Source organism: Medicago truncatula, chromosome 7, assembly GCF_003473485.1.
Source record: "Medicago truncatula cultivar Jemalong A17 chromosome 7, MtrunA17r5.0-ANR, whole genome shotgun sequence".
In the NCBI taxonomy this organism is placed as follows: Eukaryota; Viridiplantae; Streptophyta; class Magnoliopsida; order Fabales; family Fabaceae; genus Medicago; species Medicago truncatula.
The window spans coordinates 5,100,539-5,225,203 of record NC_053048.1 but is presented as its reverse complement, the minus strand read 5'-3'; the positions used below and the strand labels follow the sequence as shown (position 1 = coordinate 5,225,203).

The following is a 124,665-nucleotide window of genomic DNA, read 5'->3' as shown; positions in this document are numbered from 1 at the left end:
TATTTATTGCACGACAACAATTAATTTTAGCAGTAACAAAAATGCAAATAATCAATTGAGGAATATAAAGTATAGATGAAAATGGGACACATCAATTGATGAATAAAAAGACAAAACTTCTTTTAGTAATATTATTTAGCCTTTTAACCAAAAAAAAGAATAAAAAGACAAAGAATCAATTGTAGTACATTGGATCTTCTTTATTATGTTTACACCGATTGAATAGTTTTTTATAATTATGTTGTTGTAAGAAATTTGTCTTTATAATTAAAAAAATAATATTATATGTCTCTAAAGAACATTTTTGAATCAAATTTGTCCCTTTAGCTCCAGTAATATGTTTAACACAATAATTATTCATATACTTAGTGTTAATTTTTGGAAAGTAGATTAATATTATTATATGAATACAAATGATTTATCTACACAATTAATATAATATTTTGATAAAATTGTTTTTTATCTACAACATTATGCATATTTTTTACATGCATTTTTGTGAATTTTGATTTCATTAATTATTTAATGAAATAATTAAAATTTCATGATTTTTCAATTATAAATGCACATATTTATTAGAATTATTAAATGTATATATAAATTTTTATGTACTAATTTATAATAATATCTAGTTTGTACTTATATTATAATATGATATTTAAATAATAAACTAAGATATATAAATAATTTTACCTAAATTGCCAGGTGTTTACCGGTGTTTTTGTTAAACTACAAGTCTAGCTTTGATTATTAGAAGCAGGATCGAATTAGAAATTTCAGGACATGTTGTGCAATCTTTTTCTAGAAAATGTATGAATGTTCACCAAGTTTATAAGTTGTTTTATGAACAGGATGAAGTTTTGTAAGAAAATAATTGCCTCTCGACTGGGAAAAACACAATATATGCAAGTAAAGGTAAAAGACTTAAAAGTTTAAAACGCATAAACTTGAAGAAAAGGTAAATTGCATTGCATTAATATATAGATGGTTCGACAAATCAGATTACATGCATTATGTATGACTCTTTTATCTAGACGCCGGTACTTCGAGTGCTAGAATTTCTATAAGTAATTTGCGACCTATTTTTCATATGAAAAACTACATTTTATACATAGTGAAAATAACTGGAAAAAGCTAACTGCCACGAACATCAATTCTTCCATCGAAATGCTAGTCCCCCACGTCTTCACTAAGGAAACCGGTGCTTTTGAATTTGATTTCTTCCTTCTTCGACAACAACTGCTTGACTTCGACTAAACTCTTATTCGGATCAAATCTTGGTGAACTTTGAAGCTTTTAAACTCTTCCAAATGCTAAGTCATACTCTGTTGAAGACTCCATGATGAGGATAATGGCTTTAATTCCTCAAAGAACAAAAGTCAACACATGTTGACTGCATTAATTGAGTCTGTCGAAATTACAGGCTAACACCAAGATAATGTGGTGTGAGATAGAACTTGAGAAGCAATGTGAGAAGAGTATCAGTGGCACGTGAAAGGCTTATATTTTTATTTTATAAATTGAAATGATTTTTACATGATTATATTGCATTCTGCCGATGTGGCACATCCATGTAACAATGTCACCCTTTGTTTAAAATCTCTTCTTAAGCTGGCATCTTGCCTATATGCCAAGTCTCAATAGTCCATCTAATAATTGAAATTAATGCTAAAAAATAAAGAGTAATTAAATATCAATTCATCAGTTTCTTTTATAACGATGTAAGCCAGGTGTTAATTACTTTAGTTTATTTTTAATTACATTTTTTGAATAAGCACTTTCACTCTTTTTGTTGTATATTTTTTCCCTTTTCACAATAGTCACTGAATAAGAATGATGCATATTGTACCAAAAAAAAAATGATGCATGTGACGTGATGACGGAATACCACATGATATTTTTAGCTATGTTTTAGTATATTTTTTCTTGCATTTAAAGGTAAATTATAAGTCAATTAAAGGAGTTGTCATTGGTTTGAAGAATTTTTTGTATTTTTATCATTCAAGTCGTTGTAATTCACTTTTATCCTAAATTATGCAACTTCATAGAGGTTGTGAGCGGTTTATAGTGAGAAATCATGTAAATATACAAATCAAGACATCACATGAAGGATCGAGGATATGAAGATTGAAGGCTATGGTTTTTAGAAGACTTTTGAAGAAAATACAAAATGAACAAAATTCATTTGAAGTCCAAGGCATCACAAGACGGAAGAACGGGCGAAAAAGTGTTGAAAACAGCTAAAATCGCAATGAGGGGTTGCCCCATGCACCCTTGCGCATGAGGCCACGTGCCTCTGTGCATGGAGCAACTTTAGCTACTGCCCCAAGCGCTCAGCGTCCCATACCATGCGCCCCGTGCATAGACTAGGCCAGGGAGTGTTGATTGCTTAATTTTAAAGTCATTTTTGGTGTAAAAACCTATTTTCACTCCCGTAAACCCTATTTTTAAGAGAGAGTGCGACGAATAATAGGGTAAGAAGTGTGTTACTTGAACTAATGCTAAACATGGGTATATATAGGGTGTGTTACTTGGTGGATAAATAGGGTTTTGACCGTCAAACCTTTACCTGGATAGTTGTGCCTGAGGGACAGGTGTGAGCTTTTGTGTGGTCTTCTTACATTGGATACGGACTGAACAATCATAATCTGTTAGCCGGAACCATTATCCAGTGTAATTTAGGATGTGCCGATCATATTGTATTGCATGTTTCCGTGTCCTGGATCAAACCTAAGTCTAGCCGAAGTGGACATAAACTCAATCCAGAACAAATATTTTATGGAAAATGCTAATGGGTGTAACACCTCCTTTAATTAACTTAAATTAATTAAATAACAATCATTTTTCTTTATGAATTTTTGTAAAAATTTTGACATGACCTATTTTAAAAATTCAACCTTTGTATGAAGCCAAAATTGTACCTGATAACGGTCTTTGTATATTTGATAAAATCAAGACGGAATACAGCTTCTAACTGGGCTTACAACAATTACCAGAAGACAAAGAGTAAAAACTCTTATGCTTTTGAAATCTATAACTTTTCAAGTAAAATAATATCAATTATGAAGTTCTTTTAAGGTTGTTGGAATTTGAAAATAAAAGGGAGATATTACACAACAATATACATCACAGTCTCAAAATCCAAAAGGGAAATGAATGTTCACATAAATACATATGAATAACAAATATGAATTTACAAAACAACTACAAAGCTATATCAACTCAATAATACAACCTAGTCTTTAGCTTCCGCCACTAAAGTCGACATGGTCCAATCCTTGTTGACAGCTACTAGCATAAAATAAGAAAGAGGAACAACAGAAGAAAAATAATAGAGGGGTCAAATTACGCATCAAGTAATATCGATAGATATGAGAATTCACACAAATATTTATTTACATATATATACACATCACACATAATAGTTGAAAATATGTAGTATAATTTAATAGAACAGTTGACTCAATGCATGATGACACTTATCCTAACACTGCTCCATGGAGACTAATGTTGTCAAAGTTTGTCGATATGGCAATCAAGTCGCGCAACTCATAATTAACGAAACCTCAAATGGTAGTAACCATCATGGTACTCCTCGGAATTCTCATTAGAGTGCTCTATATTGATCTCGAATTAGTTCAGTTGAGTGTCATAGTAGATATGTGGGCTAGTGGGATTACCGGCGATCAATGTAGCTAATCACTGAGCCATTGGTACATGCCCCACTCATATCTAACCCCCATGGCCCTCACTTTGCTAATCTCTTAAAAAGGCGATCCAAATCTTCAAACTACAACGACTATGATTTGGTTGGAATTGTGGTCCAATGGACTAACAAGGAAACATAAGTTCCTGAGTAGTAACAGTACCAATTTTAAAATAGAATAATGATTCAGTCAATTGGATATGAATAATTTAACATATGCCTAAAACAATTGGATTTTACAATAAGTAATAATCCAAACATATGCCTAGAACTTATTTATGTATCTTATTCAAGACCCAACTACAAATCAATTTAAAATGATAAAAGGAAAAATTCTTTTTTCAAAACATCTCGACTCAATGCGAGGGGATAATTGATACCAACCTTTAACTCATTCCAATCCTTTCGGATCAAAGTCCGAAAACAAATGCACATAACAATCAAATCCTAAAAACTTAGACGACCCAAATTTACCGACTATACATAGAGCCTAACTATGTGACATAAATAAGGTTTTGTGGGAAACCTTATTCATGAAAGCAAATTCCATATGGTTAATGGTTCTTGTGATCCAACCAAAACTGTAAAAAAATCAATACAGATAATCAACGCATAACACAATCAACACAACTTACTAAAATCAAGCAGTTAGCAAACAAACAAGCAATGAATCTTAACCACACATAACAAATAAAAATACAAAACACTCAATCAAAGCAATTCATGTATTTCAAACAAATAAGAAATCATTAAAATATTCATAATCACACCATAGTTCAATCATTAACTATCAATCTTACTATCTTGATATAGAAATTATTTAAATCCAAATTAATCCTAATTCAAATCCCACACAATCCAAACTCTCATATTTAAAGAAAAGGGGTGTCGCGATTTTCAAATAAATATTGATCCTTTAAAGCTTAAATATGAAGCATGAGCAAAATAAAAAGTTTAAACATCAAGAAAATCTCATTTTAATCTAAGACAGCTTTGTAGCTAAATTTGAACTTCATAAACACTTCTACACAACAACTCAACTCAATTTCAAAAGAATATAGTTTCAACATTACGTATCACTTTAAACCTTGATTTTCAAAACTAAAATGAGACCAAATAAGTTTCTAACAACATGTCTAATTTTATGCATTTCACCAAAATCAAGGTGACCGGAAAGTAGAAGGTGGTGGTTGGATATTTTTGAAATAATAATAACAACAACAACAATAATAATAATAATAATAATAATAATAATAATAATAACAATCAACAAAATAACATTTTGGTGATTGGTGCGGTAATAATTACGGTGTCCGTATTAATATATCTCATTTTTGTCTGTTCAAAAAAAAAATCAACAAAATAAAATGAGCAATGCTATATATCAAGAAAGATTTTATCAAGAAAATTTCAAGAATGACATGGCAGAATAATCACCCTTAGATTTTATCAAGAAATTATCCTGAAATTAATGTTAGCCAATAAAATCTCAGTTTGGCCGGAAATCATGAGGTGGTGGGTGTTATGTATTTTTTTTTTATGAAAGGTTAATAAATGAGACTGAAATCTAAGGGTGATTATTGTGCCATGTCATTCTTGAATCTTTTTTATAAAATCATTCTTGATATCTAGCATTTTACAAATAAAATAGCTCTCTCAAAAAAAAAAAAAACAAAAAAAAAATAGCTGCTTCATTAGGCGTGTGCTCTTAATTAATAGCTGATATCTCACTTTCCGGATAAAATCAAACGATTAAAAAGGAAAGTTCATAACTAAAATACTCTAAAAATATTTGTTGAGATACTATGCTAAAAATTAAATTAACTGCATGATCATTCAAAAATTCGTTAAGGTATTGAATCCAATAAAATAAATTCTATTCCAAAATAATTTTATACTAATCAATATCAAAAGAAATTATGTTCACCTTCTATAATCACATTTAACAAATTTATTACAAAGCACACATTTATAAATAAAGTAATAATAATAAAATAAAGGCTTAATAGATCATTTAGTCCCTTAATTTATTTTCAATTTTCAATTTGATCTCTTAACTATTAAACGTTTTAAATTGGTTCTTTATCTTCTTTCCATCGTTCAATTTGGTCCAATTTTATTCATTTTAACCCCCAAGAAAAGGAGACCGTTGGATAGATGAGATCTATCAGATCTAACTGTGTATCACCGACACATGATTTATTTTACTTTTCTTCATCTTCTTTCCTCATCTTCATACAACCTTCATCAATCTTCATCATCTTCAACTTTTTTTTTTTGTTCTTTCAAAAATTCATCATTTCAACTTGAACAAAAACCACAAAATCAAACATTTAAATTTATAATTAGGGGGTTTTATAACCGTTTTTAACATCTTAATCATGACTGTCAAATTCTTGAAAGATTGATGAAGGATGTATGAAGTTGAAGATGGGGGAAAAAGATAAAAAAAGGTAAAATAAATCACATGTTGGTGATACACAGTTAGATATGATAGACCTCATCTATCCAACGGTCTCATTTTCTTGAGGGTTCAAATGAATAAAATAGGACCAAATTGAACGATGAAAAGAAGATAAAGAACCAATTTAGAACGTTTAATAGTTAAAGGACCAAATTGAAAACTGAAAATAAGTTAAGGGACTAAATAATGTATTAAGCCTAAAATAAAATTAGAAATTAAATATCAGGACGTTACAACGGGTGCCACTGAGACACTGGTTAAAAATACTACAAAGGAAAATTATATAGTAGCTATTGCATTAAAGATTGTGTAATTAATTCATAAAAATTCAAAAAATTTATTTTTTTTTTGAAGGAAAAAATTTATTTTTTAATAATAACTTCATTTTTTTTTGGTATCGTAAAATGACTAGAATAAAAACAAAAGGGGAATAACCAAGTTGTTTGGGCTCCACTGACAAGGAGCTTCTTCCAAGGACTTATTCGGGGAATATCGGGTTCGATTCCTACGGGGAATAACACTTGACCAATGCGCATGCCTCTACGTACGAGCCGGATTAGTCGTCCAGCTTTGGTGAGCAGAAACTGGTGCAAAAGAAAAAAAAAATAAAAATAAAGAATGGACAGAACATATCCAGCAAATATGTGTAAAAACAAAATTCCCTATAAAAAAAAGTGTAAAAACAGCATCGAATCGAATCAAGTCAAACATTTCATCCACATAACTAAAAAAGAATTGAAATTAGTCAAACATTGTAAAAAAACATTTTGCAAACGTTTTCCTTCCCAGAACACCGCGTAGGCGCAGCCTTTTGTTGATTCCACAAAAACAAAACACAACGTTGTTAAACTTAACCAATCATAATCATTTCCACATTTCAAATTGGATGATATTTCTGTTCTGATAACAAATTGTTTGATCAATCCAATGGCCCAATCTTTTGGACAAACCGAGATTAATTGGGACAAGTATTCTTCTCTTCCTTCATCCTTTTATCTTTTTTATTTTTCATTTTCTGTTTTTTTTTTTTTGTTGAAATTTTATTTAATTTCTGAACGGTACTATTGTTTGATTATCATTGTTCATGTTTGTGTATTTCAATATACTGATTATTTGGTGAAAAATTATTTTTATTTTTTTTTATAGATAATTTTGTTGGGTTTGGGAGATTTAGGATAAAAAAAATTATAAAGCTGATAAATTTATTAATTTCATAGGAAACATGATGGGAATTGTTGAAAAACATGGTGATTGTTTGATATATTGGATATTGGAGGTGATTGCACTTGCAGTTACTGCTTTAAATTATTGATTGTATTTCCCTGTTAAGTAGTTATTTAGTAATGATTTTAAGATGGTATGATAGTCTTTCCATGATTCGGGCTACTCGTTAACACTCCAGATGTCTAGTCCTGGGCGATGTGGTGTGTGGTAAAAGTCTCACGTTAGATCAAATATGGCCTGACAATGTGTTTGTATGTGAGAGGCATCTCTCACCTTACAAGTCGGTTGTATGCTGAGTTAGGGCCCAACCTAAATTTTAAGATGTTTCGATTAAATTTGCATCTACAAGCTCTGAATCCTAATTAAATTCATTTATTCCTGCAGGCTAGATAAAACTAAGTTCTATGTCGTTGGAGCTGGACTCTTTACTGGTGTTACGGTTGCACTTTACCCGGTTTCAGTTGTGAAAACTAGGCTGCAGGTTGCAACCAAGGGTGCTGCAGAGAGAAATGCCTATTCAGTTGCAAAAGGACTACTTAAAACAGATGGCATCCCTGGTTTGTATAGAGGGTTTGGCACGGTTATCTTTGGTGCAATACCAACCAGAATCATATTCCTCTCGGTTCTGGAGACCACAAAAGTGTCTGCCTTTAAAATGCTGCAACCATTTGGACTATCTGAAACTACACAGGCTGCATTAGCAAATGGAGTTGCAGGCATGACATCGTCACTTTTTGCTCAATCTGTGTTTGTACCAATTGATGTGGTACGAAAATCCTATTCACGTAGATATGGATATGGGTTTACATTCAGAGCTTCTGCTCTGGATGTTAACCTAGTTCTTCAGTTAGCTTCACAATCTTTGATGTTTAATTTTCACTGTTGCCAGTATCGGAATTCAGAATTTATTTACTGATTTTCTAAAACGTATGCTGCAATCCAAAAATATAAGTGTTTATTGCATTCGTAATTGTTTATGAAATCAAAAGTATTATTACTAGTTTATTTTAAGAGCAATGATATTTGAACAACCATTTGCTAACAACTTTTATGCAACCTCCCTTTTCTTTCATTTTATTGGTCAAAAATAATGGAGAGAAAAAGGAAGAGAGATAGTAAGAATATAATGTGAGTATGAGAGAGAAAGTTGTATAAAAGTTGTCACAAAATGGTTGTACAAATATCATTTCTCTTATTTTAAATACTATGCTACATTCCTAGTCCTACTGTTTTACTGTCAATTGGTGGATGGTGCTCTCATTTTATATAGTTAGGAGTCTGGATGTTGTTAACACTTTTTTTTAAAGAAATGTTGTAAACACAGTATAAATGAAATGTTTCGCTTTAAAATGCTTTAATATGGAAAAAAATTATGTGGAAGAAGAATCGAAAGTGAGGTTATGCAGGGATGTGTTCTGTCTGCAGACTTATGATGCAGTATTTTATATAAAGAATTTTTTTCAGTTAATTTGTGCTATAAATGCCTTAAGGACCTCTTTGGATAAACGGCTTATTTGCAGCTTATAGAAAAAGTCCCTACCATGATAAGCGGTTATGTATAAGCTTACATAAGCTATTTCTATAGCAAAAGATAAAATAAAATTGTTTTTGTATATGCTATAAGTTCTTTTTATAAGATATATTAGAGAACTTATGAAAATAAACTGAATTTTTTTTTTTGAAAATTGCCATAAGTTGTTTTCATAAGTTCTCCCAAACAGTCTCACAAGACTTATGTCACGAGATAAGCTCAAATAAGTCAATCCAAACAGGCCTATATAAGTCTTTTTGATGAGGTTCAACTGATGCTTCATTTGAAGGGTGCCAATTGACTGATATGTTAGATACTTAGGGATTTTCTCTTTTTAATTTTTGCTTTGCCTATTTCCCCTGCGAGGAAGTTCCTTATCATGTTAATTCATTCTCATTTATTTTCTTGTAGATCAAACTAACTTTAGTTTTTTCACCACAATATAGATTTTTCTAAACTTCTAATATCTAATTCTTCATTGGATGATATTCAGGTTAGCCAAAAGTTGATGGTGCAAGGATACTCAGGACATGCCCAATATAGTGGGGGCATTGATGTTGCTCGTAAGATTTTAAGGTCTGATGGCATTCGGGGATTGTATCGAGGGTTTGGTCTTTCTGTTGTCACTTATTCACCTTCTAGCGCAGTGTGGTGGGCAAGTTATGGTTCAAGCCAACGCTTCATTTGGAGGTAAGACATGATAGTGCTTGTACTTTAAGTCTTACGTAATTGATGTTGACACGTTGCATTACCTTTTCATTTTTTTACTGTATTAATATTCAAATGATAGTCTAGCAACTGATATTTCTCTCTCCCCAACCAAAAGAGTTGGAGTGTTGGACAACTTTGATGTAACATCCCATGATCGAGGCACTAACTTGTGGTCAACTTTCTTGAAATATGAGATTCTGGTCAAAGATTTATTAAATTGAACCTTAAAAGTATTTCCTTTTAAAGTTGGACCGGAACGTTCAGTTGCTAGTCATGATTAGTATTAGGGTTTTTCTATCATGTGCAAATTTGCACATGTTAAGAAGTTTAAAATAGAAATTTTGTATTGGAACTTGTACATTTAATATTAAATATAAAACTTTTAAATAAATAATTATAGTTTTCCAAGAAAAAGCTACTACTATTAGTTGTTTTAACATGTGCAATGTTGCACATGTTAGACAAACCCTTAGTATTAATGTGTCAATAATCTTCACACAGTATCAATCAAATCCGTCTTTACTAAATTTCACGGTATCTTCTATACGACGGTTACAAAGGTTAATTATGTTGTACACAAATTTGTAACAGCTTATAGGTCTTCCATGTAAGTTTTATGGGCTATGAAGTACGAGCTTCGACACAGACACCTAACACGACACAGATACGTGACATAAGTGTAAAAGATATAGGATATTAAATTTATTTTGGGACACTTGTCTGAGTTATCGGACACTGATCATATCGTATGTGTGTCAGATAGGAGGCAATCCTAATCGCAGAGGTGTCTGTGCTACATAGGTTATGGATATTTGTTGTGTTCCAATAACAATGCTAAGCTACGAAAGCACTGCCACAGTGAATTACTTAAATCCGATAAATGTTCTTAATATTAGATTGGTCAGATTAGTGTACTAGATTTCCACTATTAAAGATTGAATTACACATTGAAATATTTGATGCTGTAACCGCATCTGAATGCAGGCAGTGGAATGTGTTAAGTCAAGAAAACTAGAATTTCTTCTTGGCTGAGAGAGCTTAGAAAAGGGTAACTATAAGTTGATTTTGCATTAAACTTGAAATGTTTTTCTTTTAAGCAAATTTTAATATTGTGGTAGCTTTTACAAATAATAGTGTAATGAATTATTTTACATATGTGCTTGTCATTATTTTTATGCAAACTTTATAATATTCAAGACAATTATCTACTGTTTGCATGGACAGACACTTGGACCAAGGTGGCAAATATGATGAAGCCAGTCCTAGTGTGCAGAAGATTATGTTAGTTCAGGCTGCGGGTGGAATTATTGCTGGTGCAACTGCGTCCTGCATTACGACCCCATTGGATACTATCAAGACACGGTTACAGGTTTGCACAACCTAGTTTTCTTGTTAATTCATTTCATTATCCTCGGTGATCGTTATTGTGTGTGCTATTTGATGTATTTGTTTGTTAAAAGCTTCTTATGGAGTTTTAGACTCTGTTGTCAAAGCGGAAACGCAGCGCGACGCGGCCACCCCAAAAATTGACGCGGCGCGGTATGTGGGCGCGACGCGGGCGCTTTTACATGACGCGGACACTAATATATTTAATACTAAAATACTATAATGTTGAAAAAGAAATACTAAAACAACTTAAATATTACTCAATTCATAATTTGAAATAAAACATGTCTTAGGCAAAACATAAGAACATACTTGCAAGAAATACTAATAAAATTCAAGGTAGCAAACACTTTAAGCCTCTAAAGCTTAAAGTAACAAAAGTACTAAACATGAAATAAAACCTGTTGATGGAATGAAGTGAAGAGATGAAGTGAAAACCTGTTGTACGATTGAATTGGGAGAAGAGGAGAAGAACTTTGTGTTTTACGATTGAATTGGGAGAAGAAGAGAAGAAGCGGCTGTTCTGTTGTACGATGGAATGAAGTGAAGAAATAGGGTTTTGAAAATTACAAAATTAACCCTTCTAATGTCACTTAAGTGAGGGGTAATTCTGTAATTTCGCTTCGACCCGGAAACGCGCCGCGTTAGACCCGCTCCTGCTCCACGAAAAGCGGCCGCGAAACCCGGTTTTCAGCCGCTTTTGCCTAACGCGCGATGCGGTCGCGTTCTGATGCGCTAGGCTGTTTTCAGCCGCTCCGCGCCGCGATCGCGCCGCGTTAGGCCGCTATTGACAACAGAGGTTTTAGAAGTGCCAAATTAAGGTGTTTGGCCGTCTTTCATGCAACTTCACGTTAACAATTACCTTTGCCTTCTAAGGGAATAAGAAAGTTTGATTCATACTAAGCTGCTTCTATTTTCTTTCTCTTATTTTCTTGAAAAATTGTTTTTAAAAATGAAGTTTGCTCTTGAGGTATTAGAGCAAACCATTGAAGTGTTTTGCCCTTAGAGCTTACGCTTTTGGGATAGTTGATTGGGATTTGATTCATGACATAGCATCAGAAGTTTGATCCTTGCCTCCCCCATTTATCTATTTAAAATTATAGTCAAATTTCAGCTCAAGTTAATCAGGGACTTCTGCACTGTCCACGCTCAAAGCCGATAGGGCTCTTGCATGAGGTGGCATGTTTGAAGTATGAGATAATACCATTTGATAGGACATTGGTATTGGTCCTTAGCCCGATAACCAAGTTGAATTGAGAAGTTAGAGGGAGAGTGCTGATGTGCCAGTTTGTTAGAATGTGTGAGGGTTTATAGGCCGAAGGAGGGAAGAGTGAATTCATTCAGAAATATTGTTAGAGAGTTGATTAGGAGAGGTTTCTCTCTGGTTAGGAACGTTGCTCAAAGAATAGGAGTCTCTGTTATTTTCCATTGTAGAGCCTTTGAGCTCCATTTTCAGTAAAAAATAAGCACATATTTTCCTCTTTGTATTTCTGGGTTCCATCACCGTTCATATGTCTTCACCTAATAGTTTCCTTAAAATTTAGGTTGAGCCTCAACCCTACAAAACTAGCTCGTCTATTTTTCATTTATCTTGTGTTCTAGATATTTTCCAGTCCTCCAACTTTGGGCTTTTTTATATTTCAAAACTCTTAACGACTAGCTATGTCCTTAGCTTGCAGACCTGTTATGGCCATTGTCTTTGGTAAAATCATATAAAATCATTCCATTACTTGAATCGAACTTCTTTATTCTCCTTTTGCTTTAGGTGTCAGGTTTGTGTATACAAAAATAATTTCTGATTCTTTCTTTGTTACGCCCAGAGTTGTTAATTATGGCTATAGCCTAGTAGAAATTGAACATTGCACGATTGTTCCACAACAATATGCCATTTAGTACAATATGTTGTCAAATAATAACTATAGCATTGTTGTATAACTTAGTTTCCTTTCTGTTCATGTTCTTACAATCATTTTAAGTCTAGAACATAGTTTGTAAAGATGAAAAGATCATGATAAATTTTGTTTCGACATACACACATAATTGGTTCACTGGACAATGGTGATGTTAGATTGTAACATCATTATCCAAACGAATACTTAAAGCGTAAGAAAAGACTGAAAATAAGATTTCGTGAGCATTGTGTGGTTATGTTTTACTTAATTATTGATATTTTGCATCTAAATTACTGCTTATTTAATTTTTTCTGACTGAATAGTTCTGTACTCTAGGTGATGGGAAATGATAACAGAAGCTCTATAAAACAAGTTGCTAAAGATTTAATCAAAGAAGATGGTTGGAAAGGTCTTTATAGAGGGTTTGGTCCAAGATTTTTCAGCATGTCAGCATGGGGCACTTCAATGATATTGACTTATGAGTATCTGAGTAAGATCTCTTCCTTTTGTGGTTTATATTTTTTCTTTGTCTGTATTTGCACCGGTGTTTTTGTTTATGCTATTTGTCCGCTTTGACATTTATTAGAGAAACAACCGGGGTAAAGTTAAACCAAAGCCTTATTGGTTCTATGTATGAGCTTATTGATGGTTTGTTTGGATTAAATTATTTGAGCTTATCTACTGGCGGCATACATACTTGTGAGACTGTTTAGGAGAGCTTATAGAAACCACTTATGATATGTCCATAAGTTGTTTTCAGTTTATTTCCATAAGCTCTTCAGGATGGCTTATGAAAACAGCTTATACCTAATATGAAAACTGTTTGATATTATTTTATCCTTTGTTGTGGAAATAACTTATATATAAGAACTTATACAGCACTTAATTAAGCTATTTATCCAAACAATGCTTCAAACAGACACACCATCCTTCTGTTTCAAATTGTTTAGTAATGTGATCCAATCCATGCCGGCAAACTATTTTTGAATTTCTATTTATATGTATTTATTTCCTTTTCGCAAGTTTACACTGTATTGCCAATGTTGTAAAAAAATACACGTCTCTTTGGTATTTGTGTCCTGAGGAGAGAAAATAAATGATTAAAAAAATAAAAACCGTATAGTGTCTGTCTTTGAAAAACATTTATCTTACTTTCATTAGGGAAATTTCGAATTTACATTCACCTATCCCAAGGTATGCATAAATGTGACTCACACCTCGTCTATTTTGAAAAAAATATTTGACGCCCTTATTTGTTAGAAAATCTGGGCTCAGCTTCGCTTAGTTATGTTTAAACGACAAACACAAACCCTGTCACTTGTAAAACAGAGGCAGGAGGTGAGTGTCTTTTACAAAAGACTTGATTGCAATTTTGGTCCCCCTATTTTCACCATTTTGCGGATTTGGTCCTCCTATTTTTAAATGACATGGTACATGATAAGATAATGGGAAAAAACATCGTTGATAAAATTGAGAAAATTCCCTTAAAAACTTTATTTAAAACATGTTGTATCACCATATTAACCAAATATTTGATTGAGGGACCAAAACTGTCAAGTTTTAAAATAAGCGGACCAATTCCGCAAAATGTTGAAAATAGGGGGACCAAAACTGCAATTAAAGCTTTAAAAAATAGATGACATATATCTGTCACTGACACATATTAAGGGAGCTGAAAGCAATTTCTCCTTTTATATGATACTACAGCTTGCTTTTTTCGCTGGGTTTTCCTAACTTGCTTTCCCAGAATTTGGATTCTCTGCAGTTGCAGGTTTCCTCATTCACGCAGCTAGCCACATTGGTGGCCATTGGATTGAGATCATACGGTGTAGATTTCAAGCAGATTTTGATTCTTTTTTTTTTTATAAATACAAAATATCCAAATTTGAAATTTACTCCGTCCGATCTCGATCCAACTACCACTATCACTGATGTAGTTGACTGCATGAGTGTATGTGATTTGCATTTTTGCCTCGTATTTTTGTATTCTTCATAATTATCTGTAATAATGTGTTCATATGCTGCAAATTATTGTTAGGGCCAAGAGTGCCAAACATAGTTTCGATGTCTTGCTCTATTGTTTTGCTTAAAATAAAAAGCTTAATAATGACAAATATGCAAACTTTATATGGTACCTTTTTTCCTGTGTTTATATGTTTCTTACCCTAAAAGCATCTTATTTCTTTTGCTCAGAACGCTTATGCACGAAAGATGAATAGATGCAATTGGTCTGCAAGTTTTCTAGCTTTGTCTTCCATCAATTGATTATGCCAAGATTTTGGTGGTAATTTTGTTGTAGCATTACACAATAACTTTAACCCTACACCTTCAACATTGGAGTTCCTTTTCGACATTTGTCCAGTCTTGACTCGAGGGTTAATTCTTCTATGCTAGCAAAGCTGTATACTAACAGATTATTCTCAATAATTGCTGGATACACTAGGAAATTAATAGTTCCATTCTTTATGATTAATTGGATTTTTTGTAATATTTTTTAGCTTTGCTGTGAATTATGTATCATGAAAGGGAAGGAAATAGATTGCAATTGAATGTAATCTATTGCATCGACATGTGAAGAATATATTCGAAACTAAGAAATATTGTTTGTTACATACAAATTACAATCTGGAGAAATTATATTGCAGACGTTTTTGTTTACATACTGTAGTCTAATAAAATTATTTACCACCGATGGATTGATCCAAGTGGTAAGAGATTTAGACCCCCTTAAGCAAGTGGTTATGAGTTTGATCCCTACTCTTTGTATGTGAAGAAAATTTAGTTTGGAATAAATAACCGACATTGTGTCCTCAAGTTAGTTACTGTTAAATTACGGTGGAAATTTAATACATGATAAAAAATATTTGTCATGTGAAGATGAAGCCCTCGTAGGATCAACAATACATATGCAGTTATTATTTGGAGAGTCATTCAACTCAACTATCAAAGCATGGTGAACTTGTTCTACCAAAAGAAGAAAAGCATGGTGAATTTCTTCTACCAAAAAAAGAAAAACATGGTGATCTCTCATTAACATTACCACTGACAACCAAATACCAACATCTTTCATTAAAATAAGGGACCCATATATGGTTGAAGCATCATAAGTGACAAAAGAAACAATATTTTTACGATTATTTTGTGATAATTTTTGAACAATTTTTTCTCTCAAACTCACATCATGTTCTTACTCTTTTTATCTTCATTTTTATATCTCTTGCTTTTTACCAATAAAAAGCTTATGACCAATAAAAAATAACTGAAACAACTGCAAGCACTTGTTTACCTCAATCTTCTTATTTTTATATATATAAACTTGAATAGAAAGCAAGCGAGCAACAAACTGCACCGGTGTTAGACCTTTTTAAATTTGTTTCTCTCTCACATATTTAGGATTTAAGAAGGGTAAACAATGTGTTCTTTAGCACATCATCCTACTTGGCGATATGTCCCAAGCTTCACTCAGATCAGTTTGTAAAAAACAAGTTAGGTTTGCCTAACATTATGTTCATTTTTTGTTGGGTTTTTTTTTTTTTTTTGCCTAATCCCCCCTTTTCTTTCTTTTGGTCAATCAATATATTTGGTGGCGGTAGCTAAAGTTGCTCCACTTTATGGTTAAAAAAAAAAAAAAGTGTTAAACCAAATATATACCTATTCGTTTTTTCCATTATTTTTATATTAAAATATCGTGTTAAATCAAATATATACCATTTCGTTTTTTACATTATTTTTATATTAAATTAGTTGATTAACCCAAAAAAATTATATACACAAGCGAAAAGATGGAACTCACTCGCCCGTTTTTTCAATCTTTTTATTGCGATAATGCGTGTAAATTATAAACAGTGTTCCCTCCGTTCCTTTTTAAGTGTCGTTTTAGGGTGAATTTTTTGTTCCTATTTAACTGTCGTTTTGGTATTTTAAGGGTATGATTTATCAATTATACCTTTTGTCAATTATTCTTATATTTTTCAATAAAACTAATTAGTGCTATATATTTGAAAAACTAAAGTTTGTTTGTTTTGTTTTAAAACAAAATTTGTTTATTGTTATCTTCAAATTTAAACAAAATTTTGTTACCTATGATAATAGTTTCATGAAGAGTTAAAATTCTATAAATAACATGAGTAGTACTTGTTAATACTTTCAAGAGATATGCACAATTTTTAGAAAATTGAAAATTGTTTGTTATGAGAGAAAGATAAAACACACAAAAAAATAAAAATTTGTTGGAGAAAGAGAGTAGTAACTAACAATTGTTTGTTACATATTAAATTTATTGGAAAGATAAAGTGTGTGCAAAAAATAGGAAATTATTAGTTGATTAAAATGAGGGTATAATAGGAAAAAAGTGTGAAAAAATACATTTCACTATTTTTGTGTTAAAATTCTAAAACGGCACTTAAAAAGGAACGGAGGGAGTATTTTATATGAAATTTTGATTTTGATTAAAACTATAAATATAAATACTTGTGACTTTCAAAATGTAACAAACCTAAAAAACCATGTTTACCTTTGGATCAAATATAATAAAAGGTTGAGATTTGGTGTCAAAATTTAATTTGACACCTTGGTGTCATTTGATCATGTTAAATATAATATAAATCCTTATCTTTTTTAATACCATCAACAATATAATATTAATACAAGAAAATTTGTTTTAGGATATAATAGAAAATATAAAAAATTCAGCCAAAAATCTTCATCCTCTTGATATATAATATTGTTCCTATTGAAGTGAGATATTTCCTATTTTAGTGTGTTTTAATTTTTTTTTAATGAAAATTTAATATAATATTATTAAAGGATAAAATAGTTAAATGTTGGGTAAATTAGATAATGAAAAAGACAGCTCAAACTCATGTATTTTAAGCCTATTTTCTTTATATATAACTAAAAAGACGGGCTCACGTGCCTGCCGCCTTTCCACTCTTTATATTGCGCTAATGCGTGTAGATTATCAGCGATATTTTATAGAAATTTACATGTAAATTACAAACGATATTTTTCAATGACAACAATGATATAACAAATATAACAAAACAATTCTTTTTTTTTTTAATAACAACAATATAACACTATTATAATTTTTTTTGTTTTAAGATATAGCTGGAATAAAAAAACCACCTCAAAATATACAATAATCTCTTATTCTATTTTTTTTTTTTTGAAAATTAATCTCTTATTCTATTTATATATATAGTACATATATATTTTTTTTTTGAAAGAATATATATAGTACATATATGTGGATATACATCACTTAGGTTGAATATTTGTTTTATATATGTTTAAGAATTTTTATGAGATATTATTATCTAGGATAACTATTTAAAATTCATTAATACTTATCCCTGCTAGCATAATTTTTTCTTCTTCTATTATTCTTGCGATTTTTTTTTTGACAATGTTCTGTTATCTTTTTGCACTTTTGAAGTGTATAGTTTGCCTCAAAATAGTTTGAAAATTGCTCGTCTTCTATCAAGATTAGCTCACTCTTATACAAACTGAAGAAAATATCTCCGGTATAACTTAAGTCACGCATGTATTATACACAGCGTGACTTAAGTCACTTTGAATTACAACATGATTGAGTTAAGTTATTCTGAGATTACACTTTGAGTGAGTTAAGTCACTCTAAGATAGAACATGTATGAGTTAAGTCACGCTCGGACTCAATACTTTTAACGTGAGTTAACTCAGAATAAATTAACTCACTCGGATTATAATCTAGAGTGACTTAACTTACATCGGATATAACACGTTTAAGTCAAGCCGAAGGTATTGGATCAATTATAGCCCATGTACGAATACGGAAACTGGCAGGAATATGATAGTACGGAACCTGCACCGTCAATTTTTTCCATCTACATGTGTTTTCTTCGTTGATTAGTCAGTGTATGTCTTGGATTGGCATTTCAAGTACAAATTGTCCATTCTGATATACATCTATGTGTTTGGATCTTGCTCCTTTGTTTATGTACCTAGCCTATTTTATATTTTTATGAAATCTGTGTAATTATTGCTCGTCAATTGTCAATTTTTTTTTTTTGTCAAGTAGCCTAGTGGCTAGAGCTCACACAATTTAATTGTGGAGAAGTGGAGTGTCAGGGGTTCGAACCCCGACTCCTGCATATAATATGCAATATCCCTACTAACTGAGCTAAGCTCAAGGAGATGTCATTTTAATTAAAGTAAGGTGAGATTTATGTTACCTTTGATAATTATGGGTAATTTATCCTTATAATAAGTAATACGTATATTATTTTGAATCAAAGAATACGAAGATCATATATTGAATGAAAAAGATGACAAAGTTTAATGTTTTTGAGATGAAAATAATAATTCATTATAATTAATGTAATTGCAGCGCCGCATTGAACTAGTAACTGTTCAATACTTCTCATTCAACGATGTGAATAAGAAATTTGCCATGCAGTGAACGTGGGATATACTTATATATTAATATAATAATACATGCAGTCTTCATTATTTACTTGAGGTATTCTTCTATCGTCGCAAACATAAATGAATAGTGTTTGAATGCACATAGATAAAAAAAATGATAATAAAATGATTTAATACTTAGAGAAAAAATTCTCTTTATGTGTGTGTCTAAAAACATTTTATTTATACTTTTAACCACAGTAGAATGCCTCTATTTACTTTTGCTTTTTGAAGTTCACCATCCTTTGAGCGTGCCAAATGAGTCCACGTCTCATGGTTGGAAACACAAATCAAAAAGACACTTGATGATATCAATTAATTTGTGGTTCTTATACATTTATGAGTGAAAAACTTTAAATAAATATTTTAGGTTTTTATTACACTCCTCTCTTATGAAAGTAAAAATCTAAAATGAATTATACTCTTCTTTTAAGAGATGTTTGGATTACAATCCTCTCTATAAAGAATTATATATATAATGCACTTTAATCCATTCTAAGGCTCCCGTATGTATCGTTTCTTCTCTTAAATCTATATTTAATTGCTTTTTTGGCGGGATGCGAGGACTTTATGAAAATATTTTGGATAAATTAGGATACTGTTTGTTTAAAGAAGAAGACTGGAGGTTTTGGGGTTCGAAGGATTAAGGAGTTTAACTTGTCATTACTTGATAAATGGTGTTGGAGGTTGAAGGAGGAAAGATGGGGTTTTTTGATATTAGAATTTTATCTGCAAAGTATTGAGAGGAGGGTAGCGTTATTATTGAAGAAGGTTTGGTTCATCCTGGTGGAAGAATTTACTTAGTATTCAAATTGGGGTGGGTGTGGGAGTTGGTAATTAGTTTGACAATAACTTATATCGTGCGGTAGAGGATCTTCTGAACACTTTATTTGGTGTGATCCTTGATTAGATGACGGGGTTCTAAATGACAAGTTTAGTCGCCTTTTTACATTAGGAGATAACAAAATAGCGAATGTGGCATATATGATCAATATAGGATGGGGAGAGGGTGGTGAGGCTTGGAAATAGCGACCATGTTTGTTGGCTTGGGAAGAAGAAAAATCAAGGGAGTGTTGCATGTTACTTTATCCTATTGTTTTGCATGCTAATGTTAGTGACATATGCGTCTGTCAACTTCATGAATCTTCAAAATATAAGCTTTCTAGTGCTTATACCTACTTGTTTTCAATGGACCAATATATTACCATTGATCATTCAAATATTTTTTGACATGAGAAGGTTCTATTAAAAGTCAACATTTTTTCTTGGCGTTTGTTACGTAATTGTTTACCAATTACATATAACTTAATCAAGCGAATGTTGCTTCAACCAAATGCTACGTTGTGAGCGGGAAACTATGGCAAGGAGGAGGATATCATCCATTTTTTTTTCTTGTGATATATATATATATATATATATATATATATATATGATATCTACAAATTTTGATCCACCATTTAAAAAAAATTCATTTCTTTTTAATTTGGGAAATGTTAACCGGTACCCCGATAACCGGTTAAGGAAGCAAATATAGTAATATGACATCTGAACTTGTGCAGTCAACTCCTTAAAAATCTAAAAAGTGTTATGATAAATAAATAAATTACTAACATGGCCCTTTTAATTTTAATGGCAATGATAAATAAATTAAATTATTTTATTTATATTAACTTAATTACTCCATCCATCTCAAAATAGTTGTTTCTTTAACATTTTTTCGATCTAAAAATAATTATCACGTTAGAAAACCAATGCAACATTGATTTTTTTCTCTCTCACTATTATACCCCTATTGATTGAACTTCATCAAACTTAACTACTTCACTAACTATAATTAATTAGCAAACGGTAATTATTTCATTATTGAAATCAACATAATTATTCATTTTCTTAAAAATTATGCACAAACCTTAAATAATTGTTATTTTAGGACGGATGAAGTACATTTATAATATTGATATTTTATTGGTTTTAGAATCTTTTTATTATTGAGAATATTAAAGAGAGAGGTAATGAACAGTCAAATAAGATAGAGAGGATACAATTAATTTACTACTATGTCCATCCCTTAAAACATCTATAATGGAGATCTCCATTTTTTAGTATTTAAATGAGTCCTACGTGTACACATCATTCATTTATAATTTTTTAATAGTAGTATCTAATAAACACTCAATCCCTCCAACCGAACAACATCTCACACAACTTTCTTAAATGAAACCCACAAATCAACTATCAACAACTTTATATCATTACATATCAATTTTTTAATATTAAAAAGGTGTGGATCCCACTTAAGATGGAGGGTCTTAAGTGAGACCCTGGGTCCTATGAGACCTCCGAAAAAATTCTCCCCAATAATAACGGTACATATTAAATATCACATATCAAATGGTTAAGATCTCACCATTAAGGATGATCTTGACTCGTCTATAAATTGAAAGAAAGATTCATTTGCTACATATAACATAATTTCTTTTCTCCAAACAAATTGAAACACGTTTGTTTCCATGGATGAAGAGGTGAAGGTCATACATCAATACCAAGTGAGTCCACCACAAGGTTCTCTTCCATCTTCAATCACAATTCCATTGAGTCACCTTGACCTCCCTTGGTTTCATTGCCCTCATGTGAAAAGAATTTTCTACTACAACTTCCCTCATTCAACACAACACTTCCTTCAAACTTCACTACCAATTCTCAAAAACTCTCTTTCCCTCACTCTCCAACATTTCTTCCCTTTCTCCTCTAAAATAATCTTCCCTCCTAAGCCTCAAACCCCTCACATTCTCTACTCTCAAGGTGATTCCATCTCATTAACAATTTGTGAATCCAAATCAAATTTCAACCACCTCATATCCAATTCACCAAAAGATCTAACAATTGCATTTCCTTTTGTCCCCTTGATTCCTCCACCAAGTATTTTAGAAGATGGCACATCGTGTATCCCAACAATGGCTATTCAAATCACTATTTTTCCAAACTCAGGATTTACTATTTGTATCACTTTTAGACACGAAATTGCTGATGGTAAAGCATTTCATCATTTCATTAAATTTTGGTCTTCACTTTCAAAAGGAAACTTAGAATGTTCTTTTCTTTCATTACCATTACACAAAAGGGAAATCATTCAAGATCCAAAAAACCTTAAACAAAGCATCTTAGAACAACTATGGAATCATCCACCAAAATCATTAGAATCTACTACCTCTACAAATGACCATGCTGCTTCTAGAAACAACATTGTTCGTTATAGATTTAATTTAACACGTCACCAAGTTGAAAATTTGAAGAAATGGGTTGTTACAAAATGTCAAAATATTGGTCTTGAAACATTTCATTTGTCAACCTTTGTTGTTGCATGTTCTTTGTTATGGGTTTGTATTGTAAAGTTAAAATCACTAGAAGATTTCTCAGACAAGGTGAACACTCTAATACTTTATACTTTTTTTTTTTTGGTAGTACGCAAAATTCAATCAATTGATATCACATATTTTTTTTATATAAATTTGAATATAATTTTAGTGTTTGCAAATATATAATCATTACAAATATATCACATATTTTACAAGAACTAAAAACCAAAAAAATAAATTATTTGTAAGAAGCAAAAACATCTTTTAACTTTTTTTTATATTTAATTATTTTTAAGTAAATTAATTTTGAATAAATTTTATCTTACTATATAGTAATATAGATATTGTATTTACACTTGTTTTTTTTTTTCTCTCCATAGGTAATAGATAATTCTCCAACAGACGATGATTATGAGGATATTCATGGTTTTGGATTTCTAATGGATTTGCGTAATCGTTTTGAACTTTCAATTCCTTCCACATATTTTGGAAATTGTTTATCATTTTGTCTTGCAACACTACCAAAGAGGAAGTTAGTGGGAGAAAATGGTATATGTGAAGCAGCAAATATTATTGGAAGAGAAATAAGTTTGAAAGATCCTTTAAAAGAAGATAAAGAGTTTAACAAGTCTTTGAATATGATTCGTGTAATAGGGTCACCAAAGTTTGATGTGTATGAAACTGACTTTGGATTGGGGAAGCCTATTTTAACCGATGTTATCAATAATGATGAATCAAGTGCCTTTTGTCTTTCTGATTCTAAGGATGAATATTGTGGTGTTGAAGTTGCTATGGTGCTAGAAAGAGCTCATGTGAAGAAATTTAGTGACATCTTGGAAGTGCAACTTAGAGACACTGTGATGTAGGACGGTTTCCATATTATTTTCTTAGTATTTTAGCCTAATTTTATTATATGTTTGTTTTGTTTTTGGTTTGTTATTTTTGGTCCATTAGAGTTTGTTATTTTTCGTCCCCATGAGCTTTTGGTAAGGGATAATGCACAATATGTGCAGGGGTCGGGGTTCGAACCCTGGACACCCCACTTATTCATCTTTAAGGTGAATTTCTCTAGCCACTAGGCTACTTGACCAAAAAAAGAGTTTGTTATTTCCCTATTTAAGCTTACCCGTTGTAGCCTAAGAGTCATCTTTTATTCATTCAATAATATTTTAGGGAGTTTTCTCAATTTCTAATGGATTCTAGGACTCTATTTATACAAGTTTGTCACTTTTGCAAATTTATCTCTTTTCAATCTAGGGTTAGCGTTTGCTAGCCAACGTTTCTACTGCAGAAGACATTGTGGATCCTGTTTTCGTATGAAATGTCGTTGGCTAAATTACATTTTTTTTTCTCCTTTTATGTTTCATGATTAATTCCTTAACTTATTTTAAAGGACTAGAGTGAAATTTCAAAATAACTATTCATGATTAATTCCTTAACTTATTTTAAAGGACTATAGTGAAATTTCAAAATAACTAAAAGGATGAAAATTACTTTAGCCAATATTTTATAACTTCTTCTTGTTGTTGTTGTATTTAAAAATATTTTAGGGCTAGATGTTGTTGTTAAAATAATAAAATGTCTATTTTTTAAAAGAAGAAAAAAGATATTTTTGTTTATTATTTGGAGCGGCTAGTGTTGTTATAGTTTATTATAAGAAGTCTTTGTGAATTTAGCTCAGTTGATAAGAACAACGTATAATATATGCAAGGTTCAAACTCCGACCGCCATCAACAAAATGTTTATTGTGAGAGTGTATTTGTATATTTCTAAAGTATTTTTTTTTTTTTTTTTTTAAGATTCTAAAGTATAACTACATGATTGGCGGTGCCTAATTAAAGACAAAGTGTTAGGTGTGAATGAATGCTCATGTTAGAATTTCAATCCTTCCTTAAATGAATGGGACCATTGTCTTGAAGGAGAAAGTCAAAGTAGAAAAGTGAAGCGTCTTTGGTTTTTTTATTTTATTTTTCATTTCATAGAGGGTCTAAATTTGAAAAAAGAGAAAACTACATTGAAATCAAACGTGACCCCTAAAACATCATCAACAAACTGATTATTAAATTGAATCGGACAAGACTCATAAGCTTCATCAATTAATTTGATTTTTATAGCGCTTTGAGGATTGATCCAGGTAAATTTTAATTCATATATACATACTTATCACTTTAAATTAATGTTATTCAATTAAATTGATAAATCTTCATTGTTCACAACACAACCAGATTATGTTTTGTTGGATGGATCATGTAAACATTCATTATTTTTAGCTTCTTAGCCACAAAAGTGTGCCTTGATTTTGTAACTTCAGTACAGTTAGAGCTAGAATATGTCTTAAATTATGATCTAAAATCCAATATAATGAAATGATTTGGAATAAATTATCAATTTCTCTCTAAACTTAATCACTGTATTTTCAATTTTAGAGACAAAATTGATGGATTTTGTGTATTTTTGGAGTTAGTTAAATTGTCAGATTTTATATACTTTAAAACAATTTATTATATTTTAGTTTAGAGATTAAATTAGAAAGATCATTAGTTGATAGATTAAATTAATGGTTTATTCCAATGTTTTGCGTTAAATTACTATTATACAAAATCAATAATATAAACTCAAAAACGCTTAGATGTGATCAAGTCTCTTTTAATTTAACCTTCGAGTCCAGTTGCGGCATTAAACAATATTAAAACTTTTAGGGAGGGATTGTTACAACTTCCCAAAAAATTTATTGACGATAAAAAAAGTACTTGGAAGAGAAGAATACAAGAAATTACAAAAAAAAATTACATTGGTTCGAATGGAACTGTAGCCTTTGATTTTAAGATGCCTTTAGTAAATAACAAAACCGTGAGGGCTCACCTAGACCCAAATCAGACAATACCTCGGAATTTTTAACCTTAAATTTGAAAAATGTTGGGATGTTAAGAACAAATTTATACATAAAAAGTCTAACGAGTTTCTATTATATTATGCATATAGCACTCTTTCTATTTTCAGCTGAATTGTGCTCAAAAGAATCTATTTGTTAAAGATGTGTATTCATGTTTCTGATGCATTTCAGGTAAGGTTAGCAATGAAGATTGAAGGTTGAAAGCTACATAGGTTATATAGTTTATGAAATTAATAATTAACAATAATGTTTCTCAAATATGTGGGTTTCTACCTTTGGATTGGGAAGCATAGGAAGCACAATCCAATAGTAATAGAAGAGTTATGTCATCAATTTTCTCTAGCCAGTATTAAAAAATCAACCAACAACTTTGATAAAAATCGAATAATTGGAAGTGGAAACCTAGGTATAGTGTACAAAGGTTGTCTCCAATATAATGGTATTATTGATTATAATGTCATAATCAAACGAGTTTATCCAATTACAGATAAAAAAATTAAGAGAGTTTAAGAATGAAATTGTGACCATAAAGATGAGAAGATTATTATGATTATAATTCCAATGGTTCTCTCTATAATCATCTTTGTTGTGTACATAATAGTGGCATGAAAATTGAACCTCTTACATGGAAACAAAGGCTAAAAATTTGCATTGGAGCAGCATGTGGAGTACACTATCTTCACACAGGAACAAAACGTACCATTTTTCATTGTGACATTCAACCTCATAAAATTTTATTGGATAGTAACATGGTGCCTAAACTCTCAGATTTTTGGACTTCATTGCAAGGACCTTTGTTTACTGATTCAATGCCGAAACCAAAGTCCATATTAAGTGATAACATTATAGGTATGTACCCTTTTCTCTACCATTGCTTCATTAAGAAAAAAAAATATAACACCATGCCATGATTTCTGGCCAGGCAAAATTGTGATTGGCCAATATGCTTTTTGGGACGGTATTGTGATAAAATTATTCTAGAAATATAACATTTCTCTTTTACAATTGACATATACATCACTAAAATTATAATGTCTCAATTAAACAACCTCTTTTAACATATATCATTAGAAATTGGCATATTAATGAACATAGGGTCTTTCACCTTGGATCTCACATGACCTGAAATTGGCATGAAATGTATGAGTTTTAACATGATACATACATTTTTTATATTTTGTTTTCGATATAGTGTCATTGATGTGTAGAAACTCATGAGTTCAGGTAACGTGGAATGTTCTTATTTCGAAATGTAAATGCAAATAAAAAGACTATTTTAATTGACACATTAGATCATACACAATTGTGAGTGTTTCCTCTGTTTAGCACCATGCTATATAGACACTCATATTGTAGAGCAAATAAATATGGTACTTATAGAAAAGAGTGGTTGCGGAAGCACGCTCTCCCTCTTTACTTTTTTTGAGGTCCCTCTAAATAAACTATATTAAAATAAATAATTTTGTCAAAATTTAATGAGTTAGAGTTATTGGTGAGACCACTTTTCTAATTTTTGGTGAGGCACCGAGTTAGAGAGATTGAATGTTTATTTAAAAAATTGTAAATGTGATGGTATGTAAGGACCCACCCAAAATGGGCGCTTCACTGTGGATGGTTTTACAATAGGAAAATGCTAGAGACCGCGAGAAGCATTTTTCCGAGCGGTTTCCGACATTGCTGGCAAGTTAATAGCCATAGGATTCATAAAAAAATGAAAATAAGAACCTGACCCCCATGTTTTGTGGCCAGCAACCGCTTTTATTGGTTGGAATCTCAATCGTGAGTTCTTCGCTATAATATCTGTCATACCTCAAATTTTGACCACTTTTATCTATTCTTACCCATTTTATTCGTATTTTTAAAGTCGGAAATTTTCGTCGTTTCAGACGAAATTTTGGCAAAGAGGTTACTTTGAAGTACCTCATTTTTTATTCCGAGTCGGACCCTCTTTCCTCTTTTTATTTTCTTTTATTAATTTTAATTTTAAGATTAGTTACTTTTTTTATATTTAATAATTTTTATTTTCCATCTTTTAATTTTATTTTTCTTTACATGATTTAGCTTAATTTGTTTTATTTTATTTCGTATTAGATTTATTTTATTTCTTTTTAATTAATTAGTGTAAAAAAAAAAACAAAGTGTCAATAGGTCCAAAATAAAATGTACAAGGTCTAAATTTTTTTTTTTCAAGTCAAGTGTCAACTTTAACATTCCTTTTTCAAAATTCACCATAATTGTCCATCATTTCCATTAAACCATTTTTCCTTTTTTCATCAACCTCCTCACCTATAAATAGAGCCCTCATTCCACCCAATTTCACACACCAAAAGTTCTCTTGAGTTGTCAAAGAACTTTTCTCTCTTCTCCCTCTTTAGCTTGTGTTGACGAGCTATTCTTTTCTTCTCCCTCTTTTTTCTGTCCCTTCGGAATAAGTCCCTTCGGAAAAGTCCCTTCGGAATTTTGTCCCTTCGGTAGTCCATTTCTTTTATTTTCTTGCATTTTTATTTCTTTTTAGCATTTTTACATTTTATTTTATTTCTATTTAGCATTTTAATTATTGTTATTTATTTTCCAGCAATTAGAATGTATTTAGGTCCAATGTAAATATAAATGAGAAAAGTGTGTGGGTGTGTGTGTCCTTTTATTTCCTTACCGCCTTAGATATATCCAAAAAATGCAAAAAAATTAGATTAGGGATTTTGTGGTGATCCAACGTCACTACAAAAATCCACGCGCTTTTATTTTTATTGCTCCGTTAGTTTAATTTTATTTAATATTCCAAAAAACAACAAAAAACATGCAAATAATCAAAATCCAAAAATAGTTTCTTAATAAACCTTGGTTTGTAACCCAAGTGTTTTTCCTTTTATTTTCTTAATCAAATGCTTAATTGAATTAATATTCATAATAGACTTGATTTCTTTGTAATTAAAATTTGACCAACCTCACCTTATTTTATCTCATGCCTTGAGGTCTCTTATCTCTTCTTAAAACTATTTTCAAAAATTAAAATCAACCTAACCCACCAAAGAAATTCTTTAGGTGAACTACATTGGTTTTGATCCCTTTTCTTTAAGGGTATGTAGGCATGAGATTTTTATCCTTCCAAATCAAATAAAAATAACCAAAAACATACTTCTTCTCCCTCCATTCTTTCACTTAGACTTTTAGGTAATAATTTTCAAATAAGCAATGAACTTAGCACAAGATAAATTAGGTAAGAGGTTCCTACGGAATACCGTAGACGCTTAGGGTGCTAGCACCTTCCCTTCGCGTAACCAACCCCCGAATCCAAAGTCTCGATAAGGGTTTTTACTCATTTTTTTCCCTTCCCACGAATAAAAATTGAGAGTTCAAAGATTGACGATTCAAATCAATTAATGGCTTGATATCCGAAAATCACGAGCACAGAAATGGCGACTTCACTGGGGACGTAGGTCCTATGCGGGTTAAACCCACCTTACTTTCTTTATTTTGTGCTTTATTATTTGTTTATGCTTTGTAAATATTTGCTTACATGTTTACCTTATTACGTGAGGGGTGAGAAAATAAGCTCTACACCCGAGCTTGAGGGAAATATAAGATAGGAGTGGTAGACTCATAGTGGCATACCGAGAGTATACTCGTGTCTTGGCACATGTGAGATAACCACACTTAGCGGAGGAGCTTGAAGTGATATATGTCGGCGTGTGTTTTCACGTTTAGACTTTATTACTCTTAAGTTTCCATTGAAGCTAAGGACCTTTAGTAACCCTTAACCCATCTTGGCCTTTTAGGACGTAGTGCGGTGGCTAACCGGGTGTTTTCTCGGAACTAGTCGACAGGCGATACTACACTCAAATGAGACTTTCCTACGAACGTTGTTGGACCGGGTGTTTTCTCGGTATCCGATAATATTTTGAAGAGGTCGAGGACTTTGGGAACCTTGGTAGAACCCGTGATACAGGTACATTTGAAATCATAGTCCTTACCAAATGGCGTTGTTACCCTTGACTCCAACATTGTGGAACTTACCCTCACCATATATTTTATGAATTTTAGCATAACCATGTATACATGCATTCATTCATAAACAACTTTTCCACCAAAAATTGAAGGACTCTTAGACAAGTTTTTGTAAACATCACGAATAATGACCTTGTAAGAATGAACACCAAGAGATACAACTTTAAAAATCTTAACTAAGCTTTAACTTTTGTTTAGAACTCTTTCCTTGGTTTCGTTCTTACCTTTTGAAAAAGGAATCTATTGCAATATCTTTACAATTTTCAAATGAAATCATGTTCGTCTGCCATGTTTACAATTCACTTGATAAGTCCTTCAAAAAAAAAAAAAAATCTATTTTTGCATAAGCATATCATGCCTCATTTTGCATTCATAGTTTCTAGTATGTGTCTTATCATGTGTCTTTATCTACAAAAGGTCAATCCATCAGTCGACTCGCATCTACAACACTCGAGCAAATCAAAATGGATCATCTTGAACAAGAGAACCACAAGCTTCGTGAAGAGGTGACAACCCTCCGGGCCGAGAATGAGATTTTGAGGAACTTAGTATCTTTGATGACGGTTGCACAGAGACAGCCATTATCTCATCCTATTGTCAGCACTCAGACTCAGACAGTTGCTTCCACTACCCCGATTTCAACGGTGTTTGCTAGTACTCCTCAACATGCTATGCTGGAAGGTTATCTTTGGAGTACACCCTTTGATTCTGGTGAAGTATTCCGTCCCGATGTCTCTAAGGTTCAAGCTCCTTTTGTGCAACTAACAACGCCTATCCCTCAACCGGGTCCTTTGTTCCCTCAATCTGCTATGATTTGTACCACTCAACAGGGCCGTAAACCAATCTATCATTCAGGAAAGGCGGTTGCATACGACCGGACAGCTGAATTGGAAGAAAGGTTTGACAAAATACAATTGGAATTGAAAACTCTTCGTGGGAAAGAACTGTTTGGGAAAAATGCTTATGATCTTTGCTTGGTTCCTGTTATCGCGATTTTCGGGTGTCAAGCCATTAATTAGGCTTGAACCTTTCAATCTTTGATAATCTCTATTTTTTCTTGGGAAGGGCAAAATTGAGAAAAAACCCTTGAAAGATTCTAAGTTCGGGGGTCGCTTTCACTACGGGAAGGTGTTAGGCACCCGCAATGATTATAGAACCTTACAGGAGCCGTTTTCTTAGTTTTATGTCTACGCTTTACTTTTATTGCCTACTTATTAAAAAAGAAGTTTTATTTGAGTGAAGAATGGGGGGAAGAAGATGATTGAGATTTTATTTTTATTTGGCTTGGAAGAGTTTTGACTCCTTGCCTACGTACCCTTTTAAGGGATCAAAACCAATCGTAGTTCGTTCTCAAAAATTGTTTTTGTTTTTGTTGGTTGATTTTAGGTTTGAAAAAGGAATTTTGAAGAATGGAGATGAGAGGCCTCAAGGGCATGAGATTTGGAAAATGTGAGGTGGAATTAGTTATTTTGCAAAATAAAGTCTAAGTATGATTAAAATTCATTAAGATTTTTTTACTTAAGAAAATAAAAGGAAAATGAGGAGTTTTGACTCCTATTTTTTGTAAAAAGGTTTTCAAGTGAGGTTATTCACATTTTTTAGGGAAAATGATTTTTGTCTAAGCATTATAAAACCTAAGCATACATCTAAACATACATTCCCTAATCATGCATCTAGAATATCCATGTGGGGTGTGTGCATGTGTCGGTGCTTGTGTCGGTGTACATCACTTATAGCGTCCATAGTCCTTTACATCGAGTCCTAAATACATGCTATGGTCTTGCGAAAATTTAAAAGATGAATTTAAACTAGCCTAAAGTATTACATCATTTATCATATGAATAAAAGTAAAAAATGGCTAAACTAGTGGAAATAGAAATGGAATGGTGAAATGCTCATGAGATGAATGAAACAAAGGGTGAGATGATTAGTAAAACAAAGCATAGAATAATAGAAGTGCACAAAAAATAATATCGAAAGGAAAGACATAAAAGAAGCAAATAAAGTGGCAAAATGTGTGTGAAAATGGACATAAAACTCTAGCACATGTATGACCCATAATCCCTTTATTTTGGCGTTTTTAGAGGTCTTGCTTTGTGTAAAAAAAATGAAAAAAGGATGGGACATATTTTATGCTAGAATTTATGGCGCACTTTCAAAACATTTTGACACTTTATTCACTAATGAAAATGCATACAAATTGCAAGGTGAAGAGGGAATTAAAATTGATATACAAGAGCAGCAAATTGCACATATAATCAGCAGCAAAATCATCACAAAATTGCACTCCAAGAAGTCATATCACATGCCAACATTTTATGAGAAAATATACCACAAAAATACACATACTTAGATCAAACACAAAATTGATCAAGAAAAATAACACACACATCTTTATCATTTTTTAAACCACTGGAAAATATCACAAAAGTATTAAAATGTGTTAAGAAACCTATAACATTTTTTAGGAATTTTTTAGAGAAAAGATTGAGCATGCAGAGGTTCAATTAGCAAAAAAGCATGGTGCAAACAACACAGAAAAAAGCAAAAAAAAGTACAGAAACCTTAACAGAAACCCAAGCCCAAAACCCATGGATCTGGATGCACAGGGACCGTTGGATTGATCCAAGAATCCAAGACCTAGATCTAAAGGTTGAGAATGAAAGGAGAGAACCAGAAATAAACCGGACCGGTTCAGTGGTTTATATAAAGGCTTTAGGACCGGTTTTTTCCATTTCTTCCTTTCCTTTCTCTCTCTTCTCTCATTCTAGTGAGAGAAGCTCTCACTTCTCTCCTCCCTCTCTCTCGCCGGAAACTGCTTATGGAGGATGATCTTCATCTTCTCCGGTGAGGTTTGTCCCTCCGGCGTGGTGGCCGGCCGCCCAAGGGTGGCGGCGCCGCCGCCGGAGTTGAACAAACTTCTCCGTTTTCGAATTTTTTTACATTTTCAGATATCCTTTTTTGTCCTGAACACGAATATGGCACTAGATTTTACATGCAAGGTTCGAATCAACGTAGATCTGAGTTTTCTTTTCGCGGTTTTGAAATAAACTTTTTCAAGTTTTTTTTTTGATTTTTTTGGTTGGAAACTTTTAAAACTGTACAGATCTGCACTTGATTCGCCTTTGTTGATGTTCTTGAGCAAGAAAGATGAAGTTTGAGTTTTACCTGTGATTTTCGGTTGGAGATTTCGAACAAGTTCTTCGGAAAACTTCGATTTGATTCTGTTTGTTGATTATCTGGCTTGAATCCGAAAATAAATCGGTTCTTCTTCTTCACCGGTTCAATTTCTTCTTCTTTCCCTCTTCTTCTCAGATCCTTCGTGATCGTGCTTGAGTTCGTCACTGACGGTGATGAATTCGCACTGGAATTGCGAAGGGAATGGTTCAATGATGATGGTTCAGTGATGAATCACTGAGAATCGTAAGAAAATCCAAGAAAAAAGGTTGAATTTGGATGAGTTTTGACGAATTTGTGAACTAGGGTTCGTGATTTTTCTCTGTGTTCTTGATGATTTTTGGGTTCTGATCTGTAACTGAAAGGAGAGAGATTGTGATTTCTGTTTGTGATTTGGCGCGTGACTAATGGATCTGTGTGGCACTGTGCTGCTTTTATAGCTGACATGTGTACTTGGTACCCAATAGAAATGTGACACCTGGACCTGCACAGTATTTGATTCAAGGACCTTCCTGCAAAAAAGGAAACTAAAAGGACTAAACTGCAATAATAAAAAAGAAAGACTGAAATGGAATTTTCAAATATTTTGGACTAAAATGCAATTAATAAAAAAAGGTTCTGGACTGAAAAGCAATTTTGGACCTCTTTGAGGACCAAAATGCAAAATAAAAATAAAATTGAAATAAAATTGGTAACCTGACAAAACGTAAAGTGAAACCTAAAATAAAATCAACAAAAGGACTAAAACGAACCAAAAAACTGACATGAGGTATTTCAAAAGACTCAGAGGCAAACACAGGGATCAAAATGGGTTCCACTGCAGGAAATGACCAAAATACCCTTTTTGTATGATTTTTGAAATAAAATGCGAGAAAAGTAATGCAATGATTCAGAGAGTTTTTCAAATGACTTGTAATGCAAGGAAGACATTTTGGATAGCTTTATGCAAGAAAATCATGATTGAACATACTTTGAGACAGAGACATTAAAATATGCAGATGAAACAAAGTAAAGGTTCGGAGTAAAACAACAGCAAATTGACAAATATCAGTGGTAGAAAATAAATTTGAATGAGTATTTTTAGGTCCAAAATCAGGGTATAACAGTTCCCAATGTCGTGATGCCACCCAAGTTCAAAGTCCCTAATTTTGAGAAGTACAAAGGAAACACTTGTCCTAAGCTTCATTTGGTAATGTACCTGAGAAAGATGTCTGCTCAAGTAGGTAATGATGAGCTCCTTATCCACTGTTTCCAAGATAGTTTGACTGGTGCCGCACTAATATGGTATATGGGCCTACACAAGGTTGATATCAAAACTTTCAATGATTTGTGTGAGGCTTTCGTCCATCGATATAACTACAACTTGCATTTGGCCCCAAACAGAAAGGAACTGCAGGCCATGACCATGAATGATAATGAATCTTTCAAAGCTTATGCCCAACGGTGGAGAGACGTCGCTGCACAGGTCCGTCCACCTCTAGAAGAGAAAGAATTTACCGAGATTTTCCTGGAGACTCTGGATCAGTTCTATTATGAGCATATGCTTACAAGTGCATCCGGCAGCTTCGTAAATATGATGACTGTGGGCATGCGTATTGAAGAATGGGTCCGAAAAGGACAATTGGTCAAAGAAAGTGCTCCCACGGATGATTTTGAGTACGAAGATCAGGAAATGAGTGTGGTAGAAAGTCAGCCTCAACAACAGTATCTGGCTTATCACCCTGCTGCCGCTATTATGCCTATCATAAATCTTGTTCAAAACTCGGGTTATCAACCTCAGTTTCAACCATATCAACAACAGTATCAACAACAACCTCGACAACAGGCTCCAAGAACTCAAATTGATCCTATTCCTATGAGGTATGCAAAGTTGTTTCCAAGGTTGCTTGAAAGGAATTTGATCCATACCAAGGCACCTCTCTCGGTGCCAGCAATTTTGCCAGTAGGATATAGGGCTGACCTCTTTTGTGCCTTCCATCAAGGGGCACCTGGTCACGATATTGAAGAATGTTTTGCATTTCAGAAGATAGTTCAGAAATTGATTCGAAAAAACCTCATACCTCTCGAAGAGTTTGAATTTAAGTGTGTCAGTTAATCCGATATCGGATTTTGGTATCTAAGGTTGACACATGAAATGTTTTAGCTGCATTTGGGTCGCTGCTGATGTTTTATTTCTACTACTCTTCTGTTCAATTAATATGTTTGTTTGTTGCTTTATGTTTTTTATATAAAAAAAAAATCCTTTCGTCCCACCCGAGGCGAGAGTGAATTTGTTTAGGGCTTTTTGCTTTATATATTTTCATCATTAATGAAAGGTCGTCTCGATCCCGACTTTGTTTCTATTTTGTACTTTTTCTGGAAAAATGGTAATACAAAAAAAAAAAAAAATCATTTTCTTTAATCATTTCCACATATCTGCATAATCATAATGTTTATATCAATAATCAAATCATGCATTAATAAACCCGTTGAACACTTAAACCCTGTACTCTCTCTCGACTTTGAGTTCCTTGTATCCGAGGCTAAAGAAGAGGATGATGAAGAAGTTTCCACTGAGATTTCTCGCCTACTAGGGCATCTTGGCTGTCGTAGCTGCAAATATAAAGAAAGAATGTCCGGGAGAGGACTTTCATGTACAAAGATTGGCAAGAGATACTACCATCTGCCTTGTAGGGATATTGTACTTCATGCACACTTCAGCAGGGGCAGCCCCCCCGCCATCCCTTAGTATTCAATGTAAAGGCACTGTGCCACATGGAGGTCAGAGTCTTATCAACGGAAGTTCCAATGAAAGCTAAGCTTGATTGAACTTAAAAGTATTATTGCCGGGTGCCATGGACAGTCATATCAAAAGGATAAAGCAAATATTCGACAAAGAAGGCTTGTCCCCGTGAATATCAAGAAAGTGGCTTTGTGCTTAAAAATATGTTACCCAATTCTATAGGCAAATGGATGCCAAATTACAAAAAATGGTGGTAAACTTGTATGTCCTGTAGATACCGATGCAGTCAAGAAATACTTTGTTAGAATGAAAAAGCTCGATAAGTCGCAAACCTGAAAAGGCGGCTTAGGCAAAAAAGAGCGTCTTGATGGACTGAAAACCCGAAAGGGCGGTCGATGCAAAAGTTAGAGACATATAAAAAAAAATGATGATTATCCTGATAGGTTGAAACCCGCAAGGGCTATCTATGCAAAAGTGAAGGATTATGACAAAGTAGCTGCATCGGGTCGGACATGACTCACCTGGGGCATTTCAGCCGTCAAAAGACCTTCGACTCATGGCAAGGTAATTGCATCAAATCAGATATGATTCATCTGGGGCATCTTAACTGTTAAAGGGCTTCCGATCTGAAGCGTTTGCAAATCAAAGACTCAGTACAGTGGAATTCAAGGTTGGTAACGGAAACAGTGGTTATTGTGTTCAATGTACCTTTTCCATATAATTACCATCTTCCAAACTTTTAAAATTCGTGGAACCACGCCTTTGGCAGGCCACCACTCCATTTACATTAACGTGAGCTTGTGCCCATTTATTTGAAATTCTCATCTATTCTGTTTGCAAATTTTTCTTCTATTTTTGATGTTAATACCTAAAGAAAAAAAAAAAAATCTTTTAAAAAAACTTTTTTTCATGTCTTCTGAAAAACATAAACAACAGGTACATCTTCTTTGAACTTATGAGTAGGTGAAACATACATCAACATCCGTCTCAAGGACAGTTAAACTCTGCAAGGTTGGCATGACCAAAAGCTGTGAGATGACCTCTGTCAAAAAAAAAAAAAAATAAATACAAAAAAAGAAAAGCTCGCTAAGTCGAAAACCCTAAAGGGCGGCTTAAGCCAAAAACGAGCGTCCCGGTGGATTGAGAACCCGAAAAGGCAGTCCAGGCAAAAATTAGGGGCATACAAAAGAAAGACAATATTCCTGGTGGATCGAAAACCCGAAAGGGCGGTCCAGGCAAAAGTTAGGGATTTTCAAAAAAACAATATATACAAAAAAAATGAAATGAAAAAATGGAAAAGACAGAGGCATCACAGTTCCAATGGGCCAAACAGAAGAATACACCTTGAGTTTGGTTTACAAATGGCGACTTCTGCCAAAACATGGGTTGATATCCTTCTAGTGGTTTGATGAATGGCGACTTCTGCCTGCGGTTTGATAAATGAGTTTTACCCTTTCAGTGGTTTGATTAACATGCATTACTCCCAAGAAAGGGAGATTTCTGCCAGTTGTTTGATTAAAGAGCTTTTACCTCTTCAGTGTATTGATTATTGAGCTTCCTCTCATTAGTGATTTGATATCGGGCTTTACCCCGTCAGTGATTTGTTTCATCTCCGGTAATACTATCCCCAATGAAGATTGCCGAGTGTTTGTACTGCAATGTCAGTCCACCTTCCATCTTACTTGTCTAGTCTTGTCAGCTTCACTTGTTGTATAGAGTCGTCTAAATCATACATTCATACAGTCATATATTCATGTACTCATACATTCATTCATTTCATATATACATATTCATGCATATAAACATTCTTGCACATATAACTTGCATACAAATACCATCTATACATGATTGCATTAATTGCCTTGTGTCTTATTTCATTTGTATCTCACAAAACTGTCGTCTCCAATGTGTCTGAACCAGAGAGGTCACATGTAGTCTTGTTTGGTCATATTCCTTCAGTTCGGTCTTCACATACCTTTTGAAGTCGCCAGGTTAATACCCTGCCAATACCTTTGAATACCTTTTGGACCAGGTTAATCCTCTGCCAATGTCTTTTGTACCTTTTGGACCAGGTTAATCACCTGCCAATATCATTTCTACCTTTTGGACCAGGTTAATCCCCTATCTTTTGTACCCATCATGTCTTTACTTTCGCCACTCGTCAGCCAATCATGTCTTTACTTTCGCCACTCGTTGGCTAATCATGTCTTCACCTTTACCTTGAAGCAATGTTAATAAATATTATCATTTATATTCCAGTCGTTTCAAGCTATCTCACATCAATCATAAGCATTACCTATCATTTCTTTCCCCAGTGATATCTATCAGTTTTTCCCCAGTCAATGTATTTTTGTCGTCCTTGCATTCATACTTGCATCGCAAACATTCATACCAGTATATTCATAAGCATAGCATTCTTAGCATTTGAACTGTTCAAAATTGGTGTACTTAGTATTTAAGTCTCTTCGACCCGTTGATTTAAAAATTTCATTGTTTTAAATCTCCGTGACGGAGAAACTTAAATAGGGGCATCTGTCATACCCCAAATTTTGACCACTTTTATCTATTCTTACCCATTTTATTCGTATTTTTAAAGTCGGAAATTTTCGTCGTTTCAGACGAAATTTTGGCAAAGAGGTTACTTTGAAGTACCTCATTTTTTATTCCGAGTCGGACCCTCTTTCCTCTTTTTATTTTCTTTTATTAATTTTAATTTTAAGATTAGTTACTTTTTTTATATTTAATAATTTTTATTTTCCATCTTTTAATTTTATTTTTCTTTACATCATTTAGCTTAATTTGTTTTATTTTATTTCGTATTAGATTTATTTTATTTCTTTTTAATTAATTAGTGTAAAAAAAAAACAAAGTGTCAATAGGTCCAAAATAAAATGTACAAGGTCTAAATTTTTTTTTTTCAAGTCAAGTGTCAACTTTAACATTCCTTTTTCAAAATTCACCATAATTGTCCATCATTTCCATTAAACCATTTTTCCTTTTTTCATCAACCTCCTCACCTATAAATAGAGCCCTCATTCCACCCAATTTCACACACCAAAAGTTCTCTTGAGTTGTCAAAGAACTTTTCTCTCTTCTCCCTCTTTAGCTTGTGTTGACGAGCTATTCTTTTCTTCTCCCTCTTTTTTCTGTCCCTTCGGAATAAGTCCCTTCGGAATTTTGTCCCTTCGGTAGTCCATTTCTTTTATTTTCTTGCATTTTTATTTCTTTTTAGCATTTTTACATTTTATTTTATTTCTATTTAGCATTTTAATTATTGTTATTTATTTTCCAGCAATTAGAATGTATTTAGGTCCAATGTAAATATAAATGAGAAAAGTGTGTGGGTGTGTGTGTCCTTTTATTTCCTTACCGCCTTAGATATATCCAAAAAAATGCAAAAAAATTAGATTAGGGATTTTGTGGTGATCCAACGTCACTACAAAAATCCACGCGCTTTTATTTTTATTGCTCCGTTAGTTTAATTTTATTTAATATTCCAAAAAACAACAAAAAACATGCAAATAATCAAAATCCAAAAATAGTTTCTTAATAAACCTTGGTTTGTAACCCAAGTGTTTTTCCTTTTATTTTCTTAATCAAATGCTTAATTGAATTAATATTCATAATAGACTTGATTTCTTTGTAATTAAAATTTGACCAACCTCACCTTATTTTATCTCATGCCTTGAGGTCTCTTATCTCTTCTTAAAACTATTTTCAAAAATTAAAATCAACCTAACCCACCAAAGAAATTCTTTAGGTGAACTACATTGGTTTTGATCCCTTTTCTTTAAGGGTATGTAGGCATGGGATTTTTATCCTTCCAAATCAAATAAAAATAACCAAAAACATACTTCTTCTCCCTCCATTCTTTCACTTAGACTTTTAGGTAATAATTTTCAAATAAGCAATGAACTTAGCACAAGATAAATTAGGTAAGAGGTTCCTACGGAATACCGTAGACGCTTAGGGTGCTAGCACCTTCCCTTCGCGTAACCAACCCCCGAATCCAAAGTCTCGATAAGGGTTTTTACTCATTTTTTTCCCTTCCCACGAATAAAAATTGAGAGTTCAAAGATTGACGATTCAAATCAATTAATGGCTTGATATCCGAAAATCACGAGCACAATATCCTTCGGGATATATAGCATTTCTCTTTACAATATTAGGTATGTAACTATTATTGGTGTGTCAAGTGTAAGTTAGAAATATAATATTGAATGGAAAAGTGAATATTTGAATACAAATAATAACTACATAATGTTTTATAGTTTTAGATGAAGATAAAATGTCAAATCCATTGGTGTGGTTGTCCAAAAGCCTAATGTATTGATTTTCCATAGACTATGCTCATGAGTCATGACCAAACAATTGTGAATTCATAAAGTAAATTTCAGAAACTATTTTGAGTGGTGTCCATAATTATGAGGTGAGGGCTAAGTTGTATATTGACTTAAATAATTGATACTTGCTCTCATATATAGGTTCATATGGTTACGTGGCCCCAGAGATTTTAGAAAACAATAAAGTAACAGATAAGTGTGACGTTTACTCCTTTGGTAATATTCTACTAGAAGTGGTATGCTTGGAAAAGTTAGAAAATGTTGAGACAAAGGTTCCCAATAGAAGAGAATATTGATGAGTATCTCAAAGGAAGCATTGCACCAAATTGTTGGGAAGTATTTGTAGATGTGACAAAAAGATGTTTACAATAATATGATCCAAATGAACGACCAATTAACAATGGGTGAAGTGGAGGTGCAACTTGAGTTTACTTCAGGAAAATGCAGATTGTAGCAAAAACACCAATGTTGATGATGATCATTATAAACTATTATCTACAACCATTATTGATGACTAATGGAATCCATTTGTTAATGTTTTTTCTACCTTCTATTGTTGGAAGGGAGAGTTTATAGTGATCAATTAAAACAATAGGCACTTGTTTTCGTTTATTGTTCTTTGTGCGCTCTTTGTACGCCTTGTGCAAGAAGTTGCGAGTATTAATAAATTTTGCATTAAAAAAATAATCTCTATACCATAAAGGTTTGGAAGTATCTCGAACAAAACTCGGATAAATATATCCATCTCTAGAGTTTTATCTAAATGCAAATATGAAGCTTAGAATCTTTTTTTTTTGAAGAATAAAAAATGAAATATATTAACAACGGCGATGAACTCTCGATAGCACAAGATGAAGCTTAGAATCTTAAATATTATTTATACAGAATTTATATGTTTTTTTTGATTTTTTTTTTTATATTTTCCTATACCAGGAGAAACACTTGTGTGGCCAAACCTTTAATAAAAATTATTTGGGCACTCAAACAAATAAAAATATGTAAAAGAAAAAAGAACGAAATGATATCTATTTTTAAAATAATTATGTGATGTGTATTTTTGTGCGTGACTAAATTTTTTTTTTGAACAGGCAAAAATGAGATATATTAATACGAACACCGTAATTGTTACCGCACAAGGTGTGCCTAACAATTACAAAAATGTCAGAGTCTAAACAAAAATTACAAACAAATCAATCAATACCCAGACATAAAAGTGGGCTCGACCACCACTGATGAGTGCCAAAACTAAATACAACATTACTAGCCTTTAGCCACCACAACGAAGTTAACTTCACTTTATCGAGCAATTGAGGCACTGTACTTTGACTATTTCTAAAAAGCCTATCATTCCTTTCATTCCACACCACCGTGACACAAAGCAACCAAATCAAGTGGAAGAAAGACCGTCGCCCTCTCGAACAACCTGCATATTGTATAAATTGCACAAAGTGATCTGAAGTTGATTGAGAGTCGACACCTACCACTCCTAACCAATGCCGCACCATCGGCCATAATGCACCAAAAGTTGCACAAGACAAAAACAAATGAGTAACATCTTCGACAATCCCACATCCAGCAACGCATAACCGCTCCTCCCCAGATAGAATGCCACGAGTTGCCAAATTAAGTTTTGTAGGTAACCGATCCCTCAGTAGTCGCCAAGCAAGGATAGATACTTTGAGAGGGACCTGTTTATGCCAAATTAAGTCCATACTATGGTGTAACTGGGGCTGCTCCTGTGATGTCAGCATATCATAGACTCCACGTACTGAATACCCATCAGCTTGATTAGGTAACCAGAGCCATCTATCTAACACTGAATCCTGCAAAGAAATTGTTAGTAACAAAGCCCTACACTCCTCTACCACCTCCTCCTCCCAAGCCCACAACCGCCTACGCCACCGCAACGCCTCCCCGCCCACATCCACCCCCAGCAGGAACATATTCCTAACTGAGATTGAATTGTGAACAAACAAGCCAAAAAGGCGCGGAAACCGGACACAAAGAGGAACATCTCCACACCAACAATCACGCCAAAAATTAGTATCTGCCCCATCTCCCACTCTCCTCCTAACACAAGACCCAAACCATCCCTCTCCACCCTCACCTATCCCATCTCTAATCCTCACAATCTCCCTCCACCACGAAGAACAACTCCGGCCCCCATCCTCCAAACCGCCATCCTCCACACCATACCTAGCCACTAACACCTTTCTCCACAAAGCATCCCTCTCCAACAACAACCTCCAACACCATTTACCTAACAAAGCAATGTTAAACTCCCTCAGCCTCTTAACCCCCAACCCTCCAAACTCCTTCCTCATACTCAAAGTATCCCATCTAACCCAAGATATTTTTCTTTTTTCCTCACCCCCTCCCCAAAAAAATTTATTAAACAAAGATTCAATGGAAGAGATTATACCTGTCGGAGCTTTGAAGAAGGAAAGTGCATAGACAGGGAGAGCAGTCAGGACCGACTTTAGTAGAATCAAACGACCACCGAAAGATAGGAACCGACTTTGCCAACCAGACAATCTAGATTTAATACGATCCACCACAGGTTCCCAAAACAAAAGACGACGCGGATCGCCCCTAATCGAGAGCCCCAAATAGAGAAACGGGATTTTGCCTACTTTGCACCCCAACACAGAAGCCGCTTCTGACAACCACGAATCATTAATATTAACCCCTACCAGAGAACTCTTATGAAAATTAACTTTCAAACCCGACATAGCTTCAAACAAAACTAGACCAGCCCTCAACGCCCGCACATTAGCCCAGCTTTTGTTCCCAATAAGAAGTGTATCATCAGCGAACTGTAAATGAGACACCACCACCGAATTCTCTCTCCCCACTCTATACCCCGTAAACAGATCTGTATCTACCAACGCTTTCATCAACACATTCAAACCCTCTGCTGCCAATAAAAATAAGAAAGGAGATAGAGGATCACCCTGACGTAATCCCCGTTCAAGAGAAAACTCATCAGTAGGACTTCCATTCACCAGAACTGAGGCAGTAGCAGTCCCAACACATTCTCTAATCCACTTTCGCCACACCGTCGGGAACGCCATACTCCCCATCACCTCATCAAGGTACCCCCAATCAACCGAATCATACGCCTTTTCAAAATTCACTTTGAACAACAAAAGGTCTTTCTTAGATCTCCTTGCCTCATCAACCACCTCATTCGCAATCAAGATACCATCAAGAATTTGTCTATCCTTCACAAAAGCAGACTGAGTTTCAGACACAACACTCCCAATAACCTGCCTCAACCTGTTTGCTAGAATTTTCGCCAAAATTTTGTACAAACTCCCCACGAAAGAAATAGGGCGATACTCATTCAACGATTGAGGGCTAGCAACTTTAGGAATAAGGGCGATGAATGTAGAATTTATGCCTTTCGTTAACTTCCCATTCCTATGGAATTCGGTCACAAAGCGCACAAGCTCTGTTTTCATCTCAGGCCAAAAAGACTTAAAAAAACCCAAGTGGATCCCATCAGGGCCCGGGCTCTTGAAACTATCACAATCCCACACTGCCGCCTTGATCTCATCCTCAGAAAAGGGTTTAACCAACCCGCCCCTCTCTAAAAGAGAGATTTTCCTAAACTGAAGGTGACCCACACTCGGTCGCTCCAATCTTGGACTAAGAAAATGATTTTTAAAATGCGTAAACACAGCTTGACGAACAGGTTGAACACCCTCTACCATAACCCCATCCACCAAAATCGAAGACAACGAATTCATTCTCCTCCTTGCAGCCAAAACAGAGTGAAAAAACTTTGAATTAGCATCTCCATCCCGGAGCCAGTTTAAACGAGACTGCTGCCAACAAATACTTGTATTAAGACGGGATAGAGAGTGAATATCCGTCGAAATACCCCGAAGCTCACTGATTTCGTCCTCTGACAGTTCCTCATCCTCCCCTTTACCGTCTAAGAGCGCTTGTCTGTTCTTTAACTCGCCAATCTTTGAAGGTAAATTATGAGTATTCGAGACATGCCAATCTTTAAGAGCCACTTTTAAAAGTTTCAATTTTTCTTTGAGTACATGACCACCCCACCCAGACACCTGAAGCGAACCCCACTTTTCACGAACAAAATCATCATAGCCAGGCATATCTTGCCAACACTTCAACAGACGCACCGGTCTCGGACCCCAATTCTCTTCATCTACAGACAAAACTATAGGACAGTGATCAGATAAACCTCGTAAATGTGCCACCTGAATGCAGTTCGGCCACACCAGACACCATTCTTCAGAAAGCAAGAACCTATCCAATCTACTCATCGAACGACCATCCCCCTTAAACCAAGTAAACTTCCTCCCACATAAAGGTAAATCAATCAAAACTCTATCTTCAATAAAATCATTAAAAGGTGCACAATCATCCACCAACTGAGAACCTCTAACCGAACGCCTTTCTTCGACTGACCGCACAGTGTTGAAATCCCCACAAACACAAACCTTGTTATTCCCTAAAGAAAGCAACCTCGCTGACAGTAAATTCCACAACACTTGTTGAGCACTCCTATTACAAGGGGCATACACATTAAAAATATAAAAGTCCTCATTAGTCTTAACAAACCTTCCATGAATCATCAGAAAGTGCGCACTACGAACGGTGTACCAAACCTCCACTTCCGACTTATCCCAAATCGTAACCAAACCACCCGATGCCCCCACAGACGGGCTATAAGAATAGTCATGATTCGTAGGACCCCAAACCAAAGTACAGAAAAACTCATCAACAACCTCCATCTTAGTTTCTTGAATACACAACACAAATGGCTTCTTTTCCCGCACTAACTCCTTAACTTCCCTACGCTTTTCCATCCCTCCTAAACCCCGAACATTCCACGACACAATCCTCATTACAAACACCCTCCCCCCACCACCCAAACATTCAACGCCTACTTAGCACCACTCCCTCCCTCACCACTTCTCTTGGACACCTTCTTACTGTCTCCTTTCTTAGCAAGCGTTCCAAACATATTATGAATATCCCCTTGAAAATGCAGCCCCACAGCCTTCCCTATTCCCCACACATCCTCTGCCGCCTCCTTCTCCTTCCCATGTAACACCACCCAATTATTCCACTCTTGGTTAACCGAGGCAGAAGAAGAAGTTTCAACTGAGTTACCCTGCGGGGCATCTACGTTAATAGACTGTTTTTTCTTACAAGTTCTCTTCTTCAAGGTACGTAAAACAGCTTTGCGGTCTTTACTAGACAGCCGCGCCACCTTTTTCAAGGTGTGTACTGTATGCCGCAATTCACCACCTATTTTCCTACGTTTTGTCGCATCCTCTCCTTCCCGACTTTTGAGCACTTTTCTTTTCCCCACCTTTAGAAACTTTCTTTTAGCGGAGAAAATAATTCCTGCATCTCCATGATGGTCCTTCACCCATTCTGAACTCCACGGCCCCGATAACACCTTCTTACCTTCAAACGGAGGTCCGGAGACGGCCTTAACATTCCTACCAACTTCTGACGCTAAACCATTTTTTGTAACGTGAACATCCTCCCCTACAACATCCACATCTTCTTGATTAACTAAATTGACCACACAGACTTTTTGTAGCATTTCCCCATCAAGACTCGCCACCTTCTCAACACCTAAATCCGGGCGCTCCACCACAGGAACATTAGAATGATGTGATATTGCACACTCCCCATTAACTGATGACGTTCCCATCCCCTCATATGCCAAAATCACACGATCAGACCCTTCATCCACACCGTCCCTCAGCGCAACTGTATTCTCCAAATCTTCCACCTCTAACTCTTTCACCATTTCATCAACCACCAAATCAATATTTTTACTTGCGTCCGGATCACGAAACAATTCCTCATTATCCGACTGAGAAAGCTGCTCATCCTCTTCTTCAAAAAGGCAAGCATCCTCCCCATCATCCCCTCCTCGATCTTCGACTATCTTAATATCCACCAACTGACCATCTATCACAAGGCGGTCAACACAAGAAATAGTCTCTAGGGATGACGTAGAAATCAAGACTCGAGCATAATCAAATCTTAGTCTTTCCAACGTCACTTCGTCCGTACGCAAATAAGATCCACAGTCCATCACACATAATTTAAAAAAATCCTCCCTCCAAGCGTGAATAGGGATTCCATACAGTCTCACCCACGCACCCCGACGAAAAGGTACCACTTCCTTATCCCACCGGACGGCATTCCTAAAAAAATGATCAAAAAAATCTTTCGCTTCCCGAAGCATGACCAAAACATCTATCTCCGACTTGCTTCTCAAGAAAACTCTATCCGCACCCAAAGGAATTATTTCAAGGTTAACGAACCCAGCATCAGCAATCCGATTTTGAATCACCGTAATCACCTCCCCATTCACGACATTAGCCAAAACACCTGATCGGGCCCACCTTAAGTCATCCGCATTCGATCGAAACATCCGAACCCTCTTCTTAGCAGCTGGTAATTGTTTTTCCACCACAGCTAGTTCAGCCCCCGACAAGTCCCGCGACATTTGACCTGTCGTGACCTCAGCTACACCTTCATCCCTTCCTAGTCCATGTTTACCTTTTCCATCTCGGATCGTCACAACCACATCCCCGACCCGAACCACTTTAACGCAACCCTCAGTCGCCGCATCCTTTAACACATCCTTACACCCATTTCCATTCCATAAACTTTTGTCTACTCTCTTCAATAGGTCGGGTCCACTACCTTCGTTTGACGTCCCTTCATTAACAATCCTAATCTCTCCTCCGTCATTACCTTTCTTTAGGCACACGTCACCTCCTACTTCCTCGTCAACATTAAACCTAGACCCTTCAACCTCACCACCTCGATCAAAACGCGCTAACTTCGCCCTAACACGATAACTACCAAAGCAAACAGCATTCACAGCATGTAACAATTTACCAACATCACGAACCTTAGAAAAACGGACAAAACCAAACAATACCCCATTCACATTCCTTCTACGTGGAACGACTACATCCTCAAGAATTCCACAAACTTCAAAACCCTTACGTAAATAGAAAATAGATAATTGCGGAGGAAAGTTGGTAAAATAAAATGTTACGAACCGTTTGTACCGAGAAACGGCCTGCTGCTCACCTCCCCGACTGCTGTCCGCGCTTCCCTCTTCCTCTTCCCCAACCTCGCGCTCATGCTGCTGTCGCATACCACCACCACAAGCGCTGCTCACTCCTCTCTCGCTACCTGCACCTGGACCACGTACACGCACCTGCTCCTCACCTTCTCCTTCCGCCGCTGTTCGTATCCTGCCATAGCTGCTATGTGAATGACGCGCATGCTGCACCACCGGTTCCCTAAAGAGTCCTCGCCGCTTCTGCACAAGCCACCCATCAGAATCCATAAACCTAGATTGCCTGTGACCATAGCCTCTCCTTCCTTCAATCTGTCTGAACCTGCTGTCATTCCAGTCCCTGTCGCTACTGTCCTGTCTGAGTGCTTTCCTTCGTCGTCGACTCACGACAAGCCAATCCTCCCTCTCCCCCCCTTTGTGTGGCACCCTGCTTGGATCCCTTCCCCCCCTAGTGAACCGCCCTTCCGACGCAGAGGGCCGCCGGCGCGGTGGTGCACCTCTCTCTCCTAGTCTAACGCGCTCTCTCATCCCTAACCCTAGGAGCGCTTTTTTTTTTATAAAAATAGCAATACAAAACCTAATTATTTAAATTTGTGCGTGACTAAATGATTTTTTATTTAGAAATGTGACCATACAATTATTTTTCGTAAGATTTGAAGTGAATTTATTGGAACTTTACAAGTTTATAAGATTTGAAAGTGCCCAATAATTTTTTTGCTAAAATTAAAGGTTACAAGCATGACTGAACAAAGATAATAAATAAATTATAAAATTTTGATCATGAAAAATAAAATTGATACAATTTATGAATCTTTTTTGAAGGAATACAATTTATGAATCTGTTAACACGAAAGTGGTTCTAACTTTATATGTTCATCTAAGTAGCAATTCATCATATTTGAAGTTGTATTATTAATCCTATGTGAATTAGCATCATATTTTTTTTATAACGACAAAATTTTATTAATAATGAAGTCTCTACACAAGACAATAGAGAGAAAACTGAAAAACAACATATCAAAACACATTGTATATAAACATAACTCATAAAAGAAAGATTAAATTACATTTTTGGTCCTCTAACTATTTAATTGGTATCGAATTGGTCCTCTAACTAAAAATTGAATTATTTCGGTCCTCTAAGTTTCTCACCGTTACTATATTCAGTCCTTTCTGTTAGTTTTATTCAAATAAACGTTAGAATTTGTGTTATGTAAGTCCTCTCATTTCATACCTTTCCTTTTGTCACTGCACATATAATTTGAGTAATAATTTGTTATGAATGATATAATGCTCACCTTATTAGAGCTTTTATGCAGGAGGGGCAACAATGTTTATGGCTGAATCAGTTGTGTCCTTTACAATTGAAAGGATTGCTGACCTCCTAATTGAAGAGGCCAGTTTGTTGAGTGGGGTATGTTGGAACATTGATGTGATGTTGGATGAAAAATTGAAAGATTAAACACCAAGTAATTATACTTTGATATAATGTTGTGTGAATTGAAAAAATAGAGTGTGGGGGTCCCGCATAAAATAGAACACACACATTAGTAGTGTTTAAATTGTGGTATTTAATTTTAAATACTTGATAGTGATAAAAATAATAGTAATTATTATTTTATCTGAGAATATCACTTTCCATAAATTTAGTTTATGGTGGTTGTGATAAGAATAATAATTTAATTATTATTATATTTCATTCATTCAAATCCAATAGTTTGTTACCTCCACTTTTGTGGATTTGTTTCTTTTGATCCTATCCACAAGTGTTGTTGAACTGATTAATGGATAAAACTCCATTTTAATCTTATCCATTAGAGTAATTGTTGTCGCAATTTTTGCTAAAACAGTTACAGAATCTCTATATAAATAGAGGACTCCACTCAGTTCAAAAAACACACCAAAGAGTTTCATTGAGTTGTCGGGAACTCTTTCTCTCTTCTCCCTTTCTTGACTTGTGTTGACGAATCTTTCTTCTCTTCATCTCCTTTTTTCTATCCCTTCAGATAAGAGTGTTCTTAAGACCATAGTCCCTTTTTCGGTTTAATGTCCCTTCGAAATTAAGAATGGTCTTAAAAACATAGTCCCTTCGATAAATGTCTCTTCAGGATAAAGAGTACTTTTAAGATCATAGTCCCTATTTGGAATAACAATGTCCCGTCAGAATTAAGAATGATCTTAACGGTATATATAAAAAGTATTTTTTTGAGGAGAAATGGTGGTATCACCATATTTGAATGGTCGTAGTGCCATATTGATGTTTTGGAGAAATTAAAGTTAGAATGGTGACAGCACCATATTTGAGTGGTCTCAACACCATAACAGAGTGGTAACAATACCATATTAAGGTGGTTTCAGTATTAAAGAGTGGTCTTAGTACCATATATGAGGGTGTAATTCTCGAACGGTTTTCTACAGTGCAGTAGTTAACCGCACAGTTGTAGTTGGGCTTGTTTTATCCTGGAGGCGGCGTGGTTGATAGTGTGTCTTGCACAATTTTGGGCAGTGCCACGAAACGTCTTAAAGAGAGCGACCTGGTCGTGACTCAACCTAGTAACAACTTCGGTAGATAATAGAATTTGGAAATCCAAATACAACAGTTTGGAAATTCAAAAAACAACAGGGTAAGTGACCAAATCAAGAAATTAGAAATTGAACTAAAGAGGATGCAATGTTTCTTAAGGGATGCTGAGAGAAAGCAGGATGAAGGTGGTGAGACTATAAAGAATTGGATATCAGAGATCAGAAAATTAGCTTATGATGTTGAGGATGTGATTGAAACTTATGCCATCAAAGTTTCATTTTCTAAAAACTAATGGGATTTTGCTTTTTCTAAAAACTGAATAACCGATGTTTCAATGTTATTAAATAACATATTGTTGCGTTCGTTCCAAACCAGCCAAACGCACAAAATACTAAATTTATATTAGAACTTATGCATTTTATATTAAATTAATAAGTAATTTTTGTTTTTCAATGAAATGTTCCTACCTTTAGTTCTTCTGATCACACATGTTAGACAAACTCAAAAAGAAAATGCACTGAATCATAATTTATCTCTCAGGTAATATTGTTTCCATATATATCAACTATGCATACATACAATAGACTCCTCAAACAAAACAGAGCACTTTCATGGTTCACACCAACATAACATAATAAAAAATCCAAATCAGCCTTCATTCATAAAATAGTTATCTAGATTTGTTTAGAATAAATTGTTGTTATGAAAATTTTCGCAACACACCTTTGATGCTCTAAAGATTATCCCATGGCCAAACCATGATTGTATTCATATATGCTTTTTAACATCAAATTTCACCATTAGTTGGTGGGAAAAAAGTTATGCTTGTCTCACGCTCTGCTTCCTCCTGCAGTGCTAGAGCATGCTCAAGTTCAACCTCAACCTCACCCATTGAAGGTCTTTCATTTGGTTCTTCTCTATTCAAGCATCTTTTCATGATATTGACGAACACTGCCAAACATTCCGGTGAAATCAATCTCGTGAGAATTGGATCAATAATTTCATCAGCTGGGAACCTCTCTAGAAAGTAGGTTGGATTAAATAAATTCCAATCATCCCGATTAGATAAATCCAACTCATACTCTAATCGTCTTTTATTTGGTTCTAAAATCTCATTTCTTCTTTTCTCTAACATCTTCATCTTACCATAGATGGTTAGAAAGTTGTTCATGCATAAAATTACGTGAAGTAGAACCATACCAAAGGAGTAAACGTCACATTTATCTGTGTAAGTTCTGGTTTGCAGATACTCTGGTGCACAGAAACCATATGGACCTGTCAGCAAAAGCATTTAGTCTAACTTCTAAAATTATCTGCATTAAATATGCGAAAAGACCAAAATTAGTTCACGACATAAAATTGCATATACCATTTTAGTTCTTAAAGTTTTTTTTTTTTACTTCCATAATTTGTGCCGGAGAATGAAAATATTGGAACACATTTAGTCCCACATTAGGGTCTAACATGTGTTGTTGAGTTTTATCGTTCTCATTTAAAAATAAAAACTTAGGTCCGACATTAAAAAATTTAATAAAAACTGGTACCTAAGACATTATAAACTATTTTGTAAGTTCCTTAACAAAAAACAAAAAAAAAACACTATTTTGTTAGGTTGAATTAAAACTAACATAAAATATATCCTATGTATCGGGTTAGGCAAATAGCTTATTCACCTTGAAAAAGGTGAAGTTTAGACACTAGACTATTTGAAAAAAGAAAAAAAAAATTGTGGTGAGGAATTGTAGATGTTATATTATCCATTCAAAACTATTAATTTGTATTCCACTGTTTATGTTATAAACAATTGAAGACAAATTATTGAATTCAGATGGATAATTTCCACTCACCCTTTATTGATGGGTGAATAAGAATATGCATAACTAATTTTATTGTTTACTATAAAAATAAAAGAACATAATTTACCACAAATACGGACTACAATTGGTATTGACTCCGATTTAGAAAGCTTCCCTTGTAAGGATAATCCAAATTGCGAGAGTTTTGGTGCCATATTGTTATCCAAAAGAATGTTCTGTGGAATTACGTCACGGTGGAAAATCGGACGCTTTGTTCCAGTGTGAAGATAGTGTAGTCCTTTTGCAGCTCCAATGCATATTTCAAGCCTTTTCTTCCACGAGAGTGATTCCATATCCCTCGAACCTAAGTGATCTTGGAGAGTGCCATTGACCATTTCATCTTTTTTATACACGAGAATTTTCTTATTTTTTTGGTCACAAAATCCTATAAAAGATATCAAATTTGGGTGACAAAGCTGGCAGAGGTGTTCTATTTCATTCTTGAAACCTTGTCCCCTAAATACATCTGTTATCCGCAACAATGCTATTGGATAATCATTTTCACCATTATATTTGACATAGCCTTTGTAGACTATATCGCCCATTACTTTTCCAATTTTTCGATTTTCATCAAAGTTATTGGTAGCTTTCTTAAGCTCGTCCAGAGAAAACTCATGGCATAGCTCATTTATAAATGTTGAACATTGTTTCTTGGACGAACTTCTACGCTTTGAGTATTTTGCAAGCATATTTCCCACACGAATTCCGCTTGATAGCCAATGATAACCAAGGGAGGTACAAAAAAATCAAGCCTACATTTCATCATAAAACATGAATGCCTCTTAGAAAATGAACTAAAAGAAGCAAAACGACGGAAACACGTTGGGAAAAAAATGACATCATGGGTAAAATGTAAGTATCAAACCATTTTCTAAGCTAAAACTGATTCTTACTTATATCATAATTCAACACATTTTGTAGTTGTACCTGTACTAGGAGTTACACAATTGAAGATCACCTCAAACTAAGAACCTAAAATTTATGAATGTTTTATGTGAATTATCAATTTAACTAAGAATATGCTTGTGAAAGAATTTATTATTTAAAAGATCAACCAACATTAAATAAATTTTTTTGTTATTTAAAAGATTTTACTATCCAAAACAAAAACATTAAATATATAAATGAAATTTTACCTGCAAGATCTGATCAATCCTGAAGCGCTATATATCGTCCATGTTCAGCAAAAGGAATTAGCTCAATGCTGTGTTCAACGAAGGAATCTTGAAAGCTTGTAGAAAATTGTGTGATGACTTGACACTTGAAAGAATTAAGGAATTAAATTTATTAAACTTTTGTATGCTTCCTCGAAACTACAGATTTCTACCTTGATGAAAAGCAAAGACGAACATAACAGCTCATCACACATCGTGAACATAAAAATTTGAACACATCTTTTAGATCCACTCAGAAAAAAGGAAATATGAATAATTAAATAAAGTATGTACTCTTTTTACGAGTGACCGGCAAAATAACGTGTCTCAATATTTGTGTCAATTCAAAAATTACTCTTAATTCAAAAATAAAGTATGTACTTTTTTTTCTTCCGAGTTAATAGGTACTCCCTCCTTTATATACTCTTAATTTTATTTGAGTTTTACATGGTTATTAAAAAATGGGTTATATATATGTTTTTGGTCCCTTTTAAATTTAATCCTTACTTAATTTTAATAGGTTTTTTAGTCCATATAAAAAAAAATTACTTCTAATTTTAGTCTCTGTTACAACAAAGTTTGTTTAATTATCTTTAAACTCTTAAATTTTTGAACGATTTTTTTGAGATAAGTTTAGAACACTATGAAAGGTTCATTTACTAAAATTTAGAATTTTTTAACATGAAACGAATTAAATATGAATTTTTTAAAACGGCACAAGTTAAAGATAAAATTAACAAAATCTGAACGTAGAAATCAAATTTTGCGACAATTTTTTGCATAGTAGGAACTTTTAGTAATGTTCTTAACACGTCTGTAAAAAATTGTTTAAAAACTCAAGAGTTTAAACATAAATTAAACAAATTTGAATTGAGGAGGGACTAATACTGAGTGCAGAGTTTTTTTTTTGGGACTAAAAGAACTATTAAAATTCGGGATGGGATTTCCTGCTGTAATATTTACACGCAGTTGTACGCTGTAGCTGTTGTACACCGTCTGATCTGAAGTGAACGGTTAAGATCTGACATTGTGTGAAATTGTTGAAATTTGTGCTACGAATTAGAACCGTTAGATCATGGATTGATGGCTGAGATTTGCTACAGCAGCAAACTGTGTGAATTTGCTACAGCAGCAAATCCTGATCCTTAAAATTCAGTAAGGACTAAAAAAATTATTAATAGTGTTGATTTTAATGATAAAATATGTACTTCCTCTGGTCCTATTTATAATAAACATTCGACTTTTATGATTTATTGCACAAATGATATATTTAGTCTATATTTTAGACAAGTTACATCAATTACTTAATGAATCTAAAAAGTCAAATTTTTCTTATAAATAGAACCTGGTGAAATAGTTATAGATAATTGAAATACAATAAATAAAACTATTTTAATGGAAAAAAGTAATAAATGTTATAATGATACTGACGAAAAGATAGACACTCATGTGCGAGTTTTTCCACTCTTTTTATTGCGTTAACGTTATAAAACTATGAACGGTGTTTTTTTTTTTATGAAATTTTGATTTTAATTAAAAATATAAATATAAATGTTTGTTTACTTTCAATTTTCATGAGAATCGTCATGATTTCAAATATCGTGAGAATTGTCGTTATTTCCAGTACAACGTCAGATATGATGACTTGATTTTTCTTTTTGATTTGATTTTTCTTGGTTGTGAGGTAATTAATTATAACAATTGAGTACATCATCCGTTGTACTTTGAGGGCTGCTAGCAGGTGTTGCCGCTGTGATGTTGTGGGAGTTTGATAGCATTTTTTTGGTTGTTGCTGAAATGGTTATGTGATGAGGCTTTTGTTCTTTTATTTGGACTTAAAGGCTTTTGCTGATAGTGAGACAGGTCTATGCGTGTTAACAGATTTTATTAGGTTGACTGCTTAAATAAAAAAAATAAGTCACGATACCTGACGCGGTTCTAGAAACAACGACAATTCTCACGATAATTGGAAATGGCGGCAATTTGGAACGACAAAATTGAACAATCAAAATGGGAAGAAGAATGAAAAACAAAAAAACAAAAATTGATCAATATGGAAGAACAAAGAACAAGAAATTTGAAAGAAGGAGATGTTTTTGTTCTCACGTTCGGGGTTCTGGAATTGAAGAAATTTTATGAATGTAAATGATGAATTTAAGGACATCTAGATGAAAGAAATTTGATGTAAAATTTTATTTGTTATAAGTCTTGTAGTCTAAATTAATTAAGATTGAACACCTTAATATAAAAAAAATTAAATCATTTGTTGTTTAAAAAAAAAAATTAAATAAAAATTAAAAGTATTAAAAGTTACCTTATGATTAAGATTAACTTTCCTTCAAAAAAAATAAAATTAAGATTAACTCTTTTATTTTTAGAAAAAATCTACTCATTTATTTGACATTTAATATTACCTATGTATATTACATTTTGATTGGTAAGTTACCCTCTAAACACTATTTTTACATGAAAAACTTTTAAAATACTTCAATAAAAAGTTATCTTACCATCCACCCAAATGATTTTTGTAAACAATTAATTGGAGTTAAGATCTTCTCCATTTGCTTTTGCTTAAAATAAATGACAATGTCATTTGATAAAAGATAAATACAAAAGGTATGTTGTGAGTCATATTACTATTAATTATTTTCAAACTTTTTTATATTTTTATCTCTTTAAATAGAAGAAATGCATAGACTAACAAATAGAGAGAGTCTTGAGTCTGCTCGTATCTTTCCTATGCTTATGATTTTGCCTAGACTAGAAATGCATAAACTTGTTTTGTTAGAAGTTTATTTACAGTATAATTTATTCTTACAAATCTCTGCACGTATTTTGCAGTTTGGCAGCAGGTGTCATCATCCTTCCTTGTGCTTAAGAAGATTGAAAGTTTACAACTGTGAACTTTTATCACGCGTATCTTTTTTTTTTGGTACAAGAGAGGGTCGAAGCCCTTATCACGCGTATCTCTATATTCATGTATTATGATTGTTTGCATCGACCCTTTGCATTTACATAGGAGCATTTTCTAGTCAAATGTTGGTGCAAACAGAATTAAGAAAATGCACTAAATCATGCACTAAAACCCACAAACATAACATGATAAAAAAATCCAAAGCAGCCTTCATTCATAAAAAGTTAAAATGTTACTTTCCCCACGATCTGCTTCCTCCTGCAGTGCCAAAGCATGCTCAAGTTCAACCTCAACCTCACCCATTGTTGGTCTTTCATTTGGTTCTCCACTATTCAAGCATCTTTTCATGATATTCATAAACACTGCCAAACATTGCGGCGCTATCAATCTCATGAGAATGGGATCAATAATTTCGTCAGCTGGGAACCTCTCATACAACATCTCCATCTTATTATCAATGAAATTACTTGAAATAGAACCATACCAAAGGAGTAAACGTCAGATTTATCTGTCAAAATTCCGTGGAAGGCATACTCTGGTGCCATGAAACCATACGTACCTGCAAAATATTTAGTCTAACTTCTAAGATTATCTCCAGCCAACTTATAAAAATATGATCATGCTAACATGTGTCCTTATGATATATGTTAAAGTTTCCATACAAAATAAATATTTATTGTGTAAAATTAAATTTCAATCTTTTGTGTATTAAATTTGTACAATTTCTAAGATATAATTTTCATCTGTGATACCTTAACATGTGCCCTTAGGACACAAGAAAATGTCAAAATTAATTCTGAGATTCTTTTTGTAATCAATTCCCGAGAATGAAACTATTAGAACACGCTAATCTCTTAAGAAGGTCAAACCAAGGCATTTAAGTCTAACATGTGTAAAATTTATCGTTCTCATTAATAAAAAGGTTAAATGTATCTAAAGATCCTTTAAGTTTTTCGTTTTTCCTAAAGTAATCCTTTAAGTTTCAAACAAGTCCTATTGTGGATAGCATAGTTGGTAATTACTTCCTTGAACTCATCTTTGGTACCAAATCTGGCTCCTAACATCCACTTAAAATTAGTCATCTTTTTAGGCATGGCAAATGGTGGATAATGTTCTTTGTTGCTATCATTTGAATCATCACCATCATCCTCTAAAAGGACTTGTTTGAAACGATTCAAAAACTAAAATGACTAGTTTGGGACTTTTGAAACTTAAATGACTTGTTTGGAACTTTTGAAACTTATTAAAAGACCACTTTGAAAAAAACGAAAAACATAAAGGACCTTTAAATGCATTTGACCTAAAAAAACTTAACACCAACATTAAAAAAATTATTAAAAAGTGGTACCTCAAACATTATACTTTATAAACCAATTTTGTAAGGTACCACCAAGTCAGAGCAATATTACTCTAGAGAGGAGTTGTAGTGGCAGTACTCAAATCCCAGTTAAAAGGGGATAAAACTTACAATAAAAAGGTGACAACTAAATTACTTATTCACAAAAGTCTTTTTTAGATAAAGTAAGAGTATGAACTTGCATTTAGGGGTGGACATGGTTCAGTTTGGGATAAAAACTGATCCAAACTGAACTGAATTGTTTGCTAAATTTAAAATAACTGAACTAAACTATTTACATTTCGAACCGAACTGAACTGTTTTAAACTGAACTGAACTGTTCCGAACTGAACTAAACTGTTATTATTGATACCTTTGAAAAAAAAATGAAATTGAATTTTAGTTACCGAACTGAACTTTTTCGAACTGAACTGTTTTGAATTGAACTGTTTTGAACTTTCAAAACCGTTAGTAATGGTTCAGTTTTTTTTTTGTTCAGTTCAGTTCAGCAGTTTGGTTCAGTTTTTGGTTTTTTTTTTCCCACCCTTACTTGCATTGATGTGGCGATAGACATCCCAACTAAGTTGGCACCCCTAGAACTTTAAATCACTTATAATAAAAAAATATATTATTAAAAGTAAAAGAAATACAAAAAGTTCAGGGGCATTTTCGTACCCTAGGCAAAAGAAATAAAAGGCAAGAAGAACATAAAGAGAGGCAAGGGAATCGAGAATTGGACATTTTAGGCGATCCCTAGAAAATACTCATCGACAAAAGGTAAGGTGTGTAGAGGTTACCCATCAAAATTGACATTAATAAAAATAATTTATTTGCCTTCCTATTATTGATGGATAAATAAGAATGCACCATAAAAATAGTTTAATAAAATTTAACACTTTACCACAAATCGCGTTGACTTCAATTGGTTTTGACTCCGATTTTGAAAGCTTCCCTTGTAAGGATAATCCAAATTGCGAGAGTTTTGGTGCCATATTGTTATCCAAAAGAATGCTGTAAGGCTTTACGTCACGGTGGAAAATCGGGCGCTTTGCTCCAGTGTGAAGGTAGTGCAGTCCTTTTGCAGCTCCAATGCATATTTCAAGCCTTTTTTTTCCAAGAGAGTGAAACCGTGTCCCTTGAACATAAGTGATCACGGAGAGAGCCATTGACCATTTCATCTTTTTTATACACGAGAATTTTCTCATTTTTTTGGTCACAAAATCCTATCAAAGATATCAAATTTGGATGACAAATCTGGCAGTGGAGTTCAATTTCATTCTTGAACGTTTCTTTCATGTATGTATCTTTTATCCGCAACAATGCTATTGGATAATCATTTTCACCATTATATTTGACATAGCCTTTGTAGACTATATTGTAGTTTACTTGTCCAATTTTTCGATTTTTATCAAAGTTATTGGTAGCTTTCTTAAGATCGTCCAGAGAAAACTCATGGCATAGTTCTTTTATAAATGTTGAACATTGTTTCTTGGACGAACTTCTACGCTTTGAGTATTTTGCAAGCATATTTCCCACACGAATTCCGCTTGATAGCCAATGATAACCAAGGGAAGTACAAAAAAATCAAGCCTACATTTCATCATAAAACATGAAAAGAAGCAAAACGACGGACACACGTTGGGAAAAAATGACATCATGGGTAAAATGTAAGTATCAAACCATTTTCTAAGCTAAAACTGATTCTAATGTATGGTTTTTATGGTTTATTGATATTATTGGACAGTAATTCAACATAATATTTCATGATTCAACACATTTTGTAGTTGTATCTGTACTAGGAGTTACACAATTGAAGATCACCTCAAACTAAAAACCTAAAATTTATAAATGTTTTTATGTGAATTATCCATTTAACTAAGAATCTGCTTGTGAAAGAGTTTATTATTTAAAAGATCAACCAACAATAAATAAATTTTTTTTGTTATTTAAAAGATTTTATTATCCTTGATCAAAAAAAAAAAAAAAGATTTTATTATCCAAAATAAAAACATTAAATAAAAGTTTTAAATATATAAATTAAATTTTACCTGCAAGATCAATCCTCAAGCGTATCGTCCTGATCAGGCAAAGGAATAAACACAATACTCTCTGTTGAAGGAAGGAATCTTGATAACTTGTGACTTGAATGAATTAAATTTATTAAACTTTCGTATGCTTCCTCGAAACTACAGATCTTTTTCATTGACTCGAATTTTTACGTTGACTTGATGAAACTTCCCTGTTCATGCTTATTCGAACAAAAACGAAGAACCTTCCTACCATTTTCTTGTTAAAACTTCATAGCTGTCGGTCCCATTTATTTAGGCATTGTTTTTTTCTAGGGGTAGGTAGCAAATCAATTCTCACACCACGGATTACCTAAGAGCTCATCATATATCCGGTTATATTAATTTCCAAATATATCTTATTGTGAACATAAATATTTGAACACATCTTTTGATACATCCATCAAAAGGAAATATTAATAATTAAATAACACTCTATATGTCCCAAAGAGTAAGCAAAATTCTTAAAAATGTAAATTTTTTTTTGTAAGTTTGCGTGTTTTGATTTTTGTCTTTGTATTTTCTTTTTGTTCTAAAACATCCTTGTAAGTTATAAACATTTTGGTTTTGATACCTGTCGTTAGGGGTGGGAATGAGCTGGGGCGAGCCGGGCTTTGCTTAAATAAGCTAGGCCTAGTGGAAAAACCTAAGGCCTAAGCCTTGACATTTTATCTGTCAAAGACTTTATTTTAAGTCTGGCCTGACCTTTTTAAAAGTCTGACCTGACTTATTAGCCTGTCTAAAAGTCTAGTTTGTGTTACAAATTTCAAACATAATTGGTTCATCAATTTTTTTTCCTTTAAAAAATAATCATGTCTGATAACAACAAGGATTTCAAACTTAATCTACTAACCATACTTGACATTATGCATATCAGTAGCAAGCTTTAGCAGTTCACACAAATCAAATAACCATAGGAGTCTTAAATGATAACTTAACAAGCTTCCAAACAGTACGAAATTATAAAAAAAAAAAATCAGCAATTTAACAAACAAAATGCATAAAATCTTCAATGTGATAACAAAATCAGCATATACTGGCTTCTATATAATTAAAATGCATAAATATAAATAATAATAAATGTGAAAAAATGTATTATACTCATATACGAGCTCGTGTGATAGGTGGATTAACTTTTTTATAAGTCTAAGCCCAACCTATTTAAATTAATAGGCTTTTTAAAAAGTTCAAGTTTGATCCATCTATTAAACGAGCTAGGCTAAGCTGAGCTTTTAGTAGGCCGAGCCATGGACCCTTGACGGATGGTATGACTTATTCCCATCCCTACCTGCCCGTCTACAAAAAGAAAATAATTTTTTTTATTTACATTATAGGACGGAGTGATCCATTGACCGTGTCCACACTTTTCTATGCGGGACTTTTGAACCAGAAGTCTTCTTAGCAAACGCACTTTAGAATTGAGAACCGCATGCATAGTACTGAACGCCTAGCAAACAAATCGCTGCTCAGCTCATACCACAAACAGCAAACAATCTGAGGAATAACACGAATTTAAGGTGATTTGATTCTTTCATATATTTTCTTTAATCTCTTTCCATATTCCATAAAAATTTACTATTACAAAGTCAACGCTGGTATATGCTTCTTATGGTGGAATATTGTTTTAACTGATTTTTGTACTTGATGATGTTTCAAATTTAATTCAATGTGCTCAGTTTTACTTTTATCTCCATATTTCAAGTTTAATTGTAAAGAAATCTGTTTTTTAGAATGGAACAATTTTTGTTGTCTTCTTTCAGCAGCCAGCAATATATACAGGATTTATGAGACATAAATAGATACACTTGTATTATTATGTGTAACAAATTCCTATAATTAAGCATATATCATATTAACTATGTGAAGAAGGATTTAATTTGTATAGCATAACAGTTTAAAACTATTTTAGGAATTAAAAGCGACACTTCGGTGTGATTTGATTGAATGCATGTGTAAAAAAACTTTAGTGTCAGTGCATAGAAATAAATCTCTAAAGATAAAGAGAAAGATTATTTAATGGACCGCCAACCCACCACCATTAAACTATGTGATTTGATTGAATGTATGTGCAAAATTGTTTTAGACCATTAACTCAGCACCATTAAACTCTAAGGAGAATGATTATATAAACAATATCATATGAGCTAAATAGAAACAGTGAACTACAACAACCTTAATATCATAGATTTTCCATGTAATCAATTACTAGTTTTAAATGTCTATAGATTTTTCTATTTTATAAAATCGTACAAGAATAGTATTTTTAGTGGAAAATGTTAGTAATGTTAGTTGTTATGTTACTATTTTCTCCTTTAATCCCTTAACCCAATCAATTGAGCTACCCATCTCCCCCAGTTGTACAAGAATAGTATAAATAGGGCTCATCCCAAAGTGTTTAACAAATCAATAACAAGTTTGCTTGAGCAATTTTGAGAGTTCTCTCATTTCATACCGTTCCTTTTGTCACCGCGCATATAATTTGAGTAATAATTTGTTATGAATGATATAATGCTCACCTTATTAGAGCTTTTATGCAGGAGGGACAACAATGTTTATGGTTGAATCAGTTGTGTCCTTTACAATTGAAAGGATTGCTGACCTCCTAATTGAAGAGGCCAGTTTGTCGAGTGGGGTAAGTGACCAAATCAAGAAATTAGAAATTGAACTAAAGAGGATGCAATGTTTCTTAAGGGATGCTGAGAGAAAGCAGGATGAAGGTGGTGAGACTATAAAGAATTGGATATCAGAGATCAGAAAATTAGCTTATGATGCTGAGGATGTGATTGAAACTTATGCCATCAAAGTTTCATTTTCAGGAGCAATGACTCCTTTCTACAAACTAAGGCATGATCACAAAGTTGGAAACAAGATTATATCTATTAATTCTCAAATAGCAGACCTTACAAGAAGTTTACAAGCATATGGTTTGACTGCAACAACAAGAGACAATGAAGAATCACACTTTGTGATTGAGACACGGAGGCAATTGAGATGGTCTTATTCTCATGTGGTTGAAGAGGTCACTGTAGGGTTGGATAAGGACATAAAGAAAGTTGTGAAATGGCTATTAAATCAAGATCAACATTGTCAAATGGTTTATGTTTGTGGAATGGGCGGTCTAGGTAAAACAACACTTGCTAAAAATGTTTATCATTATAGTTCCATTAGGCGACACTTTGAGGGTTTTGCTTGGGCTTATATATCTCAAAAATGCAATAGAAGAGAGGTTTGGGAGGGAATCTTACTTCAACTTACCGCTTCTTCTTCCAAAGAAGAGAGAGATGAGATTAGGAACATGAGAGATGAAGAATTGGCAAAAAAGTTGTACAAAGTTCAACAAGAGAAAATGTGTTTGATCGTCTTGGATGACATATGGAGCAACGAGACTTGGGATATTTTAAGTCCAGCCTTTCCATCAAAAAATGCAAAGAGTAAAATGGTTTTTACATCACGCAATAAAGGTGTCTCATCACATGTAGATTCCAAAGGCTTGGTTCATGAACCGGGGTTCTTAAATGCAGAAGATAGTTGGTCGTTGTTTCAGAAGAAAGCTTTTTCAACTAGCGATGATCCGGGTAATATACTTGAATCTTGAAAATATTGTTTTCATTGATGAACGAGAAGTAGTTAGAGAAATTGATGTGTAAGGGTAGGAAAAGTTGTTCCAAGTTTAAACATTGATTGAGGATAAAAAAACACGAGAGATTAGTTCAATTCTTATTACATGAAATACCTAGTTTTCCTTTCACCAAGTGTTTGTTTGGACTGATCTTTTTTTTTTTTTTTTTTTTTTTTTTTTTTTTTATATATTGTGTTAAGCACTTGTGAGACTGTTGAGCTTTTGAAAACAACTTATAACATGTTCATAGGAAGTTTTCTGGTTATCTCGATAAGCTCCCCCGAATAGCGTATGAATCATGTGAACACGGTTTGAATTTATTTTATTTTTTGTTATAGAAAGAAACTATACAGACGCACTTATATGGTAAGTGCCTGTACTACAAACGCCAAGTTGATTTTGCAAACAAAGCTTAAGCTTAGTTTGAAACAAAACAGTTGCAGACTTCTAGCTCCTCTCATTTCCTAAAGATTCATGTAATAGCCTTCTAGTATCACTAATCACTAATCATTGAGATATCTTTCTAACTTAAGCAGCATTCAAAGTTTTGACATGACTTTGAGCTTTGTCTCCTTTAGCTTTTGCGGGTACGACCCTCTTTATTGAATTATATACTTATATTTGAGAAAATCACTTAGTTTTTACACCCTTACAAACATTCATGTTATATTTTAAATTACAATATTTAAGTTGATGTATTTGCAATACTTTAAACACTTCTCTTGTCTCCTTAACCTAAGTAATATTGGAGGGGTCAAAACGTTATGTTTGTTGTTTGCATGTACCTCTAGAAATAGTTCATGTATGCTTCATTTTAGTAATTTTTTTCATTTAACTTGAAGATTAGCATGTACCTTTTGCAGAATTCAAAATTTGCAATGAGTTTGAAAGATTAGGCAGAGATATGGTTGCAAAGTGTGCTGGTTTGCCTTTGGCTATCATTGTACTTGGAGGACTTTTGGCTACAAAGGAAACAATCAATGAATGGGAAATGATACATAAACATATAACCTCTTACCTAATAAAAGGAGATGTACCTGAAAGACAGTCAAGATTAGCTGAGGTGTTGGATTTAAGTTACCACAACATGCCTTATCAACTGAAACCATGTTTTCTTTATTTAAGTCAATTTCCAGAAGACTTTGAGATACCAAAAAATAAATTAATTCAGTTGTGGATGGCAGAAGGTTTTGTTTCATCTCAATATGAGATTGAAAGGGATGAAAGATTGGAGGATGTCGCTGAGCGTTACCTAGGTAGCTTAATTAGCCGTTGCATGGTTCAAGTTGGTCAGATGGGGTCTACTGGAAAGATTAAAACTTGTCGGCTGCATGATTTAATGCGTGATATGTGTTTGTCAAAGGCTAGAAAAGAACATTTTCTTAGTGTTATTACCAGATCACAAAAAGATAGTAATAGCATTAATGATGTATCATCATCATCATCTAATCTATCATTAGATTCAAGAAAAACCGGTGGAGTTCGTAGGATTGCTCTTTTCTTGGATAAACATGTTGATAAATTGGTTCCACCCAATGAGCAAGTGAGTCAACATCTTAGATCTCTTGTATATTTCAATGATAAGAAATGTAGAGTTGAAAGTTGGAAGCTACTTAAAACTGTTTTTGAGAACTTCAAATTACTTAGAGTTCTTGATCTTGAAGGAGTTAAGGGGTCAAAGGGACAATTATTGCCTAAAGAAGTTGGAAATCTGTTTTGGTTGAAGTTTTTGAGTTTGAAAAGGACTTGTATACAAATTCTTCCATCTTCATTAGGCAAATTGGAAAATCTACAGAGCCTAAATTTGCAAACTATCAATAAAGTAAGCTGGGATTCAACAGTTGAAATTCCAAACATAATATGGAAGTTGAAACGGTTGAGACATTTATATCTTCCCAATTGGTGTGGAAATGTTCCTGGCATCCTGCAACTTGAAAATCTAATCAACTTACAGACACTTGTAAATTTTCCAGCCAGTAAATGCGACGTGAGTGATTTGTTAAAACTGAAAAAGCTCAGAAAATTGGTATTGAATGATCCAAGGTGTTTCCAAAACTTTTCCGAAAGTTTCACTCTTTGTAATCAAAAGTTGGAATGCTTGGAATCATTGTCCTTAAAAACTGATTTGCTTTCATTCCCTGATCAAGTAGTGGATGTTGAAAAACTAGTTCTAGGTTGTCCTTCACTTCACAAACTGCATGTAGAAGGGAGAATGGAAAGGCTTCCAGAAGCTCAACTATTTCCGCCACAGCTTTCAAAGTTAACTTTGTGGGGTTGTAAACTTGTTGAAGATCCAATGGTAACATTAGAGAAGCTTCCTAATTTGAAGTACCTAAGTGGTTGGGAAATGTATGTTGGGAAGAAAATGGTATGCTCGGTAAATGGTTTTCCTAAACTGGAAGTTCTAGCTATCCGTGGCTTTTCTAATTTAGAAGAGTGGGTAGTCGAGAATGAAGCCATGCCTCATCTTTGTAGATTGAGTATATCTGATTGCAACAAGTTAAAGAGTGTTCCTGATGGACTAACAATTGTTGCTGGTCTAAGGGAGTTGGAAATCAGATGGATGCCTAAATCATTCAAGATTAGACTTGGAATTGATGGAGAGGATTATCACAAAGTTCAACATGTTCCATCCATTGTATTTTTCAACTAGGCATACAATTGAAATTATCAAATATCAGGTACAATATAGGTGAATTTCTCAAAATTCTTCTTTCTTTGCTTACAACTTTATTTTATTATGTTCTGCTTTCTTTTATGCATTGAGTGATTTTTCATCTAGGCATGTAATTTGACATGATAAAATGCATGCCTTGTTATATATGATTACCCTGTGTTGAGAATCCCACTAGGGATAAGATATGGTTTTTTAGGGTTTGAGTTAGGCTAACATAAATTCTTAGATGGTATCAAAACCTAACACTAGCGGGGGAACTTGAGTTACGTTCCAAAGATGTAGAAATCCCTCGGATTACAACTTACAAGCCAGTTTGTAGAGTTTGAGTTAAGCTTAACTCTATAATTAAGACAATGTGTAAAATTCATTTGACCATCTTTTAATCCATACAAATGTTACAATCAGATTTCAGTCTGCTCTGTATCTTTCTTATGCCTATGATTTTGCTTGTGTCGCCTTTGCGTTTCTCGCGTATTGTTACTATTTTCTAACCAAGCAAACGAGAAATAGGAAATACATGTTGATAGTAAATGATATTCTGATCTGAACATTTGAAATCTTATGTCATCTATAATTTATTCTTACAAATCTCCGCACTTCTTTTGCAGTCTAGCAGCAGGTGTCATCATCCTTTCAATGTGCTTCTGAAGATTGAATTTCAAACTGTGAACTTTTTTTACGAATACCTCTATATTCCTGTTGTGTTTTTTTTGCATAGACCTTTTGTTTAATTTATTGAAGGATTTGTAATTTTATTGGCATTGTACTATTTGGAGATTTTAAATAGGTTTCTCAACCAAAAAAATGTAATTGGATCCCTAAACTTGTCAGTAGTTTTTAATTCGGTTTTTTTTTTTTTTTTTTTTTTTTAATGAGATATCTAAATTTTTAAATTTGTCGTAGATAATATGTAGTTTGGTCTTTAAATTTAGAGATCCAATTAAGATTTATTTAATAGATAATCGACCCAATTAAAAACATTTTATTGAAGGTCCTAAGTACAAACTACTCCCTCAATTCCAAATTATAAATCACTTTCCAAAAAGAAAAGTCTTAAATTCGTTACTTTTTTTGTTATATCATTAACTATTTATTACTCTTTCTTCTTTCGATTCTTTAATTTATATTTCTCTTTTTCATACAACATTAAATATATTTGTTAATTTATGTGAAATAACGAAAACGATTAATAATTTGGAACAAATATTTTTTTTTTTAGAGAAATTTGGGACAGAGGATGTTAATTTTAATTTTAATTTTTTAGAAAAAACTGAATAAAGTGAGTATATGAGATTGTTAAACCTATAAATGAATATTAAAGTGGGTAAAGGTAATGGGGAACTTGTTGGATGAAACACTTTTTCGTTAGAGTTTTGATCGTAAAATTGGAGCCTGTGATGTTCTGCGTGCTGAGACGTGGAGTCTTTATCTAGGGCTTAATGTGTCTTGGAGTGAGGGTTTATCTCACCTGATTGGTAAGAGTGACTCGAAGGTGATTATTTATGTGGCTACCAACAATTGTATAATCAATGACGTTATTTAGGATATCCTTTAGCAAGATTGACATAATGAGCTTATTCACATTTAGTGTGAAGGAAACAAATGTGATGACTGACTATCAAATTTTAGTCTATCTTTGCATGATTGAAATCGACTTGTTTTAGAGTCTCCTCCTAATAAATTTTAGTCTATAAATTTTAAACTCTCATATTTGATGATATTTTCAAGAATTGCATGCTTAACAATCTACGTGTAACTTAATTTTTTTTTTTTGGTAGGGTACTACAGTGCCCTTCCCCCATACCCGCATTTATAAAAAGTATTCATACTCGTACTCTCGTGGGCAACAACTTTAATGCTCTTCTCCATACCCTATGGGCACCTTAGTGCCCATCCCTGCACCCATTACTCGCAAAATTGAAATAAAACTATGGTTCAAAAACTTTCAAATCAACTTATAAAATAATATGAATCGTTGTATTTAACAAAATAATAAACATCTAAAACATCCTTCAAAAAGTTTATACCAGCAGGAGGGATTGTATTAAGTAATTTTTAGGTTTAGGCTTAGACTTAAATAGCTAAATTAATTAATTAATTATACACAAAAAATAAATAAATTATTTATCATATTACATAATTATGTATATGCGGGGCTGGGCAATATTGTACACGTACCCATACCATTTAAAATTGTGGGTAATACACATACTCAAACCCGAACCCATGAAAGCGGGGTTTTACACTATCTATTGTTGGGTATTTTTTTTGCAGGTACTCATCGGGCCTGAAAAAAAAAAAGTTTAGTATATGAGATTTTTTAACTTTTTCCAATTGGTTCTAGATTTCTGCTCTTCCCTCAGCACAAAACACTCGCGCCTGCAGTCTTGCTTAAAATGTCTCTGTACAACTTAACCCACGCTTTGTGAGTTAGGTCACGTAAGTATTAATCTCTACGTGAGTTAACTCACACTAGTTTTCTTTCTCATTTTCCTTGTTGAAATTAATAGCTAAAGGATGAATGTTGGTGGACAGAGGTTACAAATTACAGGGCAATCCGTAAAACAAAATAAGAGGAAAACTCCATGCAAATGAACCAACTCAAAACTACATGAAATAATAATACAATTATTAATTGCGACTAGGGTTGTTTATGGTGCATATACTAAATTGAATTGAATCACATGATGCACGACAATTTACAACATCAACCTAGGGTTGGGGACACAATAAATTACAACACCAATCCGTGAAGCAAAATAAGAGGAAAACTCGATGCAAATAAACCAACCTCAAAACTACCTCAAAACTACATGAAGTAATACAACTATTACTTGCAATTAAGGTTATTCATACGCGGGTAACACTTGGGTGACATTGTGATCGGTGATATTGGTCAACTATAATGTCACAGGTGAATTTCTTCTTTCTCTTTCACAGTTTTGTTTTGTTTTGTTGTACACTTATAACTATCAATGTTACCAATCATAACGTCATCCAAATGCTATCCTTCATGCCCATAAACTAAATTGAATTGAATCACATTAACGATTTAGTTCAAATTTTAAAAAACTCTTCGAAACAACTTTGTGACGATGACCTTAAAACCTTTTAAGCAAAATGAATTTAGTCACATATTATTTGAAAAAAAAAAGATGAGAATAATCCCCATTTTCTCACCTTATTTAAGGATTCACTTTTTCGACAAAAAAAAAAGATTCACTTTCATCTACATTTTTATTTTAAGGTTAAATATATTTTTGTCCCCATAAATATATCAATTTTTCATTTTAGTCCCTCTAAAGTTTTCCATCTTCACTTTTGGTTCCTAGTTTAAAGTAAACTCATATTATAAATCATATTTTTGAATAAAATTTTTCAGAAAAATTCATAAATTATAAGAATCTCTCCAAAAAAAAAAATAGTTTTTTTTTTTAAAAACATGAATTTAATATAAATTTTTATATTTTTTACAGTTAAAAATTCATATTTAATTTGTGTATTGTTAAAAATTTCTATTTTTTTTGGAATTTATTTTACAATATTCTACACATTTCTGAACAATTTCATTAAAAAATAAAAAAAATTAATTTAAAAATAGGAACCAAAAGTAGTGATTGAAAATTTTAAAAGGATTAAAAGTTGAAAGAAAATTTTAGAAGAATTAAAATGAAAAGTTGATATATTTATAGGGATAAAAAACATACTCGCTCCCTCCGTCTCATAATATAAGAAAAAAACACATTTTCTTTGTCCCAAAATATAAGCAAAAAGAACAAACTTTTATTATATTTAATCTTGTTTTTTCAAAAAATCTCTTTTCCAAGAAAAAGTTTTGTTTATGCTCATAAAATTAAATGCAAATTACATTCAATTTTATCTCTCTTTCATTTTTTCCATAATCAATAGCCAATGAAAATTATTTTTACATCTTCCTATAAAACTTTTTCTAAAGAAAACACAAAAATATACTTCAAATTCTTATGTTTTAGTTTTTTAAATAAGTGTGATTTTTTTATTTTTTTTATTTTTTATAATTTGGGACGGAGGGAGTATTTAATAAAATTAGCTGTGAATAGATGATTGCATGTTGCTGAGAATGAGTTGTTAGTTGACTGTTCGTGTAAGAATTTTTCTCCCCTCCTTAAGAAATGGGACCACTTCGTTGAAGAATGGAAGAGTATCTCTACAAACAAACGAAGTCAAAGTAGAAAGCTAAAGCTTCTTCGTTTTTGCTTTCTTCTTCCATTTTTTGCTCGAAGATGCATAAATGAATAAGGAAATTTTATTTCATCAATTAATTAATTTCATTCAAGGCTTTCTAGCTTCATTGGTTGAACTAAGTATGGTGCTGCTGATCAATGAAGATAAGCACTTCAGGATTTATTGATCCAGGTAAAATTTCATTATATATATAGCGTTTGTAATTAATGCTGAAGATTTATAAATTCTAATTCAGTTTGAAGTTTACTTCAATTTTGTAACTCTAGAACATATATAGCTAAAAACTGTGTTTAATTATGATGATATAAAAATGAGACTAAAAATTCTGGTTCTGGTTGAAACAATCATTAGTACTTTTCATAGTTTTCGGCTAAATTCCAGATTACTCGACACCATTATCTTGGGAGGAAGAGGGACGAGACTTGTGAAACACGGACACTCTTTGGATTAGGCGTGTCCAGATGCAAGACACGCGTCTGTGTCGACACCGACACAACACATATGATTCTGTTGATGTTATTTGATTAAATTATTATTGGTGTCAACGTGTCAGTGTCCGTGTTTCATAGGATGAAACTATAAACTTCTTTTGTCAGAAGAGAGTACCATAACTGTTGACGTGTCAAAGCTTTTCAAGTCCTTCCTCTTTACTTGCTGAAAGAGTGTTTTACCTCCGTTCTAATTATAGGGTCCTTCTGAGAAAAACACGGGAATTAAGAAAGTTAATTGTTGAATTAATTTTGCTGACAATTGTTAATTGTTTTACATGTTTACCCTTTATGAAAGAGAATTAGTAGATGTTTTCAGTGAGTATTTATTATATATTGCAGAAAATTATGCAAAATAAATAGGGATATAGTGGTAAAGAAATAATCAATGTGTATTGAAATTTGAAAGGGACCTTATAAAAATAGACAAAGAAAAAACACAAAAGGGTTTTATAATTAGGGATGGATCTAGTGGTCTGTCACATAATGCAACAATAGATTAGATAGTATATCAGCAACCACATTAACTTTCACAATAACAAGGAACATCAAAGGCTACAAAGCTTAAGTGTACTAGCCCAACACAGGGCCTAATTGAAGACATAACAAAGTCTTGTGTGTACTAGTCCAATGCATGAATTGTTAGCTCGTGGACTATAAAGAAGAGATACTCCATGAGTTAGGTGTGTCCTAGTGTTGGATATGTATTGTGTCCGACACTGACACATATGATTACAATGAATTATGTAATTTTCTCAAATTATTATTGGTGTCAACCTGTCCGTGTTGTGTTCGTGTCTGAATTTGTGCTTCATAACTCTGGAGGATTCGAACAGAGAATGAGAGAATACCATTATTTTAAGAGAAAATATTAAGTGAAACCACTGGATTAAATATCATACAATAATTTACTGGTATTGTTCATATACTTAAGATGTTAAAACAAGAAACTAATTAAACATAAATGTGAAAATACTATATAGAAGTTGCATTATTTTGGAACTGCAACATAATTCACTTAACATATGAACCATTTGTTAATTCCACAACAATTTTGGTGCTGGTTTTTGCTTTTGTTTATTGCCACCAACACTTTTTGATGCCCAATTTCAGCTTAGTTGTATGTTTCTAAGAAACTTACCTGAAATACATGGGAAGGATATCATTATGCACAGATAGAGATGTCAACAGGACAAGGCAGGAGAGTGTTCGCCTGCACCCTGTCCCTGTTCGCTACATTAGTCTGTGTCCCCGTTCCCTACCTCATAGTTTTTCCGATCCTCGTCTCCGTGAACAAAAAAATATTTGACTTGTAGAAATTGTTTAGCTATGCATTACATAAAATATGTAGGCTTGGTTGTTAAGTACATCTGAATCTGACCTTTATTATCATTGGCCATCAAACAGAACTCTAACGTGGGAAATATGCTTGTAAAATATTCAAAGCGTAAAAGTCCTTCCAAGAAACAATATCCAACTGTTATAGAAGAGCGATGCCATCAATTTTCTCTGGATGATCTTAAGAAATCTACTAATAACTTTGACGAACATCTAAGAATAGGGTTAACAGAATTCAGTATAGCTTACAAAGGTTATCTCAAACATAATGGTGAAACTGATTATCCAATAGCAGTGAAACGGATGATACATATATTTAATGAATGGAAGTTCAAGAAGGAAATTGAACTCAACTGCCAGCTTCATCACCCAAATTTGACGTCTTTTATAGGATTCTGTGACCACAAGTATGAGAAAATTCTTGTGTATGAGTACATGTCCAATGGCTCTCTCTATGATCACCTACTTTTGAGGGATATGGAATCATTGTCATGGAAGAAAAGGCTAGAAATATGCATTGGAGCTGCAAAAGGACTACACTACCTTCACACTGGAGCAAAGCGCGCAATTTTTCACTGTGACATAAAGCCTCAAACCATTCTTTTAGATAAGAATATGGTACCAAAACTCTCGCATCTTGGATTTTCCTTACAAGGGAAGCTTCCTAACTCTAAGCCAAAACCAGTTGAAGTCAACATGCTTAATGGTGAGTTAATTTCTTTTATTTTTATAGTAAACACTCAAATTAGTTGTAGACTTCTGGTTGAAATTGTTGTGTATTATTTGTACGGGGACAAGTTTTACTTTTTAATAACTCTTTTTGAACTTTAATATCTTTATAATTATAATATAGGATATGATTTGAGTCTGGTTGTGCCTGAAGTGTCAACGTATTTCAAATTTCACAAATGATGTCTTTGAACGGCATTAGCCCTTTTTCTTAAAAAAATAAATAAGATTTGAGTTTTACTCAATACACTTCCTCACACTCAATACTATTGGACTTGGTGTGCGGAGTATGTTTTCAAATTGGTTCTAGTTCGTATTTATAAAATCAAATATAATGTGTGGGGCCCAAGTCTTTATCAACTATTTTCAAATCTCTTTTTATCGTAGGGCTTGAGTTTTTTCAATAACAATGATAAAACTTTGACATGTTAGTCCCTATTCCCTAAATGCCCTGGTTTTGTCATTCTAAAGAGGCATGTTCGAAAATTTTCATTCTTGAGCACTAGTTATGAAATAATTTTTTTCATAACTTTGTCAGGATCTAATTTTGGACCTTACTCTTATTTTTATAGCTTGGCTGCAGATAAATAATTACACCTTTACTCTTGTTTTTATAACTTGGCTGCAGATAATTGGTATATGCAATTTTGTCAGGAAGTCATTTTGGCCTTCACTCATAATTTTATAAGAATAAAGACTTATTTTGGCCACTAACTATTTGTTTGCGGCCCAATTTATTTCCAGACAAACCATAATACGATATTAGTCCGTGACATTTCACACGGGGGACAAATTACACCATGTGTTATAATGGGCCAATATAACATAGGGGATAATTTGTCCCAGTATGATAATGCCAAAGACTAGGGTATTATTTTTTCATCAGGGACTGAATTGGGCTACAAACAAATTGTGAGGGAACAAATTGAGTCTTTATTCTCTTTATAACATTAGGTTACATGGCAGCAAAGTATGTCCTAACCAACACTTTCACAGATAAATCTGACGTTTACTCCTTTGGTATGGTTCTACTTCAAGTAGCATGCACAAATTACAAGAATACCATCTTCGATAAGATGATCATGTTAGATGACACATATTGGTTTTCAGAAAAGTCATTTAATCCAGCTAACTTTTTGGAGAGGTTCCCAGCTAATGAGATTATTGATCCCATTCTCATGAGATTGATTGCGCCGCAATGTTTGGAAGTGTTCATGGATATCATGAAAAGATGCTTGAATATAGAACCAAATGAAAGACCAGCTATGGGTGAGGTTGAGGTCGAACTTGAGCATGCTCTGGAACTGCAGGAGGAAGCAGATTGTGGAAAAAGTAATGATGATTTTTACCTTTTTCCAAGCACCAGTTCTACCTAATTAACCACGGTAAGCTCCCATTTGGGCTGAGAATAAATTTTATGGATGTTGTGCTTCCTTTTTGGCTTGCTGCTAAATACAATTCTTGGAAGGAAAAAAGGAAAGAAAAAGAAAATGCATACTCTCCCTACGTTACATTCTTGTTACGACAAGAATTTCAATTTTGATTCGACAATGGTATAGTGTCAAAGAGAAGATTAAGAGTTCTAGTAGTGACTATCAAAAGCTAGATCAATGAAGGAAAAAATGTCATCGACAATATGTGAGCGTCGACAAGATGAAGGAGGAGTTAGATGGTGTCGGATGGATGGTTCAGGATCAAGACGAAACACACAAGGTCAAGAACGACAAATGCAATGCAAGACTGATATATCTTGGTTGGAAAGTTATTTTTCACCCCATGAGGAATGATCCTAAACTGTTATTTTTTTTCTCTTTATTTTTTATTTTGTTCATAGCAATTATAAATTGGCTAAATTTTCGGTTTCTTAATTTTTTTTATAAAGAAAAATTTAGATATTGGATATGGAACATTTTTGTATAATTTTGAATTTAAGTCCAAGTCAGAACATGTGTAAATTAAAGGTCCATGCCTTGCTTCTATTTCCATAATAAAAGGTGTGATTGACTCAAGACTTGAAAGAAACTAATTGATGAAATGAAACTTTCGTACTCATGCTTCTTACAGCAAAATGGACTAAGTCAAAAACGAAGAAGCTTCAATTTTCTACTTTGATTTGATTTGTCTATAGTCTATACTACTCTACTCCTTGAATGAAATGGTGGTACCATTCCTAAGGTTCAATTTGGAAGGGAGATTAAGATTTTTTTTTTAATAAAAAATTACCATAATACATGATCATATAACAATTCAATCACATTGTATTCATTTTTAATAACATTTTATAGTATACTTACTTTATGTAAGAAATATTATATTTGGTGATTAAAACATTAGTAAATTAAAATAAATTTTATCACATTTAATTGTCGACTTAAAAACACTTTGGAAATTTTTCGAGTTTTTGTTGCTTCATTTGATAAAAATATGAAATTTTAACATGATTTCTAGTGCCAACAACATTTTCTTTTTATTGCGTAAAAAAAGATTTTCTTTTAATTAGAATTTTTTTTATGGTGGCCGGGGTTTGAACTCCGAACCTTGCATATTTTATGCATTGTCCACAACAACTGAGTTAAGCTCACGAGGACAATTTTTTTTTTTTTTTAAGATTAAATCAAAATCTTCAAAGTGTTTAAAACAACTAATATTTAATGAATCTTGATAAATTAAATAAATTTTGTTGAAATGTAATAATATAAATTTATTTGTGGGACCTATTTAATAATTTCTCTTGAGATGCTGGATTGGAGAAAATTAATGCTTATTAAATATTACGTAAAATTAATGATTTAGATGCCGGAAACACGTTTAAGCATCCAATTTAGGGTGCAAAGGCTTGAACCTAAATAAAATGACATACAAGCCATTACTTTGGTTTAGTTTAACACGTGTGATCCAAATTTCTGAAAGAGTAGACAAATGGATAAATAGAGAGAATTGAGACTTGGTCGTTTTTATCTCGAAGAAGCATGAATAAGCAACTTTCATCATATACCATTTTCTATAAACAATAAGCTTCCAAGATTCCTTCCTTCAACAAAGTATTGAGCTAATTCCTTTGCTGATCATGGACGATAGCACATGAGGATTGAACTTGCAGGTAAAATTTAATCTATTTTGTCTTTTTTTGGTACACCACATATTGCAATGTTTTTACCAAATGACTTATTATATCTTATGCTAATTCCTATGACTTATTATATCTTAGGATTGGTATTTATGTACCTCTGAATGTGAACCTTGATCATTGGCTATTAAACAAAAATATTATGGGAAATATGCCTGTAAAATACTCAAACCATAAAAGTTCATCCAGGAAGCAGCAATGTCCAACATCTATAAAAGAACTATGCCATCAATTTTCTCTTGAAGATCTTAAGAAATCAAGCAATAACTTTGATGAAACTCGAAAACTTGGACAATCACTATACAGTATAGTGTACAAAGGTTATCTCAAACATAATGGTGAAAATGAGTATCCAGTAGCATTGGAGAGGATGACACTTAGATTGGGCGATTGGATGTTCAAGAAGGTAATTGAACTCCACAGCCAACTTCATCACCCTAATTTGATATCTTTAATAGGATTCTGCGACGAGAAAGATGAGAAAATTATAGTGTATGAGTACATGTTCAATGGTTCTCTCTATGATCACTTATGTTCAAGGGATCTAGAATCACTCTCATGGAAGAAAAGGCTTGAAATATGCATTGGAGTTGCAAGAGGACTACACTATCTTCACACCGGAGCAAAGCGCGCAATTTTTCACTGTGATATAAAGCCTCAAACAATTCTTTTAGATAACAAAATGGTACCAAAACTCGCACAACTTGGAATTTCCTTGCAAGAGAAGCGTTCTAAATCAAAGCCAACAATGATTAAACTCGACAACGATGAACTCCACAACATTATTGGTAATTTGTTTTCTTTTATTTTTAGAGGAAGCATTGAAATTAGGTATAGAATTCTGGTTTAAACTGTTGTGTGCATCATTAGTAGGATGAAAAACATCACATTTTTATTATTATTTTTTTAAAGTTTTTTCGTTTTTGTAATGTAGAATTTGAGTTTTTCTTAATACACCTTCTCACGCCTGGTACTAATGGACTGACTTGGTGCAATGAAAACGATAAAGCTTAGACATGATAGTCCCTAAATGCCCAGATTTTCTCCTTCTTAAAAGACCAAAATATTTGAATATTTCCATTCTCAAACACTAATTATGAAAGAAATTTATTGAATAACTAAAATGGTATATGCAAGTTTTGTCGATAATTTCTGACGTTAAGTTACACAAAATGGTTTTATTGACAGGTTCGACTGGCCATGGATACATGGCGCCAGAGTGTGTCCGAACCAATACATTCACAGATAAATGTGATGTTTATTCTTTTGGTATGGTTCTAATTGAAGTAGCAGGCACAAATTATAAGAATACTATCTTTGATAAGATGGTCATGTTAGAGAACAAAGATCGGTTTTTAGAAAAGTCATCGAATCCAGCTAACTTTTTGGAGAGGTTCCCTGCTGATAAGATTATTGATCCCATTCTCATGAGATTAATAGCGCCGCAATGTTTGGCAGTGTTCATGGATATCATGAAAAGATGCTTGAATATAGAACCAAATGAAAGACCAGCTATGGGTGAGGTTGAGGTCGAACTTGAGCATGCTCTAGCACTGCAGGAGGAAGCAGATTGTGGGAAAAGTAATGGTGATTTTTAACTTTTTCCAACCATCAATTCTACCTAGTTAACCACTGTAAGCTTCCAATTTGGGATGAGAATAAATTTTATGGATTCCTTTTTGCTTGCTGCTAAATACAATTCTTGGAATGAAAAAGAAAATGTATACTTTCCCTACGTTACATTCCTGTTAAGAGTTCTAGTAGTGACTATCAAAAGCTAAAACAATGAAGTAAAAACATGTTGTCGACAATATGTGATCGTCGACAAGATGAAGGTGGTCAAGGATGACAATGGCAAGACTGATGTATGTTGCTTGGAAGTTATTTTTCAGCGGATGAGGAATGTCCATAAACTGTTTTCTTCATGAAATTTAGAAATTGGAAAGATTTTCGGTTTCTTAACTTCCTTTGATAAAAGAAAATTTTAGATATTGGATAGGTAACATTTTGGTATAACTTTTAATTGGGGGCTTCTATGGTGAAGTCAGAAAATTGACTTTTTTGAAAAAGTTATTTTGTTTAGTCAATAGTATAACTGCCGATATCATGTTAGTTATTGTCCTGCCAGTAAACCACTCTAAAACTAAACTTTACCTTATTACAAATTAGTACTCATACAAAATATTAAGGGGAATTTCTATCTTAGTGCATAATTTGGAATCTATGTTTAATTTTGATTTAATCAGGGACACTATTGCAATAAGTTATGGGCAAATGTGCTATACACCATATAATCTGACGTGACATGGATTAAATACATAAATGCTCAATAATTGATCATTTAAATTCACCAAAAAAATTATTTTCATGACTTCACCATAAAATTTTCCCTTTTAATTTGCTTCCATTTCCGTAAAAAAGATGTGATTGACTAGAGACTTGAAAGAAACTAATTGTTGAAATGAAACTTTCGGATGAAGCTTTAAATTTCTACTTTGACTTCATTTGGCTATAGTCTACAACTACTTTCCTTCCATGAAATGGTCCTATTTATAAGGTTTTAATTTGGAAGGGAGATCAAGAGAGTTTTGAAAGACTAAATTTATATTGCAACATATATTTAAGAATTATTTTTTAGGAGATATATTTAAGATTTTTAAAAATTGAATGAATACAATGATATATAATCATATAACAATTCATTTACACTTCATTCATTTTTAGTAACATTTTATTGCATGATGGTCGAATTCAGGTGAGTGTATCAAATCTTTTATCAAGTAATAAAGTGTGAGTAGAGTATCATATCACATTATTTGAGAACAAGAAATTAAATAAACACAAAGAGGGTAAAGAGGTTTGCAATTTAGTCTGCTTGCGGCAAAGTAAGAGTTTAGGGGTTAACCTGATTTTGATTGCAGAATGTTAGCAGCGGTTAGACTTTTTCAAATTTCTTCTATTCATTCGTTGGAATTATCTAACAGTTAAGCCTTATTCAATTTTTAGCATTTTATTATGTATGTGATGAGTTTGTGGAATTTTACTACCTACCAGCTGCCAAGTTGCACCTGCTGATCACACGAGTATGTACATGTGGGATTTTACTCTCGCAGAGATTTTAGTCTTTAGAGTTGTCAGTCTTATAAGAAGATAAACTTACGCGCGTAGAGATACGTGTAGGCATCTTACTTTCTCAGAGGTATTTGAAACAATAACAAATATTAAGGTTCCAAAATTCTCATTGTCCTAAAGGAACCCTAGTATACTGAATCTTAGAAGGACATCAACAAACTCTCCCTCTCGGTAGTTCTACAAATGGGCATCCCTATCTCGTCTACCTTACCAAGATTGAAAGAATTGAAGAATGAAGTAATTGGGCTGATTTAATTCACGAAGTCACTACGTTTCGCTAATTATTGTACTCTTATCTTAGTTACTTCCTGATTAAGGTTGGTATGCACCAATATTAGGAATGTCACCTTCCTAAATACCATTATCTCAGGGTGGTTCACTTCAAAGGAGACAAATCTTACGCATGACAATAAATTAAATAGGATTAAAAAAATAACTGAATAATTACTTTAAATTAAATAAAATATCCAACAAACAGAATAGAGGTTCATCTTAGAACCTTAGCCTAATTTTTTTTTTGTTACTCATGATAACTAAAGACAAATTACAAAAAAAAATTAACATACCCTAGAGACTTGGAGTGAGGAGAGAAACACCTCCTTTGAAGCTCCTAGTGCTTGCCTTTCTCTTGAACCGCTTCGTTCTGAATGAGGAATTATGAATGGTATTTATAGGGAGAATTTCCACCTGAAGTTGGACTTAAAACTCTGATTTTTCCCCCTTAAAAGTAGCAAAAAGCAGTTCTATGGTGCATGGTTAGGCGCCCAAGTGTATTTTTTGCAATACTCGAGGCGCCTGACATTTACTCAAGGCGCTCAAGTGCAATTTTCTGCACACTTGGGGCGCCTAGCCCATACTCGGGGAACCTAGGCATGCTCGGGGTGCCCCATTGTATTTTCAAGCACGTAAATGCTTGTTTCTTCGTCTTTTTGGGTGTTTGCTTCCGTATACGATGTATTGGGACTTGGGAACCAAATTTTTCCTTTTGTATTGTCTTCTGAGGCTTCTTGAATCTTCAATCATGATCTTCCCAAAGTCTTCAAAATTCTTGCTTTGTCAATTTGCATGATTTCTTCGGTAATTAGGTCAAAACACCCTATAATTGCTATGTTTAGGGAAAAGTAGGATTACATGACACAAATATAGAAAATTTTACGAAATGTCTCGAAATCGTATGCAATTGATCTAATACTCTTCTATTCTCGTTGAAAAATCAACTGAAAAATATGCTAAGAATAACGTAAGATGACCGATCATCATATACTTAATTTATATGATAGATCAAAAAAAAAAAAACATCTGTAGATTTTAATAAATTTTAGAGTTAAATATATATTTAGTCCCTGTAAAATTGAGACCTTTTAAGTTTAATCCATACTTAATTTTAATAGGTCTTTTAGTCCCTAATTTTTTTTTCTGCACTGAATATTAGTCCCTACTCAATTCAAATTTGTTTAATTTATACTTAAACTCTTAAGTTTTTAACAATTTTTTGCAGACTTGTTTAGAACATTAATAAAAGTTCCTTCGCGAAAAATTATCGCAAAATTTGATTTCTACATCCAGATTTTGTTACTTTTTATCTTTAAGTTTTGCGGTTTGAAAAAATTCATATTTAATTTGTTTCATGTTAGAAATTCTAAATTTTAGTAAATGAACCTTTCATAGTGTTATAAATTTGTCTCAAAAAAATCATTCAAAAATTTAAGAGTTTAAGGATAATTAAATAAACTTTGTTTTAACAGGTACTAAAATTGTCACTAATTTTTTATATAGGGATTAAAAAAACTATTAAAATTAAGTAAGGATTAAACGTAGAAGTTATCAATTTTATAGGGATCAAAAACCTATTTAACCCTATATTTTATCATATTTAAATTGTAAACTTTATTTTTGAGATGATTTTTTAACTGTAAACTTAAAAACGCTATTGTTTCTTATAAGTTTATCACATCAGGAAAAAAAAATTAAACAAACAACACTAAGAGGAATATTTTTTAGAAATACACTAAGATAAATATTGTTCGAAGGAAACAAATTGATTTAAAAAAATGTAACCAGTTCCCTTGAAAAAAGGAAAAAACAAAGCACAAAAAGATAATCAATAATGAATAAAAATGCAACTGATTTCACACTGATACTCTCAATAATGAACCAAATGAAAAACCAATAATGGGTGACGTTGAGGTTGAATACAATTCTTGGAATAACAAAGAAAAGGAAAAGAAAATATATCCTTTTCAAATTTTCCTGTTACAACGATTTCAATTTTAATTTGACAAATATTTATGATAGTGTCAAAGAAAAGATTAAAAGTTTTGGTAGTGACTATCAAAAGTTACATCAATGAAGTAAAAACACATTGTCGACAATATGTGGACATTGACAAGATGATGGTGGTGTCAAATGGAAGATTTCAAGATCAAGACCAAACACACAAGTGAAGATGAACATTGTTCTAGAATCTTGAAGATGAAATCGAGAAAAATTAACTGAGAATTAACAATTAACAATCCATGGTTGATTTGTTAGAATTAAGCTAAAAACCAATTACTTGGTCTGCAAGTAAACTCTTATATTCACTTATTTTGTTATGCTTAACACCTTCCCTAAAGCTGAACATGGTAGATACTTAATGTAATTGTTAATATTCTTGTTGCTGAACAGATATGATGAGATGTATATTTGATGATGTATATATAATGTGATGTATGTGATATGATAAGTACACTTTGATTAGTTATACAACGTGATAACTTATATGAGAATATGTGACAGGGAAGTACTATTGAATAAGTCATAATGTGTGTCATTAAGGGTAAGTCCAATGTTTAATAGCCTATAAGGAGTAGGCCAACTTTGAATTGTCCATAAGGGCATAATTAACTTTGAACTGTCCTTAAGGACATAGCCAACTTTAAATAATTAATTAACAAGGACTAGACTAATCTTGAGTTGTTTTGAGATGCATAACTTTGTTTGAGATAATTGTGTTGATGGCTGACTTCCACTGAATTTTCTTTTTCATGAATCTGGTTTGGTTTCTAGTGTACCATATAGAGTGAATGATGTTAATTATGCTAGCTTTAATGACCATTTTGCATTAATGAGTGAAACTTCTGTTACAGTTACTCAAAATGTTCTCTGCAAAGTTAACTTTGTAGGGAAATGTTCAAGATGCTAGCAAGCCAAGCCCAGATTTTCAAAGTTAAGTATGTTGGAAGATTTAAGCCTTTTAAATTCAACTGATAATGTTGAATGAATCAATTAACAATGAGAAGCCTTTTAAATATATATCAGACATCTGCATATGTAAGATTTAATAATAATAATTAAAGAAACCACAAAAGCACAATCAAGTTATCATGAATTTTAAATTAAAAACAAATTTTGAATATTATGTAAATCACACAAAAAATTATGTTCTCATTATCATGAAGTAAACATGACTCTTTGAATCATGCATTTTAATCACAAATAATACCACCAACTATATGCGTGAACCACCAACAAATCTTAAAAAGAATATATCTTCTTAATTGTTCATGCATTAAATATCACTCTTTGAGTCATGCATGACATGTGAAAATGAATATTATATATTAGAAATATAAAGTCATTATAAATTAAACCACTATTACATTTATATATCTATTATCTATCAAATAAATCCTTTAAAAAATATAAATGTGTAAATACTTATATAAAAATTTAAAATGTTAATTATTCTTTTTGTCTCACATCTGTCTTCATCTATAATAAAAATTATCTATTAACATATGCTATTTTATAAAATTTATCTATTAACATATACTATTCTTAAAAATTTAGTGGTCTTGTAAATATTTTTATATGATATTATATCTTACTAAAAAAAAATACATGATTCTCTTTAAGTATGGGGCTTTAAGAGGTCTCTCATCCTGGCCGTTCTAAGAGTAAACTATAGTCGAAACAAAACTCTGTTAAAATAACTTTATTTTCATTATATGACATAAGAAGATCATAAAACTTAAGAGAATATCATCAATAATCAACAACATTGACAACATGTTTTCCTACTAATTTGTTTGATTAGATGATATTAAAAATATGTAGGAAACTCGAGGGTGAGAGGGGTAAAAAGTCACAGGCATAAGGAAGAAATATACGATACTCTGAAAGTAATATCAGTATAAGATTAATAAAGGATCAAATGAATTTTACACATGGTCTTGTTAAAGGATTTTATTGGGCTAACGTACTCTTAGAATACATTATTAAACCATACTAAGCGAGTAAAGTCTCCCGCTTATAAATACATTTTTAGACCATATTTCATCTAACATAAAATTCTCAACACCACCGGCTAAGTATATATAACCAGCCTTCCTAGTGTGGAAATTTTTTCAATGCATAATAAAATGCAGAAAATATACTGCTAACTTTACCCCAATTTATAAGACCCTTTGACGTTTTTTAAGCTTGTAAAAAAAGTTGTAGTGTGTTTAATATGTATAAGTGCATTTAGTATTGAATTTTCATATTCTAAAATAAATTAATGAAATTAATTAAGAGATATATTTCGAAAAAATAATAGATGCATCTAAAAATTTAGAGAATCTTCATATTTATGGGCAAAGACTACAAGAATTTTGATTATTATTGGCGGAACAAATCCCTCAGTAGTGTATCAAATCCCTCAAGTAATACACATTACTGACAGAATCTATAACGAAAACGATCCCTCAGTAATACTGGCGTCAGTAATGTTACTGGCAGAATTTTCCCTCAGTAATGTAGTGGGTGATCTGATGAAACATTAGGGATTATTCCGTCAGTAATTACTGGCGGAAAACTTTCCGTCAGTAATTGCTGAGGGAAAATTGCATTGTGAGAACTACCTTCTCATTACTGAGGGAAAATTCCGCCAGTAATGTTTACACAGATATGCATTATTGACAGAAATTTCCCTCAGCAATGTATTTCACACTTTTTTTTTATGATCCCTTCCAACTTTTTAATTTTAATTAAAGAAATAAAATTAATTAAACACAAATAAATTAAAGAAATAAAATTTTAATTTAATAAGTTTCAAATTAATTAGACGATATATCATCGTAATATTAGTGCAATAAATAAATAGTTTTCTTACAAAATCATAAATATTTCAATAATATTCGTCCAATCTAAAAAAACTAACGGAATAAACTAATTATCATAATATTCTAGCAAATTTGATTTTGATCTCCCTCCCAAGTCCTAACATAAAATCCTTGAAAATTCTTGCCTCTGGATGTGTAGCAAATCAAGTGCTTCAACTCTTCTTGATTAAATGTTGCTTGAGCTTTAAATGTCAATTAACATGTTACCGATGATTATGGAAAACAAAGAAGTGAAACAAGAAATTAATATGCAGAGTTTCAATCAACACCAAAATATTATTTTTTTATGGTATGATTAAACTCATTAATTTGCTTAGGAGCACCAATCCACAATATCAGAATTCAGATATATAGATAGATGTCATGCAACGAATTCAATTGCACACACATAAAAGAAATGTAATTCAATTGCATACAGATCATATAAAAGAACAAGAGTATCTCTATGTAACAGTTGAGTATATGCACCACGCACGGGCTCGCACACACACACTATGAAAACAACATCAACTACTTTAACAATTAAAACTTAAAAGGCTAGGAAAAACTCGCATATAAGCTTTCATTTCTTGTAGTCAATTCGAACAAAACCAACCATATTCATCAACTTTTCTACACTCATTTGTGTGTCTTGAAAATCATGGAATCATAGGGAGAAAGATCATAGATGTAAGCAAGAGAGCAAACATAAGAGTACTCATCTGGGAGATACTCATAGAGATCCATATTGGAATGAATATATTGATTAAAAGATGATGAATGAGTACAATAGTGTTCCTATATATAGAGATTAGTTTGAGTAATTAACTCTAACTAACTTCTAACCAAACTACTAACTCTAGTTTACTTATCAACTAACTATAGTTGATTACAATTACTCTAATCTAACTACCTTAACTAACTACACATAACTTCCAACTATTTTAACAGCCTCCCTCAAACTCAAAATGGGGAAACTCACCAATTTGAGCTTGGAATACAATGAAAGTACAATTGGAATTTATTGGAATTTATATACTATAAAAGACTAAGTGAAACAGGGGTGTAAGCTAGTAAAAGACACGAAATAACTGTGAAAAAACAGCAAATCCCACATTGAAGCCTAATGATTTTGAGGAATCCCATGCCTAAATGAAAATTGTACCTTTGTTGTAATCAGATATGCTCTTGAATGATTTAGGCATCCATTTAATCTCTAACTCCCTTAGTCCATATATAGGAACCCTCTTTAACTTGGTGCAATCAGATATGCTCAATCTACAACGATAAGGTATGATTTACCACCCACGGCATTTCACATGGGAAAGGTTAATCATTTTCCACCATGGGAAAGTTGGATTCAATTATTAGATTAAGTGAAGAACATATTCTTAACATGCTCTCTCAACACTAGATTTTTCTTCACACTATCTTCCAATAATTTAAAAATTCTGAAATTTAATTTTAAGAAATTAAAAAAATCGAAAAAAATTCAGATAATTTTTTTTTAATTCTGTAATTCATTTATTGAATGTTAGAATTTTTTTTCAAAATATTTTCTTAGAAAAATAAAAAACTTCAATTTCAAAATATTTTTTTTAGGATTTTTATTTTATTTTTCAGAATATCTTATTTTATTATGAAATTAAAAAATATATTCTTTTAGAAAAATAAAAACTTATCTTAGTTTCCAAAATTTTATTTTTATTGCAATAATTTTATTTTTTTCAAAAAAAAAATTCTAACATTCAATAAATGAATTACAGAATTTAAAAAAAAAAATCTGAATTTTTTTTATATTTTTTTAATTTCTGAAAAATTAATTTTCAGAATTTTTAAATTGTTGGAAGATAGTGTGAAGAAAAATCTAGTGTTGAGAGAACATGTTAAGAATATGTTCTTCACTTAATCTAATCATTGAATTCAACTTTCCCATGGTGGGAAAGGATTAACCTTTCCGAACACACACCATCAATAAAACTTTTAATTTAGGAAAACCATTTGTTGAGCATACCATTTTCTTTCCAACAAACATTTGCCAACAACTTACGTACTTCAAATTAGGAAGCCTCTCTAAGGTTACCATTGGATCTTCCACAAGCTTACAACCCCATAGAGTTAACTTTGAAAGTTGTGGAGGAAATAGTTTCGCTTCTGGAAAACTTTTAATTCTTGCCTCTACATTTAGTTTGTGAAGTGAAGGACAGCCTAACAACAATTTTTGGACATCCACTGCTTGATGAGGGAATCAAAGCAACTTACTTTTTAAGCACAATGATTCTATACACTCCAATTTTTTATCGAACAAACTGAAACTTACGACGAAGTTTTGAAAATACCTTGGATCGTTCAATACCAATTTTCTCAGCTTTTTCAATTTGAAAAAATCTTTTACCTCACATTGATTGGCTGAAAAATTTATTAGTGTTTGCAAGTCGATAAGAGTGTCAAGTTGCAAGATGCCTGAAACGTTTCTACTCCATTTTGGAAGATATAAATGCCTCAAATTTTCCAACTTGCATAGTATTTTTGAAATTTTTACTATCGAATCCCAACTTAATTCATCAATGGTTTTGTAAATTTAGCCTTTGCAAATTACTAAGTTATAGTGTAGAAGGAAAAACTTAAGCGAAAATAGAGTTCCAATTTCTCTACAATGATTGACCCTTTAACTCTTAACTCCTTCAACATCTAGACTCTTAATAATTTGAATTCGTCAATAACACATGTATCATACCCCAATTTTTGACCTAAGGTCCACATTCATACGCCTTACCCCGATCAATCCCTGATTTTTCAGTGAAAAATTCAGCAAAAAGATATTTTAAAATACCTCATTTTGGTTCCAAATCGGGCCCTCTTCTCTCGGTCTTTAATCAATTATTTCCATCTTTTATTCTTAAATTAATCCCTATTTTATTTTATTTTTAATTTTCTTTTTTAATCAACATTTCTTTTAATTTTAGATAAGTTTAAGAGTCAAGTCTGCATAGTTATCTTTTTATTATTTTTGTTATTTGATAAAATCCAAAAAAAGGCCTGTCACGCGTGCATTAGTTCCAATCCAGCAACAGCTCATATGCAAGCAATTTACCAGGAGCAGAATCACGCTCCTCTCATCCTAATACAAGCACAAATTCTGCATCCTCCAACAAACCCTAAGTCCAAACCATGACACTATAAATAACATCTGCAATTCATCAGCAGAGGGGGCCCCGAAATTCATAGAACAGAGAACCAAAAAACGGCCAAATTCATCAGAAAAGCGTGAACCCGCAACATCAGTAACACGCACAAAAATTCCCAATTTCAATAGCCAAAATTCATCGCAAAATTCCATTGAGAAACATAGTTATACGCATAGACCTACAAACTCAAACCAACAGTCTCACAAAATCATTCAATCATCAACAACAAGCAAAGCCCAGCATCAATCAACAAGAACCTGCAACATTCAAACCAAAAATTCCAAACCAAATCCAACACGTCCAGAACCTCAAACCAAACAAATCCACTACGAAAGGTAGTTAGATCTAGGACTTTCTATTTTGTTTTTTGTTTGTCTTCTTTTAATATAGGAAAAAATCAAAAAAAAAAAAGAAAAAGAACAGAGAAAGAGAAAGCCGGAGAGAAGCAGATCAGACGCGAGAAGCAAGCATCACGAAAACGGACCAGGATTATAAGCACCGCGTCGCAGATCGAAGAGAAAGAAAAGGTATAATTTCGCGTCACTTAGATCTAGGGCTTTAAGGTTCGGTTTTAAAGTTTTTGAGGTTAGAAACAACAATAAAAACGAGAAAAGGAGTATACTTAACTCCGGCGCGGCGGCGAAGCCGCGATGGCTCGCCGGCCACCGCGCTGGAACTCACTCCACCACCCATTCTCCAATCGGAAAAGATGAATAAAGAGAAAGGAAGAGAACAGAGAGTTTAAAGAGAGATGGGGAGTTAGAGAGAGAAATGAATTGCAAAAATGAACAAAAAGTCTTACACCCTATATATATGTCCCCTTTGAACCGGTTTGGTTTTCCTAGAACCGACCAAGGACTTGAACCAATCTGGCCCCAACCTGTCCTCTAAGTCCAATTCCGAAATTGTTCTTCGGCCCAACTCTCTGCTGTTTTATTTTCTGCTTGTTGTTTGCATCTACCTGAATACTGTTGCACCCCTACCTTGTGATTAAACCCCATTTTATTTTAAGTCTTGCATGCATTTTATTTTATTATGTTAACATTGCATTTGGTTGATGTAAATAATTAGAATGTAATCTAGGGTTGATGTAAATAATTTATTTTTTTCTTGTCATTTACTTTTCCGCAGACTTTAGAATGTATCATAGGCTTTTATGTAATAGTCGTAGATGCATGGGTGCGTGTGTGGGTGTATGCTGTATTTTTATGCTTTTTAGTTTAGGGTCACTACTAAGTACCTACGCTTTTACCTTTTTGCTCCGTTAGTTTTAATTTTAGTTATTATTCAAAAAAACAACAAAAACATGCAAATAACAAAAATCACAAAAAAACCTTTTTTTTACAATAAACCTTGATCCTAAGTCAAGTGGTCGTTTATTTTATTTTATTTTCTTAATCAAACTTCAATCAATCTAATCATACTTTGAGTCCATTTTCTTTAATATAAAAAATACAAACAAGCTTATTTTGCCACTTGCTTTTATTTTTAAAAACCTTTTTCAAAACTAATAAAAAGCACACAACCAATCAAACTGACAATTTCTACCCCGAACTACGAGATTTTAATCCTTCACGGGTACGTAGGCAGAGGACCATGTCCTTCCAAACAATAAAAAATGTAGATATTTAGGTCTTTATTTTTCCACTTTAGTTCTTCTTTTCAAAATAAGCAAGCAAGTTATAGCACGGAAATTGAATAAAAACCAAGAGGTTCCCGTAGAGTACTACGGACATAAAGGGTGCTAATACATTCCCTTTTTGTAACTAACCCCCGAACCCTAAATCTTTTCAAAATGGGGTAGTGAATCAAAAGCTAATCAAATAGCATTGATCTCTGAAAAATGACGCGACAACATGTAACTAGTGCTTCTGTCATACCCCAATTTTTGACCTAAGACAGCACTGACACGTGTCATTTAGCTCCACCGGTCTCAGCCTTTCGAGCAAAAAAAAAATCGGCAGGGAGGTATTTTAAAATACCTCATAGTTGATTCCGAGTCGGGCCCTCTTCTCTCAATTTTCATTTAATTTTAATTTCCATCTTTTATTAACTTTAAATTCATTTTTTTTTAACCTTTATTTTATCTTATTTTTGTTTTATTTATTCTTAGTCCTTTTTATTTTTAATGTCCAAAAATAAATCAAAATTTTGTCCGATAATATCCAAACACACAGCTCATTCACACAGCTCAAAACAGGCTGTCATGTTCCTCTCCAAGCAACAAAATTCTGCTCTATAAATACAACACACAAACCAGCCAAAAAAGGGGGGCCCAAGAAGAAAAAACATTCCACGGCCAAACATACAGACACAACAATTCTCACTCCATTTTCTTTCCAATCCATATACCTGCAAGAAATCAACAACAGAGTCCAGTAACACAAAAATTCCAAACACCAAGACCACAATTCACAATCCTACAACCATATCAACAACTATCAGCACTGTAACGTCAGTTACCAACACAAGTCACAAACAAACCTCAAAACAGCTGTAACTCAACACCAATCAACCCACAACCACGTAATAACAAAATCAAACTCAGCAATCATCACAAAACACAACCCATATCGCAACCAAATCAAATCACCCAACCTCATCAACAAACCTACACAGATCCAGATCAAGAAAAAAACAATAAAAAGGTAGTAGCCCTTTTTGTAGATCTAGGGTCCGTTAAACCTCATTTCAAAAAACCGTTTTCAAAAAAGAGAGGAGAAGGGAAAGGGTAATCTTTTGGTAAAAAAAATCAAAAAGAGGAGGAGTTTTTAACTCCGGCGCGGTGGTGCCGCCGCGAAAACTCGCCGGCCACCGCGCCGGAACTATCTCCGGTAGCCTCTTCTCGTCGGAGAAGATGAAGAAATTCTAGAGAGAAGGCAGAGCTTCTCTCTCTAGAAATGAGAGAAGAGAGAGAAAGAGAAATAAAAATAAACGTAAAAAACCGGAGCTGGCTATTTATAAAGGGATTGAACCGGTTCAACCTTTAAACCGGTCTGAACCGGTCTAATCCAAGCCCACACGCGTCTGGCCTCACCCAAGGCCCAAATCCTCTTCATTTTATTTTCTGCACCCCCTTTACTGCTCACAGACCCCCAGCATCTCATTTTTTTTTAATTTCTTTTTCATGCATTTTAATTCTCTCTCTATCCAGAGTGCTCTGGTCCTATATTAACTGTTAATATTATATTTTTGTTCAAATTTAATTATTCTCCAGAACAATCTGGTCCTTGTTAATTAAATTAATCCAGAGTGCTCTGGTCCTAATTAACTGTTAATATTATATTTTTGTTTAATTTAATTATTCTCCAGAACAATCTGGTCCTTGTTAATTAAATTAATCCAGAACGATCTGGTCCTTGTTAATTAAATTAATCCAGAGTGCTCTGGTCCTAAATTAACTGTTAATATTATATTTTTGTTAATCCAGAGTGCTCTGGTCCAAACTTAAATGTTAATATTTATTTATTTTTGTTTAATTTAATTATTCTCCATAATATTCTGGTCCATGTTAAAATAACTTCACAATTCAGCTTAACTTCATTTTTCTCATTCTGCTTATATAATTTTCATATCTTTATTCCAAAACAACAAAAACATTCAAATATCAAAAATTCATAAAATGAAATTTTCAAAATAAACCTTGATCTTAAATCAAGTGACCGTCTTTTATTTTATTTTTCTTAATCAAATTTCAAATCAATTCTAATTCAACTTCAAGTCAATTTCTTTCAATCTAAAAAACACAAATCAATTCTCATTTGCCACTTGGCTTTTTATTTCAAAACCTTTTTCAAAAACTAATAAAAAACACTCAACAAATCAAACGTCAATTTCTACCCCGAACTACGAGGTTTTGATCCCTCACGGGTACGTAGGCAGAGGACACTCGTCCTTCCAAATCAATTAAAAAACAATTTTCTTTTTTCTTTTCAATTATCAGTTAAAAAACAATTTTCTTTTTTTCTCTTCAATTTAAAATCAATTTTCTTTTCCTTTTCTACTCATCATTTATTCTATTTTCATCTCTTCAAAAGCAAGCAAGTTTAAGCACAAAAATTTAAATAAAATCAAGAGGTTCTCGTAGAATACTACGAATATTTAGGGTGCTAATACCATCCCTAAATATAACCAACCCCCGAACCCTAAATCTCTTCAAAATGGGTGGTTTGGAACTTTTCCCCTTAAAAAAAATTTGTTCAGTCGTGAAGTAAAAAGCGAGTCAAAAGCTAATCAAATGGCCTTGACCTCCGAAAAATGGCGCGACAGCTTCCAACATAAATAAGAGATCTAAGGTATTGACTAACCCGCTCATGAGATGTGATGCAGGAGAATTTTATTAGTAATTTAGTAGTATTTATTATTTAAGCTTAATTTTCTAGAATTTTCTACTTTGTTTTTCAGTTTGTTATTTTTGGACCATTAGAGTTTGTTATTTCCCTATTTAAGCTTAACAGTTGTATCCTAAGAGACAACTTATAACTTTTATTCAATCAATAATATTTTAGAGAGTGTTTTTCAATTTCTGGTGAATTCCGGAACTCTATTTTCACAGGTTTGTCGCTTGCAAACTTGTTCTTTTCTATCTAGGTTCAGCGCATGCTAGCCTACGCTTCCGTATTGCGTCAAGATGGAATCAGTTTATCAACATTTTTATCCAACAAGAGAGAAACCCTACGACCTTCGGTAACTTCTTTTGATTAGATGATGATGATACATCATTAATGGGGTGAAGATCCTCTCCATTTGACAAAATAAATGGAGATTTGCAAGTTGGAGAGAGATAGACACAAAAAATAGATAGTGGGTCCTACCACTAAGTAGGTCCCACCATCATTAATTATATTTTATGTTTTTTAAGATTTTATGTGTCTTTATCTCTCCAAATGGAAGAAATTGAGAAACACATAAATGAAGAGGATCTTCATGGAGTCGGAAGTTTTTAATCTTTCCGATAGATCCTATTTCACCAACCTGAATCATGCAACGACTAACTAAAAAATCTAGGTAGCGCTCAACGACATCCTTCATTGTTTCATTCCTTTCAAATTCATATTGAGACGAAATTAGTTTATTCCTTTCTGTTCGAGAAATTGGCTCAAACAGAGGAAACACGGTTTTAGTTTGTAAGGCAAGTCGTGATAACTTATGTCATATACCTCAGTTAATCTCGATTGTCTCTCAATTAGGTATGATGTTATATGATTGTGTATTATTTCCCACTCACCGAGTGTTTCCTGTGTAATGCATGAACTGGTATATACTCCAATTTCAGCTTATTATTTACAGTGCTCTAGCAAATATTTGTTTTCTTTGAACCCCTTCCTCAACATGATTTATTGATGAAGAAAGGAGTAAGAGTAAATTAATGTCAAGTCTGAAGACTAAAAAGACATCTATTACTAGAATCCTTCGAAAACTATTCAATAGAAAAATAACTACGAGAGAAGACTACGACTATTCCATCTCAAACCCAACTTAGTCAAAGGAAGATTACGTTATTTCCTGTTATGTTAATTAAACTAGTTACTTATGTTTCTTGTTCTCAAATCAATCAATAGTTGTACTAAGAACAATTGTTGCCACTCTAACCCTACAATAAAATCTTCCATCACGTGAGGATAAGACCATTTTAATTGTCTTTTTAGCTCAAATGAAAAGTGTAATTCTTATCCAGAAGTCCTAGCTCAACTGGCAAAATGCCGAAATTGTTAGGCCGGATGCCATGACCGAGGTTCGAACCCTGATACATCCACTTGTGTGTGTGAGTTTATAATGGCTTTGCCATTTCGTCTATCTACCAAAAAAAAAAGAAAAGTGTAATTCTTCATTGCCTCTTGTTGCAGTCAAACCATATGCTTGTAATCTTTTTGTAAGGTTAGCTATTTGAGAATTAATTACTATAATCCTTTTTCCAACCTTGTGAATATGCCATAATTTATAGACAGGATTCAATGCACTTGTAAGTTCAAGTTCGATGGCATAATTCTCAATCAGATCCTCGACATCGTAAGCTAGTTTTCTAATTTCTGATATCAAATTCTTTATAGTCTCACCACCTTCATCCTGCTTTCTATCAGCTTCTCTTAAGAAGCATTTCATCCTCATATAAAAGTTTTGCCACTACAATTAGTGGGTCACGAAGGTTTTCAATTGTAAATGACACACTGACTGACTCAATCGTTATGATTATTTTGTCACCTGCAAAAAAGTTCTAATAAGGTAAGCTTTGATTAAACCTGACATGGTCACTTTGATTAAGATTTGAATATTGAACAAGCATATTTTCCACATGACAACTACTCAGATGTACATAATAAATAAGCCTACACTAGTTTTTTTTTTTTTTTTTGGTTTAGTAGCCTAGTGTCTAGAGTTCACACAATTATATGTGGAGAAGTGGGGTGTCCGGATTCGAACCCCGACCCTTGCATAAATTATGCCATGTCCTACCAACTAAGCTAAGCTCGCAGGAACGCTACACGAGTTCTTTTATAAGTTTATAAGCCTTCACCTAAGAACTCATCTTCAGACACATGTATTTGCGGTTAATAAATAAACATTAAATGCAGCTTTGTTCCTCGTATAATTGCTATATGGTGCCAGTACATCACCCACGAAAATTCACGAAGGTGTGATGGGCGTGACCTAGAAACTAGTTACCTATAATTTAGGCAGTTATGCAAAGCAAGTGGTTACCCATAACTTGTTATTATTTTTTAGTGTTTTTTTAAGGAGAAGTGGGGTGTCAGGCAATATCCTGTTCGATGTGAGACTCTTAAACATTCCCTCACGACCAGTACTATTGGGCTTGGTTCGTGGACATAAATGGTGGGTGGCTCGATAGTAGAAACTTGATAGCAGGTGGCCCAATGGATCTTGGAGAGACCCTGATACCATCTTAGAAATCGTGGTTGGGCCTAACACAACCTCGCCAAACCGGCTTGTGAGGTGAGGATTGCCCCCATTAATAAACATATTGTCAGGCCATGTCATGTCCGATGGAGGACACACACAATGCTTTAAATCAATAAGAATGTGAATATTAGAGTGTTTAAAAGAGAGTTGTTAGCATTACTCTTTGTTCAAATTGATCAAGTAATATACGACTACTAGTCTACAAAATAGCTCTCTAAAGAAAAAACAGATTCTATATTTGTAATTTGACATTCTTTCTATTTTTTAACCTTATATATTTTTTTCTTGTACACATAAAATCCAAAAAATGATCTGAACTTGAATTTTTTAATTACATTAAAATATGAAAAAAAAAATTAGAATTTTACTTGTGGACATAAAGTTGTATTTTTTTCACGCTTGTTTAGGACATTAAACTAAGACTTTTCTGTTCTCGTGAACTTAGTCAGTTTGTATGGACAATGCATAATAATATATTCGAGGTCCAGGGTTCGAACCCCGACCACCACAAAAAAAAAAAAAAAACTAAGACTTTTCTTGTAAAATTATACTTTTCCAACAAAAACAGATTAATTATAAATTTTTAAAGCGGAAAAAACTCAACAGAACCATGGAAATCTCGACCTAAAAATCGATTTTTATCAATTCCAGTAGGGAAAGATGTGGTCGCCGATTTCCATTTAAGTACCGAAAGCGAGAGTGTTTTTGTCTATGGTGAACAAGGTGTGTGGCTTCGAATTCATAAAATGATACAAACCAAATATATTAATTTGTACAACTTTTAAAGAAATTATTTTCGCATTATCTTCAATTTTTCAAATGTAAATTATTTTTAAATGTTTCTTGAGATCGAATGTCTTCCTTGTGTCAAATGAATTTAAGTGGTACATGAGCAATGAAGAATCGTTCAAAAAAATTTGAGTTCAATTCCTATGTAAAATAGTTTTTTGTCGTACTTTGTTTACCTTTTGAACGAACGCCAATTACAACCCCTTTTCCAACTAGGGTTAACATCAAAAAAATCTCTGTGTTTTTTTTTTAGGAAAAAAGTCTCTTTACTTAAATTTTAATATAAGAAAAAAATTATAACCACCCATAAAAAAATCATATATCCTTTAAATAATAATAATTTGGCCATAAAAGAAATATTAATTCTTCTACCAAATAACGTACTACACTAATTTTTTTTCAAATATAATCTTTTTTGCGGTCTTCTATCATAATCTGTAATTTATAATCATTCTTTATATGTAATCATTCTTTATATGTAACGGTTTTCCCTATAATTTGCCTAAAGTATTAAGTACTGAGAATATACCAAATTGACCAAATTTACTTCGTTTTCTCAGTCAACACAGAAAATCCATCTTCCATTAATATATATAAACTATATTCTCTCTTGTTATTCATTTCTTTGTTCGTTGTCAACATGGGTTCTGTTTTGTTCTTGATTATGTTAATTCTTCCATTGGTTTATAATGTTGCTGCTGATTGTTCTAATGGAGCTTGCAAGGTATGTATCTTTACATTAATACAACAATATCAAATTAATTAATTGTTCTTATTATTTAATTACTTTGTTTCAAATTATGTTTAATTTGTTTGATTTATTAGCTTGGTGATGAGTGCAATTCTGATGAAGATTGTGGAACTGGACTCTACTGTTTCGATTGTTCACTTGAATTTGATGGGAAAAGGTGTGTGAGATCATCTGTTACAGATCAATTCAAGCTCATTGTAAGATAATACTTATCTCTTCAATTATATGTTTTTTTTAATACGATGTTTCTGATCTATGTGTGTCCAATATCCACCGACATAGGTGTCCGGTGTCCACCGACATAACATTGATGATATGACATTGACACATCTTATTATATTTAATTAATTTTTTTATTGAATTATTATTGGTGTCGACGTATGCATTTTATATATGCATTAATGTTACATTGCATTTTGCATAATTTTCTTAGAAAACTGACCCACACAAACACAAAAGATTGTTTAGTTTCCAACAACAACCATATGGTGGTTGGATCACTTTGATTTGTCCCGTTGCATTTTTCTTGTTTGGTGGGGTAAGATAGAAATTATTTCTAAACCATTTCACATTGGAGGAATACTTTTTATTTTTTTTAGGGGAAATTGGAGGAATTCTTGGTTGTTCACAATCCAAAGTATATATCATTTAATAATTTTAAAAATATGTAGTATTTAATATTTTTTTTTTCTTTTTCCTCCTTTAAGTGTGTACCTAATCTTTATGTCCAAATCTTGTGACCATAGAACACCGTCTTCACACCATCTGAATAATAATCCCAGATTTGGTGGGGGCTACAACAATACAAACTTTTAGTTAATTATTTTTTTGTTAAATATGTTTTTGATTCCTATAAAATAGGGACCTTTCAAGTTTAGTCCTTACTTAATTTTAATGGTTCTTTTAGTCCCTAAAAAAAAAATTCTACACTCAGTATTAGTTCCTCCTCAATTTAAATTTGTTTAATTTATGTTTAAACTCTTGAGTTTTTGAATAATTTTTTACAGACGTGTTAAGAACATTACTAAACGTTCCTATGCAAAAAATTGTCGCAAAATTTGATTTCTACGTCCAGATTTTGGTGGTTAAAATCGAAATATGCTACTTTCGATTTTGATTATCAATTGTGGCGGCACAATCCTTTAGCATGCTTAAAGTCTGTTTTTTAGCTTGTTTCTTCTGCTTTTCCTTATTGTTTTTTCTTCAGTTTGCCTTTGCGGTGCTTGTACAGTGTTTTGAATTTTGATTTTGCCTAGGCTTTTTGGCACACCTTGTGCTAAAACGTCTAGTTGTGTTTTATTTTTTATTTTTTTTTGAACAAGAAGTGTTTAATTTTCTAATATATCAGTTTGGCTTTTTAAAAAAAAAAAAAAAAAACCTTATATTTTGTTTTCTTTTGTGATTATTTGTGTAGTCTATTCTCATTTTTGGTATTCTTTGTTAAAGTGGAATGCAACTCTCATAACTAACCTAACTTGTGATTCCCTTTGTTTCATGTGCATAAGCCGAATTTTGAATGACAGTGACACGTCAATCAATACTTGTGAAAAAGAATAAAATGAGAGACCTAAATTGCACAACCACAATACTTAACCAAACATGCAATTTACCCTACAATTTTTCTTTTGAAGTAAAAAGACAAGAAAATTGAATAGTATTTATCTTAATCTCTTGCTAATTGTTTCCATTTTTCTATGTACAGAATAATTCTCTACCATTCAATAAATATGCATTTTTGACAACGCATAATGCATTTGCAATTGAAGGGGAACCATCTCACACAGGTGTGCCTCGAATTACTATCACCAACCAAGAAGACACCATCACCCAACAACTTAACGTATGCTATTCAAATTACATATATATTATATGGTTAAAATATTATGATTTTTTTATTTTTTTTAAAGTTTATAGACAATGTTAATTTCACTCACAATTTTGTTTTAATAATGGTTAATTTTGTAGAATGGAGTTCGGGCACTAATGTTAGATACATATGATTTTGATGATGATGTGTGGTTATGTCATTCATTTCAAGGTCATTGTCATGACTTCACCGCATTTGTATGTAAAATTTATCTACCTACTTTATGTTTATCTTCTATTTTTCTATGTTTTCGTAAGGGTTTGGATTCTCTGCAGTCGACTTTAACGGTTAGATAAAGAGAAAAATAATCTAACTTTCTATAGTCAATTGCATCTTCAAATCGGTTGCACATGATTTATTTTAACATTAGAAACGGTTTGCAATTTTTTAAATTATAATCACTAACTTTGTGATATACTATTAGGAACCAGCTATTGACACATTGAAGGAAATTGAAGCATTTTTGTCAGCAAATCCAAATGAAATTGTCACACTTATCTTGGAAGATTATGTTGAAGCCCCAAATGGTTTGACAAATGTCTTCAACAAAGCTGGTCTTAAGAAGTATTGGTTTCCATTGGCTAGTATGCCAAAAAATGGTGGAAATTGGCCTCTAGTGAGTGATATGGTAGCCAAAAACCAAAGATTGCTAGTGTTCACTTCTAAAAAGGCCAAGGAACAAAGTGAAGGCATTGCTTACCAGTGGAATTACATGGTTGAAAATCAGTGTAAGTAAACACCCTCTATCAAATCTATGCATATAATCTAACAACAAAAATCAAACATTATTCCATTAATTAAGGTCGGTAAAATGGATAATGCGTAAAGTTTCATTCACCGAGTGTTGAACCCGATACCCTTTGGTGAAGGGGAGCATACATTTGCCACCAAACGATTGCAAAATAGCAATTTGATATAAAAATATGAATAAATAGTCACTTTGTTCTTCTAATTTGTGAGAAATAGACATTTGATGGAAAAGTGTGAGTAATTTGTCACTTTATTCATTGAATTTGTGAGAAAGCGATACTATAGTCTTTGTTTCAAAATTACAAAAGCATACATGAATGTATTTTATTTTTTTAGTTAGTTTGGTCTTTGAATGTGTCTTTGAATGGTTAAATTCGTGATCAAATATGTCTTTCATTAGTCAATTTGATCCATTGAAATTGAAATTACCAACAAAAGATGAACACATATACTTTTGTAATTTTGACACATTCAAAGACAATAGAGATGCCACTTAACACAATTAGAGATGAAAACAATTGTTTACACGTTTCCCGTCCAACATTTTTTGTATTGCAGTACAATTACACCAAATGTTAAAAAAACCAACCTAGCTAGGTGATTCAACCGATTGAACCTCGAACCAGTCTTTACTATGGTTCAGTTATTTTGGTGGTTTAATTGCAATTTCGACCCTTTTTAAACGGTTTAAAGCAGTTGAATCACGATGAAGATATCTTGCCGTTGCCGTGGTTTGATTTTTAAAATATTTTTTACATGGATTTCATCAACACAACTTTTTTTCTAATATTTCTTTGCCATTTTGTAGATGGAGATGGTGGAAGGAAAGAAGGAAGTTGTCCAAACAGGGGAGAATCACCTCCTCTTAATGACAAAAGCAAATCTCTAGTGTTAGTAAACTATTTTAGAACAGCTCCACTTAAGCCAATCACATGTGAAGATAATTCTGGTGGACTCATTGATATGTTGCAAACTTGTTATGGTGCTGCTGGTAACCGTTGGGCTAACTTTGTTGCTGTTGATTTTTATAAGGTTGATTTAACCAAAATTTTTATCTAGCTTATTAGTGATTTCTTCTAAATTTGGAATCAAAATCCTTATATTATTTTAATTTTGGTTGTTATAATGCAGAGGAGTGAAGGAGGAGGGTCATTTCAAGCTGTGGACACTCTCAATGGAGAGCTATTGTGTGGATGTGATGATGTTCATACATGTGTGGTAAGGAAATTAAATCTATGAAACACTGAAACACACGGATACTAACACGCCGACATTGCTAATAATTTAAAAAAATTACATAATACAGTGTAGTTATATTTTTGATGTCGTATCGTTGTAGTATATAACGCGTGCCCGACACTGAAACACGTCTAATTAATTTAACTCTTAGTGTATATTATAAATTATTATAAAGATTAATTACTGATAACTATGAATTTTTGTTGATTATTTAATTTCAGCCTGGATCAACTTCACATGCTTGCTCACAACCATAGAAAGTACAGTGACAAGGGCAACAACCGACTGGAAATAATTCAGATGTTCAATTACTATTATAATTTTCAGTGATTGAAATATGAAAGCACTACTCATTAGCATAGTATTATCCACACTCATGGTTGTGACACATCATATTAATTCCAATATTGCAAAAATATAAAGATATTTAAAAATTAAAGTTAAACTAAAAATTGTGTCAAGAAAAAGTTTGAATCGAGATGCAATTAGTTTAAATTATTTTTTTATGGAAAAAATGCAATTAGTTTAGGGAATCATGGAATTATAGGGAAGAAGGTCAAAATGATCAACAAAAAAGCAAGCATAGTTCCAGTCAAGAGGGAGATGTTCATTGAGATTCATGTATAAATGAATTAGATTGATAAAAGATTCATGTTGAAATGAATTAGATTGATAAAAGATGATGAATGAGTATAATGGTGTTCATATATATCGAGATTAATTGAAGTAACTAACTTCTAACCAAAGCTATTAACGTTAGTTAACCTTATCAACTAACTATAGTCGATTATTCATACTTTAATAGTCCCCCTCAAACTCAAAATGAAAAATACAATGATTATTCATATTGAAGTAACTAAATAAAATGGGGGGTACAACTAGCAAATGACAAAAAACTGATAGGAAATGAGGTAGCTCAGTCCCAATGTTAAATTCTGATTCACCCATAGCCCAGGCCCGATAGAGAAATTGCTCAAACACACCAGTAAATTTTCGAAATACCCCTTTCGGCAGTTAACTGTTGTGGAAGTTAACTGACGGTAGTTAACTACCGCGGAACTTCGGCAATTAACTACTGCGGAAACTTCAGAAGTTATCTGCCGTGAAAAATGAAAACCCAGAATTCATGAATATGGTGATTCTTTATTCTTTCTTTGACACGGGCAAAGAGAAATAGTTTTTTATAAATAAATGAAACGTTTCCTCTCTTGTATAATTATGTGCTATAAGGTTGCTGCAATTGATGAGCATATATTATAATAATTCGTATAAATATTTATCATATAAAATCTTGCCCCCGCAAGTCAAAATTTCTAGTTCCGTTACTAGTTAGTTAGTTAGATTTATTATCAACTCAGTGGAAGGTTAACAATCTCTATTGCTAGGAATCCGAACTTATCAAACGCAAATGACATAAAAATATTTTGATTGTTAGAACACGTTTTCTCATGTTAATAAAAATATTTTATGTTATTTTATATTTATCATGTAGTTTAAATTCTAATTTACACTTGAGGTGCTTATAATGTAGTGATAAGAGCTTATCCTTTTATTTATTTTTATGGTTTAACCATTCAGTATTCACATGAAAGGGTTCCTCATGACTTAAGTTTGACCGGAATATAAGTAAAGTCTTGATAAAAATTATTTTACTTAGAAATCAAACTCAAATTCTCATAAATAATTTATTATTGATTGAGTTCATTAACTAATTGAGTTCAATTACTTGGTTAAGAGCCTATACATTTAATCTGAAGATGTTGAGTTCGAATCCTCTCGAAAACAATTGTAAATAATCATTAGTATCAATTTATTTTTATCATACACTTGACAATAAATTTGCTAGCAGAAGTCACCTATTATCATAGAATTATTCAACATAACAATTCATAGTTAACATAGAAATACATATTTTACAAAAACCAAAGTAAAAAATGTGAAGCCTTACATAGTTCAACTTGAAAATAGAAATACGGAAACCATTTAATGGAAGACAAATAATTGAGTCACAATAAACCATATTGTTCACTTGCAGTAAGGATATGCTCTGTTTAAAGGTTCGCAAGGTCTTCCTTGATTTAACTGAGGACTGGCAAGACATGAACTTGAACCTTGCAAACTATTTGGCTGACAATTAGGTGATTGTTGACCTGAATTCTCTGTTTGTGGAGTTACTTGATTATCATTAGTAGCAAGCATTCTGCTAGGTCCTCTTTGATCCATGAACAAATCAGTTTCGTCGTCGCCGGTGACTAAGCAGTGAAAGCCAATGCATCTTTGAACTTGAGTATTGTTGTTGTTCAACTTGGAATCCAAAGCAGCAGCAACCTTGTTATGGAGTTGTGTGATGAATAATATCAACAACACTAGAGAAAAAAATCCCTTCATTTTTCTTAAAAAATAAAATTAAGCTATTTGGTGACAATTTAATTCATCAATATATAAAGAATCAAAGAATAATTTGGGGTGCATTAACAAATTGTTCTTTCACTCACTCTCTTGTCCCTTCCCACACCAAATAAAATGACACTATTAGGAACACTTGTCTAGGATTCAATTTCTTTATTCATTCCATCCATTATTTATGGGTAGTTTGGCAATAAAGAATATGCTATATATGAAGCCTTGACACATAGGGTAATTGAACGTGACAATATTATTAAATTGATTTGAGTCTCATGTAACTAGTTTAAAGATGAAGGTGTTCAATAACACGCATACATACAATAATCCAGAAATTTTGGCAATGTTTAATTCATATACAACTCTAATATGCACTCTTACACCTAACGTGGGTCTTGCTTGGATCCAACTCTCACATATTCATCCTTAATCCAGCTGATGTCATGTTAAATGGGCATGAGTTTTACTACTAAAAGCTACCTCAAAGCTGGATGAAGATGTCCATGCACGCGCGCGCGTGCACACATATAACCATTCAGAAATTTGACAATATGATTGACTTCAATATAGCTCTAGTACATATAAGTCGATGTTGAAACGATGTCATACATCTTCAATTTAAAGTGTCAATAACCTAGTGAGTGGTGTGTATCTATGTATGCTAAATTAGATCTTTGGCCCCTTAATTTTATTTAGTTTTTATTTTACCTTATTTTCCTTACAAATTTGTCCCCCAAATCACCTTCTTTCTACCAAATTAGTCATTTCTGCTAATGTTAACTTAGTATATATATATGTCAACACTTGCATGAAAAAGTTGGGTTGGTGAGCTGTATCTGGGCATTCTGAATATAAACGGAACAAATGGTACATGTTTTGGGGAAGAAAAAAAACAGGGTTTGTTCGTCGATATGACAATATCAAAGAGAATATAGAGGGGAATGAATAGTTTCCCTCTAAAAAAATATGTGTGGAAACGGTTTTTGAAAAACATTTACGAACAATTTGACTATTGGAACGATAATGTGGATACAATGAAAATCACACTAAAACAATGTTTAGAATAAATCAAATTTCAACAAGATATTCACAATTGGGGTATTGTTGCACAATCAAATTAGCAACACTTAATTACAAGACCTTGACATTCTCAAATCAAACATAATCTTTAAACAGAAAATTATTACAAATTGAAATCTAACTACAATTAAATGATGAATGGATTGATACAAGTATTCCTAATATACCAAGTGATTAATACCAACTTATATAAAATCAATGTTCTTCAATGACAAACAAATTATTGAAGCAATTATTCGCTTAGCACATGTTCAATCCTAACATCACAATTCATCAATTTGCAAGGAAATAAATGCGGAAAGTAAAATGTAAGGGAAGAGAAAACATTAGATTTAGAGAGGTTTCCCCAATCCTCCTTGCTATGAGGTGCTTTCTCTCTTCCTAATAAAATCTATAGCCTTCCACTATGATTGAATGTTTGCACGCAAGTGCGATAATGTTTGATTATAGTATTCTACGACCTTCCAGTTGTAGGAAGATCACCTTCAACTTGATTCGGGCTTGAAATCAAAAAACTCAACACCTCAATTCTTAATATCTTCTATCCAAGTGATCCTTCAACAATCTTCATCAAGATTCCTTCTTCAGTCTGGATTCCTTCGATTTTCCTCGAGATTAATGAACTAGAAAAAATCCTAGCTTGTATAGGAGAAAATAACGCTTCTTGTGTCTTTTGGAAATTTGAGAACCTTAAATTCGTGGAAAGATTCAAACCATTAGACAGGAATGGTTCATAAAAGTCCTCTTGATTCGACCTTGATAACAAAGTATTGAAGAACAATTGGAATACTAACATATGTTCAAGTGTGCAGAATTTACTTGTCATGAAGCAAGGACATATGAAGAGCATCAGAAAGGGATTGGGAAGCTTTTATGGTGGAAGATCTACAAGAAGGTGAACCGAAAGTAAATGTCCTTCGAAGAAGGATGTCTCATAGAAGCTGGAGAGTGATCTCAACATATTATGTGAAAGACATCAGACACAAAATCTAAATGGCTACTTGAATCTGAGAGAGCAACATATAATTCTTATTCTGCAAAGGAAATCCAAAGGACTTTCCAACGGAATTATCCATACCAGGGAAAGGGCTAGTATTCTTGATAAAAGCTTCTCAACGACTCTATTTGTGATGGCACTTTTCTCCAAAACTCTGTCAACAATAAAAGGAGCTGAAGACTTGAAGAAGAAGCAACAAGACTTTGCTATTTTTCTGTGCCAAAACTCTGCAAATCAAATAACGCAGAACACTTAGGATTTATTTACAAGTTTATATCTTAGAAATCCTAAGGAGTGAGTATGTTCATTTGTTCAGTTTACACTATCATTGTTAAATATAGTGTAAGAACAAATTAACTTGTTTGCAGTTGGGGAAAACATTTTAGAAAGTCTCTTGTCTTCGTGCTTGAGCATATAAGTCTCTTGGTAAAACCTTGAGCACCTAAGCCGACATCAATCATGAATAATTAGAGTTTCAATCATTCTTTAAGTGGGCGGGGTGGGGGTGGGTGCTTTCTTAGGCACCTTTGAGGGGGTTCGTTGTAGTCCGATTTTTTTGTATGTGTCTCCTATCCCTGATGTTGTAGGTGTTGGTTCACAATCCTTTTATGGTAGGTACTCAGTGTTGTTTCAGATAGCATTCTTTCAAGTTGTAGTTGTTTTATGGCGGTGTTTATCTTTTTGTGTTTATTGGGGATGTTGTTGGGGGTTTTATTTTTGTTTGATGTGGATGTTGTAGGATTTCTTCTTTTTTTATTTTTTATGGGTTTTTTTCTTCAAGATCCACAATAGAACTTGTGTAATTTTATGATAAAAAGGTATAGGAAAATGCCAACAAGTGCGTACACTTGTTAGAAAGTCTAAAGTGAAAATTTTATCTTAAAAATTATACGTTTAACATATTTAAATGACAAAATTTATTTTTTCTACAAAATTTTTATCAATTAATTTCATTTTTAAAACCGTAACAAGTGTCTATCATGACTCAAAATTAAAATAAATATGAAGAGTGTAAAAGTAACATAACTATTCTAGAAGACATGAGAAATATTTTTTTAAAAGACTTAAACACATTAGTCGTACATTAATACTGTTTTTGAATTTCGATTTTTAGAATTTTAAAATATTTTTCTGTCTTTAAGTGTTTATTTTTTTATTGGAATTTTTCTTTAAGAAGTTTTTCATTGAAATTGATGTCGACATTTAATAATTTACATAAAATGTTGGAATCAGTGTTTCAAATAACATAATTAAAGAATTATCATATTTGTAAAATTATTTAGTGGCAACTTTAAAAATAATTTTTAAATTTTCTTATTGATAAATATAATAGAGAGAAATAAGAATAGAACAAAAATATAAGTGAGAAATTTGTTGAAAAGTTGTTCTAACCATCTCCAACAGGGAGTTTAAACATTTAAGACTTGATATCTATTACATACCATCATTGAGGAGAAAAATTGTAGGGATCTTATAAGATCTGGGGTCTTACTTAAGACTTTCAATCTTAAATAGAATTCATATTTTTTAATATTTAAAAATTAAAATGTAATGATATAAAGTTATTGATAGTTGATTAACGAATTCAATTTAAAAAAATTGTGTGAGATCTGAGTTAGAAAAATTAAATACTACTATAAAAAAATTATAAATAAATGATATATACAGATAAAATCCATTTAAATACTCAAAAATAAATATCTCCATTATAAATGCAAATAGTTTGGAATATCATTTCTCCAACTAAAAAGATATACACAGTGGAACCCACTCTTGCCATAGGTCTGAAAAGTCGTATTTGCATGTGAACTCAATGATTAAGACTTGATGGAAAGTTCATATCGTTAGAAGATTGGAGAAGGTTATCTTATATGGTTGTTGGATTTGTTTATTTGATAGTCATAATGAAATTGAGTAATTGTTTAACTTATCTTTAATTGTTTAAACAATGATCAATTTTCAAAATGACGTCTTCTAATCTAAACCTACATTTAGACCATTGCTAGACAAATTAAGTAGCTGCAGTCAGTCTCCAACAATAGTTTATTTAAAGCCAAATTCAATATTATTTATTTGTCTCATTAGTTGGGCTACAACGTTTAAAAATAAAGGAAATGTAAACGAGTGTCTTTCGAAAACTCTTTAACAACCTTTAAATAATAAGTTTTTATAAAAATTGATGCATTCAATGCATTAAAATGTTCGTAGGACACTTGTTAACAAGACCTTAAAAATAATTTGGTTTGTTCATCAAAAAATATTTTTCTTAGCTCTTTATTTATATAATCGCTGTTATAGGATGTCTTCTAAGTTATAACAATCCTTTCAGATGTAAATGCTGTTAAAACTTGGTATATGATAGCGTTCTCTATTAATAAGCAGAATTAAAAGCAAATCTTTTGACAGCGCTGTTAAATTGCCCGTAATATTTTTTTTCTGTCAAAATTTTGAATGAAACTGTGGTTTGTTTTGTATACAAAGCAATCATATTTATCCACTAATTAATCAATATGGCATTTTTGACAGAAACTTGAATCATTATGAACTATATGTAGAAACTTTAATCATTATGAACCATAAGTAATTGCTATATCATAGAAATTACAAATGTTTGATTAGTGAACTTTTTTCCCCAGGACAAGCCATAGAAGTGGTTAGCGAACACATTGATACGAATCCGCAAGTGTACGGTTCTATTGAGTAGTACAAGAATATCGTTCTACAGAGAGTTATTGTAATTACAGATTTCGTTTTCAATGATGATTAGCTGAAAAGATTAAGTATTAAAAGTTCAATAGTGTTGATATTGGCTTCAAATTTGTGGTCTGGAAGAACAGAGAAATCGTGACACGATTTTGGCATCGTGACACGATTTCAAGTGGCCGTGAGCTAGTTTGCAGGACGCCAAATCGTGGCACGATCTTGGGAAATCGTGACACAATTCAGAAACTTGCTCGTTAAGTATCACTGATAAGGACTTGTCTTCCTTGGGTCCGTTGCAAATCGTGACACGATCTAGGGAAATCGTGGCACGATTTCTTCAGAGGAAGACTAGTATATATTGTGTTCTTGTGCTTTTTTGAAGAAGAACTTAAGAGAGCTTGGAAGAGCTTAGAGAGAGAACTTGGATAACAAAGGAGGGAACCAATGGGTTGAGTGTCTTTGTTGAGAGTGTCTCTTGGGTTGGGAAAAACATTGTAATCACCTTGGGTTTTAGTAGGCCTTTTGAGTATGTGCATTCGGATCTTTGGGGTCCTTCTAAGACTCCTACTCATGGGGGAGGTTCCTATTTTCTTTCTATTGATAAATATTTTAGCAAGTGTACTAAATACTATCGAAGTAGTAAAAATATCGTTCCCACGAGGACTGTGTTAATCTCAATTTAGAAATAAAGTAAATATTTAGGATGTGTAAATTTCTTTTAGTTGCCCTAGGCAGTAGTTTTGGTTTGCATAAAATTAAATAAACATAATATAAAGATAGAGTTGGAAAGAATAAGAGAGAGATGAGATCAGGTCTTTCGAATCATCTATGTTCCCCTAATTGGTATACTGCACCTATTCTTATGAATGATTTTCTAGTTCCACGATAGTTAACAGAATAGTCCTAATCAATCCCTTGAGTTAGAACCCTCTTCTCAAACTACAACCCCTAATTCCTTAGGTGGTTTAATAATCTTTGAAGGTTTAAAGCACGTTAACCTAATATCACTAACAAACGATTATCCATTCCTAGACTAACCCTGTTTATTAGAACAATTCAATTCTGTCTAAGTAGAAAGCTATGGTCAGTAGTCATTCATTCTCACTAAATCATGTTTATATTTGATCAGGATATAAAAAGCATTAAGAACAATTGAATTGAATAAAAACTAGATTGTCATTCACAATAAATAGAGTTTCACAGCAACATGGTTCAATTAGGGTTACAAAGTATCATCTCAGACCTAATCTCTAAGAGATTTAGCTACTCATAATTGAGTTTACAAATAGCATAATCAATAGTGGAATTAAAACATACATAAACTGATAGAAGGTTGAAGAAATCGCCCTCCTAGCCGTCTTTAGGTCTCAAAATCGCACTTTGCTCTCTCCAAATCGTAACCCTTGTTTTCAGAATAGTCTTCAGCTTAAATAGGCACAAAATTTCGCCTAAAATCGTGGCACGATTTAAGTAAATCGTGGCACGATTCTCCTTGAATCGCAAATCACTGAATTAGGGTTTCCTCAGATCGTGCCACGATTATGCCATCGTGACACGATTTCTTCAATGTCGAAGCTTGATTTTGGTTTTCTAAAATCGTGTCACGTTTTTACCAAATTGTGGCACGATTCTCTTCTTTGTATTTTCTTCAGTTTTCTACTCTTTTGCTGCATAAGTTGCCTTGTGAACTCCAATTTGTGATCAAAATACATATAAAAAAAGACTCTAGAAATAGCGAATGACGGACTGTCATCACAACCCCAAACTTGAACTATTCCTTGTCCTCAAGGAATTTACTTGTAATATTGACAATCGACAGTAAAATAACAATTACCTGATCAAGCGATAGTAACCAAAAGTTCAACACCTTACTAGCTAAAGATGAGCTAGTTTGACTTGTTAGCAACCACCAATTCACAACTCCACGCAAAAATATGAAAGGGTTCACACACAGTCGACATGCAATCTACATATTACCATAAGCTTGAAAAGTTTCTAAACGTCAATCAAAATCAATGTCAATGCACACTTTGAGGTCTTTAAAGGTTATAACGGGGCTTAGGTGAAGGTGGGATAATATTTGGATAAGTAGGTTACACAAAATTTGAGTTAGGCATTCCTACGGAAGTTAAGCACTAAATTCAATCCATCATTCATTCACCTTTTGGAACAACAATTCTTGCAAGGATACTAGAGATTATTTAAAACAATTGGGACAATCGAGCTTGAAGTTACTCGGTTTTTCAATGTTTTGTCCCTTTTTCATTCTTTTCTCTTTTTTTTTTCCTTTCTAATACACCATTTTGGCATATTGTTTTCATGAGAATGTTCATTTTTTTTTCTTTTTTCTTTTGTTCTCTAGTATCCCCACCCCAAACTTAATTGGTTGCAAATTCCAATAGCAACCCCAAACTTAATATTTAGCAACATTCTACAATGCCTAACTCAGAAAAACAATAAGGGATAAATCCTAAAAGTCTCTAAGCTTGTAATGTAGTTTGTCACCGAACAAAAAGATCTAAACCTACCAGCTCAATTTGGCTAAAGAAAGGATAAAATTTCAAAACAATCAGGGTAGGCTTCAAAAGGCTCACAGGACCAAGCACTTTTGCCTCAGTGTGTATATAACAAAGATCAATCGACAGTAGAGAAAAATTGCAAGTTCTAGAAATGTAAATGCATGGAACACTCTTTAAGAAGTAAATTGAAAAATAAAATTTGGCCATGAACCTTAGAGTTTAGATTTCTGGGAGTTGAGACTACCTATCTTTCACTACCGTACACTTCGCCTTTGAAACACAAGTTACTCCTCCTTTTGAACTTTTGGAATACCACTTGAACACATATTTGTTACTAAACTGGAAAAAAAATCAACAAACAAGCAAATTCATCAATAATAAACAAGTGCAAGAACAATTACCTAACAGGGGGATACAACTGAGTTATTCAACACACTGACAATTGTCTGACTCAACAATAGGAATAAAATACTGAAAATAAAAACATAATGGAAATGATGGGTTGCCTCCCACCAAGCGCTTTCTTTTACGTCATTGAGCTTGACGCTTCGACCACTGTTAGGGTGGCAAATATGATATAAAGAAGATATCATCCTTCTTCTTCCTCTTGTTAGGTAGGAATTCCATGAATTTGGCATAAAGAATCAGATATTCCCATGCACTCACTATTGATCTTTTGGAATTTAAGCTCTCCCACCTTAGAGAAGGACGTGCATCCATTTGCACATGAGTTATTTCTTCAACCTCCGTTGGTTCAGATTTCGGACCGATATCAACACTCCTCACTTTGGGATTTTCTTCTAGCACAACCTTGTGACATTCTGTCTCCATCTTAACCAACTTCCTTTGAGACTCATGTGCCTTCTCAACGAGATCACCACACTGAACATCAAACTTCTCAAATGAAACTTGATTTGACACCAAGAATTCATCTAAAATATTTTGAAGTTGAGTATTGTAATCTATGTTGATCACCTCTTTTTTCTCTTCACCATTACTACCTGGTTGATCTACCTCATAACGTCCACATCTCTCATTGAATCTCGAGATTTTTCTGTCCAAATATCCTATCTTCAAAGATAGCATATATTTTTCATACTTCAACATATCAATCTTTTTTGTGTCATGGAGGTATAACCTGTCTATCATAGCTGCAAAACTTGGATAAACTTTTTAGTAGCACAGTACAATAAGAAGAAAAAGAAGAGTATCAATCATATATTTTTTTTTTTATATATAAACAAAAATATAAACGACAGAAATCCTAAATAAAAACAAAATTATCAAATTGAAATGACTTAACAGTCCCCGGCAGCGGCGCCAAAAACTTGATAGAAGGTTGAAGAAATCGCCCTCCTAGCCGTCTTTAGGTCTCAAAATCGCACTTTGCTCTCTCCAAATCGTAACCCTTGTTTTCAGAATAGTCTTCAGCTTAAATAGGCACAGAATTTCGCCTAAAATCGTGGCACGATTTAAGTAAATCGTGGCACGATTCTCCTTGAATCGCAAATCACTGAATTAGGGTTTCCTCAGATCGTGCCACGATTATGCCATCGTGACACGATTTCTTCAATGTCGAAGATTGATTTTGGTTTTCTAAAATCGTGTCACGTTTTTACCAAATCGTGGCACAATTCTCTTCTTTGTATTTTCTTCAGTTTTCTTCAGTTTTCTACTCTTTTGCTGCATAAGTTGCCTTGTGAACTCCAATTTGTGATCAAAATACATATAAAAAAAGACTCTAGAAATAGCGAATGACGGACTGTCATCATCTATCATTGATGATTATTCTAGGAGAGTGTGGGTCTTTGTTTTGAAAAACAAAAGTGACACATTTGAAAAGTTTAAGGAATGACACACTCTCATAGAAAATCAAATGGGAACTAAACTAAAAGGTTTAAGAACTGACAATGGCCTGGAGTTTGTTTCAGAGCAGTTTAATGAGTTTTGCAGGTTGAAAGGAATCAAGAGGCATAGAACCGTACCGAGAACACCACAACAAAATGGTCTTGCTGAACGCATGAATAGGACTCTTTTGAAGCGTGTGAGGTGTATGATTCTAGGAGCTGGGTTACCTAAGAGTTTCTAGGGTGAAGCAGTGACAACGGCTGCTTATTTGATCAATAGATGTCCATCAATGGGGATAGACTTCAAGACACCTATGGAGGTATGGAGTGGGAAACCGGCAGATTACTCCTCTTTGAAGGTTTTCGGAGCTTTGGCATATGCGCATATCAAGCAAGACAAGCTTGAGCCTAGAGCTTTGAAATGTGTCTTCATTGGTTATCCGGAAGGTGTGAAGGGGTACAAGTTGTGGAAATTGGAATCTAGTGGAGGATCAAGAGTCTTGATAAGTAGGGATGTTACCTTTGATGAGACCCGTATGAGGATGAAGTGTAAAGACCTAGAGACTCAAGTACCGGAAACTATGGTGGAGAAAACTCAGTTTGAGGTGGAGCTTCCAAATGAAGAAGAAGAAGATGTAGAAGATGAAGCTTCGACATCGGATACAAGTGGAACTCAACCGGTAGTGGATCCTGAGTATCTATTGGCTAGAGATAGAGAAAGAAGGACCATTACGGCTCCTAAGAGATTCGGTTATGCGGACTTGGTGTGTTTTGCTCTAAATGCGGCTGAAGATGTGCAAGACTCGGAGCCTAGAAACTTCAAGGAGGCATTTGAGAGCAAAGAGAGCAAGTATTGGTTGAAGGCGGTGAATGAAGAGATGGATTCATTGGAAAGGAACCAAACTTGGAAACTTGTGAAGCTACCTAATCACCAAAGGGTAGTTGGATGCAAGTGGATCTTCAAGAAAAAGGATGGCATTCCGGGTGTTGAAGGTCCAAGGTACAAAGCAAGACTTGTGGCAAAGGGTTTCACTTAAGTGGAGGGGATCGACTACAACGAGATCTTTTCACCGGTGGTGAAACATTGTTCCATAAGGATACTTATGGCTATAGTGAATCAATTTAATCTTGAGTTGGAACAAATGGATGTGAAGACCGCTTTCTTACATGGTGACCTTGAAGAGACAATCTACATGGAGCAACCGGAAGGTTTTGTGGAGGACAAGTCTAAGGTGTGTCTTTTGAAGAAATCCTTGTATGGGTTGAAGCAAAGCCCTAGGCAATGGTATCATCGGTTTGATGAATTTCTTTTGAAGACTGGTTTTGTGAGAAGCGGATATGATTCTTGTGTGTACATGTTGAAGAAGAGTGAGAAAGTCATTCTCTATCTTCTTTTATATGTGGATGATATCTTGATGGCAAGCTCTAGCAAGGATGAGATTATGAAGCTCAAGGAGAGGTTAAATGGTGAATTTGAGATGAAAGATCTTGGTCCGGCAAAGAGAGTTCTTGGGATTGATATCGTGAGGAATCGTGACAAAGGCGAACTTTTCTTATCTCAACTTGGTTATTTGAAGAAGGTGGTGGAGCGTTTTAGAATGTCAAACTCTAAAACCGTGAGCACTCCCTTGGGTCACCACACAAAGTTGTCCATACAACAATGTCCTCAATCCGAGGATGAGAAGCAATTGATGGAAGGTACTCCCTATGCAAGTGGGGTTGGAAGCATCATGTATGGAATGGTTTGTAGTAGGCCGGACTTAGCTTATGCGGTTAGCATTGTAAGTCGGTTTATGGCAAATCCGAGAATTGTGCATTGGCAAGCTTTGAAGTGGGTATTGAGGTATTTGAATGGGTCTTTGAAGGGCGGTTTGAAGTACACAAGGGCAGCTCAAGATGAAGACGCTTTGGAGGGGTATGTTGATGCGGATTATGCGGGCAACGTGGACACTAGAAAATCCTTGTCGGGTTTTGTGTTTACTCTTTATGGCACGGCTATTAGTTGGAAGGCAAATCAACAATCCGTGGTGGCATTATCTACAACTCAAGCGGAGTACATCGCACTTGTTGAAGGTGTGAAGGAGGCCATATGGTTGAAAGGGATGATTGGTGAGTTAGGAATTACTCAAGAATGTGTGAAGATACATTGTGATAGTCAAAGTGCCATTCACTTGGCAAATCATCAAGTGTATCACGAAAGGACAAAGCACATTGACATTCGCCTGCACTTTGTTAGAGACATGATTGAATCAAAAGAGATTGTGGTTGAGAAAGTGGCATCGGAGGAGAATCCGGCGGATGTGTTCACCAAGTCATTGCCTAGATTAAGATTCAAGCATTGCATGGACTTGATCAAATTTGTCGAAGAGTAATTCCCTTTTGGAGAGAGCAGCATGGTGGTTGATGGTTAAACTGACATCACCACCAAATTAGAAGTCAAGGTGGAGAAATGTTGATATTGGCTTCAAATTTGTGGTCTGGAAGAACAGAGAAATCGTGACACGATTTTGGCATCGTGACACGATTTCAAGTGGCCGTGAGCTAGTTTGCAGGACGCCAAATCGTGGCACGATCTTGGGAAATCGTGACACGATTCAGAAACTTGCTCGTTAAGTATCACTGATAAGGACTTGTCTTCCTTGGGTCCGTTGCAAATCGTGACACGATCTAGGGAAATCGTGGCACGATTTCTTCAGAGGAAGACTAGTATATATTGTGTTCTTGTGCTTTTTTGAAGAAGAACTTAAGAGAGCTTGGAAGAGCTTAGAGAGAGAACTTGGATAACAAAGGAGGGAACCAATGGGTTGAGTGTCTTTGTTGAGAGTGTCTCTTGGGTTGGGAAAAACATTGTAATCACCTTGGGTTTTAGGGTTCATATTGTGAGAGTGGGGAAACACCAAAGGGTAGAATCTAGGGTTTGTTCATGTGTAAAGCTTGAAGGCTAGAGGTCTTGTAACCTTTTGTAACACTTTCTCATATTGGATTGGAGAGCTGCTCTCTCCCCCAGATTAGGCCATATTGGCTGAACTGGGTCAACAATCTTCTCGGTGTTTTGTTCTTCCTTTTACCGCTTATCTTGTTTTGCTTTGGTATCTTTTTGTGTGGTTTTTGCTATACACTAGTCTAGGACTGTTTTGTTGTTGTTTGCTTGGAGACCATTTGTCCTCATTGATTACCACTATCTCTTGCTCCACACATCATTGTTTATTTCATTGGTGTGAAGGTTTTTGAACCGGATTCACAACAAATAGTTTCTTTGTTTAAATTCAGATTTTATAAAGTAGCCTTAGGATTGTTGTTAGATCTTAACGATAAATACTAACAATTCCAAGTCTATATCTCTATCTTATGTTAAATTCATTTCTAAACACAATATTCTCATGTTTTCTTTCAGAATACATGAGTGTATCTCAATGATAATCAAGCTTTACATGCCACTACTAGCTCTGCAGCTGCTCCTTCAATTACTAGTGCATCTGATGGTGGTTCTCTACAGTCTGAAATGATTCAACAAATGGTAATTGCTGCTCTTTCAAGGATGGGAATTCATGGTAAGTCTCCTAATGTTTCTCGTCCATGGTTTCTTGATTCCGGTGCATCCAATCACATGACGGGTTCCTCTGAATACTTGCACAATTTACATTCTTACGATGGTAATCAGAAAATTCAAATTGCTGATGGTAATACCCTTTCTATCACTACTCTTGGTGACATAAACTCTGGTTTTCGAGATGTTCTTGTATCACCTGGACTTGCTTCCAACTTATTGTTCAAAACGTCCAAAAATGAGCCTATGAAGGGACGCACGATCGTGCGGGTAAGGCGCAGGGTCCGTGCATGTCAATCGTTGTTCCTGCGCACAACCACACCAATCAGGGACGCACGACCAGACAAAAGATGCGCACGACCGTGCTGAGTGAAAATGGCATGGAAACTTGATTTTTCTTCTTTTTTCTTGATTTTTTTATCCTTGACTCTGATCCAAATGCATTGTTCTTCCTTATTTTGACTCTGAAAACATAGCAAAGACTTCTTGAAATAAAATAGTTCCAAAATAAAATTAAAACACACAACTTTTATTGAAATTAAAGACTAAAAACAACACAAACTACGACTTGTCACCCATCATATTACTTTCCAAAGATCATCAAGATGAGCCAATGTCATAAATACAATACAGTTTGGCCATTCAAATCAATTCTCAACCATGATAGAAAACTGAATTTGTGAGAATGAGAAGATATTATTGATTAAGTGATTCTATTACAAGCAGTAGTTTATATACAAGTTGGAAATGAAAGCTCATCATAACTAATTTCTAACAAACTAAAATGTAACTGAAATGAAAATGAAATCTTTCCTAATTAAGAGATAACTTGCGCTCCAAGCTAACTGTCTTTAGTGATGTTATGTGCCCTCTTTCTCATCTGCTTTCTTAATAAAAATTACATACTCCAATGATGTATGGGAAATTTTACCTCTATTTCATTTACAGGACCAGCTCTTTCACTTAATGAGAGTGAGAGTTTAAAATATGATAATGGTGATGTAGTCGCCACTGTTTTTTTTTTTTAATGTGACTACTTTAAAATGCAGCCATAATTATTTTAATGTGGTTTTTGTAACAAAGAGATCTTTTGACCATTTCAAAGTTGTCAATTTCACAGAAATTTCCCTTCCTACCTTTCAATGTTTATAAGAATAAATAAATGTAACTTCTAGCATTCCAAACCTCAACAACAACAACATAATCAATCCTTCTTCACCCTCTTCTCACACAACTATGGCAAACTCGATAAACAAGAAACTTTACACTAAAATCACCCTACTATCTCTCCTTTTCCTATTCTTTTTTTTAGTAGCTAAATCAATAGCATACAGCCCTGATTTCAGTTTAGCCATCGGTTGTGGCTCCTCAACAAATACTACCTTAGATAAACGAATTTGGGTTGGTGATAATATTGATAACAAAAATCTCTTTACTTTCATTGAACAAAAAACCACAAACCCATCTCTTAAAACATCACCTAGTTCCGCTTCAAACATCGAAATTCCATACACAACCGCGCGTATCTCTCTCTCAAGTTTCACATATTCATTTTCTACCATCACTAGTTCGCCTGTTTTTGTTCGTCTTCATTTTTACCCAACATCTTATCAAAACTTTGAACCTTCGAAAGCATTTTTTTCAGTTGAAGTAAACAACAAAATTACCCTTCTTAAAAACTTCAACCCTTCACTTTGGATTCATGAAGATGGGGAAAAAATCACCAAAGAATATTGCATTCAAATCAAATCAAATGAGAAGCTAAACATAACTTTCATTCCGGCCAATAATATAAATCAATCAAATCCTTATTATGCCTTCATTAATGGAATAGAAGTCGTGTCTATGCCTTCTTTTCTATATTACACAAACCTCAATGACCCAAAATATTATTTGAAATCACTTGACTTTGACAACACGAACTACCAAGTTCTTAACGACAAAGCGTTAGAGACGGTTTATAGAGTCAATGTCGGTGAAAGTCAAGTTCCACCGGGTGATGATACTGGTATGTTTCGTAATTGGGACAATGATTTTCCTCGTTACTTGGAGAAACAATATCCACAAAGCATATCAAGTGATTTTAAACATCATCTTAACTATGAAAACAACACCATTCAAAATTACACTGCACCAGAAGTTGTGTACTTAACTGCAAGAAGTTACGGACAGTATGCCACAGAGGAGTACAATGTAACTTGGAATTTTGAAGTTGATTCTAATTTTACTTATATGGTAAGGTTACATTTTTGTGAGTTTGATCCGAATATAACAAATAAAGGTGATAGAGCCTTTCAGATTTTCATAGTTAATAGTATGGCTGAGGAAAACGCTGATGTGATACGGTGGAGCGGTTCTCGTATGGTTCCTGTTCATAAGGATTATACTGTGTCTATAAACTCTGAAGAAGGAAGCTCTCAAATTGAAAGAGTTAACCTTTCGCTCAAGTTACAACAATTACCAAAGACCATGTTTACAAAATACCGTGATGTTACGTTGAATGGAATCGAGATTTTTAAAATAAGCGATAAAAATAATAATTTCTTTGGACTGAATCCAAAACCCTTTATTCTATCTCCCACAGAACAAGGTTTACCAACTGAGCAGTCGAAGAAATCAACCATAGTTATCGTCGTTGTTGTTGTAGTTTCATGTCTTATGCTAGCATCTGTTATTGGAGTGATAGTTTTTGTTAGAAGAAGAAGAAGATTTGAATCTCATGTTGAAGAAATGGATGAAAGCTCATGGACAAAAAAGAAAGAAGGCGAAGTTTCATCGTCTTTACCATCCCATTTGTGCCGCTATTTTACAATAACAGAGATAAGAGCTGCTACAAACAACTTTGACGATATTTTCATCATTGGAGTTGGAGGGTTCGGCAACGTGTACAAAGGTTATATTGATGGAGACATACCTGTTGCGATAAAACGTCTTAAACCAGGTTCTCAACAAGGTATAAATGAGTTCATGAATGAGATCGAATTACTCTCTCAGCTTCGTCATATTCACTTGGTTTCTCTCATTGGATATTGCAACGAAGGTGAGGAGATGATTCTCGTTTATGACTTCATGCAACGTGGCACTCTCCGTGAATATCTTTATGGTTCGGATAATGAACCTCTTACTTGGAAGAAGAGACTTGAGATTCTGTTGGGGGCAGCAAGGGGGTTACATTATCTTCATGCTGGTGTAAAGCACAATATCATACACCGTGACGTGAAGAGTACCAACATATTGTTGGATGAAAAATGGGTGGCTAAGGTGTCTGATTTCGGGTTATCAAAAGTGGGACCAACAGGAATGTCTATCACTCACGTCAGCACCGTGGTGAAGGGTAGTCTTGGATATTTAGATCCAGAATACTACCTTCGTCAAAGGTTGACTCTAAAATCCGACGTGTATTCTTTCGGTGTTGTCCTTCTTGAGGTGTTGTGTGCGAGACCACCATTGGTTCGTTCTTCTGAAAAGAAAAAAGCGAGTTTAGTCGTTTGGTTTCAAAAATGTTACAATGAAGGTGTCATAATTGAAGAGATGGTAGATCCGTTCATAAAAGATTCTATAACAAGTGAGTGTTTGAAATGTTATTGTCAAATGGTTTTAAGTTGTTTGCATGACGATGGAAATCAACGAATGTCAATGAGTGATGTTGTTGGAGCTTTAGAGTTTGCATTGCAGTTGGAGATGAGTGAGGAAGATACTAAGTCTGGTTGGACTCATGAAAAGGAAAAAAGTGAGGAAAGACAACAAGTGTCACAGTTTACAAGTGAAGATGGAAGTGATGTTTGTTTCACGAGTAGCAGTGATGATTACGGGTCTCAAACAAGCAAGGTAAGCACCATTTCAGCTAGTACAGAAGATCAGCATCTACTTTATGCTACGGTGTTTTCTGAGATCGGGAATCCAAGAGCAAGATAGATAGTTGTCACTCATCCTAAAATTTTGAAATGTATGTTTTATAAAGATTACTATAGTGTGTAATTTAATCGTTTATAATTTGTTGACGTTGCACACATGATGCATTGAAGATATGTTCCAGGAAAAACTCCAGTCTCAAATTTTAAAGTGATAATGTCTAATATTAGTTTGTAAGAATCAATTTATAAAATCTTAACAATAAGAAGAACGTATCAAATCTAGTACCATATCAAATCAAGCCACAGTTAGCCAAATGAGTGTGATTTAGATGGTTTTAATGACCACATTTATGGAATCGTACAACACATTTATTGAAATGCAAAAACATTGGTTTTTTCTAGATTACCCTCTCTTATTTAGAGGGTATTTTACTCTCTCATGATATCAACCAATCAAAATGTAATATACATTGACAACATTAAATGTCATAAATGAGTCAATTTTTTTTTCTAAAAAAAGAATCAATTATAATAATAAGGTAACTTTTAATACTTTTAATTTTAATTTAATTATAGACATGATTACATTAGAGATCCTTTATCTTATTTATTTGTTACACTTGGGTCCTTTATCTTTATTTTTTTCGCTTAGGTCTTTTATCTCTTATAAAAGCACATATATATCCTTTTTCTCATTTTTTTTTTAAAAAAATACATAATTTTATTTTTTAAAATATCTTTTTATTAAAAATGAAACAAATCCAGAAATATGATGAAGATGTTCATCATCTTCATCTTCTTCCTTTGAATCTTCATCATCTTCATTGAATCAAAAAAAATTCTACACAAATATATCTCCAAATATCATGAATTAATGTTATATTCACCTCAAATCTTCTTTTAAACACAAAAATCAAACCCATATAGAGAAAGAAATTTAGTTTCATAAAAAAAAAAAAAATAGTTATATACATTGTCACGCTGTATATTATTATTTTCTAACTCAATATTCAAGTCCGACATAAAAATAATCTCAAAATTGATAGTAGCTTTGCACATCAATTTTGTTGTTTCCATAACAATCTTAACTTTCGTAAAGCCTAACCCTTCCGCCAGTGATTAAGCCTCCACCATCCGCCTTGCAACATTTGTGAAATTAAGGTTTTGATTTTTGTGTTTAAAATAAGATTTGAGGTGAATATAACATTAATTCACGATATTTGGAGATATATTTTAGTAGAATTTTTTATTTTATTTAAAGAAGATGATGAACATCTTCATCATATTTTTGGATTTTTTTTCAATTTTAATAAAAATATATTTTTAAAAATAAAATTATGTATTTTTTAATAATAAAAAATGCGAAAAAAGATGTATATGTGCTTTTAAGAGAGATAAAGGACCTAAACGGGAAAAATAAAGACAAAGGATCAAAGTGTTACAAATAAATAAGATAAAGGACTCATAATGAAATATTGTCTTAATTATATCTAGGTGTTCAATCTTAATTAATTTACACTACAGGACTGACTTAGAACAATTAAAATTTCACATCAAATTTCTTTCAACTGAATGTCCTTAAATTTATCAGTTATATTCATAAAATTTATTCCTCCCATTTTGATTGTTCAATTTTGTCGTTCCCAACTGCCGCATTTTTCAATTTTCGTGAGAATCGTCATGATTTCAAATATCGTGAGAATTGCCGTTATTTCTTGTACAACGTCAGGATGACTTGAATTTTCTTTTTGATTTAATTATTCTTGGTTGTGAGGTAGTTAATTATAACAATTGTGTAAATCATTCGTTGTACTTTGAGGGCTGCTAGCAGGTGTTGCTGCTGTGATGTTGTGGAAGTTTGCTAGCATTTTTTTGGTTGTTGCTAAAATGGTTATTTGATGAGGCTTTTGTTCTTTTATTTGGACTTAAAGGTTTTTGCTGATAGTGAGACAGGTTTATGCGTGTTAACAGATTTTATTAGGTTGACTGCTTAAATAAAAAAAAAATAATTCACGATACCTGACGCGGTTCTAAAAACAACGACAATTCTCACGATAATTGAAAATTGCGGCAATTTGGAACAACAAAATTGAACAATCAAAATGGGAAGAAGGATGAAAAAGAAACAAAAATTGATCAATATGGAAGAATAAAGAAGAAGAAATTTGAAAGAAGAAGATGTTTTTGTTCTCACGTTCGGGGTTCTGGAATGGAAGAAATTTTATGAATGTAAATTATGAATTTAAGGACATCCAGATGAAAGAAATTTGATGTAAAATTTTATTTGTTATAAGTCTTGTAGTGTAAATTAATTAAGATTGAACACCTTAATATAAAAAAAAAAAATTAAATTAAATCATTTGTTGTTTCAAAAAAAAAAAATTAAATAAAAATTAAAAGTATTAAAAGTTACCTTATGATTAAGATTAACTCTCCTTCAAAAAAAAAAAAGATCAACTCTTTTATTTTTAGAAAAAATCTACTCATTTATTTGACATTTAATGTTACCTATATATATTACATTTTGATTGGTTGATATGATGAGAGGGTAAATTACCCTCTAAACAAGAGAGGGTAACATAGGCCTCACCAAAAACATTACATTGCAGAAAAGACCTCAAACTATGTTGACATCTCAAATTCATCAGCAAGCATCTGCAGCACCTCAATAAGTTTATTAACATAAAATAAAAATAAGGACATAAACTTCGGGTGACTATGCCAAGAAAACAGATAGCGCAAAACTTTAATCTCGTTAAAAACCATACTAAAAAACACAATTGGATAAAACTATTTTGAATAGAAAAATAAAGTGCAAAGCAATGAACCAAACTATACTAACATTTTTTGCTGATCAAAGAGTAGTTTTTGTAGATCGGGAGGAGAGGAATGCGTATGTGTTCTTGGTTTTGTGACATAGAGAATTATGTAGGGAAGGATGTCTCGAAACACGGTAGCACAAGAGAGCTTCTGGTGGTGGAATAAATGAGAGAAATGAGGTAGTACAAGAAACTTAACTTTTAATGACAGCAGAAAACCGTACGTAAATGTTATTTTGCCGTAGGTATAGGACAAACTACCTATACCAACAGCGGTTTTTTGCGTAGTCAATAATATGCCTGTATCTACAAAAATTGTCCGTCACTATAACCTATATTGACAGAATTTCAACATACCGGACATTTTAGTCTTACCTGCATATTTTGGCTTGTATAAATAGAGCTTATTTAGAACTTGCAATATTTTTACCTACGGCTCTTTTCCGTCACTATACAATTTAGCGACAACCAATATACTCACGTCACAATCCTGATGCTTAATTGGTAAAAAAATTATTTTAAAAAATTTAATTAATTAAAGAGGAAGTACAATAAATTAAATAAAATAATTTATGAAACAATAAAATAAAACTTCTATTATATTTTATATGCCAAGTCTCACAAGCATACTTGTCAAATTACAAAAGAGGTAAAATTAACAATCTATGAGTATCATCATAATTGGACTTATTTTCATTTGCATTTAAAATCCAGTATTTGCATAAATTAACATCAATCAAGTAAAACAGTGCCGAATAATTGGTGTACTTAAGTAAAGTTGTCGATGACCTTGTAAAATACATAATAAACTTACCATAAACTAGTATGAAGCCAAAGCATGTGGGACAAAAACTGAGCAACCTACTTGATTAAAAAAAGCTTAATACATCATTTGGTCCCTTAACTTATTTTTAGTTTTCACTTTGATCCCCTAACTATAAAATGTCTCAATTTGGTCCCATAAATCTTCTGTTGTTTACTATTTTAATCCTCTCTATTAGTTTTTTGATGTCTAATATTTTTAATATGATTATAACCGTTTGATTATTGATCCATAGTATTTTATAGTGAACCACCCATATCTGATTTTTTTTTCTTCTCTTCTTCTCACTCCTATTCTTCCTCTTAATCTTCAACATTGTTCATATAAAATCTAGAAAAACATAAACAAACAAGGAAAAAAATTTGGGACCTCAAAACAAAAAAATCATCTTCTTCATCATCATCATCACAATTTTTCGTTTTAAACAAATAAGTCCAAAAAACAAAAACAAAAAACATAATTTTTTTTCTCCTTAACATTGCTACCAGAGACACAGAATCATCCATTCTTAATTCTCAACAACAAGACCATTGTTCAACAACACCAACAACTTAGAATCACCATCCTAATTCTCATTCTTATTCATTCAACAACAGCAGCAACAATACCAAACCAAATTCAACCATTTTTTACTTTCTTTCATTATCATCATCATGAATTAAAAAAAAGAAGGAGGAATAGACATGACTGAACAATTTAACATCAAATTTGGGAAGTATGATGTAGACGTGTTGTATAACCGTTACAAACGATTCACGAAAACAATCTATGAAATTATATTGATGGTTGCTGATGGCAGATACAACCTTTCATGCTTTGACGAAAACAATTCAACCCTTTTTCTATTTGACCCTCAGATTCAATTTGAACTCGGATTCGGATTTGAGAGAGAAGATCAGTTAGTGTCGTTGTGTTACTGTGGTGCTTCTGTTGATGTTGAGAATTCTTTTAAATTTTTTTTAGGAATGATTATGGTTCCTTATTGGCCTTTGATGCATCCTTTGCTGGGCTCAAACCCAAAAAAAAGCTCAACTTCTGGGCCTGTGAGATCTCGAAGTGGCTGAACATAGACATAAACATGTTTGTTTGTTAAGTTGTGTCTGAAAAATTGATGAAGGATTTGGTTGTTCTGTTTGTTGCTTTGCATAGATAGATGTTGTAGTAGGAGAGTAGTTCACCTTAGACATTTGATGTTAAAAACTAACGGAGAGGACTAAAACAGTAAACGGCAGAAGATTTGTGGGACCAAATCGAGACATTTTATAGTTAGGGGACCAAAGTGAAAACCAAAAATAAGTTAAGGGATCAAATGATGTATTAGGCCAATTAAAAACCGGCCAGCATATTACCAAACACCAAGGACAAACCAAATCAAAACCAACCATCAATCTTGCAACCTTTTCATTTACAATTACTACCTCCGTCCCTAATTATAGGACCATTTTGGAAAAATATTAACGGGAATTAAGATAGTGGATATTTGTATTAAATATATTTGTAATTACTATTGTTTTTACAATTTTATCCTTTAAGAGAGATGGTTGGTTTAGGTTTTCAACATGTTATTTATTGGTGATTGAAGAAAAAGATGTATAATAAATAGGGGAATGTATGTAAAGAAATAATTAATGTAGTTGGAAATAGCAAAGACGTCTTATAAAAAGGGACAAAAAAAATTCTCAAAAAGATATTATAATTAGGGACGGAGATAGTATTAGAGATATAGGTTTAGTGGTATATTAGTTCTAATAAATAGTACCATAAATAGCTTGTAACCACTCTATTACTCATTTTGTAATATTCAAATTCTACAAAGAGCTTTGCAATATTTCTCTCATTCCTTCTATGCCAAGTTTTATAATATGGTATCAGAGCAATTCTGGTATTCATCTTGAAGGATACATTTTCTCACTTTCCCTTTCTTCCTTATTCTAATTTTCTGTTATGAATTTTTCCTTCGTGTTCTCTCATTTTATCTATGTTTCCGATTCTTTTTCATTGTTTGTTTTCTCATTCAATTCCTTTTTGATTCATTCTTGATTCTCAACATTCATCTTCACCTTTTTCCCAAATCTTAGGGTTCCTTATAGCAATTCATCTTTTGTGTTTCGATTTTCTCGCGTAATTACATTTCGTGATTCAGTTTCACAATTCTCGTTCAATTCTTGCTTCGAATCTGTGCGAGTCTTGCGTTTTCGTTTTTGATTCTGTTTGTTCGATTTCTTGTGATTGCTCTTACGCATAAGTTTTCATTGCAATTTTGTTCTCCTAATTTTCCCCAATTGCTAGGATTTCAGAATTCTGAAATCATCTTCCAATTTCTTTTCGACATTGGTTATAATAATGTCATGTGTTGATAAAATGCTATTGAGAACACATTGCAATGATTAGGTGTCATGTATTGTTGAAATGGTTTCTCATTGTTTGTAGTTAAAATACTAGAGAAACCAAACATATGATATATAGTTATGAGGAGAAGAAGCTACAACTATTAGATATTTGAATAACCGTTCTAATGCAAGTAAAGAGTCTTTTACATAGGTAATGTCTAAGACAAACAAAGAAGAAAAAAGGTGCAAATACCCGCTCAAGAGGTAGAAAACTTGCTTAAACTTCACGCAGGGTACAACTATTTTTTGTGTTGTATTTGATGTCGTTGTAAAATTCACGCATAAACTGCAAAGGCAATTGCAGAGACTCTATGAACGGTCAACAATGATTATGACACCATAAGCACTCTTAAAAACTAAAAAATGTTTAAGAAAAGTAAAAAAGATTGAAAGTTAAAAATGAATGAAATTGTTGAAGATGCAAAGCCTATTTATAGTAAAGCCAAAGCATTGGCCAAAAGAAAAACGGGGATATAGTTGGAAGGACAAAATTTAATAAAAAGAATTACTGGAACAAAAAAAAATATGATATATTTGCAAGGGAGTATGGTTACTTGGTTGATTGGTTCTTTGCTACCTTCGCAACCCAAGAGTATGGTATTTTGGTTCTTCTTGACTAAGATGCAGAAGATAAGAGGACACAGAAATAATGTAATTTTGATGAGACTAGATCTAATGTGGTCATGACTATTTAAATCATGGAAAATGATATTTGTCTAACCATTCTTAAATAATTTTATTATAACTTTTACTTTTCTCATTTTCTAACATAAAATTGTTCTTTAAATATCATTTATGTTAGATCATATTAGTTTATTTAATCTAACAACTTTTTTTATTTGAACACTCTAACTTTTATACATTAATTCAACATAGTATATTTTTTTTCATCTCTATTTTTCCATCACATCAATAACATAT

At 33.1% G+C, this 124,665-nt stretch overlaps 10 protein-coding genes and 1 pseudogene across 15 annotated transcripts; 9 read left to right on the top strand and 2 right to left on the bottom strand.

Moving 5' to 3' along the window:
* Positions 1 to 6,886: 6,886 nt before the first annotated feature.
* LOC25497591 (solute carrier family 25 member 44) lies at positions 6,887 to 15,572 on the top strand. The gene is made up of 6 exons (XM_013592208.3): positions 6,887 to 7,138; positions 7,779 to 8,160; positions 9,419 to 9,615; positions 10,861 to 11,005; positions 13,251 to 13,404; positions 15,108 to 15,572. The coding sequence occupies exons 1-6, from the start codon at positions 7,098 to 7,100 to the stop codon at positions 15,131 to 15,133; spliced, it is 945 nt and encodes a 314-aa protein (XP_013447662.2). The 5' UTR covers positions 6,887 to 7,097; the 3' UTR covers positions 15,134 to 15,572.
* A 6,262-nt stretch (positions 15,573 to 21,834) lies between these two features.
* LOC25497590 (coumaroyl-CoA:anthocyanidin 3-O-glucoside-6''-O-coumaroyltransferase 1) lies at positions 21,835 to 23,993 on the top strand. Its single transcript, XM_013592206.3, has 2 exons — positions 21,835 to 22,783; positions 23,098 to 23,993. The coding sequence occupies exons 1-2, from the start codon at positions 21,872 to 21,874 to the stop codon at positions 23,581 to 23,583; spliced, it is 1,398 nt and encodes a 465-aa protein (XP_013447660.1). The 5' UTR covers positions 21,835 to 21,871; the 3' UTR covers positions 23,584 to 23,993.
* A 668-nt stretch (positions 23,994 to 24,661) lies between these two features.
* On the top strand, positions 24,662 to 40,239 carry LOC25497589 (probable receptor-like protein kinase At2g21480). Of its 2 annotated transcripts, XR_005642861.1 has the most exons (4): positions 24,662 to 24,851; positions 26,212 to 26,306; positions 26,379 to 26,459; positions 39,999 to 40,239. XR_005642861.1 is itself a non-coding variant. In XM_039827261.1 (3 exons), the coding sequence occupies exons 1-3, from the start codon at positions 26,216 to 26,218 to the stop codon at positions 40,151 to 40,153; spliced, it is 327 nt and encodes a 108-aa protein (XP_039683195.1). In that variant the 5' UTR covers positions 26,129 to 26,215; the 3' UTR covers positions 40,154 to 40,239. The 2 variants fall into 2 exon arrangements, 1 of the variants encoding a protein (XP_039683195.1); XM_039827261.1 differs by lacking the exon at positions 24,662 to 24,851 and having other exon boundaries at positions 26,129 to 26,306.
* On the top strand, positions 29,957 to 35,871 carry LOC120576792 (uncharacterized). The gene is made up of 2 exons (XM_039827259.1): positions 29,957 to 30,593; positions 33,899 to 35,871. The coding sequence occupies exons 1-2, from the start codon at positions 30,080 to 30,082 to the stop codon at positions 34,885 to 34,887; spliced, it is 1,503 nt and encodes a 500-aa protein (XP_039683193.1). The 5' UTR covers positions 29,957 to 30,079; the 3' UTR covers positions 34,888 to 35,871.
* Positions 40,240 to 50,005: 9,766 nt separating the features above from the next.
* On the bottom strand, positions 50,006 to 59,198 carry LOC25497587 (probable receptor-like protein kinase At5g38990). 3 transcript variants are annotated; one of them, XM_039827347.1, is made up of 3 exons: positions 58,786 to 59,198; positions 51,401 to 52,085; positions 50,006 to 50,752 (listed from the first exon to the last, which is right to left on the bottom strand). In XM_039827347.1, exons 2-3 carry the CDS (start codon positions 52,020 to 52,022, stop codon positions 50,265 to 50,267), a joined length of 1,110 nt encoding a protein of 369 aa, XP_039683281.1. In that variant the 5' UTR covers positions 52,023 to 52,085; positions 58,786 to 59,198; the 3' UTR covers positions 50,006 to 50,264. The 3 variants fall into 3 exon arrangements, with proteins under 3 accessions (XP_039683281.1, XP_024626313.1, XP_013447657.1); XM_024770545.2 differs by lacking the exon at positions 58,786 to 59,198 and adding an exon at positions 52,470 to 52,791 and having other exon boundaries at positions 50,006 to 50,728; XM_013592203.3 differs by lacking the exon at positions 58,786 to 59,198 and adding an exon at positions 52,470 to 52,786.
* On the bottom strand, positions 55,409 to 58,749 carry LOC25497585 (putative receptor-like protein kinase At5g39000; annotated as a pseudogene).
* A 927-nt stretch (positions 59,199 to 60,125) lies between the features above and the next one.
* LOC25497584 (putative disease resistance protein At1g50180) lies at positions 60,126 to 65,940 on the top strand. Of its 2 annotated transcripts, none has more exons than XM_013592199.3 (4): positions 60,126 to 60,320; positions 61,341 to 62,378; positions 63,286 to 65,103; positions 65,708 to 65,940. In XM_013592199.3, the coding sequence occupies exons 2-3, from the start codon at positions 61,352 to 61,354 to the stop codon at positions 65,073 to 65,075; spliced, it is 2,817 nt and encodes a 938-aa protein (XP_013447653.1). In that variant the 5' UTR covers positions 60,126 to 60,320; positions 61,341 to 61,351; the 3' UTR covers positions 65,076 to 65,103; positions 65,708 to 65,940. The 2 variants fall into 2 exon arrangements, with proteins under 2 accessions (XP_013447653.1, XP_024626311.1); XM_024770543.2 differs by having other exon boundaries at positions 63,286 to 65,114.
* A 3,255-nt stretch (positions 65,941 to 69,195) lies between these two features.
* On the top strand, positions 69,196 to 73,866 carry LOC25497583 (receptor-like protein kinase ANXUR2). 2 transcript variants are annotated; one of them, XM_024770546.2, is made up of 3 exons: positions 69,196 to 69,494; positions 71,219 to 71,855; positions 72,920 to 73,866. In XM_024770546.2, exons 2-3 carry the CDS (start codon positions 71,237 to 71,239, stop codon positions 73,252 to 73,254), a joined length of 954 nt encoding a protein of 317 aa, XP_024626314.1. In that variant the 5' UTR covers positions 69,196 to 69,494; positions 71,219 to 71,236; the 3' UTR covers positions 73,255 to 73,866. The 2 variants fall into 2 exon arrangements, with proteins under 2 accessions (XP_024626314.1, XP_013447651.1); XM_013592197.3 differs by having other exon boundaries at positions 69,198 to 69,494; positions 72,875 to 73,866.
* Positions 73,867 to 74,764: 898 nt separating this feature from the next.
* Positions 74,765 to 76,967, top strand: LOC25497582 (receptor-like protein kinase FERONIA). Its single transcript, XM_013592196.3, has 3 exons — positions 74,765 to 74,978; positions 75,087 to 75,793; positions 76,194 to 76,967. Exons 2-3 carry the CDS (start codon positions 75,148 to 75,150, stop codon positions 76,601 to 76,603), a joined length of 1,056 nt encoding a protein of 351 aa, XP_013447650.1. The 5' UTR covers positions 74,765 to 74,978; positions 75,087 to 75,147; the 3' UTR covers positions 76,604 to 76,967.
* Positions 76,968 to 94,669: 17,702 nt separating this feature from the next.
* LOC25497578 (PI-PLC X domain-containing protein At5g67130) lies at positions 94,670 to 99,214 on the top strand. Its single transcript, XM_013592192.3, has 8 exons — positions 94,670 to 94,879; positions 94,981 to 95,103; positions 96,609 to 96,746; positions 96,872 to 96,970; positions 97,198 to 97,501; positions 98,332 to 98,555; positions 98,655 to 98,741; positions 98,984 to 99,214. The coding sequence occupies exons 1-8, from the start codon at positions 94,796 to 94,798 to the stop codon at positions 99,017 to 99,019; spliced, it is 1,095 nt and encodes a 364-aa protein (XP_013447646.1). The 5' UTR covers positions 94,670 to 94,795; the 3' UTR covers positions 99,020 to 99,214.
* Positions 99,215 to 115,027: 15,813 nt separating this feature from the next.
* Positions 115,028 to 117,954, top strand: LOC25497575 (receptor-like protein kinase FERONIA). Its single transcript, XM_013592189.3, has one exon. The coding sequence runs from the start codon at positions 115,095 to 115,097 to the stop codon at positions 117,771 to 117,773; it is 2,679 nt and encodes an 892-aa protein (XP_013447643.1). The 5' UTR covers positions 115,028 to 115,094; the 3' UTR covers positions 117,774 to 117,954.
* The last annotated feature ends 6,711 nt before the right edge of the window (positions 117,955 to 124,665 follow it).

Bases quoted from the DNA above. Each gene is read 5' to 3' on its own strand.
- LOC25497591 (XM_013592208.3), top strand. From the start codon at position 7,098: ATGGCCCAATCTTTTGGACAAACCGAGATTAATTGGGACAA. The intron at 9,616-10,860 runs GTAAGACATGAT...TTGCATGGACAG, and splicing joins AGCCAACGCTTCATTTGGAG to ACACTTGGACCAAGGTGGCA. The intron at 13,405-15,107 runs GTAAGATCTCTT...TCTTTTGCTCAG, and splicing joins ATTGACTTATGAGTATCTGA to AACGCTTATGCACGAAAGAT.
- LOC25497590 (XM_013592206.3), top strand. From the start codon at position 21,872: ATGGATGAAGAGGTGAAGGTCATACATCAATACCAAGTGAGTCCACCA. The intron at 22,784-23,097 runs GTGAACACTCTA...TTCTCTCCATAG, and splicing joins TAGAAGATTTCTCAGACAAG to GTAATAGATAATTCTCCAAC.
- LOC25497589 (XM_039827261.1), top strand. From the start codon at position 26,216: ATGAAAATTGAACCTCTTACATGGAAACAAAGGCTAAAAATTTGCATT. The intron at 26,307-26,378 runs GTACCATTTTTC...CTAAACTCTCAG, and splicing joins TCTTCACACAGGAACAAAAC to ATTTTTGGACTTCATTGCAA. The intron at 26,460-39,998 runs GTATGTACCCTT...TCTCATATATAG, and splicing joins ATTAAGTGATAACATTATAG to GTTCATATGGTTACGTGGCC.
- LOC120576792 (XM_039827259.1), top strand. From the start codon at position 30,080: ATGGATCATCTTGAACAAGAGAACCACAAGCTTCGTGAAGAGGTGACA. The intron at 30,594-33,898 runs TTCCTGTTATCG...AGGGTATAACAG, and splicing joins TGCTTATGATCTTTGCTTGG to TTCCCAATGTCGTGATGCCA.
- LOC25497587 (XM_039827347.1), bottom strand. From the start codon at position 52,022: ATGCTTGCAAAATACTCAAAGCGTAGAAGTTCGTCCAAGAAACAATGT. The intron at 50,753-51,400 runs GTAAATTATGTT...TTTTGCTGACAG, and splicing joins AATTGTAGTCCGTATTTGTG to GTCCATATGGTTTCTGTGCA.
- LOC25497584 (XM_013592199.3), top strand. From the start codon at position 61,352: ATGTTTATGGTTGAATCAGTTGTGTCCTTTACAATTGAAAGGATTGCT. The intron at 62,379-63,285 runs GTAATATACTTG...TACCTTTTGCAG, and splicing joins TTCAACTAGCGATGATCCGG to AATTCAAAATTTGCAATGAG.
- LOC25497583 (XM_013592197.3), top strand. From the start codon at position 71,237: ATGCTTGTAAAATATTCAAAGCGTAAAAGTCCTTCCAAGAAACAATAT. The intron at 71,856-72,874 runs GTGAGTTAATTT...ACACTTTCACAG, and splicing joins TGAAGTCAACATGCTTAATG to ATAAATCTGACGTTTACTCC.
- LOC25497582 (XM_013592196.3), top strand. From the start codon at position 75,148: ATGGGAAATATGCCTGTAAAATACTCAAACCATAAAAGTTCATCCAGG. The intron at 75,794-76,193 runs GTAATTTGTTTT...TTTTATTGACAG, and splicing joins TGAACTCCACAACATTATTG to GTTCGACTGGCCATGGATAC.
- LOC25497578 (XM_013592192.3), top strand. From the start codon at position 94,796: ATGGGTTCTGTTTTGTTCTTGATTATGTTAATTCTTCCATTGGTTTAT. The intron at 94,880-94,980 runs GTATGTATCTTT...TTGATTTATTAG, and splicing joins GTTCTAATGGAGCTTGCAAG to CTTGGTGATGAGTGCAATTC. The intron at 98,742-98,983 runs GTAAGGAAATTA...ATTTAATTTCAG, and splicing joins ATGATGTTCATACATGTGTG to CCTGGATCAACTTCACATGC.
- LOC25497575 (XM_013592189.3), top strand. From the start codon at position 115,095: ATGGCAAACTCGATAAACAAGAAACTTTACACTAAAATCACCCTACTA.